At 56.1% G+C, this 112,212-nt stretch overlaps 5 protein-coding genes across 6 annotated transcripts; 4 read left to right on the forward strand and 1 right to left on the reverse strand.

Moving 5' to 3' along the window:
- Positions 1-242: 242 nt before the first annotated feature.
- Positions 243-9,398, forward strand: LOC130154448 (motor neuron and pancreas homeobox protein 1-like). The gene is made up of 3 exons (XM_056350541.1): positions 243-678; positions 8,280-8,440; positions 8,980-9,398. Exons 1-3 carry the CDS (start codon positions 243-245, stop codon positions 9,295-9,297), a joined length of 915 nt encoding a protein of 304 aa, XP_056206516.1. The 3' UTR covers positions 9,298-9,398.
- Positions 9,399-12,631: 3,233 nt separating this feature from the next.
- Positions 12,632-46,412, forward strand: CFAP65 (cilia and flagella associated protein 65). Of its 2 annotated transcripts, XM_056350456.1 has the most exons (32): positions 12,632-13,346; positions 13,659-13,813; positions 14,509-14,611; positions 16,007-16,173; positions 17,629-17,828; positions 18,489-18,634; positions 19,736-19,958; positions 20,305-20,570; positions 21,754-21,954; positions 22,381-22,743; positions 23,762-23,899; positions 24,822-25,067; positions 25,483-25,707; positions 26,367-26,519; positions 27,450-27,615; positions 28,189-28,317; positions 29,208-29,427; positions 30,245-30,373; positions 30,694-30,870; positions 31,550-31,616; positions 35,826-35,936; positions 36,717-36,905; positions 37,638-37,796; positions 39,119-39,262; positions 39,736-39,852; positions 40,465-40,602; positions 41,109-41,165; positions 42,797-43,011; positions 43,389-43,535; positions 44,075-44,353; positions 45,030-45,167; positions 45,830-46,412. In XM_056350456.1, the coding sequence occupies exons 1-32, from the start codon at positions 13,272-13,274 to the stop codon at positions 45,864-45,866; spliced, it is 5,280 nt and encodes a 1,759-aa protein (XP_056206431.1). In that variant the 5' UTR covers positions 12,632-13,271; the 3' UTR covers positions 45,867-46,412. The 2 variants fall into 2 exon arrangements, 1 of the variants encoding a protein (XP_056206431.1); XR_008823733.1 differs by lacking the exon at positions 45,830-46,412 and having other exon boundaries at positions 44,151-44,353.
- Positions 46,413-62,554: 16,142 nt separating this feature from the next.
- Positions 62,555-65,059, forward strand: CRYBA2 (crystallin beta A2). Its single transcript, XM_056349602.1, has 4 exons — positions 62,555-62,715; positions 63,137-63,278; positions 64,320-64,462; positions 64,836-65,059. The coding sequence occupies exons 1-4, from the start codon at positions 62,555-62,557 to the stop codon at positions 64,981-64,983; spliced, it is 594 nt and encodes a 197-aa protein (XP_056205577.1). The 3' UTR covers positions 64,984-65,059.
- A 2,624-nt stretch (positions 65,060-67,683) lies between these two features.
- On the forward strand, positions 67,684-74,218 carry FEV (FEV transcription factor, ETS family member). Its single transcript, XM_056350421.1, has 3 exons — positions 67,684-69,107; positions 70,056-70,130; positions 72,567-74,218. Exons 1-3 carry the CDS (start codon positions 69,056-69,058, stop codon positions 73,076-73,078), a joined length of 639 nt encoding a protein of 212 aa, XP_056206396.1. The 5' UTR covers positions 67,684-69,055; the 3' UTR covers positions 73,079-74,218.
- Positions 69,999-83,055, reverse strand: CDK5R2 (cyclin dependent kinase 5 regulatory subunit 2). The gene is made up of 2 exons (XM_056350420.1): positions 81,630-83,055; positions 69,999-72,376 (listed from the first exon to the last, which is right to left on the reverse strand). Exon 1 carries the CDS (start codon positions 82,852-82,854, stop codon positions 81,889-81,891), a length of 966 nt encoding a protein of 321 aa, XP_056206395.1. The 5' UTR covers positions 82,855-83,055; the 3' UTR covers positions 69,999-72,376; positions 81,630-81,888.
- Between the last annotated feature and the right edge of the window lie 29,157 nt (positions 83,056-112,212).

A 112,212-nucleotide genomic window follows, 5' to 3' on the forward strand; every position in this document is an offset into this window, starting at 1 on the left:
GGGGAGCTGGGGCAGATGGAGGGGGGGTTAAAACCCCCCCTGTGCCGGCGGGCGAGCGAGTGCCCGGGAGGAGGAGCGGAGAGGAGGGCTGCCCCCGAGGGCAGCCCCGCGGAGCGCGGTGCGGCGGGGCCCCGCCGGTGGATGCCCGCCAGTGCTGGCCCGGGGCTGCCCGGCCGGGCTGTGCCCTGGCAGGGGAGCGGCGGGGTGCTGGGGGGCCCGGCGGCTCTGCAAGGGGCTGGGTCATGCACAAGCCCATGGAGAAGTCCCAAAACTTCCGCATCGAGGCGCTCCTGGCTGAAGAGCCGGCACGGAGCGGCTCCCCGCCGGGGCTGAGCCCCGGGAGCCCCGCGGCGAGCCCCGGCCCCGCCGGGCGCTCCGACACGCCCTCGCCGCGGGCGCCCGCGGCTGCTGCGCCCCTCGCCCCGGCCGGCTTCGTCCCCAAGCCCGGCTTGTTGCACCTCCCCGGCCCCGGGCTCGGCGCCCTGCCGGCCCTCTACCCGCCCGCCGTGTACCCGCTCCCAGCCCTGGGGGGCCAGCACCCCGCTTTCGCCTACACCGGCATCCCACACTTGCCGCCGCCCGGCGCAGAGCATCTGAAGGCGGCCGTGGCCGGCTCTTTCCCGCTGGAGCACTGGATCCGAGCCGGGATGCTGGTGCCGAGGCTCTCCGACTTCCACGGTGAGTGACCCCGGGGACCCACCCTCCTGTCGGGCGGGACGCGGCTCTTGCCCCTTCCAAACCCCGGAGGCCCCCGCCGGCACAGCGGGGTGCAGGTGCCCTCGGGGACGGAGGGCTGAGGGTTTCCGAGGCCGCCTCTTCGCAGCTCCCCGGCGGTCCTGGTCGGGAGCCCCGCGGGGGCGGTGAGCCCTCGGAGCTGACCCCAACGCGGGGCTTTTGCTGCGCCCAGACCCGCTCCCCAGCCAGGGCATGTGCAGGGGTCCCATTGACGGGGGGAAGCAAGACCCGCGCTTCGGAGACCTTCGAGGGTTGCGGGGCCCCGGCAACCCGATCCGAAGGGCAAAGTCTCGCCCTACGCCGGCCCGGTGCTTCGGGACGGCCCCGAGGGGCACTGCCCGCCCCGGTGCCGCCGGAGCAGAGCTGCTCCAGGGCCGGGCCAGGCGCGCCGGCCCCAGCTGCCGGTCCCGCACGGCCGTCGCGGGCTCGTTGAGCTCGGCCGCGGCGGGAAGGAAACGAAAATAAAGAAGCGGCGGCGGGAACCCACACTGGGAAACGAATAACTCCCGCCCGGTGTACTTGGGAACGAACCGTCCGGATCCCTGCGGCTCGACACCGAAAGGTGCGCGGCGGGACCCGGCCCCTGGGCCGGGGAAGGGCCGGGGCTCCCGGCACCGCCCGCCGCCGCGCTCGGCTCGTGGGGGCGAGGGGCCGCTGAGCCCGGTGCCGACGGGAGATGCAGAGATCGGTCAGCCCGGCAGCGCGCTCGGCTCCCGCTCAGCGCCGGTCCCTTCGGGCACGCAAAGCGGGCGCCGGCTCCGTGCACAGCCCCTGGCACGGCGGGCACGGGCAGGGCTGCGGGCAGGCACCGGCTCCTGCACTGCAGCGATGGGCCACGGGTGGGGAGGGTCCTGCAGGGCGTGGACGGCGCATGGACCGACCTCGGGCTCTTGCCCCGCCGGGCACTGGCACCCCTGGCAGTGTGACCCGGCCCCTGCCCTGTGCGTGGGGTGAGCGGAGGTCTGGTCACTGCAAAGATGAGGCCAGTGGGCAATAAACTCGGAGTGGTTTGAATAAACCACCAGCAGAGTATCCAGACTGATTAGCTGAGTTTAGGGTCTTAATAATCTGGGAGCCCGCTAAAAAGAAAAAAGCTGCCTAAGTCAGTTAATTAATAAACTGGCTGCATGAATAATAGTACAAAAATGGAGAATTAACATGAAACATCCCATTCATTGTTCCTTCCTCAAATTATACCTGGGCAGGTTGAAGGGAAAGAGTCTGTTCCCTTCACTGGGCTGTCTCCCTTTCCCTGGCTCTCCCTGGACTGTAGGGTAGGTCCAGCCGTGAAGTGGTGGTGGCACCTAAAGGTGTAGAATAAGCCTCCAGTGCTATGGGCTGTGTGCACTCTTCCAGCATGTTGTTAAGAGCGGGTGTGTGTGTGTAAATATTTCTATTTGTTGGGTGGTGAAGCACCTTCCTACTCCTCTGCAGAGGCCACATTGTCCTCACAGGGTCTGAGTCTGTCAGTGTATCTCGGCATCCCAACAGTTTCACGCAGGATTGTGTTTCACCAGGGTGGGATCACACCACTGCACCTGTCCCTGTGGCCTTGAGCACAGCTTCTGGCTGGAATAATGTAGAGATATTTGTGCATCAAATTTGCATTTGTGCATCAGCTCCATACCTCTCAAGTGCAAGATGCACTCCAGAGCTGGTTGTGTCCAAAACCCTGCTGAAAGGACACAAAGGCCAAATCATGGGTGCGAGAACAGCTTGTGCAAAGAGCTTTTGGGCTGTGCTAGGATGCACGGGAACCCTGGAGAGCCCAAAGCAGGGTAGAGCCAAAGAAAGGTACATGTAGGTTTAACAGGGATGCAGCAAAAGCTGCCAGATCTGCTGATTTTTAAACCAGTGACCACCTTCAATCCATATCCTTGCCTAAATGTGTCTGCTCCCAATTCTGGGGAGCCTTTTGCAGGGGGGGATTCTTTTTTCCACAGACTGTCCCATTTAATATTTCAGCAATTCTCCTGCTGTGAAGCTTTTTGTGCTCCGGTTTGCTCCCAAGATTTATCACACCAAACACAGCAAATCACTATCCATTCTCTTTGCTTGCCTGGTCTGCACATGGCAAGGTAAGGTTCTGTAGGTCCCTTTCAGCTTTCTCCTCCCCCCACTACACAGCCCAACTGCTTCCATCTCCTCCAAGCCAGTTTCCATCCTGACTGCTTTCAGGGTTTTCTTCCAAATGTCCCCCTGTCTCAAAGCACAGGGGCCAAGCTGGGTGCAGAGTGTGAGCTGATGCCTCCCTGAGGCAGAAGGATGAAGCTTTGTGCATTTGCAGCTGTTCTACCTGCCCGTACTTCCCCACAGACATCACTTCTGACCTGAGGGGCTTATGCTTAGCTTGGGGTCTATTCTTCTCTCCACACTTGTTCTCCCGAGGATCCTGCTCCCCTGGTCCTTGCTTGGTGTTATTCCCAATGCCATGTAGACTGCATCGTCAGACCCTGCTCTTCACGCATCTTCAGATCCTTGTTTCAGTCCACTGGGAACATTTGGGTTCTCAAGTGTGTCCTCAGCCTTTCCTCTTGTGGGCTCGTTGCAGGCTCTGAAAGCAGGTCCCTTTGCAGTGTGCCTTGTCCTTGTAGTCACTAGCACTGGCTCCAGCTGCATGTTAGGGCTGTGTCTGGGCTCATATTGCCCCAGTGTGCTGGCCATGGTGTGGGGACAGGGACAGTGGCATGGGTATGCAGGGACAGGAAGGGGCACTTGCTTAGGACATGCTGCCTGCATAGCCCATCCTCATTCCTCTGAGGGTGGTGGTGGGCTGGGTGCCCTGTCCCAACACCTAGCCTAGACAGACAGATGGACCTGCCTGGCTGAGGTTTCCACAGTGACTGAGCACAAGTGTCCATGCTACTGGTGCTGGTCATGTTTAGCTATCTGGGTAGCAGCCGACATAGATAACTGGAAGAGATGAATCTGAAAGCCTCCTAGGACATGTTCTGGGGCATCCCAGAGGGAGATCACCTTTGTGATTTATTTATAGGGGATTCCAGGACTAAATCCTGGAATAAATTCCTTCTTCAGCTGCATGCATAGAGGTGTTTTGCAGGTATGGTCTAGTTTGGTCTCCTGGGAACGGTCAGGGTAGGAGAAGGAGTGGGACAGCCCCTGAAATGAAGCCACAAGCTCTGCGGGGATGCATTGCACACACTCGCCCTGCTCTCACCTGTATATGAGGGAGGTAGGGTGCTGGGGAGATGGTCTGAGACTGTGGGTACCCTTAGGAACCTGGCCTGGTCTTGGGTGCTGGGATTGCTCAGAAAAGTGCTCCTGCTGCAGTGCAAGTGGGTACCATGCCTTCCTCACTATCTGCCTCTGCAGAGTCACAGGCAGTGCCTGGCTGCCTCTGCTGCAATGCGGAGTGAGAGGGCTGGGTGGGGAGGCCTGAGCATAGGAGCAGGCATGCCCTTGCTGCAGCTGCCTGTCTCCAGCCTGGGTCCTTGTCCTAGGGCTTTGAGCACTCCTGAACTGCACAGGAGGAGCGTTTTGCACCAGGGTGCCGTGCCTATTAGTATTTCTGGGAGCTGTGATTTGTTTGCCCCAGGTATCAGCATGGAAATGCAGTGGTGGTGGACCTGCCTTGGCAGAGAGCTGTAGGAGCAGGGGGTGGAGTGGTGACATACAGCTGCAGACTCTCAGGAAGAGCAAAGGATTCCCTGCAGGGGACCTGGTGTTCAGATGGCTTTCCTGGGATGCTGCTTCTCTGCATCATCTACTTACCACCTTGATGGCTTGGAGCTCTGGCCAGATCTTGCCCACAGCAGCAGAGACCTGGCTGATGGGCTGTGCTGGGCTAGGAGAGCAGGCAAGACAGGTCATATCAAACTGTTTAAAAAATCACCACTTTCCAAGGCTCACCAGGTGCACACTGGTCCGTTGTCAGCAGGAAGCATGGGCTGGAAAACAGCTGGCAAGCAGCAGTCAGGGGTCAAAGGTGGAGCAAGTAAGGAGCTAACAGAAGTAGCAAGTGCCCTTACACAGGCTGCCCACGGACAATGGTTAGGGCTGCCAGCAGACCAGGAGAAGCCTCTGGTGATGGCCCTGATGCTGGTGAGACCACATCTCTCCCTCCCATCCCTGACATCTGCAGAAACACCTCCAAAGCAGTCAGGGTGCTAATTTCCTCTCCTTTATTTGCCAGCCCACAAAGTTAAGTGAACTATAGCTAAACAAACCAAATTAAAACCAAGTGGGTTAATATCAACCTAGGATTACCTTTGTTATCAAGTAGACGGAAATGTATCAAATAAACCAACAATTTTTTATAAGCTTTATCTAATTATCCAGGAGGCAGCTGCCTTGTAGAGCTCCTGACCTCAGACTCAGAGGACATTCCCGGCTCCAGGCCAAGCAATTAATTTACTGATGTTGCAGCCAAATGCTGGGTACCCATCAGGGGGTCCAAGCCCTGCCAGGCTGAAGGGACATTGAGACAAATTCTGATCCTAGATGTAGCACTAGAGGAGATGGCTGGGAAGATAGGAAATCCTTTGGCAAGCAAAGGTGTGATGCTGAGGCAGTCGCTGGTCTTCTGGTAGGAGCTGGATAATGGGGAGAGCCTTCCCAAAGGGAAGGCACCCCATCTATGGGATGCCAGTTGTGATGAGGATGGGTTCATAGCTCAGCTGGTACAGGCTGGGGGAGGTGATCCCTGGGGGGATGCTTGCTATGCATCCCCTGGGACAATGCTCTCCATGCCCATGTGACAGATTGCCACAGGACAAGTGGGGGCAGGACTCCACTAAGCACACTGGCAGGACAGGCTGGAGCTGCCAGTACCCATAAGACATCATTTCTTTGCATGGGAAAATTAAACCCTCTTCATATCCTCAGGCTCCACTTCCTCCTCCTCCCTTTGCTCCTTCCTCAGTGAGAAACAGCAGATCCTTTTCCTCCATATTCTCCCCATGCAAAGAAGCCAGGGCCCTTCCAGGAAGCTAACAGCAGCTCTGAGACCAGAGATTTTGGTTGCTCAGGTCCATGCTGACCTGCTGCTTTGGGTGGCTGAATGTCAGGTGGACCTTAAAGCTATGTCAGTTTGGGCTCACCCCGTTTTGTCTGCAGCCAAATCTTGAACAAGTCACAGTGGGGAATGGTGGTGATGGGTAATAGTAGCTGCTGAAGGGCATATTGTCAGAGGACGTCACAGGTTAGGTGGCCAGCTGTGCCTGTGTAGGCTGGGCTTTGGACTGGTGGTGGCTTGAACTGTATAACACCACCACAGAGGGGTTTGAGAGTTGGGGTTTTTTTGTCAGCACTGGGGCAGGAGGCAGGGTGGGCTCCCAGGGAAGTAAGGGTCTGTACAAGGTTTGTAATGGACACCACCGCACTGAGCCCGAATTGGAGACACCGAGATGAAGAAGCTGGGGCTGACAGAGGGATCATGCTCCAGCGGTTGGTCCCTTGCATTGGTAGTCATCTGGCATATATCCCATTTGGATTTATTTGGCTTTTGGGCAAACATTCTATTCTTCTTTTCCCTGCTAGACCAAGCAGTCCTCAGCATCTTACCCAGGGAACAGTGAACCCCTTGCCGGGGGGCATGGTGGTGTGTGTTAAAGCAAGCTGCCTTCCAGTATCCTCTGAAGCTGGACAGACCAAACTCCCACTGCTTTTGGGGCTGAGACTCACTTCTGTGCCACCACTCTTCCCACATCTGTTTTTAGGCTGGCCACATCTGACCTTATAGGAGTAGGCACAGAGGAGCCTTTCAGAGTGGTCTGTGCTCCACAGAGCCAGGATGCAGTGCCCTAGAAGCCAAGTCCTCGGCTCTCTGCTTTGGGGTGGGGAATTCAGCCTGGGAATATGGTATTACTTCACCTCTGGCAAAACAGCCTCCAGCTTCAGACAGCACAGAAGTCCTGGATCACTGAATGCTGGGATGTGGGCATACCCTCTTCCCTTTTCTTTACCTGAAGCATCCTTTACAGACCATGCCCAGAAAGAGGACCTGCGCAGAGGGACCCTTCCTCGACCTGGTATAGCCAGCCTGGGCAATGCAGCCCCTGCTTCAGGGCAGGACTGAGGCACTGGGTGCCCCAGTGCACCCCCGGTCTCTGGCAGCAAAGGGGGCTTGCCAGGTGCCAGAGCCCTCAGGCTGCCAGATGCTGTCTGGGGCTGCTTTGTGTTGTGCTCCCCACCAACACTGGCTGAATGAATTTCCCCACCGGTTCTTTCTGATGCATCTCTGGCCTTCCCCGCCAAGAAGCTTCAAGGAGTGTTAGCATGGGCTGCCCTGTCCCTGCAGATGCTGGTCCCTGTGGTACCTCCTTTCCTTAGCGGAGTAGAGCCTCTCAGGTCTGTTTGGTCCCATGTCTCTACTGAGGATTTGTACAGCCAGAGCACCCACGGCCAGCCAGAGCCCAGACAGCAGCCAAACTCTGCGGAGCTGAGACATCTTTAATCTGACATTTGTATTTGTCCCAGAAATCCTTTGAGCCTCTCATTTGGTTTTAGCCTTGAATATGTTTTGTGTGCAAAGTAACACACCATGTATGTGTGTCAGAGCTGTCGGCACAGCGTGCCTCTATTCAGTCCCTAGTTTAACCGGCCAGTGGCTGCAAGGTGGGTCCCATGGGCTGTCTCTCCTGGCAATGTGAGGCTGCAGGCCCAGGCAGGGTCATGTCCATCTCCACTCCCATGAGGAGTTTGCAGAGCCCCAGCCAGCCTGGGCTCTGCCTGTTTGACTCATCCCACCCAGCATCCAGGTACTTGGGATCAAACCTGGATTGCGATCAGTTAATTCCTGCTCCATAAATTCTTGCCTCATGTGTCACAGCTGTGTTTGTGAAGGGCTTGGTGGACACCTTGGGAGATGGGCAGGTCGGGATCAAAGCTGGAATCTCAGGGAGATAACATGGATGGTGCCCCATGTCCTGGAAAGCGGGCCAGCCAGAGCAACCCTTGCCAAGCAGGGCACCTCTCTGGGGCCACGATGCTCCATCTAGACCCCCCTGAGATGCAGTGGTGGGGATGTGCCAAGGACCTTTCCTGTTAATGCCCCCTCTGGTGCCGCTCTGGCACTTTACTCCCAGCTGCAAACCTCTGGGTTTGATTGCTGCTGCAGTGCTAGGAGAAGCAGTAAAAGCTGAACTCATCAGGACAATAAAGCCAGCAGAGAGGAGATAAGCAGGGATCAAACACAGCGCAGCAGCCAACCCACACTGCACTCTCAAAGGTCCCTTTGTTCCTGCTGCCTCCTGATTCAGCGCCGTGCTGCCTTCAAGGGCTGCAGGCAAGATAGCGGGGCTCTTGGGCAGCCCTGCCGCCACAACCCCTGGCAGTTGGGCAGCCACCTGCATGGCCCAGCAATAAAAAAGGAGGATTAATTTCAGTCACAGGACTGATCCCAGTTGCACACCGAGGCCTGATAACATATCTCACTGGTTCCTATCAGCCAGGCAATAAAGCCATTATTGGGGCGGGAGATGATGGAAGAGACACTTGCCTTCCTCCTCATCCCGGACTTGCTGAGGGGGTGTCCCCCTACACCCCTGCTATCCCCTGACCCCTGCCCACTGTCTGCTCCACAGCTGCCCCACAGTCGGGCTTGATGGGGAAGTGTCGTCGGCCCCGCACAGCCTTCACCAGCCAGCAGCTCCTGGAGCTGGAGAACCAGTTCAAGCTCAACAAGTACCTGTCCAGACCCAAGCGTTTTGAGGTGGCCACGTCACTGATGCTCACCGAGACACAGGTACCTTGGTCCTGGAGGGAAGGAGCATAGCACCAGACAGCTTCCAGGGAGGGAAGTCAAGGTCATGGGCAATGCTGATGCCCCTCACTTGGCTGCCATCAGCGCCACACACCTCTGTCCCCACCAGCAGCCCTTCTGGAGCGTCTTCTGCAGAGACCTGCCTGGTGGGCTCCAGGCCCTTCTCTTGTGAAGGGCACCCAGAAATACTGCTCCTCTTCACCTGGCACCCCCAGCTTGGGTTTCAGAGCTTTCCCATCCCTTGGTACACTGTGGGAGGGGGCTTTCTGTGGGGCTAAAATTAAAACCTCCCTGTGCATGTCCTTGGGCATCCTGCAGAAGCTGGGCAGGGGAAAGCAGCCCGCTATGGACTCCTCTCCCCACGACAACCTCAGCCTCCTTCCAGAGACCCACAGCACCACGGGATGCCCTGCAACAAAGAGGTTTTGGGGGATGCCCTCCATGCAGGGAAGGTGAGGGGGTGAGTGGGGACAGGATGGGGCAGGGGGACATGCTCTCCCCTGGGGTCTCTCCTTTGGCAGGTGAAGATCTGGTTCCAGAACCGCCGCATGAAGTGGAAGCGGAGCCGCAAAGCCAAGGAACAGGGGGCACAGGCAGAGGCTGAGAAGCAACGAGGGCTCAGCAAAGCCTGTGAGAAGCTGCTGCCAGGCGAGCCCCAGGGACAAGCTGCCAAAAGCCACGAGTTGTTGGGGCACAGCCCTGGCTCCGGCTTTCTGCACTGCAGCACCGCCAAGCTGGGCTACGGCCCAGACTCCTCTTGCTCAGGAGGCGAGGAGGACGAGGAAGAGGAGGAGGAGGAGATGGGTGCCATGGAGAGGAAGATCAGCTCTGTGTTGTGAAAGGCAGACGGAGCCAGCTGGGGAGAGGGGCTGGGCTGCAGTGGCAGGGATCTCCCTGCTGGCAGACACAGACTGTGCCTGGGCAGAGCTGGGGGGCTGCAGGGCACCTGCCTCCCTTTAACTTATGTGTGTTTGGATCCTATTTAACTCATAATTATTCCTCTGTGTGTATCTGAGGGAGTCCCCACATCCCTCCCCTATAAAGCTGTTATCTGGATGCCTGTGCTCTTCCTTAGGGGACAGAAGGTTCTGCCCCACTCCTGCCACTGCACTGTCTTACCAGGCTACCTGGGGAACTGGGTGGGGACAGCAGACTTGCACAGCTGGCAGCCCACCAGCATGGCTGGAAGGGAGAGACCCCCAAACCCTCCTTCGACTGTGCACTGCCCCTTCCTTGTTGGGTATGACAGTGCCTGGAGCAGTGTATCCCTGCGTGGTGCCAGCTGCCCTTCCCCTTGGTTGCATGAAGGGCTGGGAATGAGGATGCCCAGGATGTTGCCAGCCTGCCCTGCCTCCTCCTGCACCTGCAGCATCCCTGGTGGGATCTGTGCTTTGCAGGACAAAATTAACCTCTCCTGTGAAGCCGAGCTGGTTCATCAGCTAATGCAGCAGTGCTGGTTTCCATGCTGCAATTAGCCTGGTTGCATCAGTGTGGCATTGCCCCAAAGTAAGGTGGGGACAGAGGCCTCCTAGGTTGAGAGAGATGCTCAGGCTGTTTGTGAGGGTTCAGTGCTGTGGTGAATCCCCCTTTTCCTGTGCCAATGTCTGAATCCCGCTCAGCCACTTTATGGGCTCATTTCATGATCTTCTTCGGACCCTGGTCACTCTGGCTGCGCTCAAATCAACCCCTGGTAGCGGGATGACAACAGAAACTCTGCCACCTCCCTAGAAGCACTAGGCAGACACTATAGACCTCCCATGCCTCCTGCACACTTTTTGGGCCTCCCCTTGGGGATGCTGAGATGGCCATGAAGGCAGAGGGACCAACCTGGCAATGTCCAACCTCCCCACCCCCCCCCGCCTGAGGGGGCAGCTTCACCACCACAGTGCACATAGGGCTGCAGGGGCAGGGCAGGGTGGGCTGGAATATCTCATTCCCAGGCAGCCTGTGGTGTTTCCCTCCTGCCTCACATCTTGCTGTCCCCTCCTCTCTTCTCACTGTTCCTGCCTGGATGTGGCAGGGAGGGCTGTCTGCTCCCAGGACCTGCGGTGGGGCTGGGAGCTGCTGAGGGGCAGCAGCCCCTGGGGAGCCCCGGGTCACCTCCAGCAGCTGGTCAGTGATGGACAGGACAGGTAAGGGTCTGTCACACCTCGCAGGGCTGGGTAACACCTGGCTGCAGCTGGGGCTGCAGTGGGACTAGGTCTGGGTAACACCTGGCTGCAGCTGGGGCTGCAGTGGGGCTGGTGGGCAGCACCCCGGGCAGGGGAGCAGATGCGACCCTTTTGGGACAGAGGGATAGGCAGGGGAAGCAGATGATGGGAGGGAGGATGGATGGATGGACGGACTGACGGATGGGTGAACGGACAGACAAACGATGGTCCCGTGTGGAGTGACAGTGACCCACAGTGGCTGCTGGCAGCTCAGCAGCTTTCTCCTGGATGCATGGCATTCTCGGTGCCCAGGTCCACTGTCTCCAGGCAACACATCCCAGGGCACAGCAGGACCCCACTACTCACGTAGGAGGTGTCCAGACCCTGGCACTGCCCAGACGGGAGCTCTGGTCGTGGGGAGGGTGCAGCTTTTGCTCCAAGGGAGATGTGAGCCAGGGTAGGGGTCAGGTGCCAGGAGCCTGTGATGGTTGGTGTAACATGGAGCAGGAGAGGAATGAATGGGGAGAAGGGGGAAAAAAAGACAGGGAAGGAAAGGAGAAAGGGAAAGAGAAATAGGAAAGGATGATACCCAGCTACCTGCCATAACCCTGCAGGGACAGCAGGGCAGGAGAGACCCACTGCCCCAGGGAAGCTGTGCACCCCCCCAGCAGGTATGCAGGACTGGGCACGGAGATGCTGGCAGATGCCAGCCCATGGCTGCAGGAGTCTCAGTGCCAAAGACATCTACCACCTGATGTACAACCTGGTCTTCTGGCAGTGGGGGAGCACAGAGAGCACCACAGGCTGGAGCTGGGCACACTGGGGTGGGGGTGAGGTTGGGGGGACAGGAATGGGGAGGGGCAGAGAGGAAAAAGAGAGAATGGAAGCAACAACAACAACAAAGTACCAGGAAGGAGGAAGGGAGCTGAAGGGATGTCACAGACTTAAAACGTTCACCTTGATGGACTGTGACAGGTTTAATTTCCAGAGTACAACCATTAAAGTGATGGATGGGAGGCGTTCATCTTGCGGCTGGTGCACATGGGTCCACCGTGGCTGCAGGAGGGTTTGTTTTGTTGCTGTTATTTATGAGGTTGTTCCTGCAGGAGCCAGCCACTCATCCAGTGCTGGGGGGACAGAGGAGGGGACAGAATTGATGCTGGAGGAGTTGGGGTGCTGATTTATGGCTGCTTAGCCAGATGACTCATGTTGTAAACACCAACAAATGCCATTAAAGCTGCATCCGCTTCCTGCCTCTGCCCTGGCACCCTCCCCAGGCTGTGGGACTTGGCCATGCTGCTGCCTGTGTACCCTAGAGGGGCTCTCTGGCCCTCCCCACTGGGGACACGGGGTCCTCCCCTCCTGTAGAGCCATCCAAGGCACTGGGAAGATGCAGGAGAGTCCTATGGCGGTGGTGGTGCCCCATGGGAATGATGCCCAGGATACCTGATAGGCTCCTGCAGCCAGGGCTCCCCTCTGCCAGTCTCGGCTCCATAATTGCTTTTGGCAATGGTCACGTTGTTATTTGTGTCACCGGTGCTGCAAGGACCCCAGAGTGACCTGGCCGCGTTAAGGTGCCACCGCATCCCTACGCCAGCCCTCTCCAGCCTGCTGCGCCCCTCGCCCCGGCATCTCCACCTCAGCCCCCCAGCCCCCTCACCCACCCATCCCCCCGGGCACCCCCTTCGCTGACCCAGCCTTGCGCCTGCCTCCCTCCTCGCACCCCCCCATCACCCCTCCACCCTGAGCTCTCTCCTGCACCCCCCCGTCTGCCCCCCGCCCCTCTCTATCTCCCTGCTCCTCAGCTCCCCCTTCTCCCCCCGGCCCCCATCTGCCCCTGCACTCCTTGCTGCCCCCCCCTGCACCCCTCCAGCTGCCCCTGCGCTTCCGCCCCGTGGCTGCCCCCTCCCGCCCGTACCCTCCCTCCCCGGTTCTGCGCGTCCCTCTGCTGCCCCCTGGCGGCCGCCCCGGCAGCGCCCCGCGCGGATTGACCCGAGGCGGCCGCCGTCGTTGCTCGGGGGGACGCGGCGGTGTCCGGTCCCCATGGCAACACGGGCCGGCGCCTGGTGGCGCTGAGAGGCCGGGGCCGGCGGCACCCGAGGTGGCCCGGGCTCCCGGGGCCGGGCTGTGCTATAGGGAGCCGGGCTGGCGGCGGGGGCCCGGGGCTCAGGGCCCAGGCCGGGTTGCGAAGGACTGGGCCGAGCCCTAGGGAGCTGGGCAGGCTCTTGCTGTAGGGAACAGGGCCGTGCCACAGTCGTCTGTATAGGGTTTGAGGGGCCGGGCGAGGCTATAGAGCAGGGCCTTGCTATACTGGGCTCTGTGGGTCTATAGGGGGCTGGGGCAGGGCAGGGCTTTGCAGTAGAGGCCCAAGGAGAGCTCTGCCACACGGGGCTGAGCTGTGAGGGAGGTGGGGGTCACGGCCTGTGCCAAGGAGCTGCGGTGTGGGGCTGCAGCAGTCTGGGGACAGCAGGGGCTGTGGGGAGGGCTGGACTCCGCTGGCAAGATGGGGTCACGAACGGGGACACCGCAGCCCCTGCGGGGAGGTGTGCCGCCCTGAGCCTGAGGAGGGGCCGTTGGGCTTCTGGGGAGCCCAGGTCCTGGCAGCAAAGGCTGCCTAGGTGCAGGAGCAGCGTGCGTGAGGACTTTTCCCTCTTGTTTTGCAGATGCTCGCTCAGGTGCATGGCGAGCCCCAAAACTCTGACTCTTTTCGGAAGCTGCGCTGTGGCTGCATCAGGAAGGTGAGTGGACGAGCGAAGCATGCAGTTATCGTGGGTGGATTACTGGCAAGGCAGGGAGAGAAGGAAAACAAAAAAACCCTTTAGCCTTTGCTCCCCTCGTTCATGACATCCTTTAGTATCTGTTGTTTGGGCTGTGGCCAGGAGGCGTCCCCTCTGGACTCCTGCAACAGGGCTTTTGGTGACTCTTAGAGCTTTGCCGCAGGGTGGCTCCTCCTGTCCTTTGCTGGAGTCAAACCTCTAGCTAGAGAAACAGCTGTTGCGTGATTTCTCCTCCCTCCCAAACTGCTAATGTCTCTGTTGCAACTCCTTAAGCTTTCTGCAAGAAAGGCAAAGAAGAAGAAAGGCGTATTCTGGGGCATCGAGGTGGCCGAAACACTCAGGTGGCATGGCTGGGAGCTTGGAAAAGAGACGATCAAACACCTGATCTTGAAAAACATTCATGAGAAAACCCAGAAGCTGAGCTACAGGTGCGTGGGGAGTTTGTTTCTCCTTCGTACTCCTCATGCTTTCGCTGCATTATGATCCTATCTCTGCTGTATCAGTCACATTAGCACCTTTTCTTGGGTTCGTCTGTCCCCTCTCTCCTTGGTCATTGTGCTATAGACAGCATATGAACACTTACGTAGCAGGACAGAAACCTGCTAATTCAGAAGCACAGCCCTTGATCCTGGCAGGAATATTTTAAATGAAATGCCTTTTTTTTTTTTTTTTTTTTTTAATTCTGTTTTGCTGATACTTCTGTCTGTGAGGCATTTCCAGTCTAGTGAGATTTTAATTGTGGATGTATGCCAGCCAGTCACTAGTGTGTCCTAAAACCATTGGTCCCGGGAGTCCCACTGGATGTTGAGCCACTCCAGCACTCCCCATGACCCTCCCTGCTCTGAAACTCAAATATGTGTTTTGCCCATGCTGCATGGCCTGGGAATGTAAAATATTGTTCAAGGAAGGGGTAGGTATTTAGAACTGGGAATGGGTTTTCAGGACACCTGGGTTCTGCCCCTGTTTCTGCTGATTTGCTACAAAGATACCCTTGGGGTCAGGTGTGTAAAGCCCTTCTAGTTGTGGGGTCTGGAGGTTTTGATTCTTTATTCTCTGTTCTGCTGTCTGACTTAACAGCTGTATGCACTCAGACAAAATCTCTTGTTTTGATTTCATTATCTAGATGTCCTTCCACGCGATTCTTCTTCACTGTTTTTCCACAGCCGATTACCCTGAGCCCTGGTATGTCTTTAACTCTGCCCATCGTTTTCCGGCCGACTGAAAAGGTAAAGTGGCAACATCTCTCTCAGTGCTCAGGCTGGCTTCCAGAGGGGCAGTGGGCCTCTGACTCTCTTGTCCTTTCTGATTTGTCTTCATTCACCTGAATGTATCGGTCTTTAGGAAAGGTTCTAGCATAGAAATACTGGGCAGCATGACCTTCCTGCTCTCCCCGCATATTCGTCACCTGAGGGAGGCCTAACCCCTGGCCTCTCTTCAGAATTTGCCAGCAGTTAGGAGAGCGATCCTCACAAAGAGTATTCCCAGTTTTTCATGTGCTGCTTCTGGCCATGAAATCAGTAAGATAAAGTGCTTGAACTATCCATACCTCGTTTGATCCCAGGGAACCTCAGCTGGGTGGTTTTAATGCAGAACCTTGAGTCGAGGGACTTGCGCTCTCTGCTTTCTTACAGGAGACCCAAAACCCTGTATATTAAAGGGCTACTGATTTTTCTGTAATTATGCCAAGAGCCTCCCTTTTTTTGGATGGGGTGGGTTGCTTCAAGCTTTAACAGCCCCTTTTTACCCAGACCCTTTTCTTGATTTTTCAGCTTGTGTGTGTCTTGGTTCTGAGTGTTGATCTCTAGCTCTTGTCCACAGCTGTATGTCTTCCATGTGAATCTCAGTGCTAGCCATAGAGTGTGATCACTGGGTGGATTCCCAGTACCCTGCACTCTTAGTATCATGATTTTCTGATGACTGTTCACTGTTCCCTTTATGAAATAAGCTGCTGGCCTTGTTCCATTTTCAGAGAACCGTTTGTCTGCACCACATCAATCGCTAGAGCAGGAGGCTTGCTTTCTTAGAGAGAGCAAGGACTGCGTGTTGCAGTGCCCAAGGTCTCTCCTTACCTGTATAAATGGTACTCAGGAGAGGTGATGATTGGGGAGCATGGAAGACGTATCTTGCAATTCCTTCTATCTTAGCTGGTTAGCAGAAGTCCTGGGGCTATTTATACACAGTGCTGTCAACACTGCTTTGTTAAGTTGTGCGTTATCTGCTTAGGTCTCTAGCTGACAAAGCACTTAAAGACTGATATTTCTGTGCTCATGGAGCCCCAGGAAAGGCTGTACATGCTTCAGTTTAGCTGAATTGGGATCTTGGAAACACTGAAAGAAATCCATCTGCATTGAAACAAATGAGGTGAAACAAATGTGGTCTTCAATTGCTCGCTCTGAGGGTGTTTGTGTGTTCCCTGTCAGAGTGAGGAGTATGCCTGAGTACTTCCCTCATTGACTGCCTTTTCAAAGTGCTTCATATGCTTTCTGTCCTGCACAGAGGCCTCCCCTGTTTTTTTTTTCCCAATATTCTTACTGTGGTGAAGGTGATGGATGTCCATGGGTAGAACTGCAGTACCTGCAAGATGCAGCCTAACTGCTGTCTCCCCTTGCTTTTCTGTGCAGAGGGAATATGAAGACAGCATCTGCTTTAAAAAGGCTGAGGGTGAGTTCTCTGTCACCTTGCGTGCTACGCTTCCACGCCCCTGTCTGTTCTTCCCAGCTGCTGTCCAGCTGCCTGTCTGTGCTGTCCACAACGTTACAGAGACAACATTCCCTGTGCGCAATGTTGGGTGAGTGGGACATGGCTGGGCAAACTGTCTTTCTGTTTTGTCAGGTATTTTGCTACCTTCTTGGACTCTCCAATGAATGCAGCTCATTCCAGTTATTGGATCTACTGGCTGCCTTAACAGGCAGCAGACCTCTGCCTCCTCTGAGGTCATGGCTGAAAAGGCAGCAGAAATGGTAGTGTGGGTCAGATCTCACTGTGGGCACATCCTGGCACCTCACATCTGTCTGTTTCCAGCATACACTGAGAACCGTTCTTGTGCAGAAACTAGATGGGGACCAGCGTGCTGTCCCACTGAGAACATCCCACATTCACAGGAGAGGTCTAGGCTTCTAGTAAATCAAAGGCAGCCTGCCCAGCATGAGCAAGGAGTGATGAGCTACTTGCTGGAAAAATTTTAGTCTTTCTATGTTGCGACATGTCTTCCCTCAGCACAGGAATACCATGGGGGTGGCAGTGGAGTTGCTGGTGCTCGAGCTGAACTTTTTGATCTGAAGGCAGGCAATACAGAAGTCAGAGAGTCTCTCCAGTGCCTGCTTTTAGGTTCATGGAGCTGCCCAAAGCAGTGGCAGTATTTTGTGTCTTGGACTTGTCATTTAGGAGCGAAGATGCTCCCAGTTACCACAGACTGTTATTGTAATGAGGGAAGGGCAGTACTTCAGGTAGTATTGTAGAAAGGAGTGCAGTGATGAAATTCGCAGGCAAGGAGGAGGTTTACTTCTAACTATTCATGGTGAGAGCAAAATAACCTTTACTAGCTGGAAAATGGCCTGTGCTTCCCAAAGCAGTCAGCTCATGTAGGAGGAGGGTGGAAAGGACAGAGGGCACGTATACTTTCAGCAGAGCAAGGTATCAGTCAGAAACCAATTCAGGTGATTTATTCTCCCCTTAAAGAAATCATTTATGCTGACTAAGAGGTCCAGGGTAGTGGAGGATATGGATGGTAAGTAACACACAGCTTGGAATCAATAAAATATAAAAAGCTATAAAAGGTATGTCATGTTCTTTGCACAAATCAAACAAGCAAAGGGAGTTCTGGAGAGCTGAATGAAGCATTAGGAAAACAGCTCAGTTCTCTCTTCTCACCTGGGCATATAAAAGGAACAAACGTTCATTTGGAATTAAGTAGCAGCAAATTTAGATACAGGAAAAGCAAATACTCCATTCTGGAGCTGATTTGTTTGCTATCACATGATGAAGCTGAGACATTTTATGGCCATTAATAAAGTTCTTAGATGTAACAACTAAATTTCATTAGTGTGGAGTGTTTGCAGAGCCTAGAGACAAATTTCTTCCCAGCATCACATATTTGGCCAGATGCATTTGGGATTCTGCCATTCAACATTGTTTGCTTCACATCCTAACTGAAAAACCCATTGGGAAAGGTCCATCCTATGTGTGATTGCACAGGCAGCCAAGGATCCATTCATCTACTTAAAAACATATCTCCATTTCCTAGTGATCTTGTTACTGCGTTTGCCTGGGAGACACCAAGCCCTTTCTACATGGTTCCTGACCGTGGCATGCTGAACCCAGGTGCTGAGGGCATGGTCAAAGTGGTCTTCCAGCCCAAGGCGGCTGTGGTGTATGATGTGGCAGCAACATGCTGGTTTGGAGGTGAAGAGACACGAAAGAGGACTATCCAGCTAAAAGCCCTGGGTGAGCCTTTCTTGCATTTAACACTCAAAGAAGTGTGTATCATCCCTAACTGTGGAATAGCATTCCACAGGGATACATGAAAGCGCTGTGCTCTGAGGCTGTGCCACAGTGGGCTCAACCCACTGATGAGCAAGTGAAGCCCATAGTTTGAAAGTGGCCTGTGAAAATCTCTAATGTACTTTTGCCATTTTGGAAGTGTGATCTGAAGAGACACAGGGTCCAATATATCCAATCCAGTGGCGTCCTTTGGCCAAACCAGCATTTCTGGAGCCTGCTTAAGCTGACCAAGGGGAAGAAATGAGAGAAGTTCATTGGCACAATGCAAAAACCTCCAGAAACTCCTGATATTGTCTGCACTCAGTCTCTCCTGTCTGTCCGTGCTAGACAGAGAGCCAGAAGGAAATTTCTAAAGCTTTCTGGATGCAAGCTAGAATAAGCAAGGGTTTCATTAGCAAGTCCTTGCCTGAAGTGCCTTGTTGTATGGCCACTGACAGAAGATGTGACTCTGAATTTAGTAAATTAGGGCTGGAGGGGAGCTTATATGGTTCAAAGCAGGGCCAGCTGAGGTTCTTTAGAGGCTTGTCCCGTTGTGTGTTGAATATACCAAGGATGGACATTCCACCTCTCTTTCTTGACCCAGTATATTATTCCCTTTAACAGCCAAATACCCCTACCTGCGGGTGAGTGTGACAGGGGAAGAATATGAAGGTGTGCAGCCTGGAAAGTTTCAAGATGTGCTGTGCTTTGGATCAGTGCCAGTGGGGACAACTGTGGAGAAGTGTGTAGAAATCTTCAACATGTCTGTGGTATGTGGAGAGGGAGAGTACTTGTGAGAAGCTGGCATGCTGGCATGTTTCCCTGGCATATGTGGTCATGAGTATCTCCCTTGATGCTGTGAAAATAAGCCAAGAGGGAATGTGAATAAAACAGGGAATGTGATGAGCCTTCTCCTACCAACCAGGCCATTGACCCTTGCCTTCCAGCTACAGTGCTAGCAACTCATCCATTTGCAGCACAGGGTGGAAGTTCCCTCCTGCTTCCTACTGTGCTTGGTCCAGATCAGGAAGCCAGTGTTGTCCTTCATATCCTGCAGCTCTTCTGCTCACCCTGTACAAGCCCATCAGTTCTGCGGGGCAGCTGTGGCAATCTCAACTTGGCATGAGTGTGTCCCAGGCAGCTGATGGATCTTCTGCTTTCCTCAGTGGACTTCAGCCTGGTGACTTCTCTCAGTGTCAGGCAGGCTGCATTTGAGCACCTTGTTCTCTGTGCCAGCTCAGCCCCTCCCAGCCTGTTAAAAGATGAATGTATTCAGAGACTGCTGACATGGGTGACAGCAGTGCTGACTCCTCCACAGGCTCTGCAACTTGGGAGTGGCAAAGACCTACTAATTTATTGTACTGTTACTCACACTGCAATGGTGCTCGGCATCCCCCGGCAAGGATCAGGACCTTTTTTTAGGGACTTGAGGGAGGCTTTGGGGCGCCAGTCTTGTTTTTTGAAAAAGATCCCCAGACAAGGTGGAACTGTGGATGGAGGGAAATAAGTTATCTGCCTGCCTGTCCCCCTGGTCACAGCAGTCACTTAGGCTATGTTGGCCCTTTGGGACACCTTGAGCCAGCCTCCCTGCTACCAGGAGGGGCATTCCAACCCCAGAGGTCACCAGGACATTTTGCTGCAGCCCACTGGCTTCTGAGCATATTGTGGGAACTTGCTGCCAGCAGCGCTCCAGCAGGACAGGGCTGCAGAAGGTTGCACAGCATTTCTGTGCTGGGCTGCAGTAGTCTTGGTGTTTGTGGTGGTGGTCAACTCAGCTGAAAACTGCAGTTCTTCACCAATTAGTGTCCTGCATTCAGAGCCATCCTGGCTCCTGTTGGCTCCTTGTTAACCTATTCCTTTTCTGCTTGCAGGTTGATGCACCATTTAGGATAGAAAGAGCAAAAGATCCTCTGCTTCAAGATCATGTTTTCTCCTGTGATGTGTCCCATGGTGTTGTCCCTGCCAGAGGGAAGCTGGTCTTGTGCATACGATTTCAGCCTCAGACAGCAGGAGAGCACAATACTGACTATTTCACTATCCTATCTGCTGGATGCCTCCTGCAGACTGTGCTGAAGGTGGTTGGCTCATGTAAAGGTACCAGAGTGAAAGCCTTCCCAATTTCTCCCCATCTTCTTCTTATCACTGCAGGGGAAGGGCTAGTGCTTGAGGAAGGACTAGGGGTTGCCACAGTCATCAGTCATAGACTTACCTTCTGTGGGGACCCAGGCTGTCCCTGGTGCACCGTTCAAGGCTTATACTTGCTTGAGGCAGATGTGAGACTGTTGGAAGTGACTGTCCAGCAGTTTGCTAGGACTGGTGGGCTTGCTGATGAGGTGATTCCAGTTTGGGAAGATCAGTTAAGTGCAGCAGTGGCTTATGATGTGTCGACAGAAACAGCTATGACAGGTCCAGGATCTTGTTTTGCATGTTGTTGTGCTAGGTCCTTTGGTGTCCCTGCATCAACATTCTGTGGACTTCGACTGGATCAATCTTGGGCAAAGTTTGGTGCAGATGTTGAAAATCAGCAACACCTCAAATGTCCCAGCCTATTACCAGTTTGATATTGATGGCAGAGGGAGTGTCTTCTCCTTGGATCGCCCCTGTGGAGTCTTGGAGGGCACAACAACACTAGCACTGAAGGTGACCTTTCGACCTACTCACCCCATCAGCTATCACCGCAGAGTGGTGTGCCTTGTCCACCATCAGGTATGAAAGGCAAAGGGTGGGTTTATCACTGTAATAGGTCAGAGGGATCTTCCAGTGTAACCCACCAGGGCTGGCCTCTCTCTTAGTAGCCCTTGGAAATCTCTTCCCACTGCATTGCCGTTGTTACTTATCATAGAATCATTTACATTGGAAAGAACCTTTGAGATCATTGAGTCCAACCATTAACTTAGCACTGCCAAGTCCACCACTAAACCATTTCCCGAAGTGCCACAACTACACATCTTTTCAATACTTCCAGGGATGGTGACTCAACCCCTTCCCTGGGCAGCCTGTTCTAACGTTGACCACCCTTTCAATGAAGGAATTTTTCCTAATATCCAATAACTAATATCTCTCATCCTGTTGATTATTACTTGAGAGAAGAAACTGACACCCACCTTGCTACAACCTCCTTTCAGGTAGCTGTAGAGAGCAATAAGGTCCCTCCTGAGCCTTCTCCCACTTCAGGCTAAACAACTCCAGTTCTCTCAGCCGCTCCTTGTAAGACTTGCTCTCTAGATCCTTCACCAGCTTCACTTCACTGTTTTTCCTGTAGCAAGGGGCTCAAACCCCAACACAATATTTGAGCTGTGGCCTCACTGGTGCCAGGTACAGGAGACAATCACTTCCCTTGTCCTGCTGGCCACATGTTTCTGAAACAAGTCAGGATGCTGTTGGCCTCCTGGGCCACCTGCGCCCACTGCTGGCTCATATTCAGACAGCTGTCGACCAACACCCCCAGGTCCTTTTTTGCCAGGCAGCTGTCCAAACACTCTTCCCCAAGCTTGTAGCATTGCATGGGGTTGCAATCCAAGTGCAGGACCCAGGCTCCTGTGGAGCAGAATCCCCATGGTGCAGGTTCCTATGAGCAGTAGAGGGCTGATGTCAACAGTCAGTAATGCCTGTGGGTAGGGTGGGGTGCATCCTCAGTGGCTCCTTTCCATTTAGGTCTCTAAGTTAAATTTAGCTGCACAGCTGTGCACTGAGTGCCTTCAATTTTTATTCCAGTTTCAAGAACATTCTTGGGCCACAGCAAGACATAAACTAAATGGCAGTCTAGAACTGCAGATGCTAAACCTTTCCCAGACATGGTTTTGGAAGTGAGATACTAGGATGTTGTAACTCTCAAAGCAATCACAGAAGGAAAGATTATTTCTTATTACTCCTTCTGGTGTTTTCCCAGGAACCCGTGTATGTGGACTTTTTTGGTACCTGCCATTCAGACACAGCTAAGCCAGCCATCCTTCAGGCAAGACACCTCTCCTGGTACCGAACCAACATGGTGAGGGGACTGACCTTCTACCCCCCTGATATCCTGAGTGTGATGCTGAGGGATGGGAAGCTGCAGATGGATGAAAAGGGGGCCCTCATGCTGCCCCCTGAGGTATGAGATGCCCTCCCTTTCATCTAAGATACTCCCGTGTTGTTCTCTGTAGATGTTGGGCCTCTCTTACACAGGCCAGATAGATCTGGGACTTGCAGGTGCCAGACTGATCTCTTTAGTATCTCTTCTGTTAATGTTCCCACCACACCCCAATATTATCTTTGTCAGCTGAGTCTTACCCAAGCTCAGCCACTAAGCTACTTTCTGTCAAGCATGGGGTCGTCTTTTGCTTTGTGTAGTTTCAGATTCAGGACTGGCTTACAAACAGGAGCTTCCTTGAAGCCTAGACTTTGAACTGTCCTGGGAACTGTTACTGAAGTGCACCTTGTGCACCCTCTTGCTCATGAAGGCAATCAGGACTGTAGTGCCTGGTGTCTCCCACAGGCACACTTCCCCTGCTCATACTGAGATGTTTCCATCCCATAGATCCCTCAGGACAAGCCTCCCAAGGAATATTTTGAAGCCAACTCCATGACTGAATATTTCTACGATGGTGTAAGCAGTGACCAGGCCTTGTTTCCCCCTCACGTTAGTGTCAGCCCCAGGGAGTATGATTTTGGTTGCTGTGTGCCACTTCACAAGGCAGAACCACTTCCTCTCCGTGTGACCAACCACACCAAAGGAAATATCACAGTTGCCTGGACTCCAAGCCATGGCAGTGCCTTCCAAGTGAGCCCTGAAATCTGTGACATCCCGCCTTTGAAGTCATCAGTCTTCTGGGTCCTTTTCCAGCCCACTCAGCTCAACAGTCTCTATGCAGCAGAGCTGGAAGGTTTTGCTTTCTACAAGGTTAGTAGGAATTATGAAGCCCAGTTTCCAGAGAGGGCCTAGCAAGCAACTTTTTGCAAGCTAAAGGCGTCTGAGGAAGTTAAAATTAAAATGGAACCTTTTTGTTTGAATTTGGCTAACTGGCACCTTTATTAACTCCTTGGGCCACTGCTTTGATACACTGGTGGTTCAAAATTTCTCCTTCATCTGCGTCCTGGCAAAGATAAATCAGCAAAGCAAGCCACAGCTCGTGCATAAAGGCAGTTACACTTGTTCTTACCCCCAGTGAATGTGAAGTAATGTACACCTTAGTGAAGGAGGAGTTATTATTAAGTACTGCGATATTAGTGAAGATGGGAGCCTGCACAAGCGGGGTTGTTGTGGCCTGGGTGATGGGCAATAACTTGTTTTTCGTGTCTGGTCGTCTACAAGTAAAGCTGCTGAGGGCACTGTATATGACTGCAACTTCTCCTCCCATGTGACGTGGGATTTATGTCACACAAGGCTGCAATTGCAGGAGTTTTAGCACCCAGAAACATTCTGGTAGGTGAGAGAGATCTTCATTACATTGTTGATTATTCTTCTTGCATTTTTTTCCCCTTTAAGCCAGTGTGGAGGATATCTGGGAGTAACCATAGAGTCAGGAGTTTCTTAGGCTCAGGTAAAGGATAGGTGATTATTTTCAGTGACTTACTGTTAAGTGCCACTTCAGCATCTGCAAGTATCTCAAACTGCACTAGAGTGTCTATAGACCCTCCTTCGCTAAGGCAACTCTTGTACTTTTGCAGAACAGTTTGGCTAGGTCCTTCTGCTTGAAAGTCACTCAGTATCTTTTGGGTCTGAAATGTAGCTATTTGGGAAAGCAGCACTCGTGTTCCTTATCCATCACTGGTCAGCCCTTCTTCCCGAGAAAGTAAATGCCTCAGCCCCAGGGATGTCATTGAAACAAAGTGCTGCTTGTTATGGTACAGGCACTTGAAGTCACCATGCCCCACTTTCTTACTGCATGCTCTCTGTCCTGTCCCTTGTGTGCCTGCAGGTGCTGAGACACTACAGCAACATTGAGGAGGATGCCACCATCTGTCCCTCCTGGTGCCTGACTGTCAGGCTGAGAGCACATACATATGAAGCAGAACGGGAGCACTTTATCCCACATTACATCCTGGATGTCCCCAAGGTGTGTAACTGATAAACATTTGAATCTTTGTGGAGGCACCCAGTGTTTACATCTGAAGTCTTTACTTTGTCTCCCATTGCACCATGCTGAGATGTGGCTTAGGTGGTTTTTGGTGGTGGTACAGAAGTCTCTGCTTTGGTACAGAAGTAGGATGCTCTTTCTTCTCCTGTATTAGCTTCCCAGCCTCCAGTGTGTCAGATTGCACCAAGCATCTTGTTAGCTCTGAAAGGGAAACTGTTGGGATCTCCTTCCTTTCTGTTTAAGTGGACATAAGTACTGACAAGGGTGCTTAGTCCCCTCCTGGGAGCCTCAAACACTCTGCATACACTTAGGCAAATGGAGAATAGCATACAGAATCCACACTTTTGGAAGAAAAGTGGATGTGAGGCAGAGTGGAAGTTTTCCTAACTCTTCCTGCTGTTTCCGTAGCATGAGAAAGTATTGTTCCTGTGAGGTAAAGTGAGCTCTGACCCTGGGAAGTAAGGATAGTCTTGAGAACCTCTTAGAAAATCTCCCCAACTAGTCCAAGACACACAGGCTGTATTTGGTATGCATGAGCTGGAGCAAATTCCAGCCTGCTGGAATTCTTAATCCTGGAGGTCACTATCCATGCAGAGAGAGACTGCAGGCCCCAGCAAGCAGCTTTCTTATTGGCTGAACGTAAAGCATTGTGTAATAGAAAGGATCTTCACTGGTCCCATGAGCCTATGAAAGATGAAGGACACTGTGGGAAGGGAAAAGATCGTGACTTGTATACCCTTGAGTGATTTTCTTTCTTTCCTTGAAAAGAAGCAGTTACAAAGTTCTCCATAGACTCAGGGTAATGGTTGTAGGAACCTGGAATTCAACATAGGGCAAGCTTTTTCTTTAAGCTGGTTTTCCAAATCCAATGCAAACAACCCTTCTTCCTTGTCTCCACCAGAGATTTCCTCCTGTGGCTCCTAACACTGATACCTACTGCAGTATGCTGCTCTTGAACACGGGCACCTCTTTGGTAACCTTCAGTGTGAACCAAGCTGCCTGTCCCTCTGTTTTGGTCAAGCCCTGCTCAGGATGCGTAGTTCCAGGAGGCCACCAAATTTTCTTTCTCTCCACTCACCCAGTTAACACAGTCTTGCAGCAGCATGTCCTGCCGTTGCAGCTGAACTCTTATCCTGGATACACCAAGGTAGGGAGAGGGAAGTAGCAGGTGGTGAGCAAAAATTTGTTCCCTTGTAGTCTTTTCTTTTCACAGTGACTTGTGCTGTGATCCTTGTTGTATCTCCTAATGGTTAGTCTGGATTTTTCCATTTGGAAGTAGGAATGAAAGAATATTTTTAACATTTAAGGCAGGGTCAACACTTCAGGTAGAAGTGGTACCAGACTTCCTGTACCCCTTTTTATCCTTGGGTTTCCATCTCATGGAACGCGCTATACTGTGCTCAGAGCCCTCCTTGACAGCACAACCTTAAGTCCTTCCCCTCCTCCTTCAGACACAGTTTGTTCTTGCTTCTCCCTTGGAAGGAGAAACGTCTTGGCAAGATCCCTCTAGAGGCAGCTGAGACTTGCAGCTAATGTCTGTTACTTTTCCCTTAATTCCACAGGAGATTGCTCTCCAGAGTTGTGGGGAGTCCCTTCTTTTGCTCTTAGAAGGTGATGGAAATCTATACTTCAAGCCTGTCTATATAGGAACCTCCTCTACACGAATGTATACCATAAAAAACGGCACAAGGCTACCTATGGTTTTCACATGGAAGATCCGTCAGTCTGACAGCAAGATCCTGTCTGTCAGCCCCACTGCAGGGATCCTCCAGCCCTGTGAAGCCATGGTAAGTTCAGGTTCTCCCAAAGTTGTATTTTCCTCTCTACAATACAGCTGTGGAGTGTTTAGAGCAGAAATGTGAGGGTTGCCAATCATTTTGTTGTTAGTGTCAAAGTTGGAGAATACCAGTCAGTGTCTTAGCTTGGCTTGTTAGCCAGCATCTGCGATCCTACAGTGTGGATTTGCCCAAACATGATGACATCCTGCTTGACCACAGGGCCAAATGGGTCTTAAACAGGCACTAGATAATGATACCCTGGATGGGATTGGCTACTAACATAGCAGCAACTTTGTTGTGCACCAGGAGATGTTAAAAGACAGAGGACAAATGAAAGCATGAAAGGGTTTATGATGTTGTTCTCCCACTTGTAAATTCAGGTTCTAAACTTCTACTGTATTCCCTGAGTGTTTTTTGAGAGTGGTGAGGACTAGCACATCTCCGCAGCCTGGCTTTGAATATCTGAATGTGTGTTCCCAATTTGAACCTTTGACACAAGCGGGGATGGTGGAGGATTGAAGCGAGAGCATCTTCAGAGTTGTCTGTAGAGGACTAGGTTAGCTGTAATGGAAAAAGAGGCTGTGCATTGAACGCAGCTGTTGCGGTGTATAGGTTTGCCTCTGGTCTGGAGCGCCTGTGAGCACTTTTCTTCCCTCTTGTGATTTCAGGCTCAGGCATGGACTTTTACTCCTGACAAGGAGACCAAGTATCTTCTGCGAGCTATGGTGTTTGTGAGGAGGCAGAGCCCAGACCCAGTGTCTCCCAAAAATGTCCATTATGCCTTACGGATTGTTGGAGAGGGGGTGCTGGGCACCATCAGGGTAAGGAACTGGGGCTCACTGGGTAGTAGTAGGAGTACTAGGGTGCGATGAGGGTCTTGGGCTTCCACTTTCTGCACAATCTGTACTGGAGGCAACCAATAAGGATTTACAGCAAAATTCCCAGATGTTGCTTTCAGTGGAGATAACAGAACCGATTCTGGCAGCCTAATAGCACCAGCGTGATGTAGATGTCCTTCCAGTTCAAATGTGACCTGCCCAAATCCTCTGGGATCACTCTGAAATCCCCTGTTCCAGACAAACTGAGCAAGGCATTTGGCTCCTTGGGACTCCCAGCTCTCTCCTCTCATTCTGTCTGCTTTCTTCCTCCATTTGTTCAGCTTTCAGTCTGATTTTTAAGTGTAGTGCACCTAACTGTTAAAGTGGTGTAGCCAGCACAAACTCACCTGGCTTTCCTCCTACTATCTGCAGGTCTGTGCGGCCACCTTCATTTTCAGGCAGGTTTCTTAAGGAACCAGAGCTAAATAAAATAGTACTTTTTAAGTCATTGCCTCGTGTCAATCACATTGGACAGATGGGTGGTAATGTCTTGGAGGTATTTAGTCACTATAACAACTAGCCAGAGGAGAGGAGGACTCTTAATGCAGTCATGGAGGGATCAGCAGACATATCTCAGTCTTGTCCCAAGTGCAGCTGGCCATCTAATGTCCTCACAGACCTGAATATGCTACATCCTACCCATCAAGCAGCCTAAATAACAGTAGGAGGAAGCATTTGGAGGAGGGATTGAGCCCCTTGCAGCCCTGTTCCAATATCTCCCAGGGCATGCCAGGTCCTACACAAAGTAGGGAGCCCCTTGCACAGCACTGTGCATGCCAAGGGATCAGCTTGTGGTCAGAGAAGTGGTGGCTATGCTCAGCTGCTACGCTCGATGTGTAGCAGTGACCTTTGCCTGGTGGGTTTGTATTCTAGGCACAAAAAGAGCACCTGGATCTTGGGAATGTTCAGGTTGGTGACCTGCAAAGCTGCAGCATTGTACTGCTAAATGATGGGATCTGTTCTCTGACGTACGTCCTCAGTGTGGAACAACTGATCACTGGGCCTTGTGACACCAAAGAGCTCCACAGTGATCCACTAGGTACTGTAAGGGAATTAACATGGGATGGGGCCTTGGCTTTCTCCTCTTTTCTGCAAAATCAGTCTAGCATGAACTTGGAGGCTGGGCTGCTTGCCGGCTAGCTTGCATTGATTCTCTTAAGTGCCTTTAGATGTCTGCTTCTTTGCTTAGGGATTTGCCACAAGTGACTCTTCTATCTTGGTGTAAAAAGCATAACCCAAAGCCTGACAATTGAAGTTACGCTAGTGTGGACCTTGAAATTAGATGTGATTTCCTAGCAAAGAAGTGAGTTAAATAAAGGAGCTTCCTGGAAGGAATAGTGGAGTACAATCTTTAGCTGCCTTTTTAGAGGACACCTTCTGAGGAATTTCCCTGTTCTCGTCTGGCCAAAGGCAAGCTGGGTACTCCCAGTGAGCTGCCTACAGTTGTAGTCTGGGAATCCCAACTTCAACATCTGAAGCTGGTCCTAATGATTAGGCATGGGGGGAGGTGGCGGTGGCTTGAGTGCAGGTAGGCTTAGGGAGCTGTGTGCTGAACACCTGTAGTGTGACATCAGTGATGCCAAGAACTCATACTATCTCTTTTCTCCTACAGCTCTGGCACTGGAACACTCCAGAGGAACAATCCCTGCAAGGTCAAAAGCTTCTGTCCGAATAACAGTCAGGCTGACCCGTCGGCTGCATTACACCTGGTCAATCAAATACGTTATTTGTACCTCCACAGGTGAGAGATGGGTATTTTGGGAAAATTATCCCCTCCCAACCAAGTTGACTGTGCCATAACATGCTGAGCTGCACAGTTCCCAGTGTATGAGTCCTGCCTGAAGAAATCCCAGAGGTGAGCAATTCACCAGAGCCAGATCCTATGTGCTGTCTCCTTTTGCTACACCTTTTGGGGTTAGGTACGATTAAGCCATAGGACACAGACAGGGAGAGCTCCAAGTTTCCTGCTGCTGTGGTCACAAGATTCCCTGCTCCTCTGCATGATCATGGCCTTTTACAACATGTCCTGAAACAGATTCTGAGAGCTTTCTGCGACTAGTCCTATGCAGCTAGGGTCCTTTTTGCAGATCTGGATTGGTCCCTGTATGAGAAAGAAGGCAGTTGAACTAGAAAAGGCATGGAGGGGGGCAACAGGGATGTTCAGAGTTGAGGAACAGCATTTGTACAAGAAAGACTAATTATACAAGGAGTTTCCAGCTTGGAAAGTGGAGAATGACAATGTCACATGAATGGCATGGAGAAGACAAGATATAAACAACTATTTATGATTTTTCAATGTGAAAACGAGGGACGCTTCATAAAATGACTAGGCTGTAGGGTTAAATTTTAAAAAGGGTTTTTCACATAGTACAGAACTAAACTGTGTAAATACGCTGTTGGAAAGGGTTACATTCATAGTCTTTTGGTGATTTCTAAATGTGGAAGTCAAAGTACAACTAGAAGTCAGTAGTTCAGAGGTTTTCAGAAGCTGCCAATGAAAAGACAATGTTTAAGTCCTGTTCGTTCTTTCTTTTGTCTGAGTAGGGCCTCTCTCTGTTTTGCTGTCCCAGGCAGCTGCCCCTTAATGGTGCCTGACTACTTTCTGTTGTTTCTTTCTCTCGCAACCTACAGATCTGGCAAGCACCAAAGAGGAGCAGCAGCCCCTCTGCTGCATTGTAGCAAAAGGCGTCTACCCAACTTTCCGCATCGCAGATGCCTGTTCAGCAGGGAGTGCCAGTGGTATCAGCAAGTTGCACCTCTGGAAGCTTTTTTCCTTGGACACGCTGAATGAATACTTGCAGCGAGACCCAGCTCCCAGTGAGCTCACCTACAGAGTTCCCACAAGGCACAGGTGAGATAAGGACATGGCTCAGTTCCTTTGAACAAGCCAGACAGAGATGCTGTGGCTGTTGGCTTGTGTCGTAGTGCACCGCTGTGTGGCACTCTGTTATTCCATCCTAGCTGCTGCAGGCAGTTGCTCACCTCTGCTTCTCTGCTTACCTTCCCTAGAAAGGAGCCACAGAAACATGGAATAATTTAATGGTAATAGACCTCTAAAAGTCACTGGTCTAACCCCTTGCTCAAAGCAGGGACAACTAGATCAGGTTGCTCAGAGCCTTGTTCAGTTCAGTGCTGAATATCTCTGAGGACAAAGAAACCATAGTTTGTCTGGGCACCTGATTCTGGTGTTTGATCACTTCCATGGGAAAAAAACTTTTTCCCTAGTGTCTAATTGGAATATCTTGTGTTGCAGCTTGTGCAGTTACCATCCTTGAGCCCTTGCTTCATAAGACTGAGCAAACCCAGGTCTCTTAGTCGGTCTTTGTAAGGAGTGTGCTCCAGCGCTCAACCATCTTGGTAGACCTTCACTGGACCTGCTCCAGTATGTCAGTGACTTCCTTGTACTAGGGAGCTGAAAAGAGACCTTAGCGAAGCAGGACTATCTTATGCTACTCACCATCATTAAGCATATATAAAGAGTTTTTTTGAGAGAAAATCAAAAGGCCTGCCTAATTTCCAGTATCTTTTCTCCCAAAAGGGCCAAGAACATAAGGTCAGAGAAGAATTATAATGAAGAGAGCTGGTGTGGAATGACCCTTTCCCCTGTCATGCCCTGCCAACTCTTCCTCATGTCTCAATTTAATCTCCTCTTTCTCTCCTGTGACCAGCACATGCTTGATCCCTCCAGTGTACACTCCTCTCCTGCTGGATTTCAACTTTGGGGCTGCCCCAATAGGCTCAGAGCCTACCCTTGTGATGCTCCTGCTGGAAAACAATGGTGCGGTGCCTGTGGAGTGGTAAGCAGTGCTCGCTGGAGCTCAGCCTTCTTTCTGGGGTCTGTCTGGGCGTGTGGAAGTGCTTACAGGAGCTGTGAGACATTTGCAAATCAATAGGGTGGATTTTTTAGGTGCAGCTTATGTTGTGGAGTTGTAACTGAGATCTGTTGGTGGGTCTGGGAGGGGAAGCAATCAAGGAATGGCAGAGAGTTCTGCAGATCAGACCTGATGAAACATGATGTGTCTGCCAGCTGGGCTAGGCTTGGCTGGACTGAATGTGCTAACCATGGCTTTGAGGAAGTCGTGTGTCCCTGTTGCTGACCAGTTGACTGGTTCCCTAGGGCCTTCTTGTTTCCTTCTGATCAGAAGATGGACATGGAGTGCTGGGCAGAGGATGCTGAGTTTAGCTCCCATGAGCTGCACCAGATGAGAATTCAGGATAACCAGCTCTTCAGTGTTTCCCCAAAGTCAGGGAAACTTCTTCCAGGACAGGAGGAATCTGTCCAGCTTTCACACAGGTGATGGCAACTACTTGTGCTTCAGAGCCTCATGCTGCGTGCCAGGACAGCACATGCTTATCAGTCCCCTGTGTTTCCATGCTGGATCCTTTCCTTTAACATGCCCCTTGCCCAGCAGAGATTGGGCAAGTAAAAAGTCACTGAGCATGTCCAGTTTCTGGACCCAGCAAAGCTTGTCTTCCTCAGGGGAATATTATTAATGTTCTTTAACACTATAGTGCAAAAGGCATTTAATGTTTCATGCTGAGGACACTGGGCTGCCTTGACTTCGCAGCTGACGAGATGAACAAGATGCCGCACTTCCTGCCGTTTTGATTGTACAGTGATATTCTTTTTTTTTGTCATCAGCTAGAGCTGCTTCTGTGCCTGTGGGAGGGTATGAAGAGCACTGAACACCTCCCCTTTCACAGCAGACCTGATCTGAGACGTACTGGCATTTCAAATGGCATTGGCCTAGAAACTTGGGTCCCTAAATTGGTATATGACTAAAATCAACATTGCATCACTTGTTCCCACCCAAACACAACTGTTCCCCTCCTTCTTTCAGTGGCCCTTACGCAACAGTGACTCTTTAGCTGGGAAGTGAATTGTCTCTAATGTACTGTGTGACCCTGATTCTATCACCCTGGGCACAAGGTTGGTTTCTAATGTTTTCCTCTCTCTCCTCTTTCACTGCTAGACATGATTTCATCGGCACTGATCACCTCCCTGTCCTGCTGAAGGTTTCCTATGGCCATGAGATTCTGGTAAGATAGCAGGTGTCTTTTGCTTCTCTTTGCAGCAGCAGGTAGGAACTGAATTAAAAGGTGTTTTCCCCAGAAGCCGGATGGTGTGCAGGGGCTGTGGCCTTCCCCTGGAGTGTGCACTGGCCAGGCAGTAACACAGGGCCAAGGAGAGACATAAAACCATCATCCTGACAAAGTCATGGTTCCAAGACAGTGTGATGTGGCAGTGCACTGGTAAAATGGCCCTCGGATGTAGCATCTGCTTGTTTCCCCCGGAAAAGAATTCTTTATTTGATTATTTATTTATTTATTATTAACCTTTGTATTTTACTGGTGGTGGTAGTGCTGAATTCCTTCCTCCTCCTCCAAGCCAAGTTCAAAACAGCCCTCCTGGGTTTTGTAGTCCCTGCATGCTTTCCACAGTCAAGCGTAACTCATGGCCAGGATTTCTGTGCTTGCTTCCCCTCATTCTGTCTGTGTCACCATGAGTTCTTCCGTGCAGTAATCCATGACTTCAGACCTGCAGCCCATCCTACTTCTCTCATATGCAGCTTTCTTGAATCTCTCCATCTCATCGGTGCTCTGTGCTCTTCAAAACCCTCCAGAACGCTTTTCTCTGAAAGTGCCACCTGGCTGCAGTCTGGAGAGACACATGCTAGCACAGGGTGGCAGAGTGTCCTCCAGCTCTGGAGGTATGGAGGCAGCTGCTTCCTCGGGCCCAGAAGATACTCCCTGCATTCCTGGTTGGCTGTTCCCACTGCAGCCCTGATGCCTTTGTCCACCCGCTTATTTCTCCTGCCAATGATGGAGGAGCTTCCTACTCATTCTTCCTGCTTCACAGCTTGCTAAAGCATCCCAGAGCTGATCTGTGGTGTGTTTTCCCTGAGCATTTCCTCAGGCTTGGAAATAAATTCTCTCTCTCCCCCTCTTTCAAACTGTCAGTTAGAGTCAAAGTCACCTTGTGCTCTGCCGGGCACAGCTCATGCCCGGCTGAGCCTTCCTGTCTGTCTCTGAAGTTTCCTATGAGACCATTGTGTTCACACATCTCTTTTATTTTTCTTTTCTTTCAGGACTGTTGTCAGCTGAAAATCCAACCCTTTGACCAAGCTGTTCAAACAGTGGCTTAACTGTGCCTTCCCTCAAAGCCCTTGGACAGGCTCCCTGTGCTCTGCCTGCCTGGCACAATCCTGAGAGCAGCTGTGAGCATTTCACCAGCTGGCCAGTGAGGCAATAGATTTCGGAGCACCAGAAGCCTATAGGGCACATGTCCTCCCTTGCCACATAGCCAGTGGCTTTGGCGGCTATCAGAGGCCACTACCCTACCTCATACTGTTATTGCAGAAGGGGCTGAAAAACCATGGGAGGCCCTGGAGATGATAAAAGATTCCTGGGTGCATTGGAGCTCTGGCAATAGGAGCTGCAGAGGCCAATCCAGCAGTCGCAACTTGCAGGAATGTACTGTGCCAGTGCTGAACTTCTAATATCAGAAAGTAGGAGTGGAAGAGGCTTCTCCTTCTGCAGAGAGGGCAGCTGAGGAGCTGAACACGGTGTGCCTTCTTTCCTTTCAGTCATGGCATGAAGAGCACAGAGCTGCCAGACCCTGTGGCAGACTGTCCTAAGCATGATCGTATGCCAGGGTTGAGCAGATCCTCACCTGAGAATCTGTTGGAATGTGCAGAATACATAGCTAACCTTAAGGGAAGCAAATGCTGTCATGTCACCCCCAAAGTTAAGCTTTGGAAATCTGAGAAAACAACAATAAGGAGAGGTAGAGACCATCAGGCTGCGGTATTGCTTGGTCATTCTGCCAAATTCCAAATTTCCCGGCTTTTAGGTGGTGATGTCAGTCAGCTGCAAGCTAATGCCTGATTTTTTTTTGGGGGGGTGTCAAATTGACCTCTGTGATGGTTCTACCCATATGGATGGATTTTGAACTCCCACTCCCCTGCTTTCCCAACAGAGCCTGTCTGATTCATCTTCAGGAGCCGCTCCTTCTCCATTACTCCTTCCCCACTCAGTGGCCAGTGTTCACTTCTGCGGTAACTGGATTTATAGGTGCTCTGAAGGATCCAAACTGATTTCCCATTGGCAGTTTCTTCTGGCTGCAGGATGAAACTTCTGTGGGACTCGTGTTACCCAATTCCTTGTGCAGTAAGGAAATGGCCTCCCACTGATCACCACAGCCTGCCTGTGCAGCTGTGACCACCTTCTCAGAGCTCTGGGATCGTTTGGCCAAGCAGAATCTGCAGCCCTCAGCAGTTCTAGTAGGAAAAGCCCAGCCAGCTGCAGGTGTTGCAGGGTGAGATAGGCTGGTTCCCAGAACTCACTGGAGAGAAGGGCTGGATCCCATGGAGAATCCCCAAGCACACAGGATCATAAACTGGAAGTGGTTGCACTTCATAGCTGTTAATTAGGTATTGTGAGATGATGTCACTTGCAGCATGTGTTCTCCAGGCAGCTCTCTTCCCTGGGGAATTTGGCATCCCTGTCCTCTCATGCTCTAAGTCATTGCTGTGAGACTAAGTCCATGTACTCTGGAAGGAGAACTGATTGCCACAGGTCTTCAGTTTTCTCCATTTCTCTACCTTTAACTGATAGTCCTCTAAATGTCACATCCTGTGTCTATGGAAACTGATTACAGTTTTTCCTTAGCAGTTGTCTTGTGGAATCCAAGTCAGCATTTTGACTCAAGTAATATAAATGGGTGTTTCACTCCCAAAGCTCAGGAAGGTTCCTGTCCCTTTTTCTCTTGCAGTTTGAAAGTGTCAGTTTTTGTCCTCCAATTTGCACTTCATCTGACTTATTGAGGCCCTCAAGAGGCTGAATGCTCATGTAATGCTTTAAAAAGATAGATCCCGTGTGGGACCTTGTTAGCATTGTATTTCTAGTCCTCTCTCCCTCCTCACTTTATGGACCTGTGTTGCGACGGAGGGAAGACACAGTCACTCAATATGAGTGATCAGCAGACTTCGTTTATTGTCTCTTACAGTCACCTTTTATGCCTTCTTATAATTAGCTCATACATATTACAAAAGTTAAGCTCATTATTGGTTAGTTGCCTAAATACCAAGCCCGCCCCTAGTTTCTCTTCTGTAGTTTTCTGTTCCCACCTGCAACATTCTTTTCCCACCAAAATCTTCCTGTTACTGTGTAACAAGGACAGCCAAAGACAGTGTATTTTGCTTTACTTCAGATAAGCTGAGAGCGATGTGCATTTTTGTCCAGCCAGCTGGACTATGTCTATGTGACCCTTTTCAGCTAGCCAGTTATCCACAGACCTGAACCGGTACGGTTTGTTTTGGAGGAATTGGCATTCTCTGCTCTTTGTTAAGCAGTGGATACAGTATCTCCTGCAGATGTTTGTGAAGGCATCCACCTGCCTTCACAAACATCCTCTCCATCTTCTGCGTATGCACTTGAAGAACAGCCATGCTTTAGGCTTAGTTAATTGTGAATTGCAGCAACTTAGCTCCCTTTGGCCCATGCAGAGGCATTACTAGCTCTGTGACCACTTTGCAGCCTCTGCCTCAAAGGAGACAGCTCAGGGGTGCTTTGGGGTGATCTTGCAGGAAACTGTGCATCATGACTCATCTCCAGCCTAATTGCAGATTTCTCAAAATGCAGAATCCTCTGTCTCTTCCTTTCCATGAAATGGCTCTATAAATCTCTCCGCTTTGCTTGAAGTGCCTGGCAGCTGCTTTGCTAACAGGATACTGTTGATTATTACTTGATCACTTAAAATTCAGCTGGGATCTTTTTGCAGCTTTTGGACTGTTAGACATATTCTCGGAGCAGGATGTCCTCACTCTGGAGGACAGAGTGGTCCTTCCCAACAGAAGGCTATTACTTACCTAAAATCCTGTCTTTCCAAAGGATTTGGCTGTCACAGCTACACTGTCCTATGTACAGTCCAGACACATTCATTCATGTAGAATTTCTACCATATACTTGCAAAGAGAAGCACTGGGGCTGTTGTTGTGACATAGCAGAGAGAAAAGTACCTTCTCTCTGGAACAAGATGCAAACCTTTCAGAGAAGAGCCAACAGTTAAGTAGGCTCTCCATCTCCTGGTTTTTTTCTTAGGACTCATCGTCCTGGTATTATCAACTTAAATCTGTAACTGTGTTGCCCTCAGCTTGCAAAGTCCTTCAGTTTGCAAAGTCTTTGTGCAGTTTTTAGGGATGGAACCAAGGCCCTGTGAGAAAGTGACTGTATTTCATTCTACCGTAGCTGAACTTCAGTGGTGTGACGGTGGAACAGGACCAGCGGTACATTCATTTTGCATCCACTAAGCACCGCTTCGCACCCATTGCCATTGGGACCTCCCACCCACCCATACAGGTGAGTATCCCGGGACCAAACCCAGCAGGAAGTGGAGGGAAGGAGCTAGTGTTACTGTGTCTCAAGGACAGGCATTGTCTGAGGCATTTCCCAAGAAATGGCTCCACAGGAAAGCATCACAGCAGAACTTTGAGGCTAGTACTAGGCAAAGCCTGGAAATGGCTTCTGGGATGGCAGCAGGGAAAGTACCTTTTGCTGCCTCCAGTTTGACAAGATTTGGCTTTCACTCTAGCCAGAATGCTTATGAAGTGTTCTTTGGGCTGTTCCCTTACTCTCTTGCATTGACTTTGAGTGAAAACTTGTCTAGCTGCTCCAGGAATTCTGGAAATAAATCCTAATTAGTTTTTTAGTAAATTAATTAAACTTCCTTAAACACTTATTCAGCAAAAAGGCAGCTTTGATTCTGCTCTGCCTAATTTATTTGGGAAATGAATAAGTCTGAATTGAATTAAGAACACTTTAATATGAGTGCTTTTGCATTTCAAGTAATCCGCTTTACAGTGATCCCTTCAACTAATTTGTATTAATTTTCTCTTAGACTGAATTTGCAGGGCACCACTTTGAGAGGCGCTGTTGTTATCAATGTACAAGTGTGGTGATAAACCTTCAGCAGTCTCCTATCAGAGCCTCAGTGATAAATCTTGAAACTATGAGGTTTCCTCATTCTTAGGAGACAAGCGGACTAATTAATTATTAATGCTTATCAGAGTCCTCTGGGGAAGTGTTAACTAGTTTAACTTGTGTATGGTATAATAAGCACTGCTCTCTGACTCACTTCAGATTTATGAACTCTACAATGGTGGCTCCACGCCTGTGATGTTTGAGGTTCAGCTGGACAACGTGAGAATCCAGGAGAAGAATTTTCAGCATCCTGTGTTTGTCTGCCTAACTCCTAGAGGAGAAATCCCCCCGGGCACAACAGGCCACACTGAGTGGATCTTCTCACCACTGGAAGCTAGAACATACTTGGTAAGACCCTCCTCATGACTGCCAGAAACAGTTTCTTTCTGTTGTTACGTGCCTAAAATTCTTTAAACCTCTTAATGATGGTTGGTCCTTGTCATGCTACAGCTGAATTCCATTCCTCCAAGAAGCCAAGAGTAGCGAGAGCAAAGGAATGGCTGGTCTGGTCAGGAAATGGAGCAGATAAATTATTTCATAAGTTTCTTATTCCCAAAGAACAGAATTCTTCCACAACCAGAGTCATCCCAGTATACATTTTTCAAAGATCAAGCAGTGACTGGGGATATCAACAGTATCTGATCAGATTTGTCATTCATTGTTTGCCTCCAATAACTCCCACCAATGAGACTGAAGTCAGTGTCTTTCATCATTGCAGTGTATGCTGCTGCAGATCTCTGGAAACAGCCTTCCCAAAGACCTCTGTAGAGCTGGAGCTCTACTCATTACCCCACTCTGGTGGATGCATGTTAAAAAAATAAATAAATTTTAAACTCCAGCTTTTCCTCCATGAGGGAGTCCGTGCCCATCTCATACAGTAACTGGCTGATTAACTACTTAACCAGCTTTCCTGGTTAGCAGGGAAGGTCAAGGCCTGAAAGAGCAAAAGAGACTGGATTTCTCTTCATCCATGCATGTGGCATACATATTTAGACCAGTTCATTAGCAAGCATACTGGCTTATTGCACATCTCTTCCAAGTATGACTCTGGACTTATAACTCTTATCTTGTCCAAGGCAGGTTGATGTTCCCATCCACATCCTGGGGGGTGAATCAGCTCTGATCACCTTTCAGGGAGTAGGCTATGATCCGAATACCACACAAGAGACTGCCACATCCAGAGAAGTCTTGTGTCCTTCAATCTTTCCAGGTTCTACCAAGCTAACTGTGCCTGGGCAGGTAAGTCCAAGTAGGCTGATATGAGGAATGTGATCAGTCTAGAAATGTGTGAGAGACTGAAATATGCAAGTGGCCTTATCTAGCAGTAGCCTGTGTTGCAGGAGAGTTCTTTTGCCATGAGATAGAGCAAGATATTTCCCTTCCAGGAGGTCATCTAGAGCTTAACTTATAAAAGCTGTTGTTCTGAGAGATGCCTTCCAGCTTGCTGGTTCCACTGCTATTAGAACCAAAAAGGCTTTAGGGTTTGTTCACATTCTGAATTTTCTATTACAAGTTGCCCCCATCATAGCTACCTTTCTCATTTGCAGCTACACCACCTTTTTCTTTGGTAACTCATTCACAAAAAGAGCAGTATCCTTCTGACCCTGTCACGGCTCGGCTGCCACCATTTCACAGCCAAATGCAGATGATTCATAACCTGAACACAGACTGCAGGATGGTCACTAAATCAGGGACATCCCAAGACACGTACTTGTTTGACCTGTCGCTGGCTCAGCAGGAACTTGTTTGGCCTGGCTAGAGCTGGCCTGCCAGCCTGGACAATCTGTTGTTAAACCCACCCACAGATCCCAGTGTACTGAATCAGCATTAAACAACATCAGCAAAGGCATACTCCAGGCAGGTAAAAGATTCATCCTGTGTGACATTAGCATGCATAGCTTGGAGCCCAGCCACAGCTACATATGCTCTTTAGCTTCCAGCAGGGCAATTGCATTCCTGGACACAGCAAAGATGATTAAAAACCTGTCTCAGGCTGCCAACAAAGATACCATTCCACAAGGCTCTGTTGTCTGTAACCAAAAGTCATTAGCATCTCTGATGATCAGTGTAATTAATTAGAATTTGCACTGTGCCTGGAGAATGGACAGACTAGTAGCATACTAGTAGCAAGGTGCAGTAGGGAGCAGTTTCCCTAACTTGCATTCAGATTGATGAGGATTTTGCACAAGCAACTGCTCACATGTTTGCCAGCTGAAGTAGGAAAAGGCCTGAATTGCAAGTACTGCAGGGAGAATCTGAGTGCTATTGGTCCTCCGTGCTCCTGAGATCCTCTCCTGCTCAGCACCAGCATTATGTTCTATTCACTGCTCACTCAATCCCACTGGAACAGGGTTGTCCTCTTGCTGTAAAGAGTCATTGTAAACAGAGCAAAAATGAGAGAAATGTAACACTCCTTCAAGTTCTTATGATAAAGGTAACTGCAAATATTATCTATGAATTGCTGAATCAATTAAAGATAGCTGTGTGACTGTCCTTCCCCAGCGACGACATCCTGTCTTCCTTCCCTGCTGTTCCTCCTGGTTTCACCTTTCTTCCTGCAGGCAGCCACCTTGTCACACCACATGATTTGCTTTGGAAATATCCCCAACTCCACCAAAGCCAGTAGACTTGTCTTTCTCAACAATATCTCTGAAAGCAAGGCTGTTGTGTTTGCCTGGCGAATAAACACTTGTAAAGACAAAAGGGTGAGTCCTTCTCTTTCCTCTACAGCCTTTTTGCCCATCTCTGTTGTGCCACGAAAAGACCTTACAACTCCTTTTTAACCAGACACTCAGAAACGATCCTAGGGAATTGGCTTTTGTACTAGCTAGAGACTGGAAAGGGCAGAGAAAAGTGAAGGCAAGGATTAGGATGGGGTGGGGAGACAGAAATACAGAAGGGGAATGTGAAGACTTCAGTGAGGATACATTATCACATCCTGGAACTACAGGATGCAATAATGAACATCAGGACCCTGTCTACCAGCAAAGTCCACAGTTGTTCTTTGAATGTATCAGCTTCTTCTCTCTCATGCCACATACCTTTGAGAAGAGGAGGGGGGAGAATCCTACAGTCCTGTGTTTACTGCAAAAAGAAGGTACATAGGAAGGTCCTAGGACAGCGAAACAGCTCCTCTATGGCTTGGCTTTTTGTTTTTTTGGGGGGTTTTCCCCCCCAGGTGTTGCAGATTGCTCCAGAGTCAGGGGTTGTGCAGCCTGGAGAGAGCATCCCCTGCTTCATCACGCTGCAACCTTCATGGAGTGCTTCCTTCTGCAGCACAGATCTGGTGTGTGAGGTGAGACCCAAGAAGTACCTGTGTATCACCACCACTTGGGCATGTCACTGCAGTTCCCAAATGACTAGCCCCAGAAGTCAGCTGCCTGCTGCTTCCTGTTGAAGAAATCCTTCTTTGTTCCATGATGCTGGCCAGCACTTCTCATTCTTAAAGATACTAAGCTTCATCTCTCCTGATGTTTTAAGTGTCTCTCTCTCTGTGGCTCACTGGATGAGGTGCAATTGTGCAACACATGGCTTTGAGTTGATCTCAGCTATTAGAAATCACAGTTTGAATGGGCGTGGCTTTCAGTGGATGTCAGAGACTTAAATATATGTAAAAAGCAAGTCTTGCTTCTGCAGTATTAGTGGGGGCATAGACTTGCAGTAGTGCCCCTCTGGCCATTTTCCAGGTGTCCTTTGGCAAGAGACTGTGTCTTCTCTTGCCAAGTAGTCTCATAATAGCACTGTCCTCTCCCCTGCCTGCCACTGGGATACACAGAAAGGGAGTGGGCTTCTGGCTGGGACCTTCTGGGAGGGAGGAATTAGTGACAGGTGTGGACTCTAGCCAGAAACTGTGTTATGTGCAGCTCCTTTGTAGCTCTGCTCTCTCCAGTCATGGTTTGCTTCATAGGTATACATCCAGGAGTCCCTGGTTCAGTATGAGAGGGACCTGCAGGAGTGGGAAAAGGAGAAAGAACGGCAGGCTGTGGAATTCACCATCACAGAGAAGGACCTTGGAACTAAGAAGAAGCCAAAGTCACATGCAGGGGTAAGTGCTTCCAGAACTTCACACCAACTTAGCTCAGTTCAGAAACAGCAACCAGTGTCAACAAGAAACATTCTTTAAGAAAATCTAGGCAAGTTGGCAAAAGGATATGAGGCTCTGATCTACTCAAGATCTCATGGTTGGTCTGTGGATAGTGGAAAATGAGATCTTGGTTTCTAGCCAAGAATCACCTTACAAACTCTGAAATTGCTAATGATCATTTGAAATTTAGAAGTGCGTGAGAAGTCTTAGGAAAAACAAAGCCAGTGGCTCTGGAAGCTGACGGTTGGATTTTTAACCATGAGTAAACACTGGAGAGAAATCTGTAACTACCAGTGAGAATGTAGCCCAAGTGAAGAATGGGAGGATATCATTGACTCTTAGCTGGGACAAAATAAAACAAAGTCCTAGAATCTTGGAGTCTTGTTCTGCTCCATACCTCTCCTATATAGCAGTTTCTCTTCCTTCTCTTTTTTTTTCTTTCTTTCTTTCTCTCTTTTTCTTTTCAGAGGTCATCAGATTCTGAAAATCTTCCTGAATCCTCAGCTGTGATCAGGAAATACAAGGTAAGTCAGGCCTCTCACCCGTAGTAGAATCAAACTGACTGCTTTAGAGAAGAGGCAGATGCTGGATATCACAGCGTGGGAGCCTGCACAGAGAGCACAGCCAGATTTGTAGCTTCAAGGCTTTGGGAGGCAGACTGTTTGGAGGAGCCAGAAGAATCAGACTGTCTGGCTGTGTCCTGTGGGCAGTAACTTTCCAGCTGAGGTGAAAGGGAAGTGAAATTGGAACCAAATGTGCAGCCATGACTGGAGAAAGAGGGAAAGGTTTTGAATAAGCAGAAAAGATGGGCACAGGCAGGGCAGTCGGTACCTGGACTGATTTCATGCTGGGGCCATGAAGGAATGTGTGCCACAACAGAAAGCAGTAGGACCTTGGTGTGACATGGTACAGACTTTGTCCTCACTGCTAAAAGAGCTGTGTTCTGTGCCTCTGGAGAAGCTGCAGGTAGGAACTGCCTTGATTTAAATATGCAGAAAATTTTAAAGCTCAGTTTGCCTGGTTCATCTCTGTTTCCCCTCAAGCTTGCGCAACTCTGTGCACTGCTGGGAAGGACAGCTTTTCCAGCAGTAGTGGCAAGATATGAGACAAGGTCCCAGCAAATGCTCTGCAGAACAGCCTGGGCCCAAAGGCAGAGCCACTCTGCATCTACAGCCATCAGCAGGATGTGCTGCGGGAATGACAGGGCTTGTGGAGGACCAGCTAACGTAAGATGTGGAAGGGTTAAGGGAAGCTGCGACTCAGCTAGGAGACACAGCTTTTTACCTTAGGACTGCCACCATAGTAAGGCTGTAGCAGTGCTCGTGAGACCCCACAGAGTGCCCTGTGCTGTCCTGGGCGAAGGTATCAGCTTGGACTGTCTGCCCTGTGCTGTTAGGTGTTATCAGTAATGAAGGTCAAGGGATGAACATAAGGAGGCTGGGGAAAAGTAAAAACAGTTTTGTTTAGTCCTCTAGGGTTTTAGCTCCTAGTGATAATTCGGAGACTGCAGTCACCTGCTGTGTCTGTCTCAGGAACGGTGAAGGCCTCTGGCCTCATTCCCAGAGGCTGGACAACTCTGTTTCAGAGGTCATTGAGGTCCTGTGATGTCTGAGGGCTTCTCCAGAGCTGGGTGGTCTCCTTCTGGGCCAGGCTTCTGAACTACTCCTGCCCTAAGAAGTGTCCCCCAAACTGGCTGCTGGTACTGCAGCCCCAAACGTGCCCATGTAGTGTGGTTGGACTCAGTTTCTGGTTTCCTTCCAGGCTTGGAAGACAATTTCCACATGCATTCCTGCACATAACTTCTTCCACAGCACTCCTGGTGTGCTCAAAAGAGCAGAGATGATCTCCTGGAGTTCTACAGGGATGGACTGGAGTACATCAGCCCTGAATGTCTTGGGGAGACCCTGAAGCCCTGCTGACACTTGGGGCTGGCACACTAGGCAGTGAGGAGGGAGCAGACCTGATTTCCAGCATGGTTGCTTGTGCCTGACAGCAGTACTGCAGTGCCAAGATCATTCTGATGTGGTCCTCACTCCAGGACCTGGAGGCTCTGGCTGCTGGGCTTTCCAGTTCTCATGCCTGTGCTCACACCTACACCAGCCTACCTGCAGCCAAAGGAGCAACTAAGTACCTGCCATTTCTTTCTCTCCAACAGACATTACCCCCTATTAAAAACCACCCTACGCCAAATCTGCCAGCTGGACATTGTCAGAGGAGGCTGCTGTTGGAAAAAGAAGCCAGCCGGGTGTGGGTCAAACCAGAACCTCCCAAGCCCATCCTCTTACACCTTGGTGTGACAGCTAGGTCCTACTCTACTGAGGACTTCTTCAGTAACTTTACCTCAGAGTCCCCTAAATACTTCTTGTCCCGGTAAGAGATCCGTCTTTTTGGATTGGCATCTTCATCTGAGCCAGGGCTGCCCGTGCTGCGATACACACTGAACTTGGAGCTCTGCTCTGCTCCTCTCCAGTGCCTCAGTAGTAGGCCAGAAGTGCCTTGCTTTCCCCAGCATTAGCTGACGTGACCTGTTTCTCTCAAAAGGGAGATACTGCCAGAACTCAGTGCTCCTCTCTTATGACAGTGTCCCTGCTGCTGTCAGAAATGCAGCACTTCCCACTCTCCTTCCTCTGGTCCCCTGCCTTGCTCCCTGCTTGCTTGCAGTGCTGCTGCTCAGCCAGGATGATGCAGGTCTTTGGTAGTTTGGTTGAGTAGTGCTGCCACTGATGGAACAACTCCTTCTTTCCCAGCCCCTTCAGCGACCAGCCCTTGGAGAGCAAGGTGGATGGGAGTAGGGACAGAGACAAGATGGACATGGAGGCCACATGGCTGTCCCTGGCTGCTGCTTCCAAACAGGAGTGGCAGACAGTGAGTGACATGCTTACAGGTGTGATCAGGTGCGTGCCCCTTTACCCTTATCCAGTTTGGAGCCCCTGTCCTCTAGGGGAGTGTGTGCAGCATGGCCAGCCTTCTGCTAATTCCAAGAAGTTTGTGCACTCCTGCTGCACCAGAATGGGGGATCCAGCCTTCCGGAGGCTGCCCTGGGGACTAGAAGCTCAGGAGTCCTGGTGTGACAGCCAAAGGCAGGGTCTTGCTCCTCAGCTAGGGGCTGGTCCCATCTCTGCATACTAAAGAGTGTCACTGCCCAGGAACCAGGACACTGCCTGCCATGATCTTGGGAACAGGCTGCATTGGGATTCATCTATTTTGTCTGCCAGCTGCAGAAATGTAAAGAACTAGTGCTGGGGAGGCAAAGGTATTTTCCTTAGTTTAAGCCATCTTGCTGCCTCTCTTAGGCCCAGAAATCAAGAAGGGACAGACTAAACATTGATATCAGTTGGGGTTTTCCTCTGATTTGTACTGTCTGGTAATGATCCTCTGCAATCATACAGATATCTGATTTGCTGGGACTCATCCCTTATTTTCCTCCTCCCAGAGGCCTCTTGGAAGACACCCAGTTCCATGATGCAGTGAGAAGAATCCTCAATGAACCCATTCCATATTTCTCCCAGTTCCGGTGTGCAGAATCAGCAGAGCTCCAAGACAGGAGACAATGCTCCACGGTCCCTTCCAGCATCTCTGCTTCACAAGATCTTTGCCCTGAGAAGGATGGAGAGAGGAAAGAAATGAGGCAGGAAACCTCTCCCAACAAAGATTTGCTGGAGTCCTGGGAGATTTTTCACCAGCTGAGAGAGCAGAAGGAGATGCTGAGCCGGTGAGGAAATGCTCACGCAAAAGGCAAGAGCTGTACAGGCAGGAGAGCCATGGTAGCACACTGCCTGGCCAGAAACCCATCTGTCCTTCAGCCCTGTGGCATTTCTGCTGGGGTGTTCTGTGTGCTCTGAGTGGAAATCAATGCTAGCCCACCTAGCCACCCGCTCCCGAGCGTGATTTGTGAAGAGTGCAGGTTTGCTGTGTCTTGAAGTTGAGCCATGGGCAGTGCCAGGATGCGGCTAGTGAGTGAAGTCTGCTTTGTGCTTGGACAGTCCTGGCTGTATTAGACATTGGAGTGTGATGTGTGTTTACCTTACCTTTTATTTTCACTGAAGTTATTTCATCACCTTGCATGTGCTGTGGCTGCTCCCTTGCACACTTCTGCAGGCCACAAGCATGTACACAAATACTAGCTACAGCACAGCTTGGAAAGAGAAACCAGTAAAACCAGAGTCACTCAGCTCTGTCAGAGGTCAGGGCCTGATACAAGCTGGTGGCAGTTCTGGGAGAAGGGTCAGCACCCCATTGCTCAAGTCTTTTGGTTCATTGGCCTCAGTGTGTAGGAAAAAGTGTGTGCTCCATTGCTGTGCCTGATGTGTCCTGGGGGAGTCACAGCAAGCAGCCTGCCTTATCTGCTTGCTGATAGCTGTTCTCTGCCTGTACTTTTGCCCCTCCAGGCAGGCGGCCTTTGAGACCCTTGTGGAGTTGGTGCTGGAAAACACACTGCAGAATATCCTGATCGAAGCCAGCCGTGGGGAGGTGGTGCTGACAGCCCGGCCCAGGGTCATTGCTCTACCCCCCAGCCCTTCCCGAAGGTAGCAGAGCCTATCTGTGTTGTGGCCAGGGACAGGACCTGTCCTTAGTATGTCCGGCTGAAGTACAGCCCATTTTCTAGACCACGTGGATTAGCTGGATCCCTGCCTATCAATGCCAAGGCTGCTTGTGCAAAAGGGGGAATCCAGTCGCAAAGCCTCGGCCCCTTCTTGGTTTGTCCCGAATCACAGAGCAGAGGTGGTAACAACACCCAAGACCATCACACAGCTCTGGGGCAGGGCCCTACGAGTGAACAGCTGGAAGAAGAGGCTGATCCGAGGCACTGGAGAGCCCAGCACAAAGAGGGTCTCCTGGGGGAAAAGGGTCAAGGAGCAGGCAGCACAGCCTCTGACAGCAGCAGGGGGCAAAGCTTTCACAGTCCAAAATGATGTGGGATCTAGTTAGGTTGAGGCAGTAGCCATTGGTGGGGGCATAGGTTTGGGGCTGAGGGCAAAGCATGAGGATTTGCCTCAGCCTGGGGAGATGTGCAGGGAGGTGGGACTGAGGGAGGATGGGGAAGAGTTGTTTGAACCAGAGCTGCAGGAGTCTTGTCTAGATAGGTGATGGCTGTTTCCTGCGATTCCTCAGGGAGGGATGGTTGCCTGTGGGGAGCTGGAAGCAGGCAGCACTCTCCCCACGCCAAAAGCAATCTCTTCTTCTTCAGAATCATCAATCCAGCACCCCCACCCTCAAGAGCGTAACTGCTGTGCACTGTGCTGCTTGACCTCTTCAAACACATCAACTGTCTCCACTCTTCATCCCATCCCTGTGATGTCCAGAGCAGCTCTGATCCTCCACACCATGACCAGCATGCTGGCTGCCTCTGAGGAGGTATGTCCTGATCATATCCTCAGCTCCAGTTTGAATCCTCTGCCAACTCCACAGCAGATTTCATGAGATCTCTCCTCTTTGTGGCTGGCCACATCATCCAAGAAGAGCCTCCCTATGCTACAGAGAGCACATGGCCAACCTCTATGGCTGTTCCCCCTGCCCCCAGTCTGTACTGGCTGGGAGAGGAGTGGAATCCGCTTTGAAATGTAGCTGAGGAAGGACTGACAGCTGGGCACTGAGGTGGTGAGCCCCTGCCGACAGCGGTAGGACACAGGTACTGAATCCACCTCCTCTCCTTGCTCCAGTGGCTGCCGCAGGTCCCACATACAGTGACCCAGACCTAGCGAGCAGCTGGAGCGCCGTCTAGAACACTTGGCAGCCCAATAAAAGCAGCTTGGCCTCTGGGCACACAGGCACTGGTGTGTGACGTACGTGATCTATGCATCTGGATTTGGGAGCATCCTGGACAAGCTCTTCCTATTTCAAACTGCAAGGCTGTCACCTGGGCAAGGGGATGCTTTGAGCCTTGGCCTGGCATAGGGGTCCGGCAGGCTGCAGGAGGGTGTCACTGTGAAGGAGCGGGGTTTGTCACAGCCGGGAGGTGGCAGTGTTAGTTGTAAGAAATCCTGGGTGCCAGCGCAGAGCCGGGGCTGGGGCTGGGCACCGGCTGTCTGCTCCCTGGCAGGGGCTGCAGGCTGGCCGTGCCAGGCAGCGGGGCTGGGGGGCTGGGTTTGCAGCATCTCCCTTCTGCTGCCATCCTACAGGGTCTGAGACGTGGTGCTCACCCAGCCACCCTGCTCTGGTGGGGATGCAGCTGCTGTCCCCCTCCAAACCCTCCTGCCCTCTGTTCCCAGTGCCAGTGCACAGCCAAGACCACAGCTGCACCTTTGCCCCTTGCAGCACAAGAGAAGACCATGCACAAGGAGCTGCGGAGGGTGTTGGACCTGCTTGGCAGGAGGCAGGTGCCTGCTGTGCCTGGGGCTGCTGCAGCTCACCCAGCACCACTCCAGCTCTCCACTCTGTGCAGGAGCCCTGCGTGCATAACCCTTGCTAAGCCCCAGGGCTGAGCTGTTCCTGTTGTCAGAGATACAGCAAAGGCACTGCCAGCTCCTGAGCTCAGCCTGGGTGCCTGGGGCCTTCACGTGGGTCCTGGATCCTTCTCATGATAAGCGCAGACCTGCTCCTCTATCCCCAGCACTCCGAGTGCCAGGTCTCCTATGTCATGGCAGCTTTTCTGTCTTCCTCTGGGCTTTGGCTGGTGCTGAACAGGCAATGGGTACCACCTCCATCTTCCCCAGCTCAAGGCAGCTGTGGGGCCAGGCTGTCCGGTCCAGTTGGGATGACTCTGCCTGGCCCAGGCTCCTCACTAGGATTTGCTCACTACAGATGTTCTGTAGTCCTGTGACAGGCTTCCCAAATGGGTAACAGGCAGGGGCAGGAGCCTTGCCACTGTCCCAAAGCAGGCTGAATCCAGCTGCCTGCTGGAGCCCAAGGGCAGCCAGGAGCAGTGGAGACAGGTCAGCGAGTTTGTACATCCTCAGATCTGCTGTATGATCTGACGCTTTCCAGACTGCATCAGCGTTAACTCCTCTGCCTTGTGGGACAGATGGATCGACATGGGAAATGCTGTGTGTTAGGCTGGTGTAACACCCAAGAATGAATGGATGGAGCATGAGTGCAGATACGTGTAGGGGATGATTTTTTTGTCATTAAAGCTCCTATGCTCCCCACTCTCCTGTGCTGAACACAGCCTGGACCTGAAGAAAATGGAACTCACACTGTACTTGCCTGTTGAAATGCTCTCAAGAGGTAAATCCACTTCTCTGATTAGCATCTCTCTAGTAGGACTACGAGAGACCTGAGATAGTGTCTTCAGCAACAGGTGAGTTAGGGAACAAGAGGTTTGAGAGCTACCTAAACCTTTGGGAAATAAGTCTTTCTTCCCTCAGCTCCTTGCAGGGGATGTGAGATGGTGGTGTGTCACCTCTGTTCTAGGTCTTCTCTGTTGCCTGTCAACCAGAACCACCCCAGAGTGCACTAAGCAAAGCCATTAGCAGCTGTCACACTCTTGTCTTCTTTTATCCTCATCCTAAGTTAAAAATACACCAGGGACAGCCCCTTTCCCAGGCTGGGGAATTTCCAGCTTCCTCTTTTCAAGCTGGGAACTAGACCTTGGCCCTGGTTTTGGAAAACGCTAGTGTGGCTGAGCCACAACCCTGTCCCTTTGGCAAAGGGAGTGGGAGACAGCAGCACCCCCAGGCACCGCTCAGGGCAAGCTCTGCAGAGCGGGGAGCCTACAGCAATGCCCTCACCCGGGGGCTTCAGTGCTTCCCTGCTGCTCCTGCCCACGCTCGGGTCTTGGGTGCAGCGGTGAGGTGGAGGGTGGGCACAGATGTGCGGCGCTGGTGGAGAGGCTCAGCAAGAGGCTTTGTTGCTACCCTCTGCCAAGGGTGAAGGCAACGAACCATGGGGCTGTAGCAGAGCCTGACCCACAGCCCCGCTCGCAGAAGGGGGAGGAGGAGCCCTGCCTGCTAACCGCGGCTGGGTCGCAGGCAGGAGGAGGTCTCATCCTGCTGTACAGACTTCCAGGGCTGGATTTATCCCCAGCCACGTTTCTAAAGCACATCTCCCAAATGGAGATATTGTTGATCCAGGTCCTGCTCCTTCCCACTGGTGTTGGCGGGGTGATGTTTCGATGGGGCTGGGGTTGGTGGCCAGGTCAGGCTGCCAGCAGGTAGATGGCCAGCGTGAGGATGGCTGGTGTGAGCCTGGCAAGCTCAGGGGGCTTCCCCTCCTCCTAGTGCTGGTTATCCGGAGTGCTCCGTCATCAGGCAGTTGGTGCAACACGGAACAGGCCTTTTCTTCTTGGGCTGATAGTCCTGGCACCTAGGGAGGGGTGTAATGGCCTTGGGGCAGGAGGGCAACAGAAGCCATCCTGAATCCCATTAAAACATTTAACACCTGCTGAATCGCACCATTGTCTGGGAGATAAAGGAAAGGGAACAAAGCTGCTCTTGGTCTTCCCTAACAGGCAGCCTGCACGGCTCTGCAGTCCCATTGCAGCTGGGGAGCCTGGATCCCCAGCAAAGACCCACTTGGTGTGGCTCTGTGTTCATGATGGGAAGATGGCAGCGTTAGGGGACAGTCCCTTGGGACCCCTGCTGCAGGTGTGCACAGCCCCTGGTTGGAATCAGTCCCTTCTCCCTCTCCTCCCCCCTGTACTGAGTATTCGATGGGAACCTGGAAAGGTCCTGCCCTGACCAGCCTGCAGTGTCTGCACAGGCAGGGCAAAGTCTGGAGAGCAAAAACATGACGGTGATCCTCCCAAAACCCTTGGCAGAGCTGGGCAAAGACCCTTCACCCTTGGCCTCCCATGTCTGAAATAGCAGGCTGTGCTGGCTCAGCTGTGCTACCGTGGTATTTGGGAACGGGGACTTTTTAGTCCGTGCTCGGGGTCAGGCCAGGGCACGATGGTGGCTGTGAGAGGTGCTCTGATGTGAGCTAGTCAGTCCTCATGGGACAGCAAGGCAGCACAACCCCTTGGCTGCTGCGAAGGGCTGCGCCTGCCTGTGCTGGGGCCAGCCTTGCCCAGTGCATGAACTGGGGCTTAGTCCCAGCCCTGCCTGCATGCCAGGGAAGAGCACATGCCGGTAGCTGCTCTGGAGATGCCGGGGCAGGTGGAAGATGTTCCCTGGGATAGTTGCCTGGTTCAGGGTACTCTGCAAGCTTGAGACCTGCTTTTCTCCCGTTTTCTGTAGGACAGCCCTACAAGGGCAGTCTTTGCTGTCATTGTGTGCATGGTGCAGCCCTGCCCTTGCAGAAGAGAAAGGATTTTGACACAGCACATAGGCCTGGAGACGTCTGCTGGAACTACAGTGGCCCCATTGTGGTGTTTGGGGTTTTTCTGGCTTCTCCAGAAGGAGGGGCAGCCAGGCAGCTTACACCAGGAGTTGCTGCCCCTCTCATCCCAGCTGGGAGAGGTGAGAGTCCTGCCCGGTGCATTTCCCACATCAGGAAAGAAGTGTGCAAGCCCAAGTGAAATGGCTTGTATAGCATCAAATAGAGGAGGAATATCACATTGCTTCTTAGCACCACAACCCAGGGCAACAGTGGTTCTGCCTTTCCTTTGCTGGCAGAACTACTGGAAAAGAGGATCAGAATGGCCAAAGACAGCAGGTTGGCATCACTCCAGCTCCTCCCTGTGCCAGGCTTGGGGGACCCCAGCCTGCAGAGGCAGCAGCAGGCAGGAGAGATGGAACCTGCCTTTCGAAGTCCTGACCCTGAGAGGGCCAAATCTCCAAGGAAGAAGACTTGGGTGGCAATGACTGATAAGAATCTGCCGCTATCTACTTACATTTGGGAATCCATTTACTGCAACCTGTAAGTACACTCCAGCTCTGGAGAGAGTGATGGCGGTGGTTTCTAGAGCATTCCCAGGACCATGACACCTGCAGGTATCTGCTGTGGGAGTTAAGGCAGCGTTACCCGCTTTCCCACCCACAAACACACCCATCTACACAAACGAACAGGCCAGTGCACTTGCACAAAGGAGCTTCTCCTGGCACCGCAGCTGCACTTCATGCTCTGTTATCCAGGGAGCTGTGGGTGCCAGAGTAACCCGGAGAGATAGCCCAGCTCCTGCTGGCTCCAGCTGAGATCAGCTGAGGACTGTCAGGGCTGAGTACTGCGGCTCCGTGCTGTGGGAGCCTGTCTTAATTTCTCCTGGCCCCCATGGGCTCTGCAGGCTGCCCCCAGAGCGACCATGGAGGTATCTGCACCAGTTACCCCGCTGGGTAGCGACACAGACAGGATGCAGGAGAGTGCTGGGACTCTGGGATGCAGTGACCCCACGGGAGGTGTGTGCACATGAAGTGAAACACATCCTGTTCTTGCGGCTGCGTTAGGACAGCTGGCTTCTGGCCCATGTGGCCATGCTGGGAATGGTCCCAAAAAGAGCAAGCAGTGGTGGTTTTGTCGAGCTCTGTTTTGCTGCCTGGCTCAGAGGTTGGTGGGCTCCTCTAAACAAAGTGTGCATTGCCTTGGTGTACCCAGGGCGGGTTCAGCATGAGCAAGGGCATTGGCGTGAGGGTAAGGGAGTCCTTGCCATCACTGGCACTCAGCATCAGGCTGCTTGGGGTAGGCATAAGCTTTGCTTTCCTGCCCTGGGACCTTACCGCTCCCTCACCTTTCAGCAGCCCAAAGCATTGCAAGCAAGCAGCCCCCACCCCTGAGCTGCCCAGGCAGGATACCCCCACACCTGCCTCCCCTGGCCCCCCGCTCTCCCCTCACCCCCAGCTGCAAAGTGAGCCAGGCAGGTGGGTGGAAAAGTGACAGCTGGTGTTGTTCCAGTGCAGGTTAATGAATGTCTCCTCCTACACCACCACCACCACCACCACCACTACCCCCCCTCTCCACACCCCAGCACCCAGGCTCCTGGCTCCTATCAGCCCATCAGGCTCCCATTATCAAAGGCAGCCCTGGAGAGTTTGCATAGAGACCTGCTCTGCCTCTAATCTAGGTGGGCTAATCGCCTCCCTTGCCCAGCCTGCCTTCCCTGGGTCAATATTTGCTCTGAGCAAACACAGAGCTGTGACAGGTGTGCTGGGGAGAAGGCTCGCCGCCGCCAGCCCAGCCCTCTCGCCTGTCTCTGCTCAGTCACATCTCTCCGGCCCCCCGATCACCGGCCAGCCAGCGCTATTTTTATCAGGGCTATAAAAGCCCCATCCAGCCAGCGTCACCCTCATTTTCTGCTCGTGAGCCAGCGGGGGAAGGTGAAGCTGCTCACCTGCCAGCTGCCAGCGTGTCACCGGAGCCAGGTGAGCTGCTGTAGCCCAGCACACCTGGGCCAGGGTCCTGCCAGCCTGGCGGGGAGCAGGGTGCTGGGCTTGGAGAACGCTCTGGGGACTCCTGTGGGACAAGCACTAGGAGTCCAGTAGCACCCCTGAACTCCTGGGAGGGAAGGGCATGGGCTTGGAGGACACTGTCCTGGCTGTTCGCTCCCTTCACTCTTCCCTTCTCTCACATGTATTTTCCAATTCTTTCTGTTCCCCTCCTCCATTTACTTCCTCCCTTCCTTCCCGGTTTTTCTACCTTGCCATGCCAGTTTAACCCGCCTCTGCTCTGTTTGGCTTTCCCAGGCAGCAGGTGTCAAGCATCCACCTTCCGGACTTTACCCCCGGAGGAGCTGGTTCACAGCAGCGGGTGCAGCAAGGACAGTGGCTCCCAGCCTGGAGGGACTTGGCTCAGGAGGAAGGACGGGGAAGGGGCTGCCGACAGTCCACAACAGAGGACCCCTCCAGCCCACACCATCCAAGCCGGAGCAACTCTGCACTTGCCTGGCGTCGAGCCCCACGTGCAAGACCTGACCTGAACGTTTTGTTCGTTCGGCTCGCGTTAGGCAGGTCCAGCCCATCTGCAAGCATGCGGCTGGCACGCAGATGCGCCACATCACCCGCACACCATTGCCGCATGTCCTGTGTACCTGTCACCTGCAGCTCACATAGGAAGCGCACGCTTGCTTGCAACTCAGGCAGGACACGCAAGCTGGTTTGCAGCACGTGTGCCAGGATCAACATGCAGCCCGTGTGCGGAGTGCACAAGGGACATGCACAACATGCAATCTTCACCTACACATGCATGCAGCATATGACCTGTGCGTGGCGGCACATGCATGAAAGTGATGGACAGGCAGTGCACACAGGCAATGCAATCCACATGCAGCATGCATGAACGCCGCGGGACCTGCACATGTGTGGGACATGGGACCCACGTGGCATTGGTACACATGGCGTTTCTGACATGGTTTTGCAGGCTGTGATGTGCAGGACCCCTATCCATATGCCCACGGCATGACGGGCACGTGTAACACACAAGGCACATGCATCCCATCTGCATGTCTGACCACTGCCTGTGGCAGCCTGCCGGGGAAGGGCAGCCTGGCCCTTGCGCCCCGGCAGTGCTGCAGAGCTGGGGCAGGTGTGGGGATCCCTGGCAGCGCTGCCCTGCCCTGGCACAGAGCTGGCCCAGGGTGGAGCTCACCGGGCTCTGCCAAATGCACAGGTAGGTCTCAATGGTCTGCTGGCACCAAGGGAGCTTTAGCTGCTGACACAGGGCAGGCAGTGGGGAGGGAGGGCAGAAGCAGGCAGGGGGGAGCAGGGCAGAGGATGGGGGGATGTCACATCCTTTCCTACACACCTCTGACCCGGTTCAGTCCCAGTAGCTGCACTTCCCAGCCCTTACAGAGTCCATCTGCTTGTGCACTGGGCTGCCTGGGTGTCACCTGCTGCAAACCCTCACCCTGCGGGCCAGGTACCAGCTCCTGGTGGCAGTCCCTCTGCCTATGCTTGCTGTGGAAAGGTATGAGGGGTGGCTCTGGCAAGCCAGCAGGTCCCTTTCAGGACTGTCCTGCCCACTGCCTGCCCTGCTTTCAAAGCACAGTGCAGTGCTTGACCTGGATTCCTGTCCCAACTTGTGTCCTGTCCTGTCCTGTCCCTCCACAGCCAGCACAGCGACATTCAGAGCCTGGGGCTGCTCCTAGTGCCTTGGAGACAGAAGGGAGTCCTGGAGATGTGGGAGATGGGACAGCAATGGATCTGCTTTCCTCTCCCCCCGAGATGTTGTTTGGGAGTGGAAAGAACCCTGTTCTTCCCTGCCTGGCTATGCCTGGCTGTCTGCGATTTCTCTGAGTTCTGAGCACACTCCTGCCAAGCCCCAGGGCATAGGCACTTCTCTTGTAGCACAGGATCCAGCTCTGGCTGTGCCATGCTCAGGGATGCTCTGAGTTTACAGGTGGGTCCTGAACCCTTCTTGCAGCCTTTCTGCAAACGCTGTGAAGGCTGAGCCCAGCCCTGCAGTGTGGATGGAGGAAAGGCTGCAGGCAAAGGAGCCCAGGAGTGTGCCAAGGGACAGGATATTCCTGCTGCTTTTCCTCGCCCCGATCTGATCCATGCATAGCAGCCCCTGCCCTGGAGCAGGAGAGCCCTGTTCCTTCCCTGGAGTGCTCCTGCAACAGATGGAGATAAGGTACCTCCTGGGCTCCCTGCCTAGGCAGATGCTCAAAGAGTTTCCAACAGGTGGTGTGGGAAAGCATCAACATCAAATTGCATTTCCAGGGTGCTGAGCTCACCGCATCTCTTCAGAGCCAAGTGCACATCCTAGCCTGGGAACAGCCACCAGCTGGTGCAGTGACACCCCATCACAGTGGCCACAGGCCCCTTTGGGCCATGTCACCAGGCTGTCTCCTGCCACCAAGCCTGGCAAAGTTGAAAGGCCAAGAAAGCACAACACATCCCCCCGATACGCACCCCACCCTCCTGCAGGTGCCCTGCTTAGGCTGGGATCAAACACAGCATGATTAATAACTCTGAGTAAAGCCAGACCCTGCTGCTCGTGCTGCTCCAGCCGCCACACGTGCGTCCCTGCGGGGGCAGAGCCCAGCAGAGATGGTATCTGGCACAGCAGGGCTGTGGAGATGCTGCCTTACTGCCTTGCTCTCCCTCAGTGACTCCACACACTGCTGAGCTGCTTTGTGCCCTGGCACAACCTGGCTCCCCGTGGGACCCGTGTTGCACCCTGTAGATGGCCCAGATGCTCCAGAAGAGCATTATTTTGGCTTTTCATGGTATCTGGGCAGCAGCCAGGAAGCCAGACCCTGTGCTGGCACCAGCAGGAGGTCTGTGCACAGGACAGCATGTGTCCCAGCAGGAAAAGGGGACAGCCACAAGCAGCAGCACTAGAAATTGCTTTCCCTGCCATCTTGCCAGCCTGCTCTCCCTGCCCCGGTTCTGCTAGCCTGGTGGCACTGGGAGGCTGTGAACACTGTTCAAAGCTGGGGGTGGCCCCAGGAAGCCAGGTTGCCCTACAAGCTGTGTTGGCTGGGGACTGCCCCTCTGGCAGGGTTGGCACCCAAGAGTGAGCTGATCCCCAAGCCAGGCAGAGCCCAGGGCTTTAAACACCCATGTCTCCCACATAGGAGCCAGAACTGGTGCCAAGGGCTGTGCCAAGCTGGCAGGGGATGACGGCGCGAGGGGGTGCTGCTGCCCGTGCTGCGTGGTGCTGGCTCCCCACCCCTGGGCCCTGCACGGACATTTGCATGGCTTTGGGACTTGGGGACCTGGGCTGGGGATTTGCATGATGCAGCTCTGCACAGAGAGGCTTTGTATGGGGAGGGCACGGTGCAGGAGGAGCGCTGGGGAGGCATGAGCAACCCAGGTCTGCATTTGCATATAGGTGTAGTTTCATACAGGTGTGTATATGCATACATGCATGTGTGTGTATTTGCATATGTGTTTTCATGTGTGTGCATTTGTGTGCATGGCTGTGTACGTGTGTGTGTGTGCCCTCCCTGGGTCGAGCAGGCAGTGCAGAGCTGGTACATCCCGTTGTTGCATTCACTTCCCTGTGCGTGTGTGTGTGCTCCTGCGGAGGTGAATGTGTGTCACTGGCCATACCCTTGCCACACTCGCTGCTCTGTGTCCTGGTGTGCGCGTTGAATAAAGGTGTGTGTGTGAGCAGAGGCATGCACTGTCACCACTGCCGGGTGCCACCACTGCCTGCGTGTCGGGCCCAGCCCCGGTGGGGTGTTGGGGTGTGCCATCCCAGGGCAGGCACTGCTCTGCCACATCCTGTGGCAGAGCCAGCTGGTGCCCTCTGCACCGTAGCTTCCCAGGGGGACCAGCTCAGGCAGCTGCCGGTACACACAGGGCTGTGCGGGCACACCTAGACCCATCTGTCTCCTGCCCAGCCTATTTGCTGTGGCTCTGGTGTGCCAGGAGGAGATGTCCAGGCTGAGCAGGGGCTCCCTGCCCTTGAAGGTCACTCGGTCCCAGCACCACTGTGGGTACCCAGCCAGCTTGCACAAGGAGACAGGCTGCTTGTGTCCCTTGGGCTGGGATAATGTTGGAGGTCAGGGTGTTGCTGAGCACCCTGTGGCTGTCTGCAGCCCCCCAGCCTGCTCCTGGCTAAGGCAAGGATTGGGGCAGGGAGCATAAGGGACTGTCCTAGCTGTGTGCTGGGGTCCTGAACTCCCCATGGAGACACTGTCCCCAGGCAATGAGTCCATCTCACACTTTTGCCCCAACCTGGGCACCATAGAGAGAAGCAGCCTTCAGCCCAGCTGCCTCTGGGACAAGATTACTGCTATTTGGCAGGCAGAGTGGAAGTGAGAGGTGGGTCCCAGGCATGAAGCTGCATCCTGCCATGGTGAAACAACAGGCAGCTCTGCCCACCCCCAGCCCATTCCCTGGCCATGGGGAGCATCAGGCATAGAGTGGGTAGAGCCTGGCATCCTCCCCCCTGCACCCACAGGCTACTGAGGTGGAGGGATGGGGTTTTGCACTACCCCAGAAACGGCCTCTGAACCCCCATAAGTGAAGGAGGTAAGGGGGGGCCCTGCTGACAGACTCAAGGTGCTGGGGGAAAAACCCAGAGCGCTTGTACTAGTCCTGCATCTCGGAGTACATCAGACCCATCCTCCTACAGGGCCTCCAGGGAAGGAGTGAGCAATGGGAGTCCCCTCTCCCAGGCCAGCTGGTGGCCCCTTGAAACACATGGGCAGCATGCACAGGGGATGGATGTTGAGCAGGGTGCCAGGGCCGCTGCTCCTGACCCAGCTGTTGCTGGTTTTGGGAGCCTAGAGGCAGGATGTTCTGTTCTTGCTGCAGCACCTGGCTCAGCCCCCGCCTGCGCTGCCTCCTCAGAGCTGCTGGAGGAGGGGAGCCACTGCTACCAGGCTTTTCATCTGCCTCCTGGGTGAGCATCACCCTGGCTCAGGGCACCTGGCACTGTGAGGGTTGCCAACAGAGGAGTGAAGAAGCACTGGGGTGGAGTAGGGCCTTGGCCAGATGCTGGCTGAGCCGGCATCCTCTGGCTGTGGGGCTGAGGGAGCTGGGGAGGGGAGGACCAAGGACCATCCCACCCCAGCCCTGTCCTTACACCCTGCACCCCCATGGCAACACTTTAGGTGCTATATGTAAAGCTGGGACCCAGGAAGCTGTGCTCAGCCCATGGTGCCCCTCCAAATATGATAGGATGTATTGAAGGAGATGTACCTGCAACTGCATCAAGCTGGGTGCGCGGCTGGACATTCCCCCTGCCTTCATCGCCACTCCCCGGGGATTCAACTGCACTGGGCACTCTGCGGGGACCAGTATATTCCTCCAGGACACTGTAGCTGTGGGGTGCCCTGGGGGTGTCAGGCTGGGGTTATTTGGGGCAACAGGCAGGAGGTCACAGGGACTGGCACCAGCAGGCTCCATTTCAGGTCAGGATCTGGACCCAAGGACCAGATACCACCTCCTCTGCCTTGGTGGCTGGCATCCCCATCTGGGTAGTGTACGACAGATGTGGGGAGGGACACCTGAGGCTGCAAGGGACCTGCTACCCTGGTGCCCTTTTTTGAAGAGCCCAGATGGGTTTTGTCCCACTGTCTGCCCCATGCCAGGGCTGGGCCAGCCTGGGGATGCAGCCGTTGCCACCTGCTCACACACAGGCTGTAATCCACAGGCAGGAGGTGAGCAGCTGGCGGAGCCTTCCTGACCTTCAGGTGGGATTAGTCCCCATGGGAACAGTGGGGAGCAGGCAGGTGAGGCCACGGCTCCCCAGCAGCTCCTGAGGACTGAGCAAGGCTGGCAGAGCTGTGGGACTGAGCACACCCCCACACCGGCAGCAGCCTGCAGCCAGGGCCAGGCAGGGACCATGCAGGCAGGTCCTGGGTGGGTGGCAGGGGGTGAGCATGTGTCCCTGGGAGTATCCTTGTCTTGGTGGGTCTTTGCGGGTGCCTCTCTGGAGCTGTGGGTGCCACAGGGCAGAGTGGGCACCCATGGTCCCACAGGAAGGGGGTGAGCAGCATGCCTGGGGGTGGCCAGGGTGCCAGTGGGGACAGTGCAGGGGCAGGTCTGGAGAGTCAATCGCAGTGGGGGTACTGGTGCCTGGCTGAGGGCCACAGGTGCATGGGGAGAGCGGAGGCTGGGGTGAGGAGTGCTGTGTGGAAGCCATCTCAGCAGGCTGTTGGCACGACCCAGTTGTGAGTAGGAATGTGCGGGTACCCCTTGTACTGCAAGTGGCTGCACCCTCCTCTGCGTCCTTTGCCCTTCTCCATCCATTAGTGATGGTACCCAGAGATGAATCAGCATCTTGGTCCCCAGTTCGCATCGGGGTTCCTCTCCCACTGCCTGCTCACCCTGAGGATTCATCCTGCTCTGGGTGCAACAGGAGCTGAGGCAGGTACCCACTGAGCTCTGCCCTGGGGGGAGCCCAAAGGCCTGAGACCTCTCCGGGCATGAAACAGCTGGCAGCCCACGGTGTGCGTGTGTGCCTGTGTGGGAGCTAATCCCAGCAACATCTGCCAGGCTGTTTGCAATCCCGGGAGTTTCCGGCTGTGGCCGGGTGCACAGGGGACACGTGCGTGCGAGGTGGCTTTTGTGTGCCAGGGCTCCCTGTGCAAGGAGGCTTCTGTGGCGAGTATGTGCCTGCACACGTGTAGCCTCGGTGGCCAGCAAGGCCCCAGGAGGGGACAGGTGGTATTGCAGACCCCAGCGAGCCCCTCACCTCTAGGATATGGGGACCCAGCAGGTGCAAGTGGGTGTTTTGGCTGGGATATATGAATCCTGGCGTGTCCATATTCAGAGCAGCCCCGAAGTGAGATGCGTGGGGAGGGAAGGAGAGGGTTTGCATCCTTGCCGAAGTGGATGATTTCCCAGGGAAATGAGGCTGGGGGAGAAACGGGGAAAAAAAGAGCAATGGGGCTGGGTGGGGGGAACAATACACTGCCCCGATCTAATCAGCCAGACCCTGCAAATAAAAGCCACCTGTTTTGGCCCTAGCAGCAGGAAGCCATCCTCAGAACAAACAGAGCACCAGGCAACTAGGAGAAAGACAAACAGGGGCCGGCACCAGCTCCATCTGCTCCTGCTCAGCTCAGCCCCTGGACCTCCAGCCCCTTGGGGTGTGATGGTGCCGCCCCCAGTGGGGTTGGGGGCAAGAAGAGAGGGGCTAGAAAGGCTTGGGGAGGGTGGCCAGGGCTCATCCCACCGCATCAGCCAGATGCAGGACTGCACACAGCTGTGCTAGCCTGGTCAGCTAGCCTCAGTACTCATAACAGCAGTGGGAAAGACAGCATGCTGCCATGAGCCCCAGATGTGTCCCAGATGTGGCATCAGCATCACGAAGCCTAGGCAGTGCCTGCCTCACCTCCCTTGGTGCTGCCTTTCAGCCTGCTCAGCTCCCCAGGCTGTGCACCGTCCCAGGACCAGCACCTGCACAAGGCACAGGGTGTAACCCCATGGCTGGAGGCCACGGCAGCATGGTGTGGGCATGGCATGGAGCACCTGGGCACCCCTGTTCTCCCCCCACACCCCAGGGCTGCCGGCCACCCGCCTGCACTGTGCCTGGTGGCACGGAGAAACACGATCTGTTTTGCTAGCGCAGGAACAGGCTGAGCCGGGAGCGACGTGGGGCTCTTATTAAATTAGCCTATGCAGGAGGCCCTGGGCAAGCGGTAACCAGCTCCCAGAGCCAGTATTAGCAGCTGCCCTTGAGCAGTCACTGCCTGCCCCCACACCAGCCCCTCCTTGCCCCTGTCCTCAGCTGGACAGGTGTGGCTGGGGACTGGCAGGTGACAGCCACGGGGTTGCTGGCTGGTGACAGGGACAGCCTGGGCTCTGGGAGATGTCCTGGGAGGCCAGGCTGTGCATCCTGGGGTGCAGTGGGGAAGGCCCTTGTCACAGCCCTTTGTGGGTAACCCCCCCTCATCTACTGTTCCCAGACGTGGCTGTGCCTCCCACGTAGCTCCCCCAATGTGCCAAGCAGGGGGTGAGGTGTGGGACACACTGAGAAGTAAGGAGGGGGCACACCTTTCATCTGGGGGTGGGTGTCTCCCCTGTGCCCTCCCAATGCTTTTATCCCAAGGGTTGTATGGGGGTAGCTGAGCTGCCTGCGTGCCCCTCATGGCACACCACCAATGCCCCATAGATCTGGCAGCACACTATGCAGTGCCACGCACACCCCACACGCACACCCCATAACAGACTGCAGCCCTCCAGACTGCCCTCACGCCTCATAGCACCCCAGCCGAACCTGTGCCCCATGGCTCTGCTCACGCAGCGCAGGCGAGGGGCAGCAGCGCGGGGGGGGGGGACGGACACAGGATGGGGGACGACGGAACGGGACAGGACCCTGCAGTGTGCTAGCTCCACACCTTGCCCTACCTTCTGCAAGGTGTTGGCTTCCCTAAGGGTGCCCAGACCTGTCCCCCAGCACTTTCAGGGATGTCCCCAGGCCACCGGGCTGCAACTCGGGGATCTGCTTACCCCCCCATGCATCCCCTTCCCTCGCCGGAGAGCAACCCCATCCTCTGCTCCCCCAGGCAGCTCCCGGAGTGTGCCCCCCCCGCCCAGCCCCCCGCCACGGGCACCCAGGCCGTCGCAAGCTGCAGGTGGCTGCTTTTTAGGGCCACTCTGTCCCTCGGCTGGAGCCGGCCCCAACCGCTGCCAGGCTGCGCCCCCTGCTGGGCCCGGCCGGCACCGCGCAGCCCCGGGGCGGGGAGGGGGCGCTGCCCGGAGCGCTGCCGAGGGGCGTGTGGGTGGGACACACGAAGAGGACCCGAGAGCCCCCAGCCCGTCCCTGCTGTCAGTCCTTAGTCCCCAGTTCTTGATGAGAACGGGACAGAGATGCCAGGCATCCTGACAACCCCCCCAGCTGCCCACACTGCACGCTCCATCACTGGCACTGCTGGGCTCTCCCGGGATGCTGACTCTGTGCTCAGGACCCCCAGGAGGGCTGGGGTTTTCTTGGGAATGTTTGGGGTGCTCTGTTCCAGCCCTGGCCCAGAGGCCAGGGTGGTTCCTGCCCAGCTGAAGGTGAGGAATGCCTGGCCTCACCGCATGCTACCCAGGGATGTTGCAAGAAATGCTGCTGCCAAGAAACCAAAGATCTCACAGCCCAGCAGGGCACTCTTCTTCCTCTCCAGCCTGCGTTGGCCTCATCCAGCCCAGGTCCTGGTGGGAGTCACTGGGGATATATGCATGGCACGGTGCAGTCCCAGGCAGGGCTGGTCCTGCTGCCCAGGTGGAGGACACAGCTCTGCCCCCAAAGCTGATCCCTTGCCTCTGTGCTTGGCGTCCCCTGCCTGAGCAGGTGTGCAGGGAGCACAGAGAGCCCTTTGCCAGGCCAGGGGACATGCCCAGGGCATTGCAAGCGAAGAGCATGTAACTGGGGTCCATCGGTGCCCAGTCTGGAGTCAACACAGAAACCCAGTGCAACACAGAAACAGTCTTGCACATCTCCCAGAGCATGGACGGACCAAGCTGTGGCTGTGCCAATACCTCCTCCACCCCTCTCACTCACCGCAACCTTCTCCCACCCTACATGGAGCCCTGCCCATGCAGACTGAGTCCCTGCCCTGCCCTGCCAGCTTGGGACGTGCAAGCAGAGCCTAGACAGAGGAGGGACCTGTGGTGGCAGAGCCCCAGGCGAGCCCAGCATCCCGGGGCGAGGACATCAGTGCCCCTCAGCTCCCAGCTGGCAAATCCCCGCTTCACCCTGGCACCTCCTTCCCACCAGCCTCAACCCTGGCAAAGGCTGTGGGTGCCCTGGGAAAGGCTGGGTCCCTAATCCCCGGGCCAAGCAGTGACATTGTCCAGGGGCAGAAAGGAAAGCGGCGCGTCAGGCCCTTTGCCCATTGTGCCCTGAGCCCCTGCGCAAACACAGCCCAGCACTTTCATTGTCAGCCCTGAGGGGCACGGGGGGGCTGCTCTCGCCACACTGCCTAAGTGGAATGGACAGCCAGAGTCTGGGGTGGGTGCACACCCCGCTCCCCCCACCCCACCCCCTGCCTGCTGACACAGCGCCCTGCCCGCCTGCACCATCGGCACTTCGGCGCCCGCCTATAAAGGGCGAGGGGAAAAGCCGGCGCCGGCACCACCACCTTCGCCTCTGTGCCCTGCCGACCAAGTAAGTACCAGGCTGTGAGCCCCCAAGCCCCCCCCACTGCACAGGCGCTGCCACGCTCCCTTCGACCCCCCACACCAAGCCCTCCCACCCAATGCACACTCTGGGGAAGGGGAAGCTGCGGGGTGCTGCATGGCACAGCAGGGGTACCCTGTGCAGGAAGGGGGGATGCTAGCACCCATCTTTGCAGGAGCTGGGCTGCTCTGCCCCGGGCTGCACCCCACACCCGTGTCTGAGTCGGGGTCACTGCCACCCCCCTGCACTGGGTACAATGCCACCACACCTGGCCGACCCCAGGAGCCATTGCCAAGGAGCTTGGGGGCAGAGAAACCGAGGCAGCCCCGGGTACACCACATAGAGAGATGGGGCATTGCAAGGGCCCCCTGCAACTTTAGGGGGTTACTGGATGGAGATCCCCCAGCACCAAGGGAAGGGGAATGGGAAGCATCCCCCATGCCAGCCTGGGAGGGCAAGGGTCTGGTGACAAGGGATGTGTGAGGACAGCACCGACAGCACCCTAGGCTTGGTGGCAGGCAGTGGGGTGGATGGGGGCTGATGGTGGGCACCTGCCCGGGGTGATGCGTGGGGCTCTGCCAGCAGCCAAGCGACCCGCATGACCAGCAGTGAAGCCATGGACACGCTGGGGCAGTACAAGATCACGGTGTGGGAGGAGGAGAGCTTCCAGGGCAAGCGCTGCGAGTTCCTCATGGAGTGCCCCAGCATCATGGAGCGCGGCTTCCGCAAGATCCGCTCCATCAAGGTGGAGTCTGGCCCGTAAGTGCCCCGCCAGCCCCGCGGCCCCGTGGCACACCCCGCTCTGGCAAACCCACTGCTTCCAGGGAGCTGTCAGGAGCTGGTGGGGAGCCAGGACACCTGGGTCCTTCCTCAGCTCAGAGACAGCCTCATCATGCGACTTCCCTCTCTGCATTCCTTGCATGGTGCCTCAGTTTCCCCACCTGCATAGCAGGGAGATCCTGCCAAGCCCAGGCACGGGTCGGAGGCAAGTGGGGCCTTGGGGAGAGGGGTCCCACTCTCAGAAGGGATGTTTGCTGCTAGCAAGGACCCTGACCTCTGTGACAGTCCCACGCCTTGCCAGGACGTCTCCATGCCCTGTGCGAGAGGGAGAAGCTGGCCCTGGGCTGAGCCTGGGGGCTGCACCATGCATCCCTGAGGGCTTTCCTCCTCTCCCCTCCAGCTGGGTGGGCTTCGAGTACCCCGAGTACCAAGGGCAGCAGTTTATCCTGGAGAAAGGTGACTACCCCCGGTGGGAGGCCTGGAGCGGGAACAGTGGATACCGGACCGAGCACCTCCTCTCCTTCCGGCCCGTCAAGTGCGCAGTGAGTGAAGGACACAGCACCGCGGTACGCTGGGGGCAGGCAGAGCCTCCCCCCGGCAGCCTGGCACGAAGGGTGATGAGGGACAGACAGGAGGACAATTACATGGGATGTAGAGTGGAGGGGTGAGGCATGAATGGAGGTGTCGTGGGTTGGAGGGGGTAGCTGCACACACCGGCTCCCACTTCCCTGCAAGGATCCTGGGATGCTTTTTAGGGCTAAAATTTAGCCTGAAACATCATCCCAGTTCCTTCTGCTTTGTACATTGGAAAGCCACCTGCCCGGCTGGGGTCCCCAGGTGTTGTGCCCCTACCCGGGGATGGGATGAGCAGAGAGGAGCTGGCAGGACTGCAGGGATGCTTGGGGTGCAGTGTCTGTCCCCCTCCCACCTGGGGTACCCAAGCCGTGCCCAGGCAGATGCAGCCTCTATCGCTCCATCTGCAGAGACACTGGTGCTCGCAATAGCGGCACGTCTGTGCCTCTGAGCGGGGGGTCCCCCCCCCAACTTTTAATAATCACCAGGCAGATATGCTTGGGCTTTAATAAAGGGGATGTGATAAGATCACTCCTTACTGGCAGGACTGCTCCTCGGTGCAGATAGATGCGTGTGGGGGCTGGGCACGGGGGACAGTGCCGCATCGCTCAGTGTCCCAGCAATTAACCCCTTGGTGCCTAGCACCCTGCAAAGCCCCACAGAGCTGGGGTGACTGCTCTCAGCAGCCTGCTTTGCCCTGCAACCCTCCCGCAGCCTCGAGGAGTGCGAGGATGCCGAGGGCAGGAGCCCGTGTGGGTGCAGAGGATGTAGCCATTGTCACCTTCAGCAGCAGCTGACCACAAGGACATGAAAGTTGCGTTCTCCAGGCAGCCCTGGGATGTCCTGGTGAGAGGGTGCCAGGCTGAAGGACATCCTCATGCCTTATACCAAAGCTGGGCATGGTCCCAGGCCTCCCATGGTGCCCTGGTGCATGTCCCCCTGATGCTATATCCCCTATTCCTGCACAAGCCGCCCCATCCCCGCTGAGCCGCAATGCTCTCCTTCTGCAGAACCACAATGACAGCAAAGTCATCCTCTATGAGGCTGAGAACTTCCAGGGGCACAAGTTTGAGCTGAGCGACGACTACCCCTCACTGCAGGCCATGGGCTGGGGCAACAAGGAGGTGGCATCCATCAAAGTGAACGCTGGAGCGTGAGTCCCGCTGGCAAAGATGGGGGTAGTGGGGGCTGAGAGTAGGGGTTCAGCAAGTACCTCCCTTCTGCATAGCCCCAGAGATGGGGAAGGGGGACCTCAAAAAGGAGGAGTGCTTGCCTGCTCCACTTCCCTTGAAACTCCAAGTCATGGGGTGTTTTCTGTCCCTCCCCTCCCAGGGCAAGCAGAGGGATGGGATGGGATGGGATGGGATGGGATGGGATGGGATGGGATGGGATGGGATGGGATGGGATGGGATGGGATGGGATGGGATTGGAGGGGAGGGGAGGGGAGGGGAGGGGAGGGAAGCAGAGGGAGGGGAAGGGGAGGGGGATGTTTGGCCCATGGCTCTGAAGCAGAGGTCTGCCTGCAGATGGGTGGCATACCAGTACCCAGGATACAGGGGCTACCAGTACGTGCTGGAGCGGGACAGACAGAACGGCGAGTTCAAGAAGTACAATGAATACAGCAGCCAGGCCCACACCAACCAGATCCAATCCATCCGCCGTGTCCAGCACTGAGCAGGGGCAGGGCCACATGCCCCGCAGCCTCTGGGCTGCTGTGCAATAGACCTCTATCTGGTAGCAAATAAAGGCATTTGTCAAAAAAAGGGTGCTCCTGCCTCTGCTCTACTCCTCGGGGGACTGCCAGGTCTGGGGGACCCTCTGTGGGGTGGGAGGCAGTGTGCTTGCCCCAGCCCTGCTGCCCCCCAGCTCTCAGCAGATGGAAAGGGTTTCCCCTTCCCCAGGTGTTTTTGGACCCATGGCCACCTCCACCCTGAGCTGAGCTCTCTGCACCCCACCTCTGGTCCATTCACAGCAAGTAGAGGGGATGCAGAACAGTTCCCACCACCGTGATGCTCCAGTTGGGGAAACGGGAACTTTTACTAGAAACTTACTGGCCTTACTGGGCAAAGAAGGGGCTGGAGCTGAGAGGTGGCATCCAGAGGGTTGTGCCCTGGGTCCTCCTCCCAGGCTTGGTGCTAGGGAAGGTGATTGCTACAAAGTCTGTGAACACGATGGCCCCTCTCTGTACTGGTTTGGAGGAGGGCGGGGGGGGGGCTGCCTGCTGTGGGCCTGGGGAGGAGGAGGAGCATTGTGGTCATTTGCAGGTGGGTGGGGGCTGCCACAACTGGGATGCCCACAGCTGGGGCAGTGCTGGGGACACTAGCTTATAGAGGGAGCATGCAGGGTTTGTGTGGGTGTGCGAGGGACAGGGGCAAGAGGTCCTTGGGGTAGTGTCCTGCAGCTGTCAGGGGGCTCTGCTACCTGCTCCCAGCACCCTTAGGGTCTGTGTTCCCCCACCCCCAGCCTGGCCACGCCAGCACATCCGTGCCAGCATCCGGCTCCAGCTCAGCCGGGCACATGGGCAGCCCCACCCAGCCTCCTCCTCCTTCTCCAGCACCCTTTCCCGGCCTCTTCCTCCTCCTTTTCCATCCTGCTCTGGCATGCTGAGCCCTCCCAGGGCACAGGCCTCCAGTCCCGAGGTGGTCCCCACACCCAGGACATCCTCAAAAAGCCCACAAGACAGTGGAACAGCGCTGGGTGGCTTGGACACCTGGGTCCACGGATGCCCACTCTGCTACAAGCACTCCTGGCCTTGGAGCTGTGGGCACCCCAGAACGGTGCTGGGAGACAGGGAGGGACTGGGCTGGGGGTTGGTGGGTGCACTCCATGCACCAAGGGCTGCACAGAGACCCCAGCCCTGGCATGTGTGTGTGTGCGTGTACATGTGTGCACTGCACACATGAGCTTGCAGACAAGCGTGTCCATGCACACCCTGCATGTTCCTGCTCCCTCTCCCCTTGCACCTCAACATGCACCTTGCAAAAGCCCCAGCACCTTGTGCATCCCTATCCCACAGGGTGTCCCAGCTGTGGAGTGCCCTCCAGCCCTCCCCTGTCCTCTCGTGTCCCTGCTGGCCCCACCCCGCCACAGCCCCACGGCAGCCAGCCTCTCCCCCTGCACAAACACATTCCTGCACACCCGGCCGGGCTGCAGCCAGCCCAGGGCCACGTCAGCTCGGCTCCGCTCCGTGCCACCACCAGCACACAGGTGAAGTTGTCCTGGGCACCTGCGCATAGGGCTGTGTTTGGGGGGGGGGGGGGGGGGAGGGGGCCGGGGGGAGCTGTGGGGGTCACAGCAAAATGTGGGGTCCTTATTGCTCCATCCTGGGGAGGGGAGAGAGCACTGTGCTGGGGGGCGGGGGGCAAACTGGCAGCTTGCAGCCAGAGGGACCTTCGGCGGCTGCCAGCTGGGTGCTCCACGTGTCCGGGCTCTATCCCCTGGAGCCCCACAGACCTGAAACCTCATCTTCCAAATCCTCCACAGACCAAAGCCCCATGCCCTGGCTCCCCCCTGGACATGAGCCCCTGTTCCTTGGATTCTGTGTGTACCTTGCCCCCCCGCCCCCATTCTATGGGCCTGCCCCAGCTCCCCCATGTACCTGGGGTCACATCATTCAGGTCCCCAAAGCTCCACATGGGCACCAGGCTCCCCCGCCCCTGGGACCCCACACTCCCTGCCCCTCTGTGCCTTGCAGCCCCCAGCTCACCCAAAGTCCCCAGTCCCCTCACACCACACTGTAAGCATCCCCACGCACTGGCTTTCTCAGGGGCCCAGGAGTCCCTATTCCCAGTGCCCACCCCCACCCCCCACCATCTCCAGCTTCCACAGCCCTAACCCTGTTTCTCAGGCTGTTTCCAAACTGCTTCCCCCAGTCTGGACTGATGTGCTGTCCCTCAGCCCAGACCCCCTTCCTCCATGCTCTACACCATGCAGGTTTGCTGAGGGAAGATCCTGGTCACTGGGGCTGCTTGGGAGAGAGGGGCTCAGTGGGTCTGGCCCCCTCCTTACCTCACCCTGCTGCTGCCGGGGCTTGTTTTCTGTTGCCTGCGGTTTGTTCCAGGGACTCAGGCAGCGAAAGCAAGTCTGGGAGGCTGCGGAGCAGCTGCTGGGAAAGCTACACTTGGGGGGCTGGGGAGGAGGCGGGCGGGGGAGCAGCCAGGGCTGTTGGGCTGTACAGAGCTGGGACACCCACTGTGGACACTCACGCCTGGCCGAGCATTGCTCCCCATGGGCTGCAGCTTCTTATGCAGGGCACCTTTTGGCTGCAGTATAAATAATAACCATGGGTCTTGCATGGCCGTATCCTGGTTTCCATTGGATTCATGTCTCATGATGACTATTTTCAAGAAATTCACTAAGTTCAGTGTGAGAGCTCATACTTTTACTGGACATCAATGAAACACTGCAGGAGATGTTGTGGGCTGATGGACGGCTTGGCTGTACGGTATTGGCCTCATGGAGCAGAGCTCATGCCCGCTGCTGGCACGCTGCCTGGCTGCCTCAAGTCATGGGGTGCTGGTGGAGGGTCTGCTCTTGGCCTGGGGTTCAGATCCTCTGCCAGCACCTGACAGCTGCATGTAGCAGCTGGAACCATGGGTGATGGGGGGAAAAACCTGGCCAGATGTGTCTTTTGGGAGCTGACATCACCCCAGATCCTTTCCCTGTTACAAGTTTCTCCCCAAATTGCCCTCCCATCTTCACAAAGCCCAGGGCTGCTCAGGAGAAGCTTGTGGAGATGGGGCCATTCAGGTTTGGCTGGGTGTTGGGGGTCATCCAGCTTCTACAGGTCCTAATAAAGATGGGCAAGAGACTGGGACAGGGCTGGGGGACCCCATGGTGGTCACAGGCTTAATCGTCCCCAAGGCAGGGACTGTCCAGAAAGGCACAGAGAAGCCAGGGAGGTGGCAGACGCGTGGTATGTCTTGGTGCCACCAGCCATTGGAGATGCACTTACCCTGGATATCTGGGCACTGCAAAGGGATTCCATCACCAGTGTCCTGGAGCTGGAGGGACATTGTGGGGACCCAGCTGACCCACCCCAGGGCTCTGGCAGGTGCATGGGGACCCCAGAACTTTGCTGTGGAGCCCGGATTTGGAGAAGGGGCAGGCACAGAGCCCCATGGCTGGCCGCATGGGTGGCTTCAGAGGACAGAGGCAACCGGGACGATGCTGATGCCGTGCAGTGAGATGTAGAGGCCCCAGGTGATGCTGGCAGCAGAGGGACCGCTGTGCCCGCCATCCGGCTGTGCAGGTCAGGGAGCGGGATGCTGCTGGTGGTGGTGGGAGGCCGGGCCCAGGCGGTCTCCAGGCAGTGTCCGAGCCCCGCTCCCAGCTGGGATGGCAGCGCCGTGTTTGCGAAGAGTTAAGGAGGCGGAAGAGGCAGGAAGCGGCCCGAGCAGCTCTCCATAGAAACCCGCGGCCGTGATTAAAGTCTGATGCGGGCCCGATAGCGGGGGTGTGTGTGGGGGTGGGGGGTGGAGGGGGGGGTGGAGGGGGTTGGGGGGGGCAGTGCCCGCTTTAATTACAGCGGAGGAAATTGCTGGAGCCGGGGCCCCGAGCCCCTGCGAGTTGCCTGGAAACTCCCCCCCCACTCCCCCGCCTCCCCCGTCCCCTGCCCGTCCCCTGCCCGTCCCGCTGCCATTTATTCGCCATCAGCTGCTCCCTGATAAAGTGGAATAATAATAATAATAATAATAGGGGCAGGAATATTAAAACATGCAGCCTGCGGGCCGCCCCCACAGCTGCCATGAGACACGGCGCCGGAGCAGTGCCACTGCTGCTCAACATGTACCTGCCAGGTACGGGCGGAACCCCCGGCTGCTGCCCCACCGCAGCGCCGTGCACTGCACAGCACCCGGCCCCCACCCGCCCTGCCCCAGCGCCCTTCTCTGCCCCGCTCCCTCCAGCGCCCAGCCTGCCTTCTCCTCTCCCTCTGTCCTCCTCCCTTCCTGCCTTCCAGCCCCATAACTATCCCTTCCTCCTCCTTTCCAGCCGCACTCACAGCCTTCCACGCCTGCACACCCGTCCTCCCTTCCATCTTTCATCCACCCTTCTCTCCTTCCAACCCATCCTTCCACCCACCCGCCGTTCCCCGTGCTTCCACTCATCCTTCCACCCCATCCACTTGTCCCTCCATCCTTCTTTCTGCCCCTTCTACCAGCCATCCCCTCCACCTACCCTCTGTCCCTTCCATCAGCCTGTTCTTCCACCGTCTTACCCATTACCTGCCCTTCCTTCCATCTGTCCACCTCTAGCCTTTCCTTCCCTCCTTCTTCTTATCCTTCCCTCCATCCACCCACCCATCCATCCTCCCTTCTGTCCTGCCATCCATTCACCCATCTCTCCTTCCTTCCATCTAACTCTCCACCTATCTCTCGTTTCCCCAGCCACCCGCTCTCCAAACACCAACACTCATCCTTCCTTCCACCCGCCGCTCCTGCCACCCATCCTTCCACCACACACGCCTCCTCCCCCTCTACCCCTGCCCCACAGCTCTCTCCCTCTCTCCTCCCTACCCCAGCCCGCGGGATTTTCTATTCCTATTTAAAAGCTTCCCCGGCTCGGTCGGAAATCCGATTTCCTTTTTCCTGGACGCGTTTCCTGGCTTCGCCGCGGCGGCGGGGCAGGCGAGGGGGAGCGGCCGGGGGCTGCAGGGAGGCTGCCCGCGGGTGGGCGCGGGGGGTCGCGGTCCCGCCTGGCTCCAGCCCCCCCCTCCACCCCCACCCGCGCCCCTTTTTTTCCCCCAGATCCAGTCGGGGAAACTTTGTTCAAAGACGGGAAGAGCCAGGCGTGGGGGTCTCTCAGCCCCGGAGTGCAGAAAGGTAAGAGCACCGCTGCCCCTTCCCCTGGACCGGCCCCGCTCCCCCCGTTCCGCACGCAGCGGGAGCTCCGCGGGGCGCCCCCACCCTCCCCGGCCCCGCAGCCATCGGGGACCCGCTCCGGTCCGCGTCGCGGGCACTGTCCACGCAGGACACGGCGGCTGCGGAGCCCCGCTCCCTGCTGCTGCGGGCGGCTGGGGCTGGGGGCATCCCGCCGCCAAAGCCCACGGGGAAAGCAGCCGAGCCCCGACGGTGGGAGCCGCCGTCCCGTTGCAGCGGAGAGGAGCGGGGTGCCCAGCACCCCAGGCCCTCCCACCGGAGCCCCGCAGCGGGGCAGGTGTGGGGTGCCAGCTCGGGTCCTGCCGGTGCTCCAGGGACATCCGATGGGGAGGGAGCTGCCAGCCAGCCCGGGAGCTGGGGGAGCTAATCCGGGCTCGGGGGACCCGATCCTGCGAGCGGGACAATGAGGTGCCATACCACCTGGAAGGAGCTGCCGGTGAAGGGCTGGGGCTCCGGCAGGGCATGGGTCGGCTGGGAGATGATGGATCCCTGGGAGCCAGAGCCATCCGTCTGGTGCAAACCATCCAGGGGTCTCGGGGATCAGCCAAGGGCTGGCCAGGGAGCAGCCTGGAGCCTGCTGAGGGGTGCAGCAGACTGGGCACTGGGCAGCCGCGGGGCCGGAGCTGTGATGTTTGGGCCACGTAGCCTGCCTGTCTGGCAAGGAGACAGGGACCAGGGGGTGAGCAGGAAAAGAGGCAAAGCTGTGACTGCAGGGGCAGCCCTTTTGCCTCTGCACTGCGGACTCTGCCCAGCTGTACTCCCCTTACTGCGCTGCAGTGAGAAGGACCTTTGGGGGTCCCTGGAGGGGTTTCTTCAGGGAGCTGCCAGGTGCTGCAGCATAGCACCCTGCAGCAGGCAGGATTGAGCCTTGCTGCCCCACCCAGCTGCACCCCCAACACCTCCCTGCCCTCCTTGCATGGTGTGAGGGATAGCAAGACCCCATAGTGGGGTCTATGGGGATGAAGAGGCAAGGGCTGCAGATGTACCCTAAGGAGGAGAGATCCCCCACCTCAGTCCCAGGATGGGGAATTTGGGAAGACAATACCTTGGAAGGACCTGGGCTTGTCTGCCTGGATCAGGATTTCTGAGCAGGGTTTGGTGGAATGGGGAACGGGTGTTCCCTGCTTTTTCCAGAGCAAGAATTGGGTGCAGCAAATAAAATCAGTGGATTCAAAGCAAGCAGGACAAGGTGGTTCTTTGTGGGAAACGTAGCTGAGCTGTGGGACTGCCTGCTGCAGGGGTTGTGGGTGCTAAACCTCTATACAGGATCCAAGCATCTTTAGACAAAATAGTGGCAGAAAAGCACAAGGACAAGGATGAAATGGGAAGACGCTTCCCCTGCTGTGAGAAGAGCCTGTGTTGCCAGGGCTGGGATCAGAAGCAGCGATGCGCAGAGCGTGCTGCTTGGGAGGGAGTGTGGGAGATGGGGTCTAGGTAAGTGCAGGGCTGCTCTTCAGGGTGGCTGGGTCCCAGAGATAGGATTGCTCATCACCCTAAGGTCCAGGGACACTCTCCTCTCATGACCTCTGGCCAGACCCAGTGGAGCCTGTCCTTGTGCCTCACCACGTGCATGACAAGGTGTGCCACACTCCTGTGTGTGCGCAGCCTGGCACAGGGGCATCTTGGGCATTCACCAAGGGTGCTCTTCAGTGCAATCTGTGGGTGCAATGGCCATGGCTCAGAGAGGACGATATTCCTCTGGAAATAAAGAATATCGGTGCTGATTCAAAGCCAGAGCAGGTCCTCCCCTGTCCTGGCCTCCCCTTACCCCATACCTGCCTGTGGCTGCCAGGGGTGCAGGTCAGAGCAGTGTTGCACCCTGACTTCTGCTAACCACGGAGATATCCTTGCAGGGCACAGCTCCCTAGAGACAGGCAGGGGCTGTGACACCAGTCCAGTTCCAAGCAGAGGCGGTAGTGAGGAATATTGGTGCTGGGATAGATCTGGGTACTGTCTAGATCCTTCCTTCTTGGGGTTGCAGATGAAAGAATCAGGCCAGATCCTCACACCAAAGCAAATGAGCAGGTATTCATCTTCAGTGGGGTATGAATGAGGGCAGGAGGGATGTGGGGACCCTGGATACAGACCCATTGCAGTCTGTGTTGACCTCTGAGCACTCCTATCCATGTCCCAAGGTGCAGGGGTGTCCTCTCCTCCTCTTGCTTGGTGGGTAGGAGGGGGTAGGGATGCTGCAAAGGAGACACAACCCTGTTACCATTTTCTGTGTCTCTAGAGTAAGGAACACACAATGAGGTACACCTGAAACCTGGGTCTGGGAGGGGACAACATAGCAGGGGATCAAGGAGACTGGGGCACATCCTGCCCCTCTCCTTGTGCCCTGAGAAGGAGCTTTAACCTCTCCGGGGCCCGGCCTTACAGGCAGTGGGCAGATCCAGCTGTGGCAGTTCCTGCTGGAGCTGCTCTCGGATCGCGCCAACCTGAACTGCATCGCCTGGGAAGGCACGAATGGCGAGTTCAAGCTGATCGACCCCGACGAGGTGGCACGGCGCTGGGGCGAGCGGAAGAGCAAACCCAACATGAATTATGACAAGCTGAGCCGGGCACTGCGCTACTACTATGACAAGAACATCATGACCAAGGTCCACGGCAAGCGCTACGCCTACAAGTTCGACTTCCACGGGCTGGCGCAGGTGTGCCAGCCGGCTGCCCCTGATCATAGCCTCTACAAATTTCAGGGCAACCTGGCCCCGCTGCCCTTCTCAGGCATCTCCAAACTCAACCTCATGACCTCAGGGGTGACTCCTGCTGCCTTCTCCTACTGGCCTGGCTCCAGCCCATCCCTCTACCCTGGGCATGGGCTCCAACCCTCTGCCCCATTCAGCACCATGGCAGCCTCCCACCTCAACAACATGAACAACCATTACCATTAGAGGCTTGGCTGCACCGGGTGGACCTTCCCGTCCCCAGAAGCGTGGGGCTGTGGAGCTGGGGAGCTCAGCAGGGAGGGATGGGGGGTGGGATCCTGCCCTGCTCTCAGTTGCCCCCTTTTAGTTTGAAGAGTGGTGTGGGGGGCGAGGGGTACTTGCAGGGTAGCTGGGTTGGTTCCCTGACATGGGTGGCTGGAGGAGAGAAGCCATCTAAATTTAGGCTGAAGAGGGATCCATGAACCTGGGAATAGAAATGGTACCTAAAGCAAGGTGTGAATGGAAGGAAAAAACCCAGGCTCTCCTCCTAGCAGGGACTGTGCCCCCAGCCCTTCCTTTGCAACATGCTGCCCACCCAGTGAGCATCCTTAGTTCTGCCCCCAGCCTGTGCCTGCCCTCCCCTCTCCCTGCAGAGGGGAGTCGGGAGCTGGGCCCCAGGGCAGCTGTATCCATGGGTGACGATCCCACTGGGCACGGGCAGGGAAAGGGAAGCCTCCCTGCAGCTCCTTGGTCCCCCACCTTGTCTCCAAAGCCTTCCTTTCCTTCATCCATCCTACACCTCCTGCTGATGGTGGCTTCCTCCAGACCTCAGGAGAAGCCTTGGTCTGGAGAGCAGATGCCCTCCTCGGGTTAACTACTGTCCAGGGCAGGGCTTGGGGGTTGGAGGTGTCACTGGCAGGTGTGGGGGACACTGCCAGCCTTCAAGGCAAGGCCAAAGGCTGGAGGCAGCAGACCGTGGCCCCTGCAACTCTGCCCTCTCCCCAGTGCCTGAGGACCACGCCACAGAGCAGGATGGACCCCAACACCTTACACATGAGCCCATGTCTTGCTGGTCACTTCCAAGTTTAATGCTCCAGTTTTACTGTGGCTTTAGCCCCTTGTACACAGGGCTTGGTAGGACACCCTCGGTGGGTAGGGACATCCCCAGGAACAAGGCTGAGTGGGAGGTGGAGCGGAAGGTATGACAGCAGGGCTGGGAGCCCTGGGCACTAAGGGGCAGCCCTGGGTCTCTCCTCCTGGGTCCAAGGTGCCCCCATCCTCAGGAGCAGGACTTTGGCCCAGTGGATGCAGAAAAGGTGGGCGTGCTGGGCTCTGCACTAGCTGGGGGGAGGGATTGGTCTTCAATAAAACAGAGAGGTGCTGTGACTTGTGTCCTCTCTTGTCTGCAGGGGGCTGGTGAGAGAGGAAACTACCCACCAAATCCCCTCCCATCTGAGCCAGAGCACCTGCAGGGCTGGGGTGGGGAGGACACAGCCATCCTGCTGCATCACCTTTTCTCCAGGCATCACCTCTGGCTCTTACAGCCCCCACAAAACAGGGCAGAGTTGGAAACCTTTAGGCTTTTTAAGACACCCTTTCAGGGAAGCCACATACCCTGTTCCCAGGCTGGCAAGGGGATATGGTAACTGGAGGCAAGGAGGAGATGCAGTCAGTCTGGTGGAATTCTGCCATCCTGACATCATCCACAGGAATTTGCAATGCCAGGAGCCAGATCGCTCACAACCCACAGAACGCTGTGCAACCAGCTCAGGACAATGCACTGGGCCCAGCATGGCCTGATCCGATAGTGGGTGTCCCTGCTAGGTTGGGCTGTGCCAGAAGCAGGGAGGTCCTGAGCCATGGGGCCAGACTTGCATGTGACATTGATGCAGGGGTAAGTGAGAAAGCACCGATTGCCTGGATTCAGCAACATGCCCACAGATCCACTGGTGCCCATGGTGGCTAGTGTGAGCTCAGGGGCTTCCCTCTGCCTGCTTCTCCCCTTGGGGCTGTGTTCCCCATCCCAGCCCCATCGGAAATCCAAGGTATCAGGGCTGAGGGCTAGGCTTATGGCAGGGATCAGACTAGCTGTGTAGGGGGTGCTGTGCAATTACTCAGCCCATGGAGATGGTGGTCAGCTCCCAGCTCCTCTCCCTTGCATCCCCCAGATGAAAGCAGCCCCCAGCTCTGGGGGATCTGTGCTGCACCCTCTGCATCACTCCAGGGTCTGGTCACTCTCATGGCCTTGGTGACATCTGCACTGATGCGTCCTCACTGCCCTAATCAGCTTAAGGAAGGGGGATCTGATGTCAATGACTCTTCCGGGGAGGGCTCAGGCTGCTGGGTACGGGGCCTGATGCTGCCAGTGAGGAGCCCATGTGTAGGAAAGGAGCTGCAGGGGCTGGGAGGCTGCCTTCCTCTGGACCTGAGCGTTGCACAGCCCGGTCCCCAAGGATGGCAGGAGGTGAAGTGGGGGCAGGGGGGTGGGAGTAGTTACCCCCATGCAACCAGCACTCAGGCTGGACGCACACCCATACACCCCAAGCATGGCCTTGTAAGGGACAAATGCAGGGGGTATCTGCCACAGCTGGCTCCCTCGTAGGCAGAGCAGGGGCTGTGCCCCCTCAGGAGGAGTCTGCTTTGGGGCTTAGGTGACTGCATCATGCAGGGCAGGACATGGATTAAGGGATGTGGGTGACTAGTAGCTCCCCCCTGCCATTCTGCCCCTATCCTTCCTGTCCCTCTGCCAGTGCCTGCACCAGGGAAGACAAGGCAAGCCCAGTTCCCTGCTCATTCCCAGCCCTGCAATCCGGGTCCCTGCTGGACTGGAGGCTGGACATGCTGGGGAAAGTGGTGAGTTACCTTTTCGCGGAAGGGAGGAGCACTGCACACCCCCAGTGCAACAGGCTGCTGCTGAGGGGTTGCTTCACTCTGCTCTGAGCTCACCTGGCACAGTCCCCTTGCTCTGTCCCTAGAGTGCCACCCCAAAAGCCAGGAACCAGCCCCGTACTCCCCAAGGATGGCAACCGGGAGCGAAGGGTGGGGGACAACCACGCAGGACTGCACCAGGGATGCTTTCGCCTGCCTGAGGCAGCAGCTGGTGTCACCATGGCAACTCGGGATGCTCCCATCCCCAAGCCCCGCTGGCAGCAGCGCCCCCCTCACCCCCCACCCCCACCCCGCCCCCGCTGTGATTACTGGAGCGCGGGACAGAGCATCAGCCCCCACCCAGAGCCCTGTCTGACCCAGCCCGCCAGCAGTGCTGCTTTCTTCAGTCACCAAAACTGCCGGCTTGGAGCAGACTGCAGCAAAATCCTGCCAATGGGCGAGCAGGGCCGAGCCCAGCACAGCTCCCAGCGGAGCATCCTCCCCTGCCCCGGCCGGGGGTGCCTGGCTCGGGGGGCTGGTGGGGGAGCACCGTTCCTGGCACTGGGGTGCACCAACTGGGTGGGGAGCCTGTCCGGGGTGGCAGGCAGCAGGCTGCATGGGCCCAGTGCACCCACGGGCTCCAGACCTACCTGCGGGGAGTCCTCGAGTGCTCTGCCCAGGGTCAGATGGGGGAACACAGCCCCAGAGGGCCTCAGCCTGGGCTGGGAAGAGCAAAGGAGCACGTGGCCTGACAGCTTCTTCTGCTGCCTTGTGATTAAAGGCAGGGGTTTTTTTCCCTACTTAAAAAAAAATAAAAAATGTATCTTTGTCTCTGGCTTTGCTTAGCTGGCAAGAGGACAGGACCAAGCCCTGCCCTGGCCTCAGCCTCTTGCCAGGATGTTGGGGGCCCCCTCCAACTCCCTCAAAGCCTCCCAGCCCCACAGCAAGGGATCAGAAGGAGGGTGGAGTATCCCCTCTCCGAGTTTAGCAGAGCCACGTCGCCACTTGCTTAATTTCTCACACTGGGAAGAGCCTTCGCAGCCCAGCCAGGTCACGTCTGCCCCGGGAGACGCGGGCTGCCTCCCTGCCCACCCCTGATCCCCTTCCAGCTCTCCCAGTTTCCACTTATTTCCACCTCTCTGCGTCCCCACGGTGCTGGCTCCTCGGCTCACCCCCCACAAAGCTGCTGACTCACATCCTCTCTCCAGACACCACCTTCCCTTGGCCTGGCTCCCTGCAAAGTGCTTCGTGACTTCGTGTGGCTCAGCTGGAGCCCACAGGTGCAGGTAGTCAGGCTCCAAAACCCCTCGTAAAACCCCTCCAAGGTACCAATCATGATGCTTCCAAAAGGTGCTGCTTTCTCCCTTGCCAGTGTGCTCGGGGCTGGGGCTAGGGCTAGGGCTGTCCTGCCACCATAAAACACCCCCAGCCTGGAATTTTCTTCCCCCAGGTCCTGGATGCACCTGGGGGGATCTTTGTGCACTTTGGGTTTCTCCTTGCTCGCTGTCCTCCCCAGACACAGGGATGCTCTGGATAGAGCCCCAAACGTTGCCCCTGCTGCTGCCTGCTCTCTGGTGTCCAGGCAAGGGCTGCTGGGGAGACAGTGTCCTGCTGCTGCCCCTGCCCAGCTGTACACTGAGACCTTGGCCAGACTCTGCTGAGGGGCTGGGCAGCAGGGAGGACTGGATTAATGTGCTAATGCCAGATTATGCTTTAATGCAGGACTCCTGATGAGGGAGTGGCACCCGGTCCAGCCCAGGAGGCACTAACACCCTGGAGCAGGCTCCCCAGGACTGCCCTGGGCCACAGTTTGGTGCTGCTTGGCTGTATCCCAAGGAGCTCCGTCCTCAGGGGTGGCACAGGACCATGAGACAGGCAGGGGGGACAGCACAGGGTAACCTCCATTCTCAGCTCTCAGTGGACTGGAGGTAATGCCGCTGCCTAGGCTGGGGCTTCTCCACCTGCCCCAGTTCTTGGCACTGAGCTGTCCCTGATCTGTGCTCATCAGTGCCATACCCACCAGCCAGGCAATGCCACAGGCCATGTTTTGGCTATGGCAAGGATCAAACAGCCTGCTGTCCTGCCTCCCTTGGTCTCATGCCTGCCACTGGGCTACCCTGGGCACAGGCAGAGCTCAAAGTCTCTTGCACATTTCCACCTCAGCCTGGATGCATCCCCTATCAGCTAAGACCCCATGGTGGCTGTCCTGCCCCTCCCTGGGTATAAATACCTCATCAGCCGATTTAGTCTAGGACCCCCCATGATCCCTCTGCCATTTGCTGCCATCTCCTTGCATCACATCATCCACATCTTCCCCCCTAGACATCCCACCAGCACCTGTGACTGAAGTGTCATAGAGCAAGGAGGGAACCAGAAACCTGCAGCCTGAAGCTGCAATGGAGCCAGTGTCCAAGTAACTCCCACAGAGGCAGAAGAGAGACCTCCCACTTCCATCTGCCTTGAGGAACATGCTATCCATCATCCTCACAGCCAAACGAGGAGAAAGGCTTGCGCAGAAAGCTGGGCTGAGGCAGGTCCTTCACCAGCCACGTGGGTGCTGGATCTGCATCATCCAAAGCAGTTTCCACCCCACAGAGCAGCTCCGAGTCACTCTGGGGGATGCTGCCAAGTCTTAATAGCAAGTACACAGCTTCCCTGCTGTTTGTCTGGCAGGGGGAGGCATGGCTTGCCAGGCTGGCTGCTCCAGCCACCTATTGCTCCTCCATACCCCAGTGCCACAGCCAGCACATGCATGGATTTTGTTCTGCAGGCAGAGCAACAGGGCAAGGGGAGTCATGCAGAGCTGTTGCTCCACAAGCTCTGGGCAGAAACTCCTCCTTTCATGGGTGACTATACATCCCAGGGACCCACTGACACCCAGTGTGCCTCCAGCAACCCCGCACATCCTTTGGGGAGGAAGAGAAGGGTGCTGTGGCCTGAGAAGAGACCTCTCTGGGACAGGAGGGCCTGAACTCACCACAGGCTGCACCATGTAGCTTGTGCCCACCTGCCCTGCTGCAACATGGGGTGGAGCAGATGGGACATCCACTGCAAGGCATAGAGAGGTGTGTTGCTGCTGGAGGAATTTCAAACTAGGAAAGAGCTGGGATCCTTCACCAAGGCCTTGTGGTGATGGATCCTTGACTTGGCCCTGCTGCTCTACCTCTGAGCCCCAAACCATTGTGAATCCACCGTCCCTGCAACCCCAGACACTACTGGGCCTTGCAGCTGGCAGTGAGAGGGGGCTTCCCAGTCCTCCCAGAGAGGGTCTCAGCCCTTCACTGCTCCTCAGGGAGCACTGGGTGGCTGCAGGGATCATAAGCTTGTGGACAAGCTCAATCCATCCCCCTACCAGCAGGAGCTGCCCCATAGCTGGCTCCTGAGCCAGATCCCCGTGGCATCATGCAGCAGTGCAGGCATCTGGCAAGTTAAAGCACAGAGCTTTTGAGAGGGGAAAATGCCAAGCTCCCAAGCCTGTCAGAGGATTCCCACCCCTGCTTGCATCCCCCCACAACTTCCCCTTTGCCTTGCAGGGAGCAGGAGGCTCCCAGGCAAGGTAAGATCAGTGCTTCTCCTGCCTTGTTCCCCCCAGCAGCTGTACAACGTCCTCTGGGGGAAGGAAAACCAGACATCTCTCCCCTCAGTAAGGCTCTGGCTGAGCCAACGGTGCATATTTAAATGCACAGGAGCATCTAAACTCGTCTCTCATTCCTTGACATTTCCAGAGACTCTGAGCTGTCTTCAATTACCAGTCTGCAATTAGCTCTTCCCAAATCCCCCAGTAAGGCCTAGCACTCTTAATCAATGAAACACAAGTGAGGAGGGGAAGGACATGGCCTTGCTGCAGCTGGAAGCATTTTAGAATGCTGGGGCTTTAGGCTGTAAGAATCCTGAGAGTGTCTGTAAGGGGTGGGAAACCTCCACTAGTGCTGGCAGGTTGCTTGGCTCTGGAGATGACTGTATAAAGCCACACAGCTGGGGCTAGGGGGGTCACTGGACAAACACCCCAGGCTCAGGGTGGAGACAGCTGGCACCAATAACTTGGTTGTTACCCTGTGATGCTGCAGACTGTTCTTGCTGACTTGTGGCATGCTGCTTCATCTCACCATGCTTCAGTTTCCCAGCCTGCAAAATGCTGATGGGGAGAGTCAGGGCTCCCCCAGCAGCTCCATAGGAGCTCTAAGGATCCAATTCCACTCCTGTTTAAACCAGAGTAAGTCAGAGCTACTACTCGTCCCAGCACAAGAGCTGGATATGGCCAAATTTGCAGTGGGTCGTGAGTACATTTTGGCCCAGATAGCTCACCACAAAGTCACATGAATGTCAATATAAAGGCGGGGACAAGAACACCCATTAGGGGCAGGGAGGAGGGGACCAAAACAGGTCTTAGTGGGTTTATGCAGCCGCAGAAAAGCCTTGCACAGCACCCTGCCAGGTCAGTCCCCGTCACAGGGACATCTGTGCTGTCTTCCTGGCTGCACAGCTTTGCCTGAATGAGCCAGATTGGGCCTAATTAGCAGCTCTGCTGATGCACACAAAGGTAGAGAGAATCCAGCTTACCCTCCATGACCTGCAGAGCCAGCACAGCTCTTCCTGGCTGAGGGGAGCTTGGCTGCCTGGCTCAGAGGGGCTGGGAAGCACTGGATGCAGACACCAGCCAGAGAACACATGCTGTGGATTCTGCTAAAGAAGCCCTGGCACATTCAGTAGCTTGAAGCGTAGCAACCAGCTATGAGAAAGGCAAAGTTTTCCCCTTCTCCCTGGGGGTCTGCAGAAGCACAGGGCTGGTAACTGGGCCAGCAACACAGCTCCCACTGCCTGCTTGTGCCAGGGGAAGGAGCCTAGCCCTGCAGAGCACAGATAGGGAGGAAGGAGGTGAGACAGGGGCTAGCTTTAGGAAATTAAACCCAATTAATAGTGGAGGTCACACGGGCTGTGGGATCCTGGTTAGATTCATTGCAGCAGGCAGGCATCAGGCATTTCCATCTGGAATGGAGGAGGCCAGGAGAGCTCACAGGGAGCCAAGAGGCACTCAGGTAGACCAGGACTGGCCTTGGGCACAACAAACAGGGTGAAGATCTGACCCCCAACTTACACTGGGGAGTAAAACCCCCTCTGAGAACCAACCCCCCTCCCATCCCTCTTGGGGAGGAGAGGGGGCATGACTGGGAGCTTGGGGTGCACCCTAGTCCCCCTTGCACCCCACAGCCCAGCAAGTCCAGGGAGCCACCACCAGGCCCATCCAGGCCGCCTCTTTATTCTCCAGTGAAGCAAAGCAATAGGAGAGGGGACACCCTCCCCATAGCAAGCCCCCTCCCTCCAGGCTCCCTAGGCCTCCTCTGGTACATACCCCTTTTCCCACAGCAAGCCCAGGTGGTGCTGGGGGGAGGCATCACCTCACCATCTCACCGGGACCCTGTTCCGAGAGGCGCAGCGGGGAGGAGAGGTTACCCGCGAGGGAATGTGCCCCCCCCCCCGCGGCTCGAACAAAGGGGCAAGCGGGCGGCTCCCGCGGGGTGAGGGGCAGCGTCGCCCATGCCCGGGTGGGTCCGTACCCCCCACGCGGGGCGGGCGGGGATGGGGGGAGGCAGCGCCCACGACACGGTAGCCCGCGGCCCCCCGGCCTTGCCCGCCCCCCCCCCCCAGCCTTTGTCTGCTCAGCGCGGCGGTTCCAGCACCACGGACAGCTCCGGGGCCGGCGGCGCGGGGCCCGGCTCTGCCCGCCGTGGGGGGGGTCGCTCACATGCATCATCTGCTGCCCGAGGCCCCCGCAGCACCCAGGGGGCACCCCCTGCCCCTTACCCTCCTTCCCCGTACTCCCAGCTCCATTTCGTGTCGTCGTCCTCCCCTCCCCCCTTTTTTCTAGAGAAAACACATCCTGGAGCCTCTGCTCCTCGACAGCCCCCCGCCCCCCGCTTCCCCCACCCACCCCCCAGTCTTCGCCGCCGTCTCGGTATCCCAAAGCGCAGCCCCCAGCTGGGATCAGAAGCGGGGGGGGAGAGCGGCCGGATCCGAAGCAGGGAGGGTCCAAGACAGCGTCTCCGTGGAGCTGGCGGCCGGGGAGGGGTGGGGGGAAGGCGAGGAGGATGCGGGGGTGGGGGGGGTGGGGGGATCCGGCAGTTCTTCGCCTCCCCCGCCCCTCGGTGCGCGGCCCTTTCCGCCCCCGGCGCCGGGGGCCTGGTACCTCCCTAGCGGTCCAGGCTGATCGTCCAGTGCTTGGACCCGTCTCCGCCCTCGCCCTCGCTCTTGAGGTCCTGGAAGAGTTGCGTGAAGTAGTGCGGGTCCGCGTTGATTCGTAGCATCTTGGCGCTGAGGCGCTGGATGATGCCCAGACAGCGCTCCCAGAAGCGCCCCTTGTCGCCCTCCACCAGGAAGGGCTTGAGCGGGTAGGAGATCTCGTTGCCCATGTAGGAGTAGGCGAGATAGAGGCAGGTGAGGAAGGCGGCCTGCAGCTCGGCCTGGCTCCCGATGTCTTCACCCCGCAGCGCTTCCCGGCACAGCAGGTAGACGAACACCAGGTTGGCCGGGGTGATGAAGCCCTGGTCCTGCCAGCCCTGCAGCAGCAGCGAGCGGTCCACGCTGCGAAACCAGGAGATGAGCTCGCCGGGGCTCAGCTCCTTCAGCCGGTAGCAGCGGCGGCACACGAAGTCCCCCAAGCAGCGCAGCAGCTCACCGGTGGACGCCTGCACTACCACGCGGCGCGGGGACCCCGGGGCGCGGCTGCCGGCCGGCGGCGGTGGCGGCGGCGGCTTGCCCCCGCCGGAGCCCGGGTGCAGCTCCTGCGGCGCCGAGGGCACGGTGGGCACCGGCACGGCCAGCGGGCCCTGCTTGGCGCCGTCGGCCGGCCCCACCACCGACTTGCGCAAGTTCTCGCGATTGCGCTGCACCACCAGCGGGTCGGGCTGGCCCGGGCCCCCCCCCGGGGCCCCGCCGCCGGGCTTCGGCGTCACCTTCTTGGTGCTCTTCTTCTTCTTGGCCGAGGCGGCCACCAGCCGCTTCCAAGTGAGCGCCGAGATGAGCACGCTGGGGCGCTTCAGCCGGCTCTCGCCCTTGCCCGGCACTCTTCCCGGCGCCTTGTCGGCCAGCAGCCCCCCGCCGCCGCCGCCGCCCTTGCCCGAGGAGGCGGCGGGGGAGAGGGAGAGCACCGTGCCCATGCTAACGACGAGCGGGACAGGCGTGCGGGGGCCGGGGCGCCGGCACCGCCCATAGGAGGCCGGGGGCTGCGGGGGAGGCGGCCCGCACCGGGGCCACGGTGCCCGAGGATGCTCCGCCGCGCCCGCTCTGGGCTCCGCGCCCGCCGCTGCAGCCAGCCGCGGCCCCGCCGCTCCCCGCCTACCCCGCCGCCAGCCAATCGCCGCCGCACGCGCTCCCGGTGCGGCCCGCCCCTCGCCGGCGAGGAGTGGGGGGGGGGCGCCCGGCGCGGCTCTGTCGGGCGGTCGCCGACCCGGCGTGACCTTCACCAAGCAGGGCTCGCCCCGTGCTCCCGGCGCGGCGGCACGGCAGGTCCCAGCCCTTCAGCCCTCGCTGCTGGGGATGCGAGGAGGTGGCGGGGCCCTGCTGCGGGGAGCCTGGAGGACAAGGGGCGCAGGAAGGGTCTGGGGGGGTCTTCTGAACTTGGTTGCTCTGTATTCTTACCGACCAGGTGAGGGATGAACCTTCCTAAACCAGCAAAGCCACCCCCAACATGGTGCCAAGGGGACACTGGGGAAGAAGAGCCCTAGGAAATGCCAGAGGGGAGGGATGAGGAGGGGTGAAGGTTAAGAAGACTGAGTGTGTTCTGGGGGGGAAGCTGAAGAAGGCTTGGGGCTGGAGAAAGGCTGGTTGTGACTTGATAGCTGCCATGAAGGGCCTAGGCTTGGTGGGAGAGCCCCAGCTCTTGTGAGAACCAGCCCAGTCCTAGACATGGCTCTGTCAGGTCCCCCAGCCTGGTGGAAGCACGCCCAGCACCTGCTGGACAAGAATTAGGTCCCTCACCCACCCCACCTCTTCCCACTCAGCCCTGAAGGGGAGATTTACCACCATGCTGAGAGTCACCAGCATTAGGCCAAAGTCAGGGACCTCGGAGAAAGGGGAAGTGGCCTCCTCCAGGTCTGCAAGGCAAGACCAGCCAGCCCTGCTGCCCAGGGCTCCCAGAGCCCTCAGGGGAGGAGGGAAGAGATGCTGCACTTCTGCATCGTTGCAAAAGGGTATGTGATAAACCAGCCATGTGCACACAGGCTGCTTCTCCCACTCTGGATCCAAGCATGCTATAGATGAACCCTGCACCCTCTGCTTGCTGCCTCCCTGCCCCTTGTAGGAAGATCCTCCTTGTATATCTCATCAGCTGGAGGACAGATCCTGCAGCTTTGATTGCTACGGTGGGCACCAGGTGTCCATTAGGAATAAAATGCCCCAATTGCCAGGACTGCTCCTGCAAGTAAAGCGCTGGGAGAGGCAGCTGGGAAAGGTTTCAGGGAGAATGTTTCAATGATGCATTTTGATACAGCATTTTATGTGTGAAATGAACACATGTCGGTGCCAGGATGTAGCTGTTGCCAGATGGATCCGGGCTAACAGGCAGCAATGAATTACCAACCGGGAGGAGCTAAGCCAGCCCCCCTGCTTCCTCCTGCACTGCTGATGCTGGAGGTGTTTGCAATGAAAGCGCAGGCTCGGAGCCGGCTTTCAGGCTTCCAGACAGGCCTCCTGGTGTCTGGGGCCGATGTGCCACATCTGGGGGCAGGGCAGAGGCTATGCCCTCTGTTCCATGGCAGGGAAGAGGGGCAAGGTCCCGTTTGCCCATATTCTGCACTGTGGCCATCTGCAAAGAACATGCACATGTGCACATAGACCCCCCAGACACAGAGGTTTGCTTTGGGAGCAGACAGAATCAAAGTGGATCTGGGCCAGCGTCACCTACCCAGGGCCAGCCTAGGCTGGGCTGAAGTAACCAGGAGGATTTGGTAAAGGGGTACAAATGCAGAGGAAGAAAATCAGGACAAGGTTCCTGATGAAGATTAATTCAGCAACTTTAGATATACAGAGCTGGCTTCAACCTAGTTGAGAAGATGGAGGAGCCCTAGGGAGTTGATAGGAAGGAGCTTGTATTTGTTCTCCTTACATGTTTGAGGATGGACTGATCTTTCCGTTGTGCAAACAGGGTCTCATCAGAAACCCACAGCTGATTTTTGCAAGTAAGGAAGCAGAGACCTTCCTGCATACTGCTTGCTCCTGCCAGAGTAAAATTGCTCTCAAATTGCTTCATCTGAAACACATGAAGCCGCCCCCACCCCATGTAAGCTCTCCCAAATTGGCTTCCCCGAACTCATTAAGAAGGGCTATTTGTACTTGGCAGTGATGAGTTAGGCTTTGTGGCCTTCTGCAGAGAGCACTGGGCCACAGAGCTCCCCTGCATCCCGCAGCTGGGCTTGCGGTTACCGGCACTGAGCAGCTCAGTGTGTGTGCACCTCCTACCATTCCCAAGAGGGGAGATTTGGCTGAAGCCTGTTTAAAAATCCAGCCCAGGGCTCTTCAGCTATGCAGCTTGAGGCCTTGGCTATGAGCAGCAGAAGAGCCTCAAGGCCAGTTATTCCTTTCCTGCCTGCAGCCTGTCCCCCGCTGCAGGAGCAGCTCTAGGGTAGAGGAGGTCAGTGAGCCCATAGTCCTTCTCCAGGCCAGTGCTGCTGGCAGCACCAAGGGCATTCTGCAAGCATTAGGGAATTACACAAGCCCTACAAGAACAGCAGGATGTTTCTTATGCAGGTAAAGCAGCAGCTTTGTAGCTTACTTGGAAGGCAGCTGCTCTTCCACGTGAAAGAGGAGGATCTTTCCCCCCTGCTCAGTTCTACTCTTCAGGCTCTAGCCCTGAGGCTGGCAGGAAACAATATAGCACAAGCTACATTCTTTGGGCCATCTCTGCTTCGCTCTGCCTTTGGGTCCTGGTTGTAACCACTCAGCTGGCAGGGAAAGGCACAAAGCAGGAGGGCAGGGCAGCTTTTCCTTTCCCTAGGGAATTGAGGCTCCTGCCCCAGGCAGCTGGAATGACATGCCCTTGGATGCAAGGGAGGAATGGAGTAGGGCTCCAGGCACGGTCAATCTCAAAGCTGTTCTCAGGCTCCTGCCTGCGGCCAAACCTTTGGCTGCCAGTGGCATGGTTTTGCTGGGACGATATTGGCATACATTGATCCCCTGCTACTAAGGGTCACTCTAGCCAGGACAACACACACCTCAGCTACATGCTAGCACCAACAAAGGGATGGTTTCTTGACCAGGCCCCTAATTTGGGCTGTGTAAAGGGTATCCCTGTCCTGAATCAGGCACGTTCCAGATGGGGAGTTGGAGCACTCTAGTACCCAGCACAGCTGGGTGGGCTCCAGGGATGGAGAGAAGCAGGGAGACAGCAGCACCAGAGAAACACGGGTAAAACCAGGTAGTACTGTGCAAAGGCTCTAAAAAGAAGTACTGTTAACCTGTAGGAACCACACAGTTCCCTGTGGGTGCCTGGCAGCCAGTCTCCAACTCTGCTCCACCTGAGTTAAGCCTCCCACTGCACAGAGCTGCACAGCTCTGCCTGCCCGGTGCAGGTGGGAACATGGGGACAGGTCAGACCTTGGTGAAGCCCGTGATGACCCTCACATCCTCCCCAAGCTGTCTCTGCATGATGCTGCCAAGCTAGGGCTGTGGCTGTGGCTCAGAAATGCACAAGGTCCCAGCCTAGGGCAAGGCAGCTCTCCCAGGACATGAAAAGGCATTTGGGAGGATCCTGGGCCCCCTGATCTGATCCCAGCTCCCCTCCAGGCTGCCAAGCTATTGGGCATGGACTTTGTGAGGGGTCCTGGCTGAAAGCAGCTGGCACGTCCCCCTGCCTGCTCCAGAATGATGAATGAGAGCATGTTTGCTGGCTGGCTGGAGCTGTTCTTTAATAGCTCACTTGCTGTGCCGTGATCTGTCTGCACTGGCAAAGACAGGCAGGGAAGAGGACTGTCTCCCAGGCAGCGGCTGGCCAGCCAACTCCTGCGCTGTGCTGCTTTACCAGTGGAGACAGAGCTTGCAGTCTCAGTGAGCAGGTCTGACAGCTCTGCTGCTCCCCCTCCCAAGCCCATACAGCAGGCAGACAACCTCCAGCAGAGCTCCTGCCTGAGCTGGGAGCCCTGGGGCTGGGAAGACCCAGAGGACCTGGCTGGCAGGTTGTCTGCAGCACCCAGTGAGGAGAAACCTGCTTGTGCTTCCAAGTGCTCCAGCCCAGGCACCTCTCCCTTCTCCATTGCTGGTCCCCCTCCATCTCTCCCATTCCCAGTTCTCAAGGGAGAGGGGCTTCAGCTGTGGCTCTATAGACATAAAAGCAGATCCAGGCTTAACGCGTGACACCCCCTTAGTGGGGCTCCGGGTGAGGGGCTGGAGGAACTTGTGCAAGCCCCTGCTCAGAAGCCAGCTTTGGGTTCACACAGCAGAGCACAGCACAGCTGAGTCGAGCAGCCCGGTTGCAGCCCCTGGAGAGAAGCTATTTTTGTCCTGCCATTTGCCGAATGGCTCAGAGAGCCAGAGAAACACAGCTCCTCTGGGTGGAAACTGTGCAAGGCAAAGCCAGGCTTTGAATCAACACGGAAACACATGTCTGCTTCCTGATCCTGGAGCATAGAGAGGGAGGGATCCTGGCACTGGGCAGCCCCCAATTTCTGGTGGGGAGGCAAGTATCTTGCTGGTATGGGGCCAAGGATGGGAATTGCTATCAGGGTTATCCTCACGGGCCACATCCCTTTCAGGACTGCTGCCATTAGAGCCCTTAAGGGAAGAAGGCCTGAGCACTAGACCGAGGCAGGGAGATGTAACTGGGAAGTCCCAAGCGTAGCCATGGGCTACTTAAATGCCTGCCAGCACATCCCCACGGTCCTGTGGCGGGAGGAAACCCCACACAGCCGCAGGCTGGTAGAGGATAATGATAATAATTATCCCCCCCTGCAGACAATTAGGGCTCTGTTAGGAGAGCCCCTGTCAGCTCAGCGCGGGGAGGTGGCAAGTGCTGTTTGAGCTGGAGTCCCTAGAGGGGTGAGGCAGGGCTGTGGAGCTCCCGCACCGCCCGGGCAGGCGGGTGGGCGCTCCGGGCTGCCGGTGCCCCGTGCCGGGGCTGTGCTGCCCTCTGGCGGCAGCCGCCCCCGGAGCGCCCCGGGCGGGCCCTGCGTGGGTCCCTCCCCGCCTCCGGGCTGAATGGAGCTGAGCGCAGGCTCGCTCCGGCGGCTCCCTGCCCAGCCCATCACCACCACTCTTTACCCCACATCCGCTTTAGAGAGACTCTGGCTGTCAGGGGCACTGGCACAGCTGGAGGAAGCTGCCACTTGTCTGAGGGAAAGTGTGTAGCTGCTGCCCCGGTGGTGGTGGTTCCTCCCCGCCACCCGTTGCCTGCCTGTGAAGACCCAACAGCTCCGAATCTGCAGCCTGCGCAGAGGGAGGGGGCATCTCTGGGGCCTCCCGGCATCGAAAGGGCTGTGGGTGTAGTGACTGAGGTCTCTGGGCTGGGGTGGAAGGGGTGCTACAGAGCGCTGTGTGGGAGGGGCACCCCAGAGCAGGGGGGAGAGGGCAAAAGGAAGCACAGGGCAAGGAAAGCATCTCTGCAAGTGCTCCTTCATGGCAGGCAGTAAGGATTTGTCTGAGATCATGTAGAACACTGCGTGCTGAGCCCAGGGCTCCTGGTTTGCAGGTCACTTGTTCCCCCAACGGCCTGGCTGGCAGGTGCTGAGCAGTCCAGCCCCTCAGAATTGCTTCCATCTGGCAGGGAGGGAGCTCCCTTCATTTAACCTCCTCCTGCAGACACATGGGAGCCTCAGCACGCAAAGGCCAGGTCACGGGGATATGGCTGGCTCTGCACCAGCTGTCCCAGTGCTCGCTGTGTGTGTGGGGAGATGCATTTGTGTGCATGCAGCAGCACGTGCATCCACAGGCTGATGCTGCCCCAGCATCTCTAAGTGCTGGAGCCGCCCAAACCCCAGGTGAGGTTGCCATCCCCAGCTCTGTTTCCTAGTGGTGACAGGGAAGGCAGGGCGATAGGCTCCAGCTCCTGGGGCGCCTTGTCCCCGTGTGGTGGCCAAAGGGAGGTGGTGGCACTTAGGGGGGATGGGGGCCTCGCTGCCCACCAGGTGGAGCTGCACCCCACGTTTTGCTGCAGCTGGGGTGGCCCTGGGCCAGCCCTGGTCTCCTGCTGCTTTTCCCTGCCCTGGCGAAGTGGGATCCTGGCCTTCCCCGGCCCTCCAGGTAGTGCATGCATGAAGGTCAAGGACGGATGTCCTTACACATGCTCTGGTGACAAGTGCTGACACCCACTAACCCCACCTGCCCAGCAGCACAGGGAAGTTGCCTACTTCCAGGTAGACCGTGGATATCGACCCAGTATTTTGGAAGCCTTGTCCCCAACAGCCACACAAGGGGAAACTCAGGAGATTGTCCTCCGTGGTGTTCTGGCCTCATGTTTTTCTGGTGCTTGAGGCTAATTGCATTCACTGCACAGGTGAGGATGGAGTCAGTCCCAGCCCCTGCTAAGGTCCCCATGTATAGCAGATCTCGTTTGTTCTAGCTGTATGTGGGTCCCCAAGGACCCCTGACCTTCTGGAGCTGCTGCAGTCCATGCCACTGGCTCTGCTGTGACTGTTGATGGCATCCCAGGATTTGTGCTATCTGGCCCTGAGCTTGGGGTGCATCTGCTCAAGCACTGCAGCCCTGTGAGATGCAAAGGGCCAGAGGATAAATCCTTCACCTGCCTTGTCGCTGCCTCTGTGGGCCTTGGTTCAGGGCTGCTGAGGACTGGCTGCCTGACACAGCTGCCCTGTACCTCAGCTTGGAGGGATCCAGGGGTAGATGTTTCTGTGCTGATACCGTGCTAACTCCAGGGAGCCCGTCTGAGACCCACTGGCCTCCTCTTACAGCCCTAGACCTGCCCCATGAAGCTGGGACTTGGGAGACCCCCTGGTCAAGCACTCCACTGCCTTCCCTAGCCCCTTTTCTCCCTTGATGCTTGCCAGCGCCATGCAGGTGTCCCATCACAGACTGTCCCTCCTCTCCCTGTGGCACCCCCAGGCATGACAGGCAGGGGCAAGAGGGCTGGGCAGGCAGAGGGCTGGGAAAGAGCCTCTCTGCCCTTGGTCATGGTGAGGCAGGGGGCTCCGGAGAAGGGTCTGCTCCTTGACTGGTGGCATGCTGTCAAGCCTGGTCTGCGGTGGAAGTGAGGGAGGCAGCTGTACAGGAAATAATCATGGCTTGTTCCAAGATTAAATCACTGGCGGGAGCTCGAGAGAGGATAAAAGGAACCGTCTGTCATTACAGGGAATATTAACCCGGCAGCGGGCCGGGAGGGGGGGAGAATTTTATTTCCTGCACTTGCTGGCTGCCAGGCCCACTGCGCACCCAGGGCTCAGCACTGACAGCATCTCTCAGCGGAACATGTGCCTTCCCTCCCTGGCTCAGCCCTCGACACAGGCCCTTCTTCGTTCGCTGCTCAAGGAAGGGATGCTGCTGTGAGCAGGGACAGAGGAAGGATTTTTGGAGAAGTGGGGAAACTGAAGCAGGATCGTGCTGCATGTCTGGTACCGCATGGAGGAACTGAACTGTTCTGTCCCTCCATGCATTGTTTTTGCTTTATCCAGGCCAGGACTTTGCCTAGTTCCTCTGGATGAGCTCAGTGTGGCACAAAAGGTTCTTGTTTGGTCTGGCCCTTATCAGGAACCTGCCTCGAGGTCCTTCAGCACAGGAGCTGGGCTGGAGCTGGAGCAGGTGGGGCCAAGGAGCAAGGGAGAGGGCAGAGGGAAAACAAGAGACCAGCTGCAAAGGGGTGAGCTGGCAGGGAGATAAGATAGAGGGAGAAATGCAAAATATGACGGGTGGCAGGCAGGAGGGAACGTGGGAAACTACAGGACACCTTGGGTCAGCCCAGCTGGGAAAGACATTTAACGGGGCAGACCCTTTGGGGATGCCAGCCAGCCGTGGTGACAAGCTCCCAGCACTGCTGGGACCTGCCCTTGGGCTGGGACCTGCTTTCCAGTCCAGGAGTAGCTAAGATGGGACCCCAAGACCCCTGTGCCCTGGTGACCCTCAGGTGCTCCAGGGATGCTGCGTGGGGACTGAGCGTGGCCCCGGACAGCTGATGGGAGCAGAAGAGCTTGCTGCCAGCTCCAGGGACACAGGGATGGGGACACCTTCTCCACAGCCCAGCTGGGTGGTGGCCACTCACTGGCCAGGCTTGGCAGCCATGCCCAGGCAGTGACCCCCCCTCCACCGGCCCCACTGCCAGCAGTGCAGCAGGGAGGAAAGCTGTGCTCCGTGGGCTGGCTCAGGACTACAGTTCATGGGCTCTCCCGTGCCAGGATAAACAGACCCGCAGGGACTGGGTTTTGCAGTGAGTGGTTCATGAAAGCCTGCGGCCCTGTGCCTGGAGCTTCCTTCCCTTTGATGGAAGAGTCCCAGCGGTTTCCCAAGCAAGAAGATCCCGGCTCCTTCTCCCCCCAGCCCATTCAGTCTCCTGCTGAGGCCTGGGCTGTGAAAGGAAGATGAGCTATCCTTGGCTGCCTCTTCCAGCCTGGTGGTACCCCACAGAGCCAAGCCCTTCTCTCCGTGCAGGATGAGGTCCCCAGTGCTCAGCTTTCCCACGTGGGGATGCCTGGCTGCATGCAAACTGCCTGAGCCTGGCCTCATTTTGCCTGAACAGCTTCTTTATCAGCCTGCTCCCTCTCTGGGGATGTTGTTTGAGAAAGGCCAGCGCTGCTGGGAGCAGCCAAGGCAGTGATTTCTCCCACCAACACAGCTGATGGAGCTGAGTGTGTGGGGACACCAAACCCATCACAGAAACACTTGTTGTATCTTTGATACTCACAGCCAGTGCTGGCAGTGCCAATGGGTGCTGCTGGTTGCTGCCCATCCCCTGGGTCCTGGGGTTTGCCATACCTGCTGTTCCCCAGTAAGGAAAGGCTCCCATGACACCAAGCTTCACGGTACCAGGCATGGGCTGAGATATGCGGGTGGATTGCATACACATTTCCCAGTAGCTCCCATCCCCTCCACCCTGGACAGAGTACCTGGAGTGGATGGAAATCCTCAAAGCTCATCCAGAGCCTGGAGGTCTCTGCAGGCTTACACCCAGGGAAGGTTTGGCCCAGCTGCACGCAAGCTCCAGTGAGCAGCCGTTGCCAGGACGCTGCAATTTCCAAGCTGACATCAAAAAGCAGCTGGGGACTGGCTTGCAAATGCTCCCACACAGCACATCCTCTGTGTTTTATGAGCGATGTTTTACAACATAAGTGCTGCTATATTAAGCCATGCATCTAACTGGAAAAACAGGAGACAGCAAGGCAAGCGCAGCTACCTCAGTGCCGGCTGCTTTAATGCTCCTTAAGTGAGTTCTTCTCCTGCTCAGGCTCTCTTCTATCTCTGTCCTCCTGTCCGGCCCTGCTCTGTGCAGGCAAAAGGCAGGCATGGGCACCCTGCCATGCACAGCTGGCCCTTGGACTTTGGGATGCAGTTTCTTTCCACCTGCTGCAGCCCCCTTCTCCCAGCCCTGCTCCTGGGATGGGCAGGAACTTCAAAATGGGGCAAGTCCACATCTTTTAGGGCAAAATCCTTGCTGGCAGCAGGATATCAGGGGATTTGTGGGGAGTGTTTAGCTTCAGCTGGGGTCTTTGGGTTTCTGAGCAAAGGGTGAGTGTTTGGGGAAGGCCAGCCCCCTTCACCACTGGCAGGTAGAGGGAGAAGGGGTTCTCCTTCTCAGTGGCCCCAGGAAAGGGTGGTCTTTGCCTGTGGGTGCACTGCACCCACACCAGCACCTCCACAGCATCCCCACATCTGGCTGACGGGGCTGCTGCCCCACTTCCCCCACAGCCCTGAGGAGTGGTGGAAACAGAGGACTTGGGCCAAAAAAGCCTGTGCCCCCTGGATGGGCCCTGCTTTTATTCCTTACAACACCCTGGAGCAAGGATTTGCACAGGGAGGCTGGGTTTTTAAGAGCTCACATCATCAAACCCTGACCTGCAATCCCTGTCCCTCATCCTTGGGGATGGACTCAAAGTGCACAGCCATACCATGCCCTACCTGGGGACAGCGGAGGGAGCAGTCCTTGGCAAGCCAGGACCCTTGCAAAAGAGCCATGGAGTTGATTTATGCTCCTGACATTTCTCTCCTGGTCGGGCAGAGCTTTTAATAAAGAGTGATTGATTTATGGCTCCTTTTAAGTGGGAAGGAATGTTACCTAAGGCAATCTGCCCCCAACACCCCCGCCTCACCGTCTCACTGAACCCCCAGCATCTGGGCTAGCAGGAGTGGAGCAGCGACTGTTCTGCCCCCATCTTCCCCTGAAGCGTGACCCCATTCCTGGCAGCAGCAGCCCTGGCGCTGCCCAGGGACAACCTGGCACCCTGGGGGAGCGGTGCTGTATCCCCTCCAAACTGCCCCAGGCCTCAGCAGTGGGGCAACATGCAGCCCACGTGCCACCCCACACATAGCAGCGATTCAAGGAAAGCTTTTGCCTTGAGACCCCTCTGCCCTGCTCTGCGAGAACGCCTGTGCTGGCTGGCCTGGGGACAGGATGACAGCTCCCCAGCAGTTGTCATGGTTACTGGGTATTAACGGATGTGGGCATGAGCGCTTCTCAGTGATAAGCAGCTCCCAAAGGGAAAGGCTGCCCTAAGCCCACCCAGCTCCAGCCCTCCCGAAGGGGCTTGGCTGTGGAGCCACGTCCATCCCCCTCCCCAACCCCTCCAGACCCTGAGCCAGTGCTGGCGAAAGCCAGCTTCAGACCCAGAGGTGGCAGCAGCTTGTAACTAGAGGAGCTTCTTTGGGCCTAAAGTGACTCTGGGGTCCCCCAGAGCAAATAAGGAAGGGGACTTGTCCCCTCTCCTCCCAGCCCTGCCTCCTAGAGGGGGCTGGAGAAGGCCTCAGGGCTGGGGGACACCCATGTCCCCCATGTGGCTGGGAGGAATGGGGGCACAGCAGAGCCACAGGACCCTGCCAGCCAGCCTCTTTCCTCCCTGGAAAGGGCTAATGAGTGAGGACAGGGGATAAGAGCAGGGGCAGAGGGAATATTGTCCAGACAAAAGCCGCCTCAAGAGGCCCCCAGCTGCTAATGAAGATAAAGTACCCGGTTCCTTTTCTTCTCCCAGTGAAATCTGGTGGCTAAGGGGGAAAAAATGCTTTTAAGTGTATTCATCTATAACATGGCCTGGGAGGCAGGGATTCCAGCAGCCGGAGTGGTGGCCAGCTGTGACACTGATCTCACACTTCGCACACACGCGCACACACACACACACGCATGTACAAACATACGCATCTGTGCAGGCTGCACACAGCGTGTGCGAAATACCTGCAGAGCACACACACACTGACATCAAAAGCCCAGTCTTTGCATCAAAGCCACAACCGTAGATGAAGGCATATGTTGAGCAAAACACCCCGTGCCCACGCAAAGCACCCGTGCCGGGCTGCCAGATCCCACACGTGCCCTGAAATGCACATGGCAAGCGCAGCACAAACACAGGCGTGCGGCACGCCAAGGGTGCCTGCCCCACATGGGTGCGTGCGCACACGCACGCACACATCATACACACACGTGTGCGTGTGTCCTTTCCCCATCCTCAGGCCTGGCGGCTGTGCAAACACAGCCATGGTGGGAGAGGGCAAGTGATGCCCAGCAGGCATTACTTCCTGGGGCAGAATCCCTTTCGGATCACTGCTGTGTTTCAGTAAATATGTGAATAAACCTCGTTGCTATTGATGTATGGGGAGGCAGGTTGAGGGGAGATGGGCTGAGGCTCTCTCGTGCCATAGGTGGGTGGACTACCATCCCATCCCACCCACGGTGTCTGTCCCAAGCCCTTCACCTGCCTGCTGTCCCACAGCCCAGCCCTTGAACCTCTTCTTAACCCTCAGCCCAGCCCTGACTGCACAATATCTGCAGTAGAGTCCCACTGCTGTCCTCTGCCTGGAGCTCCTCTACCCAGAGAACCTTCCACATGCCTGGAGCAGACATGCCAGGGTCAGTGGGGCTGTATTTCCAAAGTGCCCATCACCAGGCTCTCTGGGAAGGATGCTTTACAGCCCTGTACTAAGTTAAACAATCCCAGGGCTGTTCTCTGGTCCTGAGGACCTCTGCCATGGACCAGCCCACCTTCAGGCTGTGAAACACATCCTGAAAATGGGCCTGTGTGCCAGATCTTGCTGGGACTGTCCCTGTCCCAGGCTAACTTGTACACCACAAGCAAAAATTGCCTGGATCAGTGCAAGCTGGCCCAAGCCAAAATCACACCAGGGCAGTGTTAAAAATTCCCATGGGGACAGTCCTGCTGCTGTCCCTGGGAACGCCCTGGGACTGTTTGCTTTACAAGTGCCAACATAACCAGAGATTCCCCCCTCCTTTCCTTGTGAGGCTTTGAATTAAGTGGCCCATTTATGGAGGCAGCAAGGGAATAGATGGCATGTGGGGAGGGGGAGCAGCTCCTCCCCAACACATCTGGCAGCTGGATGTACCTCTAGACCCACCAGAGACCAGAGGGTCCTCCAGGCAGCGAAACATTTGCTTGCAGCCCCCCAGGAAAATAGAGGTGCTGCAGAGAGAGGCTGGATCGGGCCCTGCTGACACCTTCCTGCCCTGTGTCAGCATCATGTGGGGGCCATGCCTGGCTAGACCTGGCTGGCTTGTTGCAATCAACTGCCATATCAGTTGGGCATGAGGGCTGAGAAGGGGTGCTGCACCCTGCCTTTGGGGCAGGGTGGAGGGGAGCACCGCTGCTGAAGGCAGCTCCGGCACCATTTGGCACGGCGCACTGCTACCCCACCATAGCCGGCTGCTGACAGCCAGCTCCACGGTACCTCCCGGCTCTTGGTTATTAATTCATATTGGTCTGATTGGCTGGGGTGGGGGGAAATAAAAAGGAGTGGATAATTGCACATATACCCCCAAGCAAATAATGGGCAGGGGAAAAGAGAGGGACCCAGCTCAGTGAGAAACTGGGAAAGCTATGGGGCGGAAAGCCTGGGAGCAGCTGGGGACCTCTCGGCATAGGGTCAAGACCTCAGAGCCAGGGGTCAGGCGACTAGGGCCAGCGAACAGCACGCGGTGAGAGCTGGCAGGTGGCCCTGCCCGCAGCCTCTCCCGCAGCCGCCTGCGCCCGCGGCGGGTCCCCGCGCCACGCCGGGTGAGCTGCCCGGCCTCCCTCAGCAGAGGGCAGTGGATGCACACGCACACGCCCGCACACCTGCGCTGCGAGCCCGTGGCCACCCAGCCCTGCGAGCCCAGGGCACGGAGGGACACGGCGGCGGGGACCGGGGCTCGGTGGTCCCGATGCTGCCGGTGTGTGGAAGCAAGAGCCTGGCACCCCTCGAGGGGTGGCAGCGGCGTGAGCGCTGGCCCTGCAACGCATCCCTGGGGCGGCCTGAATGGGGACCGTTGACCAGCAAGGGTCTCTGCCTGCACGACCCCCAGCCCTTCCCCACGCTCTGACCCAGTCCCCAGCCCCGACCCTACTCCCTGTCCTCTCTCTCGTTCCCAGAAGAGGACACGTTCCCAGAAGAGGACACGCTGTCTCCAGCCCAGGTGGGTGAGCCCAGCACCGCTCTGTTCACCCCTGATGCTAGCCCCAGACTGAAGATCCCTGCCTGCCCTCTGAGGCTCCCCTGCTCACTGGGATGCTGGAAGCTGTCTCCTCTGGCTTATTCTCACAGGCATTTAGCACAGCCGCAATTCCGAGCCCTGGGGAGCAGGGACAAGGTTATAAAGGCAGCCCTGAGGCCTGGAGACACAGGGGAAGTGTCCGTGCCGTACTGTGGGCCGTTTAACTGGGACCCCATCTCTATCGCTGGGCAGGGGCAGGCAAAGGAGTGCCTGTGTGCACGTGGGCAGCCTCCCAGGTCAGAGCAGTCCCTGTCAGAGCATGAAAGAGTCCCCTGTAGTAAGTGGGGATCCCTGCAGTTATATCAGGAGGGGCACTATCACCATATAAGCAGGAGCTACTACAGTGGTGTAAGGCACATGACCCACAGCCACAGGATCCCTCCTCCAGCTGCTGGAGGGTCCCTGGTGCCAGCCCCTCCCTGTGGGAGATGAAACACAGTCACCTCCCAGTGCATCCCAGCCTCTCCCAATATCGCTGGTTTCACCATCTTGGTTCTGCCTGGCCCAGATGTGCTGGAAAGAGGGAGAGGGTAGCCCCAGCAGCTGTGGAGCATTCAGGCCAGATGTGGAAGGTACACTTTGCGACAGCAAGCTATGTGGAGGCTGCAGAGATAGAGACCTGTACTTATCCGGCCACGACATGGCACAGGAAGAAAGGACATTCCACCCTTAGGAACAGCTTCCACACATGGCGTCATCCCCTCGTTATTAGGAGGGAAGCCACAGAGAGGGTGTTCCCAGCCCCCAGCCCCACACACCCCCTCCACAGGCCAGGCTCGCCCCAGGAAAGGTGGTGGGAGCTGGGCAGGGATCTTGTGGGATGCTGCCTTTGCCATCTGATCCCCAACTCTGGGTCGCTCTCAGCCTCTCAGCTTGCTGCAAGGGCAGGAGCCACCCTGGCCTGGATTCAGCCAACTCAGCGCTTTGGGCTGAGCCTGCTGTCACCGAGCCCAGGCTATGGCTGAGCATGCCAGAGCCTCACCAGATGCTGGGGTACATGCGCCTTCTCTGGCTGTTCCCTCGCAGCTTTCCTGGGTGATGGGGAAGCTTGTGTCAGTGCTGGCTGGAAGAGATTCCCAGCCCATCCCAATGGGGGCTGCTGTCTGCCTCGCCAGGAGAGGTCTGGTTTGAGAAGCTTGGTTCAGCATCCCTTCCTTGGGAAACACTCCTGAGAGAGGCCCCTGCCCTGGCCCAAGGTCCTGACACCCTAGCTGGGTAGAAGAGTCCCCACTCGGGGCATGGCACTGAGCCACTCTAGGGATGGGACATGCCCTCTGTCCCTGCTCACTGCCCAGCAGAGCTTCTGCTAAGTCAGTGAGAGCTGGGCATGTCCCAGTGCCCAGAGCCTGGCCCATCAGCCCAGCTCTGCAACTGGCACAGCCAGCACTGAGCCTCCAGGAGTGGTTTCCCCACTAAGGGACCGTGCTGCAGGGGAACCAAGCTGCTCTGCCAGCCCTGCTCAGGATCCTCCTCCCCGAGTCCTGCTCAGTGCTCACCCAAATCCCTGCCATGAAGTGAGGCAGGGGATACCAGAGATGGGACAGAGTGGTTTAGCTTCAGAGCCAGGAATTAGAAATGCTCAGAGGGCTTTGCAGAGACCAGGAAAACCTGGAAAGTAGACCAGAGGGTTTGTTCCTGGCTCTGCTGAGGAAGGCTACCAGAGCGGCAGCTGGAGGCAGACTCAGTGATTCAGAGCAACAACAGCTTGGGTATACGATAGGGCTTGCCTAAAGCCAAAGGATGCTCTGGAGTGGCGGGACAGAGGGAAGGACAGAGCATTGCTGCTCCCTTTGGAGCTGGTTTTGTCCTGTCCAGAGTAAAGCTGCTTTGGTCACATTTGCAAAAACACTGTGTATTTGGTGTCTCGTGACCTGTGTCCTGGGAAGGGCAAACCCTGAGCTGATACCCACCCATGGACTCTAAGGTCTCAGAGAGAAACCAACCCAACCTCCTTGCCAGTGTTTCCAGTGACCACAAGCCTGCAATGATGCCGGATGTCGGGAAACATCAGAGCACGTGTCTCCCGTCCGCACAGGCGAGAGCAGCGTGTGGGTGTTGGGACACACCTGGCCAGAAGAATCCCAGCAAATTACTTCTCCTTGATGTCTGCCGGTTCGTCATGGCAGAAACACGGCATGCAAAGGGCTTGGTTTTGAAGGAGCACCAAGGGATGCCAAAGCCCAGCTGCTGCCAACTCACCTGTCACTCCTTGCACGCTGCCCTGGGGCTTGCAGGCTGAGGGGAGGCAGGTGCTGGGGAGCCAGCTCAGCCATGGAGCCGTGGCCAGGGAAGCGAGCCGGTAGGGAGCCACCTCTCCCAGGCTCCTTGCTCCTACTCTGCCAGGTGGTATTTGGCTGTGGGAAGTGCAAGGCACTTCCAGCCTTGGATGTATTTTATTTTTCCCACCCATGACTTTCACAGAGGGCTTTGCAGTGGTGTTGGGGAGGAGGTTGTCCTGGACTGGAAGCACTCAGTAGAGGGGGGAACAGGACTGCAGGGCTGGGGAGACCTGTTCGCCCCCGACAGCCAGCCTGAAACTGGGGGCTGAGTGTGTTGGGAAGGACCAGCAGGCAGAAGACCTGCAGAACAGCCTGTCCCACTCAGGGACCAGCGCTGGGGGCCAGGCAGAGATATGCAACAGGCAGTGAAGAGGCCAAGGGGCTGTGCTCACAGAAGTGGGGATGGTCAGAGACCCTGGGACTCACAGCAGCAGCTTAGGGAGGTGTCTGGAAGGCATGAGGATGCTGTGCAGCCTCTGGCAAACTGACACCATTGCACAGCACAGCCAGACCTTAGTGTTTCTCCTCTACTCCATGTGAGCTAGTAGAGCCTCAGGGCAGGTGGGCTCGGAGGGGCTAACATACTCCCCTGAAGCCAAACAAGGAGCCTGACTCAGGCTGGCTTTGAGCACAGGACCCTGGTCATCAGAAGACACCAGGGCCGTCTCTCCCACACTGGGACCTCCCTTGTGTGGACACAGCTGAGGAGCAGATGAGGACTGGTGGGATGGACCCAGGTTGAGAAAGGAGCTGTGTTGTTGTGAACCTGAGCCCCAGCCTAGCTTGACAGGGGTAAGCATATGAGAAGGTATGGTCCTTCCCTTTTTTTGCAGGGTTTTAGTGCAGAGAAATGCACTAAGTCTGGTTGGTGGCAGGGGATGTCCTGGGGATGGGCCAGGGTGGTGCTGGGGATGTGCAGCTCAAGGAGAGGTCAGCAAGGCAGAAGGCAGGGCAGTGTGGGCAGGGACATGCTGCTGAGTCCTGAAGACACTTGCCAGTTTGATTGAGACATCAGCAAGCAGGGAGGTGGCATCACTACCAACCAGGTTTGCAGGTGACGCACGGGCTGGAGCGTGCTGGAGGTGAGCAACATAGAGCCTGGCTGTGTGGCTGAGCACAGTGTGTGCGAGGCAGCACCAGGACAAAGCACAAAGGCCAGTTATACCTGCAGGACTGGAGGCTCTACTTCAGCAATACATGACAGTGGAAAAGGCTACAGGTGCCCAGGAGCCAGCTCTGCACCATGGGCATCCCATGGACCCAGCTGGGGCACACATGGGGGACCTGAGGCTGCCCACAGGGAGCAGATGTGCTTTAGTGGATAATCCAGGTGTCTGCTAGACCCCAGTATCAAGGAAATTTGGCACGAGAGAGACCTGATCTGTTTTCCCAAGGCAGTGATGGGTCTTCACTTCTTGGCTGGTAGCACTGCAGGCTTCCCCTAGCAGGGAGGGGCCATGTTTCAGCACCATTAGCCATCAGGACATCATCTCTAGAGGGCATGGGCATGCACCTGGAGGCTTGAAGGCTAAAGATTCTTGTCCCAGCAGCCAGGGTCTGTTTCCTACTAGACTAGGGGCATCTCTCACCTGCCCAGTGTCCTTCCAGGGGACTGTGGGGACTGTGGGCTTGCCCAGCAAATGCTGTTAGCTCTCAGCAGCCCTGTGCCCTGGGTAAGAAGCCAACATGGACCAAAACTTCTGCCCCAGGTGATGCTTCTGCTGATAGTCAGGACCATGATCAAGATGGAAGGGTTACAGCCTCCAGCCCACTGCTTCTGCCTTTAGTCTGGCTTCCAGACAAAGGCTGCCCAGGACATGGCCAAGCTGTGACCACTATGCCCCAGTTCAGATAGGGAAGCTTCACCCCCTCCATAGCCCCCACACCCCATGCTGCTCTCCCAGGGGTTTTTGAGGCTGCTGTTTCATAGAGGGCTTGGGATAGACCTGAGGCACAGCCCTGCTGTGCCCCTCTCCCACTGTGTCCTGCTGAGGCATGGCTGCTAGGGAAGATTTTGCAAGGCTCCACAAAGCAGCCACCTGGATCCCTATCCACTCTGATGACAAGGTGGTACGTCCCAGCCACAAAACCCGAGGGAGATACTGAACAAAGCCCAACTTGTGTAAGCCAAGCCAGCCCTGGTGAGGTGTCTGCCACCTCCTGGCCTCCTGCCCTCCCCTGTTCAGCCTATCTCAGCCCACATTTAACAATTACCTCCTCTCCACACAGCTCCCCAAGTGTTCTGAGTGATGTGGGCCAATTCCCCGCTGGCAACTCCAGGCTGCCTCCCAGGAGTTACATCAGTGGGGAGTTGGACCATGCACATCCTCTGTGCAGCACCTGGCAGTGTGGCAGCCAGCACCTCCCTGGGCCTGCCAGGGCTGATGCTGGGCATTGGCTGAGCACCCCTGGGAGGCAACATCATCCCTTCTCACCCCCAGACAGTGCCCTTCCCTTGAATTGAAGGGAAAGGGGTTCTGGCAGGGGCAGTTACCTGAGCTGGAAGTGGTCCGGGTGGTGGATTTAACACTCTGGCTCTGGATGTAGGAAGGCATCAAGCCATCAGGGAATAAGGCAGCGTTTTGCATCTAGTGTTTCCAGTAATGATCCCAACAGAGGTCAATGCCCTTGCCAGGGTGTGCTGAAATAGTCTGACCCAGCCATAGTATGCCTGCCCTTGGCTAACAGCCTGGCACTGTGCAAAGAGTCAGTCTGAAGTGCCTAGAAGCCACCACCCATGTGCCCAGTCCTGTCCCCTTGCTGCCAGCACGCACAGCTTGGCGCGTGGTATCTGGGTGTTACAGCCAACAGGAATCACTCCCACAAAACCAAGTGTTTCTGGAAGCATTGCCACTGTGTGTCCTGGGAAAGCCATGCCTGGAGCCGTGCCCATCTGGAGTGCCATGGCACTGGACTCACCAGTGCTCAGCCTGGCATCGCTGTGGGGTGACTGTGGTGGTGCAGGCTGTGCCATCCCTCCCTCTCCTTGCATAGACACTGCGCTGGCACCATGGGAGAGAGCAGCACTCCTCCACGCCAGCAGGACATGCACCACCTCCTTCCCCAGAGGGACCCAGCTGTGTCAGGCTTGGCGTATGAGGCTTCTGGTGACACTGGGCTGGGTGAGCAGCAGGAGAGAGGCACGGAGGGGAGCCAAGGAGGCGCATGGTGATGGTGAGTCAGCGCTTGGGCAGAGATGCCCCAAGCTCAGGAGCATCTGTGTTCAGGGCTGCACTGGAGGGGCTAGGAGGCAAGGCAGGAATCAAGGGTCTCCTGCACCCACCTCTCCCAACTGGGACAATCCTCCTTCACTCCATCACCTCTCCCAACCTTCTTCCACCCACGCAGCCTCTCCAGCCCCTGCCCTCTACTCCCCACACACCTCCTCTCCTCTACAGTGGTACCCAAGGGACCTCTGGGTAGAGCTGAGAGACAGGAGCAGGGCCAGGATAGGGGGATACTGCAGGGATGTAGCATCCTTGTGCACAGGGCGGGACATCCCACATGTGATAGTCTGGGCTCACTCTGCAAGATGTGACAACGTTGGGGATCTTCTGGTCACCTCTTCTTGTGGACAGCCACAGCTCTCTGATTGGTCTCAAAGGGTGCCCATCACCAAGGTATCTGAGTGTTTGCTCTTGGTCTGTTGGCTCTGGAGCAGCTGCAGCCCTTGAAGTGGTAGTGCAAGGGAGCAAGATGGGTAGTGATGTGGCCCAGGGTGCTGATGTGGTCCAGCCACCCCTTCGAGCCTCCAGCTGACAGACCTTTTGGGTACGAGACGGCTCTTTTAGCTGCTGGATGGCTGGTTCAGCACTGGCCCAGGTCTTTGAGATTCCCTGTGCCCTCCTGGCACCCATCCTGGCAAGTAAGAGGGAGCCAGCAGCTGGCCCAGGGGCTGGGAAGGGCAAGGAGACTCAGCTACCCACTGGGAGGTGGAAAATGACCCGGAGCAGGCAGCACAGCAAGGTGGGGTGTTGCCAGCTGCCATTTATTATTCCTGCCTTGCATCAAAAGGCTGAGATGAAAGTCTCCGGCCACGGCCCTCGCCACAACAACGTGGACCCCCCTCCTGAAATTACGGCTTCCCTGAAGGAGGTTGCTTTCGCCTGAACAGCGGAGGAGAAAGCCATGTTTACACACCAGGTTTCAAGCACCCGCTCGCCAGCTGCCTCACTGTAATTATGGTCGTTAGAAGGGGATGAGTTGCTGGGGCTTGGTGCTGGGGTGTTTGTTTGTTTGTTTGTTTGCAGCCCCAGACTGGGGCAGCTGGTGAGGGAGAGCTGCTCTGCTGGCAGCTGGAAAGCTGGGCTCCCGCCAAGCCTGGCTGCCTGGCTGAGGGATACTTTGGTCCCCAGTGAGCATGGGGCCAGGTCAGCCCTGGGCTTCACAGTGACACAGGGGAGAAAGGTGCCTGGTGGGAAAGCGCATCTCCCCAGAAGGGCATGGGTGGAGCTGAATCCCCAAATCCTATAGCGCTGTGACTGTGGCAAGAGGAAGCCCACAGCAGGGATGGGGAGGCAGGAGGCTCTGGGAACCACCACCACAGACTGACTGCAGCTGCAACTCTGCTTACAGCCTGAGCACCCCTGAAGTGTGCACAGGCTGAGCAAGGACAAACCTCCTCTCTCATCCCCTCTCCAGCTTCTGGTCCCCAAGTCAAGCAACAAAAGTGCCTCACATCCCTGCCTGCATTCACTGCCTTGATTTAGCACTATGCTTTGCTGCAGGGCTCACCCACGGTGAGGGATTCACATCCTGAGATGCCTCTGGGTATGTCTCTTCCAGGCATCTCCTCTGACTTCCTCCAGCAGCAGCACCAGGCTACAGAGGCAGCACAAGGACCAGGCTCCCTCTCAGTCTGGGTGACATGTGGCATGGAAGTGGCACCAGGAACATGACTTCTGGTCCTATTCCCAGTTTGGCTGCTTCTTGCTGTGTTATCCACAGGAGTGGTTGTGCACTGGCACCAGAGGTGACAGCATCCATCTTGCAGGCAGGTTGCAAGGCTGAGCTGCTGGCTGCAAAGTGCTTCCAGGGGAAAACTGCTTATCATCTAGCACATCCTGAGTTTCCCGTTGCTGCCAGGCTCCTCTTTCAGCCCAACCAACATCACCTGAAGGGGAGCCCCTGCAGTATCAGGGATATCTGCCCTGCAGCCAGGGCTGCTGCCCAAAGACCTTGCAGGAGTGATTTTAGCAGGCAGCCACTCCAGGACACTCCATCCCACCACAGGCTTCAGCACCCATGAACAGTGAGCATGACGCATCATGACAGCACAGATTCTCCTTGTAAGGCTGGGCAGGTAGTGTATGCAGGGGTGCAGGGGGCGGGAGATGTGAGGGTTAAAAACAGTGCTGCCGCCTTCTACTTCACAGCCCCCTTTGCCTTGGTCTGCGTCCTATGGCTGGAGGAATGTGGCAGAAATCCTCTCCTGATTTTGTACCTCTCCTGTCACAGCCCACACCTTCTGAGGACAAGTGTCCTCAAGTCTACCAACTCACCTGGCTCAAATGCCTCCATTACGGCAGACTCCCCAGTCCTGGCCAAAAGCACTTCAGCATTCTGGCTGCTAGAAATATGCCTCCTTGCTAGCCTGAATGTACAGAGTGAACTTCCAGCCCTTGGCTCCCAGGAGGACTAGAGCACACCTTTAGCCAGCACAGAGCTACCAACACCAGTCCAGACCTGGCTTTGCTCTGAGATGTCATCTTTTTCATCACCAGTATTTACCCCAACTGGTCATGGCAGAGGATTTGCACTGGCAGTATCATGGTGCAGTGCATTCTTATTATTAGGCAGCTGTTGCAAACAGCTGGAGACTTTGGCTCTGGCCTATTTCCTCATTCTCTGCTTGGAGTCAGCCTTTTAGGTTCCCCCCAGGGATATGTGCAACAGTACCTGGGCTGAGAGCACGAGCAAGCAGAGCATCTGGGGGACTTTTGGGATGACATGTGCTCCTGGTCTGGTGCAGGCAGTGTGCTCAGTGGAGTGGCAGAGGTGGTGCAGCCTGTCCTGAGCAACAGGATCCTGCAGCAGCAGGGGCACAGTGAGCTGTGCGTGAGAAGCAGGGACAAGACTCACATGGATGTATCCCCATGCATGTGACAGGCATGCTGTCCATGTCCACGCAAGCAGCAAATGAGAGCAAGTCACCAGGCACCGCTGCCTGTGCTTTTCTTTATTCTTTCGCTGCCTTGCACATCTCCTGGTTTCTGATCCTTGCTCAGCAGCTCCCTTGGCAATTCACTCAAGAACCAATGCTAAGGCTGGAGGTACCCAGCGAGGCCACCCAGTCTGCCCGCAGCCCCAGACCTGGCCCACCTGCACCCCCTTTGCCAGTGACAGAAGGGGTATTCCCCTCGCTACAAGACCCGTATGCTACATGCAGAGTGTGATGGGGAAGCGGGTCACTGCTGGGGGGGAGCTTGCCATTCACCAGTGCAAGTGGGAGGGCGAACTGGAAAGAGCCTCCTCTCCTGGTGGAGAACCACCACCCAGGCTTGATGAGGCGTGTGCTCCTGCGCCACCCGTACACACCTTGGGTGCCTCTAACTGCCTGGGACAGGTATTCATGGTCCGGCGAAGCGTGCCCTATCATGCCTTCATGCCACGGCGCTCGGCAAACGCCTCCCCTCCCTGCAGCTGCAGCCGTGCCGGAGCATTCCTCTGGGGAGGGCTGGCTTGTACCGGGAGGGATGAGGGGCTGCAGATGGCCTACCCCTGTTCCCCAAGTGTGCTGGGCTCTTCCCCACTGCAACACGCTTGTCACCTCTTCAGCTTGGTCCCTGCAGCGAAAGCCCACTGCGGCCACGGAGGCATCACTCCTGGCCAGCCTGGGGAGATGTTCCCAGGAGCAATTTTAGGGCTGCTGTGCAGGCATAGGGAGCACCCTGGGACAGCTGTGCCCCTTCTTTTGTGTCTGTGTGGCTGAGGGTGGTAGGACCCTCCCTGACCAGTGCAGGGTAGGCGCCAGATGTGGCAGGGGCAGGAACAGTGCATTAGGGCTGGGACCTCCTTGGCCCACGGAGAGTCCCCTTTCAGCTCCTTGCTGAGGGTGGATAGGTATTCTGGAGGAAGTCAGAGTACTTCCAGATGTAGCCAAAAAGTTGGAGTTAGATGGGATCTCCCCAGAGGGGTGACACCTGTGGAGCTGACACAAACCTGCTCTGTGACAGCCTTTGGAAGGGGAAGGTCCTACAGAGTGACACTCACCAGAGGTTCAGAGGAGGTCCCTGGCTGTGCTGCCAAGCACCAGTCCTCTTGTCTTGAAAGTGGGGTTGGGGAGAAGAAAAGCCCTGAGACAGAAGGGCAAAGGCAGGTTCTGGTGCTGCCCCAGCTCAGTCAGTTCACTTCTAGCTGAGCCCGCCAGGTTCCATAGGAACACAAGAGAAGGTTGACACTGGCAAAACTGAGATGAGGAGGAAGGGAGACATATGGGGGACTCCCCCATGGGTACCAGCTCTGCTGCCCCACCTGCCCCAAAGCTGAGAAGAGAGCCCAGCATCCCTGCAGAGCCCAGCATCCCTGCAGTCAGCAGTGGTGAACTGGAGACTGTCCATAAGCAAGGTCATCTGCTATGGAAAAGAGCCACCCTCTGGCTGCCTGAGCTGGGCACAGAGAGCAGATACATCCCAAGTCACAAGTGCCTTGGAAGTGCCGTTTCAGTATCCACTGTGGCCGGTTCTTAGTTTGCTTTTGAGCAGTAGAATAAGTGACCCAGTGAGCCACCAGGATGGGTGCCAACTTCGTCTGCCAAGTCCTGCTGCATCCCTGGTACCCAGAGCCAAGCCCAGCAGGCAGGAGGGGGTGGTATGCCACTCAACAGGGAAAGCAGGGGAGAGGGACAAGGCCATATAGCCCCTGCACCCCCACACCTTTGTTCCTTCAGGGGGTGCCCCTAAGGGTCTGGCCCCATGCTGCCGCAGGTGCTGTTTGGTCCAGGCTCTCCCCAGCTCAGCCTGGCTCTTGTGTGTGTGTGAACCACTTTGGAGTTCTGCCCATCGAATGGTGGGGCTCATACCCCTTTCACCCTGCTCTGGGCCATCTCTCCGCAGAGCAGAAGGGATGATGCCTGCCAGCTGGCCCTGGCCTCAGTGGATCACAGCATCCCAGGGCATGCCATGTACTGGGGTGCCCCCAGACCCCGCATGCATCGAGGCCTGGCAGGCGCTGGTTAAGTCATGTGTTTTGTGTTGGGTTTCTCCCCCTTCTGGAAAGTCCCAGTGCGGAGTGGTGGGGCTGAGCCGACCGCACACAGCTGCGGGCCACCACATGAGAGGAGCCAGCTCCCCGGGGATTACAGAGCCCCAGGAGCCTGGGGAGGAGGCAGGAGCGCCCGCCCTGTGGCCCTTTCATCTCTCCCCTGCCTCACTCCCCCTTTCATGTCTGCCTCTCTGGCCACGCTCTCTTTTCCTCTGCTGCCTTTGCTCTCTTTGCACTTGGCCTCTTTTCCCTGCCTTCCCCCCAGCCCTTCCTGCTGCACCTGGTTGTGCTGGCTGCCTCTGCACCAACCCTGTCACCTCCCGCCAGTACCCTGTGCTTTCATCCCCCGACCCCCAGCTGCCTGCTCCCACCACCCCTGCACTGGCGTCCTGCCCCCACGCCAGCCCTGCCCTTCTGTCATCCCCCGCCCCAGCCCAAAGCCTCCCATTGCCATGGGGGCAAGGAGAAGGGTGGAACAAAGTACCCCCAGGTGTTCTCCATCCGTATCCAAAATGCTTTTCCCCCTTTCTCTCATCAGTCCTGTTGTCCTGATCAGACTGCTTCCAGGGTCACACCCCTCCTCAGGTGTGTCCTGTGCTGTCACAGCCAAGGCATCCTCCTACCTCCTCCACCTACCTCATGGGAACAACAAGCTAGGGATGCTGGTGGACCCTGATGCCCCTCCCTGTCACTGGCACCCACTTTCCTCTTCTTCAGCTCCGGCAGGGGGAAAGAGAAAAGGCACCTGCTCATGCTGCAGCCAGGGCTGGGCACTCCCTGTGAGAGGTCTTTTGTCAAGGGATAAAGGGAGGTGGTGGTGTCCTATTCTCATGGTTCACAGGCCTGTGCCACCCTCATATGCTCCCCAAGAGGCCTGCGTTGCCCCCGGTGTTTCCTGGGGCAGGGGATCACATGCAGGGCTGTGAGAGTAAAGAACAGTTGGGTCCAAACCTACCTGCAGCCATTGCAGCAGGGGGCACATCATGAGCAAGGTGGTCTATTGGTTAGAGAATTCCCTCTGAGTCTGCAAGCTCCCTGGGGAGACTTGATGCTCATCTGCTTGGTGGGGATCTCATCCATCACAGTTTGGGCTGTGGAGGACCTCCACATCACTCCCTTCCCAGACACACCATCAGCGTCCTTTCTCGTGCATCTCCCCTGCCTGCTCTCACTCCAGTGCCTGCCCACCCTGCTCCTCTGCACCCACTGCCTCCACTCTGGTCTTCTGCCTAAGGGGCTCAGTGCACCCCAAACTCTGCTTTCAGCTTGCTCAGCCCCCACCTTCCCCATCCCTTGCCCAGCTTCCCCCAGGAGCTCTTCCTGCTCCAGCCCTTGGAGCTGCCCTGGCTCACACAGCCTTCAGCCCAAGCCCTCCCTCCACTCTCCATCTCCACATCCCACTTGTTTCCAGACACAGCTTGCCCTTCTGCAATCATGTGGCAGCCCAGGGGCACCCAGTCATGGATCACCAAGGGCTGGTGCAGCTGTGACTGAGCAAGGATGCTCCAGTCCTCCCAGATAGTGGGGGCGCTCCTGCAGAGTCGGGCTGCTGCCAGCCTGTCTGTCCACTCAACGCAGTGGTGGCTACAGCCTCCTCACCTGGTAGGTGACCCACATGATCCTCCTCATCATGGAGGGCAATGCCACCGGGATGCTGTGCCAGGGAGTGGTGGGCAGGAGCTGGGCTTGGCAGGGGGAGCACAGGACTCCTGGGCTCCTCTCCTCAGCCAGCTGCTGCCTTGCTGTAGGTACGCTGCCTTGCCAAGCAGGTCAGTTAGGGCCAAACTCTTTTTTTATCTTTTTCGGGGGCTTGCACAGGTACTGATGCCAAGCATGACATGTTGGGGCTGAACTTCAGGAAAGCCTCGGAGCACCTCTCTGCAGCTCAGGTTGCAGTGCTGTGCCAGCCAGGCTCTCTGGAAGGGTCTCAAGCCATGGACATCTGCTTCTACATCAGAGGAAACACAGAGGCCAGTTGCCCAGACCAAGACAAGGAAGGATCTGCCCTCTGCTCCCCTTGGACCAGTAAATGCAATGAAGTTTTGCTCACCAATGACTTCCAGTAGCCCAGGTGCATCTGGCCGCTTTTGTGGGTCAGCAGCTCACCAGGCTCTGCTAGCCAACACTGCCAGCCCTGCCCATGGCCATGCTCATGCCACCCCAGCAAGTGTGGTGGGACGGGGAGGGTACCAGGGAACTGTCCCCTCATGGTTCTGCTTCATGTCTGCTCTGCTGGGAGCAGGAATGGAATTTGGATGGGGCTGGGCGTTTCTGCGTAGCGATTCCCCCAGGCAGGATCTGGCTCTGATGACTGTTCTGTGCGGGGAATAAATACCAGAGGAGTTACTCACGGCTCATTGGGGCATGATGTAGCAACTCCTCACCGGTTCCCCCCACCCTGCAGCCAAAGTTCCTCCTGTGATCTCCTGGGGAAAGTCCCAGCCCCCCCCACACACACACACTCCCCCCCTGCCACCCCCAGAGACCTTCCCCACCCTTGCTGGAACTTTCCAGAAGCAAGAGATTAGCTGGGGCTTTGGGTGAGAGGAGAAAGGACCCAGTGACCTGCCACGCTGGAGGGAATCCAATGTCCCCTTGGCTCTTCCATGCTGTGTCTCGTGATGGGCACAAGGCCAAGGTCTGAGAGAGCACCAGCCTGGGGTATCCATATCTGGACAGCCACACATCTGGCTTCGGACCTGGCAGAAGTGCAAACCGATTGGGTCAGCTCAGGTCTCTCTATTGCCTTTTTGGCGGTCACACTCAGGTCAGGTTTTCCCATCTCTGTCCACAACTGCAGGGGCAAGAAGTGAAATTTACTTTTGGTTTACTGGCAGGAGCTAAAAAGCTCTCCTGCCCTTGGGACTGGGAGGTTAAAACCTTGAGAAAACCACCGGACTTGACATGACTCTAACAAAGCCATCAGGCTGGTGGTCCCCTCTGCAGCAGGGACACTCGGGGATGAAGGAATCTCTAGAGCCTGGGTCAAAATATATGATGAAACTAGAGTAAGTTCCACCTATTTTTGCCAACATGGACTTGCTGCCGTTTTTAGAAGCCTTCACTGCTCTTTTTGTGACATGCAGGTGAAGAAATAGCTATTTCTTTTTTAGTTTTGGAACTTACTGATTTGCCTCTGCGGGAAGATGATGGAAGAGTGTTAGGAAAATCTGGTACCCTTTGCTGGAAACTACCTCCATCATCTACCTGGGCACTTCTACCCCAATGGTCATTCCTCTCTCTTGGGTAAAGCACCTTGAACCTTCCCATTTCAGCCCAGCTCTGTGTGTGGTACCCCGCAGGGTGCACCAGAAATGGTGCAGAGGTGCAAGACTGGAGCAGCTCAGAAGGCTCAGACAGCCCCTCCATGTGAGGAAACATGACTCTGGTGGGACTGGGACAGATCCCACCTGTGGGTCAAGGAGGCTGCACTCAGCCTTATGGAAGAGAAGAGGTTTGGGATGTCCAGACCTTGGGGAGCCAAGCCCTCACTGGCAACTGGCTCTGGAGGCTCAGCAGTGGCTGTGGGGAGAGGAGGTGTCCTGCATGCTCTCTGTGCCCAGTAGTGTGGTAGTTAGGATAGCTACGCAGTGGCTGCTTCCCAGTTAGGGAAGCATGAGGACACTGTTTTCATAACCACAGGCACACTGGCATCTTGCCTGTGGCTCCCAGACACTCAGCGAGGGAAGCCACAGAGCAGATCTTGAAGGCTGGTATTGCATTGGGAGCCAGCTGGCCCCGGGAGGGAATGAGCTCCTGCAATCAGGAAGCATGTGCCCTGGAGCTGCCTGCACCCAAAGCATGCTGCCTGCAGCCCAAAGCACCCCTACAGCACAGCACTTGCACCCCTGACCATGCCACCTGCAGACCCACCAAGATCAAGGGATATTTTTATGTTTTCTGCTGAATGTCCCAGGGTCCCAAGCTCAGACAGGGTTTCTGCAGAACCAAACAGCATCAGGCACTGTGGCTTGCCGGACACAGTGGCCAGGCTGTGTTGGGAGTCTTGCCCCGGCTGTGCTGGCATTACTGGTGTGCCATTTCACAATGCTATGTTCCCAAAATGGGGTGGGTGTGTGTGTGGGTGTGTGTGTGTGTACAGGGAGAGCAAGCTGCAGTCTTTGCAGCCCCAGGATGATCAGAGCCTGGTCCCTGGGTGGGGGATGTGAGATGTGCTTCAGGGGAAGAACAGCCCTGCCCTGCATCCTCTCTCTGCATCATCAAACACACTTTGTCCCCACTCCACTCCCCTCCCCAGCTCTGCCCAGACAGGGAAGCCATGTGCTGGGATCCAGCTGCTGCAGCACAGGTGGCATGGGATTAGCAAACAAGGGGAGCAAAGGGGCTGGTGAATTGCAGGGAGAGCTTGGCCGCGAGTCAGTCATCACCCCAGGCAGCCCTGAGATCACAGGCGCCTGCAAAGCAGCCCCTGGGAGGTGGGAAGCCAATGCCACCTACAAAGTGCCAAAGCATGATGGATGTGCAGAGCCCCACTGCCCTGGGCAGCACAGCCCTGGGGGCCCATGGGTTTGGCCAGCCTGGGAGGGAGGGGAGAGATGGGATGGCCTGGGGACATCAGGGGTTCCAACTAGTGCTTGGAGCAAAGAGTGAAAGTCAAAGGGCTTGGGGAATTGGAAAAAGGGCCCTGGTATTGGGGATGGATATTGGCAATGGAAAAGCAGGACCTCAGAAGGGAAAAAGAACTGCTAGAGCACGCTCTGCCAGAGAAAACTTGCCCCACAGAGGCAGCACCACTTTCATGCCCCACAGGGTGAGCCTGGGTGCCCTGAGCTCCAAGCAGAGATCCCACCCCTGTGAGGTCACCAGCCCCAGGTCTTTGATGCTGGCAGCCCCTGTGGTGGCCACGTGCCCTGCTGTTCCACAGACAGACCCACACAGGTACCACAAGGTCACAGGAGCCCCCATGCTTCCCTCCATCGCCTCCAGCACCCTACCCTTCTCCTCAGCTCCCAAAACACAGCTGGGTCCAGGGGCAAGGACCCCATTCACCCAGTCCCTCCCGGAGGGACAAAGTCAGCCCAGGGTCAGGGGTGGTGAAGGGCAGAGCATCCATCCCAGCTCCCCCAGCTCCCCACTGCCTGCAGGAACGTTATGAAACAAGGACACAGGCCACTCCCCACTGGGCCCAGGGCACTTGCTTCCTTCCAGCCTGGTATTTTCCTCCTCGATTTGGGTTTTGTTGGTTTTTTTTTATTATTATTCATGTTTTTTTGTGTAGCCCCAAGGGGCATGCAGCCGTGGGAGGAGCGGGGAAGTTTATCAGCCGGCAGATACCAGCAGCATGATTCACTGCCTGGCCCCCGCAGGCTGCTGCAGCCAGATGGGTGCCCTCCCTGCCACGGCAGCGAGGTGCCGCTTGCAGACCCTCATCACCTGGCCCATCCTCGCTGCTC

This window comes from Falco biarmicus, chromosome 8, assembly GCF_023638135.1.
Source record: "Falco biarmicus isolate bFalBia1 chromosome 8, bFalBia1.pri, whole genome shotgun sequence".
NCBI classification, from domain to species: Eukaryota; Metazoa; Chordata; class Aves; order Falconiformes; family Falconidae; genus Falco; species Falco biarmicus.

Coding starts and splice junctions, on each gene's coding strand:
- CDK5R2 (XM_056350420.1), bottom strand. CDS start 82,854: ATGGGCACGGTGCTCTCCCTCTCCCCCGCCGCCTCCTCGGGCAAGGGC.
- CFAP65 (XM_056350456.1), top strand. CDS start 13,272: ATGCTCGCTCAGGTGCATGGCGAGCCCCAAAACTCTGACTCTTTTCGG. Junction 13,347..13,658: donor GCTGTGGCTGCATCAGGAAG/GTGAGTGGACGA, acceptor CAACTCCTTAAG/CTTTCTGCAAGAAAGGCAAA. Junction 14,612..16,006: donor TTTTCCGGCCGACTGAAAAG/GTAAAGTGGCAA, acceptor TTTTCTGTGCAG/AGGGAATATGAAGACAGCAT.
- FEV (XM_056350421.1), top strand. CDS start 69,056: ATGAGACACGGCGCCGGAGCAGTGCCACTGCTGCTCAACATGTACCTG. Junction 69,108..70,055: donor GCTCAACATGTACCTGCCAG/GTACGGGCGGAA, acceptor TTTTTCCCCCAG/ATCCAGTCGGGGAAACTTTG. Junction 70,131..72,566: donor CAGCCCCGGAGTGCAGAAAG/GTAAGAGCACCG, acceptor CCGGCCTTACAG/GCAGTGGGCAGATCCAGCTG.
- LOC130154448 (XM_056350541.1), top strand. CDS start 243: ATGCACAAGCCCATGGAGAAGTCCCAAAACTTCCGCATCGAGGCGCTC. Junction 679..8,279: donor GAGGCTCTCCGACTTCCACG/GTGAGTGACCCC, acceptor TCTGCTCCACAG/CTGCCCCACAGTCGGGCTTG. Junction 8,441..8,979: donor TGATGCTCACCGAGACACAG/GTACCTTGGTCC, acceptor CTCCTTTGGCAG/GTGAAGATCTGGTTCCAGAA.
- CRYBA2 (XM_056349602.1), top strand. CDS start 62,555: ATGACCAGCAGTGAAGCCATGGACACGCTGGGGCAGTACAAGATCACG. Junction 63,279..64,319: donor TCCGGCCCGTCAAGTGCGCA/GTGAGTGAAGGA, acceptor CTCCTTCTGCAG/AACCACAATGACAGCAAAGT. Junction 64,463..64,835: donor ATCAAAGTGAACGCTGGAGC/GTGAGTCCCGCT, acceptor GTCTGCCTGCAG/ATGGGTGGCATACCAGTACC.